We start from the raw sequence: 121,896 nt of genomic DNA, 5'->3' as shown, positions 1-121,896 counted from the left end.
AATGTTATCCAGTATGCAAATGAAACACAAAGTAAAGGATTAGTTATCTCGCTCGATGCCGAAAAGGCATTCGACAGGATAGAATGGCCCTATCTTTTTAAAGTCCTGGAAAAATTTGGTATGGGTGAAGTGTTTATTAAATGGATTAAACTTATATATCATTCACCTAGTGCTAATGTAATGGTTAATGGGACCCTATCTCCATCCTTTTGGTTAAGCAGATCCACACGTCAAGGGGATCCTCTTTCACCCTTGTTGTTTGCTGCAGCCATTGAACCATTCGCAGAGGCTATTAGAAACAGTCCTGATATATCTGGTTTTAAGATGGGGCAGAATGTTCTTAAAACAGCTTTATATGCGGATGATGTTTTACTTTTTGTTTCACTTCAAGAAAGATCTATTCCTGCCATTCTGACTATAATCGAGTCATTCGGACTAGAGTCAGGTTATAAGGTTAATTTGAATAAATCAGTTGCAGTGCCACTAGGGGGTGTTACAGATCCATCTTCTTTCACTAATTTTGCTTTCAGATGGTCCACAGCAGGTTTTTCTTATTTAAGAATAACAGTCTCTACTAATTTGAAAGATTCGTTTAAGTTAAATTTTCTTCCAGTTTTGAAAAAAATTCAAGGTGATATGAACAGGTGAATGGATCTTCCTATTTCCTGGATTGGAAGAGTAAATTTAATTAAGATGAACATCCTTCCACGTCTTCTTCATCCAATGCAAATGCTCCCTTTATTGATCATGAGACAGATAGTCAAGAGTATAGAGAAAGATCTTAGTAAGTTCATTTGGCATGGTAAAAGACCCAGATGAAAAATTAAGACATTAGAGCTTCCCATAGATCAAGGAGGGTTAGGACTTCCTTATATTTTGTTTTACAACTGGTCTTGTCACGCACGTATTATATCTGACTGGATACATAACTATCTTAAAGGACTACAGAATCATATGGATGAATGGTGGTGTTCACCTTCTAATCTCCTTAGTTTATTAACATGTGATAAAAAACAACTGACAACCAACCTCAGAAATAATCCAGTTTTATATAATACTGTGAAGGTATGGAGAAAGATGATGGTTTATACAGGGAGGAAAGGGTTCTCATCGTCTTTGACTCCTATAACTGGGAATAAGGCGTTTCCCCCAGGCATCAATAGCAAGGTTCTTGATCTTTGGCACAAGAAGGGCATCAGAATCATTGGTGACCGATACTCAGAAAACTCATGAATGTCTTTTACACAGATTCAAGCTCAGTTTGATATTCCACGTATACACTTTTTTGTTTTTTTGCAGATTCGTCACTTTATTTAAACAGATATTGTGCTGCCCCCTGGGGGCCCAGTGGTCAGTCTACTTGATAAATGTTTCACAGAATTCACTAAAACCAAAGGATTTATTTAATATTTTTACCACAAATTTGAATCCTGGAATGATCATAATATCAATCATGTTCAGACAGTATGGGAGAGAGATCTGGGGATTAAGTATGGCAGCCCAACTATAAGCCTGATCAAAAAGGAAGGTCTTTAGTCTGCTCTTAAAGGGCGAGAGGGTGTCTGCATCCCGGACCGAAACTGGGAGACGGTTCCACAGGAGGGGAGCCTGATAGCTGAAGGCTCTGGCTCCCATTCTACTTTTAGAAACTCTAGGAACCACCAGTAACCCCTCATCCTGGGAGCGAAGGATTCGAGCTGGATAATAGGGGACTATGAGCTCTGTCAAATATAAAGGTGCCTGACTGTTGAGGACTTTGTATGTTAGAAGGAGAATTTTGAATTCTATTCTGAATTTGATAGGGAGCCAATGCAGAGAGGCCAGTACAGGAAAGTCATGGTCTCTTCTACTAGTTCTTGGCAATATGTGGGCAGCAGCATTTTGGACCAGCTGGAGAGTCTTTAGGGACCTACTGGTGCAGCCTGATAGGAGGGAATTGCTGTAATCCAGCCTGGAAGTGACAAAGGCATGGACTAGTTTTTCTGCATCTTTTTGAGACAGGATGTGTCTGATCTTAGCAATGTTTAGTAAATGAAAGAAAGCAGTTCTAGAAATTTGCTTAATGTGGGCATTAAAGGACAAATCCTGATCAAAGAGAACTCCTAGGTTCCTTATGGATGTGCTGGGGGCCAAGGTAATTCCTTCCAGGGTACCTATCTCATTAGATAGGGTGTCTCTAAGATGTTTTGGGCCCAGGACAATGACTTCAGTTTTATTGGAGTTTAATAAAAGGAAATTATGGGTCATCTAAATTTTTATCTCCCTTAGACAGGCCTCCAGTTTAGTCAGCTGATTTATTCCATGTGGATGCATTGATAAGTACAGCTGTGTGTCGTCAGCATAACAGTGAAAATTAATTGAGTGTTTCCTAATAATGTGACCAAGAGGAAGCAGATAAAGGGTGAAGAGGATTGATCCAAGCACAGAGCCTTATGGAACACCATAAGTGACTGCAGTGGTTTCCGAGGGTTTATCATTAGTTAGTACAAACTGAGATCGACCTAGTAAATATGACCTGAACCAGTTAAGTGCAGTTCCTTTAATGCCAATGACATGTTCCAGTCTCCGTAGAAGGATATGGTGATCAATGGTTGAACGGGGTAAGCTACTGAGTTTCGAGAAGTTGAGGGACACCGACACTGATCATGAGGTTGTTGAGGCATTTCGGAAAGCTTATTAGGGGAAAAAATGCAGAGTAATTTCAGTCCTATACAGAAGTTTGATGTCATGTTGAAAGTCTTCCTCTCTCTATATCAAAGAAAAATGGGAAAAGGAAATGGAGGAACAAATAACCGAGGAAGAGTGGTTGAATATTTGTAAAACGCAGTGCACATCCACTAGCTCCGGGATCTGGAGGGAATTTAATAGGAAAAATTTAGTCAGATTCTTTATAACTCCAAAAATTAGGAAAGAAATTGTGTCTATCTCACAACCATGCTGGAGAGCGTGTGGACATATGGATGCAGACCATACACATATATTCTGGTTGTGCCAGAAGATAAAAGGATATTGGGACAAAATATGGTGGAGTTTGCAAAAAAATAATAGGATATGATATACCAAAAACATGTAAGATTCTTTACTTAGGGAATCTAGGACAAGACATAATACAAAAAGAGGATGAGTATCTTATTAAAGTGCTGCTATCAGCAAGTAAAAAAACAATCACAAGAATGAGGTATAAAATGGAACCACCTACCGAGGAGCAGTGGGTGTGCATTGTGGAAGAACTATTTGTAATGGAGAAAATTACACATAAACTGAGATTACAAGAGACACAATTTGAGGATAAATGGGAAAAATGGACAGATTATAGAACAAAAGAAGAGGACACCACCATTACCACTGGACAAAAAGAACATTGATATAAAGATGAGAACTAACTATGTATATGTACAAATGATGTGCCCTGACACTGTAATTGTTGATGTGTTTGTTGGAAGGTGAATGAAAAATTCAATAAAAATTAAGTAAAAAAAAAAGAAAAAGAAATTATTCCTGACCAGTGGAGCCACTTTCACCCCTGTCTTTTGTTTTGTTTTGGCTTGGGGTGACTCACATGATGTTTGTGCACAGTGACCTTTATGAACTGTCCAGTGTTCAGCCTTGGGATGTTTTAATATGTTCAGGAGATATTCTGATGCAGGTGCCTCAATGGCAGTCTGGCACAGACTTATCTTATCCATCAACATAAGCAAAGCAGCCATACCTTGGTCCTGTAATTGTGCTAGCTCCTCTTTTTCCTGTCGGCTGCTTATCAGTGAAATGAGTGATGTTTTGTTTTTGCCACTTACGTGTTCAAGCTCTGGGCCGGCAATGTCCAAAAAGTCATAGATTTCCACAAGGCGCTCCCTGGACAGCGTGCATAATGCTTGGATTATCTTCAGCTGTAGTTTCTCTAGCTCACGGGAGTCCATATTCCACACGGTGACTCTGTGTTGCAGTAGGCTGTGATAGCGTTGGCTCTGAGTTGGCGGCATCAGCTCTCCTGGCAACTTTCATGTACCTCAGATCCCTGGCAGGCTGTCCTCAGGGTGCTCGCAGTTCACTGCCGATACTCCACCACCTGTTATAGCCGGACTGGATAATTTGAGGGGCTGAATGACAACGGGGTTACTCTGGATAAAAGCTAGCCTACGTCGCACTCATCCCAGCGGTGCCTCCAAAATGTTACACCCCTGAAAGGAGATACAGAATGAATCAAAACAGGATACACTGTTGCTTGCTTCTAATTCAAACTGTAATGAATGAGCCGTCTGCAATGCACCTCCTCCTGGTGAGACCCGGTAGACCCAAAACAAAATTTATATCCACCACACAAGCACATCCTGTGACAGCGCCGATGAAAACCTTCCTATTAACTGGCAGGAATGTCAATGTATAATTTATTGTCACGTCAGTAATGTCAATGCATTATTTAACATCCATTGCCATGCCTTTTTTTCGTTTGAACAAGCTGTTGGTCATTAGGCTTCTCTCTTTTGTCACCATGTATCTCAGAGATAATGACCAACACATGTGTTCACTTGAAGACCTTTTTCCATCGCGGGTGAAGCTAGAGGGCGGTCCCTTACTGTGAGTCATCACTGGTGCCCAGTCTGCTTTCACAGACAAAGAGTTGCACACAAAAATGAGGAACTCGCTTTTCAGTTTCGCATGCATACAGAGGATTTTTTTGTGTTTGGACATACTTTTCAATTTTTCCTCAGCTCATGTTCCACTTGATGTATAACTATAAAGACTGAGTTACATATTATGCCTCAGGACACAGCAAAAGTAAGTTTGCATGACTACATTCCACTGTGACCGCTTTCCTTGCAAGGCAAGGGTTTCTTTTTTGTTTTTTAAACTACTTGTTGTCCTTTAACTGTCTTCATCTTCTTTTGCGATTTACTTCATAATTTATTTAAAACAACTATAATTAATTATGTTTTTAGAAAGACAGTCTAGTTCTGTGTGCTGTAACAAAGAGGTCATTTATTTTTGATCTCTTATTAATTTCTTCTTGTCTTCCTCTCTCTTTAGCCTGACGTTGCTGGAAACTAAATTCACACCACTTCAGAATTATCCTTACCCCAACATCTCAACATGGCTGCTGCTGCCCTTGTTACAGAGAACTTTAAATTTGTGTCCCTCTTCTTTAAGAGTAAAGATGTTATGATCTTTAACGGCTTGATCGCCCTGGGCACTGTGGCCAGCCAGACAGCCTACAATGTTTTTGCTTTTAACTGCCCATGTTCCTCTGGGAAAAACTACCGCTATGGCTTGGCTGCCATTGGTGTTCCAGCTTTGGCTTTTTTCCTCATAGGAGTTATGATGAATAACAGCACATGGGACTTAGTGTCTGAATGTCGCCTCAGAAAGTGTCGTAAGTTGTCAGGAGCTGCAGCATTTGCACTAATAGGAACCATTGTCGGTCGAGCTGTGGTTGCACCATTAACATGGGCAGTGATCTCGCTGCTGCAGGGTCAGGCATACACATGTGCACTCAGTGAGTTCACTGACCCAGGAACACTGAAAGGCTTCCCCTTGGATCAGGGTTCAGAGGTCATGGCAAAGTTCCCTTGTCAGGAAAGTGTTCCAATGGAGCTTCAAGTCTTCTGGGGAGAAATTGACCGGCGTCTGAAATATGAGTCTCAGGTAGTGGAATACTTTTTATTTACTTTGAATGTTTTGTGTGTGTTTTTTTCAATAGACTCTGGTTTAGTTCAGTTCAGTTATAATAGCTGCACACAAAAAGAAAAACATTTGATATTATTTCCCAACAAAATCAATTTAAGTAATACTTTAACAATATGGATTCACAGCTTTATACTCAAAGGATAAATGGGAGAATTGCCTTTCATATCTGGGTGCTATCTATGAGGCTGACATCAGTATGTAGTCATAGATGATACTGTGTTTTTGAAATAAATTGAAACCAGAGTCTGCAGACGAGCAATTGAGAATGAGATTATTGTCCTTTCCTATTCAATCTTGAAGTATCCCTTTACTGTAGAAAAAACAATTTTTCTTGGTAAAAACCAGTGTTGGGCGGTAACCCACTACTGTAATCTGAGTATAAACTGATTAGTTTGTCAGTAAGAGTTTAAATTATATTAATAATTAATTTCAAAAGAGTAATTAAATTGTAGTTACTAATCACAGTAACAATACTTCACCACCATGTTACATCATTGTCGACAGAAAGCAGGACCTTTTTTTTTTTCGTCATCTAGACCAGTGATTCTCAAACTGTGGTGATATGTAAGCTCCATCAAGTTCGTAGGAGGAATCACACTTTTTTTACATTAAATGTCAGTTTGTTAAGACAAAAACATTGAACAAGACTAGCAAAACAGTAAATAGTTTTATTTAAAATATGTAAACTGAATTGTAATTCATTATACATTTTGTCTTTAATGTAATATTTTTGTTAGACCACTACATGGACAAGTTTGGACATCTTTTAATCAGATTTTTGGTTAGATATTGCATTATTTAAACAGGTAAAATCATGTGAGTAGTTTACAGTGGAAATTTGAAGAAAGATTGCAATTAATTTTAAATTAAAAACAATCAATTAAAGCACAAAACATCAAAAATTTTAGTTCAGTTCTAGAGTCAATCACTGTGTCATCATCAAACTGTAGCGGTCAAGTTTTTCAAAATTAAGAATATAGAATTAAGGTGCTGACTGTTGTTTTAGCTGATCGGCTGGCTTCTGGTGGCTGGCATGTCTTTGGTGGTGTTCCTGATGATGTGTATGAAGCGCTGCTCCTCTCCACTTGGCTACCAGCAGGAGGACTATTGGTCCAGGTATCGCTCCAGTGAAAAGACACTCTTCCAACGCACAGCTGATGTACATGCCCGTCTCCTTGCTGCAAAGAATGTTGAGAGTTTTTTCGGCTTTGTTGCTCTGGAAAAAGAAGAGAAAGAACAACTTACTGAGCACCAAAGTGCCAGTCCTATTTACAGCACAGAGTGGAACAGAGTGACTGGTGTCTACCTCTACAGGGAGAAAAATGGACTGCCTCTGTACAGCAGGCTCAATAAATGGGCCACATACAACCTGGAACATAATGTTGAGGCCATGGAGAAAGAGATGGATGTGCTCAGCTGTTAGTGTGAGTGATCCAGTCACTGCAACCCTAAGAACATCAGTATATTTCAAATTAAGTGTTTGTCAGAATGTTGAAGAGTTACAGAGTTACTATGGGTGAAAGTGAGAACGGGCCGGAACGCAGTTCTGGTAAAATATTCACAGCTGGAACAGAGTTCCGTTGAATAAAGGAGAAGAAGGGAGCTGTCAAAATCCCATATTAAATAAAGAAAACGACGTCTAAAGGCGGTTTCACACTGAACGCAGCAGACGAGGCGCACTGCGCGGGGTGGGGCACAAGCACGCGCAGCGCTACCGAGTTGCTGGGCTTGGTTTGAAGAAGTACAATTATTTGAGGCATAAAATTTACAACATCTCAGAATTAATCACAAAATCAACTATTTGTTATACTGTTTTACAATAAATGATTAGGATGCTGGCGGCACGGTGGTACAGTGGTTAGTGCTGTCACCTCACAGCAAAAGGGATCTGGATTCAAGTCCCGGCTCGGGCACAGGATCTTTCTGTGTGGAGTTTGCATGTTCTCCCCATGCCTGCATGGGTTCTCTCCAGGTACTCCAACTTCTTCGTACCGTCCAAAGACATGCAATTGGGGACTAGGCTAACTGGATACTTTAAATTGGCCGTAGGTATGAATGTGAGTGGGAATGGTTGTTTGTCTCTATGTGTTGGCCTGTTGGCCTCTGAAGGACCCGCGACCCTTAACAGGAATAAGCAGAAGAAAATGGATGGATGGATTAGAATGCTGTCTTGTATTCATTCCATTGAAAAAATATTTAAAATACAGGGAAACAATAGTCTGTCATGCTGTTTATTTTATTTTGGGGTTTTTGCATTCACTTGATTTTTCAGATTGTGTGTCATTAAATATCATCCACTACCGTGTTTTTGTTTTTATTAGTCTTTCGGGGGAATCACTTTTTCTTTTGCTATTGTTCCCCCAGATGAGAAAGTAAATGAGGTCTCGTGTGGCTAACACTGCACTGCCCCAATGCCTTTTTTCAGTTACTCCCAAATGAAGAAAGGTGTTTGAGGCCATACATACAACTGCAGTAATGATATGTTATCTCAAAATTGTTAAACAAAACTAATGGAGGGCAGGGATGAGGCCCTCACCTGTGTCCTGCCACCCATCACATCTCTGCCATACTATAAAGACAAATAAATAAACAAACAAACAATACCACCTCGTGTGACTTTTAGGACCTAAAAATACTCACGGCTTCTGTGCCAGTTGCCAACTTACTCATCAGGAGAAGTAAGAGGTTCAATATCAAGGACACTTTGACATAGTCATCGGGGAAAGAGAGGATCAAGCCAGTCCCTCCAAGGTTGCTAGATGGCCACCATACTTTTTTCTGAAAATAATTCTTTTTGGAGTTAGTCATCAAGTCAGTTTATTTTTATTTGTGAAAAATAAAAAAAAATTAAAGCTGCAAGCAGCATTGTTAGGGCCTGAGCCCGCGCCGGCCCAAATCCAACGGTGTGAGAACGAAATTGGTACGACTTGTAGTTGAGGAGATTGAAGCCTCAGTGCGATGCTAGGTCTGAGTGCTGAGCTGAGAGCTAGCCCTTTAAATAAACCCTCCCCCCCTGCTCTCTACCAGCTGTGTCAGAGTGTAGAGCAGAGGAGGACTGAGACAGTTTTACTGTTTCAAAGCCTAATAACTCCCCAGATCCTGGCTGACAGTGTAATCAAATAGCACAGTCTTGTAGGGATTTGTGTCAGGAATCCAACGGTGTGTTTCTCTAAGCTATGGGAGTTGTAGTTTAGATGTGATCAGTGATTGTTTGAGACTATGTACCTGAGAGGAGATCTGCTCCCCATTGACTTCCATTATAAGTGAAAAAAACTGTCCCAACTTTGAGGGTTTATAAAATGGGAACCGAGTGGGTTATGATGTAGCCTTTCTCAACTTTTGATCCTTAAAGTGTCTTGAGTCATGTGTTCAATTTTGGAAGACTTCGCGTGAACGGTCTAGGAGGAGATAGATTTTGTTTGGGGAGTGTTATCGACCAAAATTTGACCTTTGTCAACGGTGTCAGTCCCGTGTCTCTAGGACGTTCCTACGGTGTGTTATGGTGTTTTTTGTGTCTCTAGGTGGCGCTATTGAGTTTTTCCAGATTTTTTTTTTCAGAATTTCCAATTTTCCGCCATTGCCGACGTGTGTGACAAAATTCGCAAAATTCGGAGCATGTTTAGGGGGTCAAATTAAGGATCGAAATGACGTTATAAGAAAGAACGAGCAAACATTAAAGCTGCAAGCAGCGTTGTTGCGGCCCGCGACTGCGTCGTTGACGCCAGCCCAAATCCAACGGTGTATTGGTCAAATCCCTGGGCCTTGTAGTTTAGGAGTTAGAAGCCTGAGTCTGATCAGAGAGTGAGCGCAGAGCTGAGAGCTGGCCCTTTAAGAACCCCTCCCACACTGCTCTCTGCTGTCTGTGTCAGAGTGGAGAGCAGAGGAGGATTGTGACATTTTTAGTGTGTCAGAATCAAATAGCTCTGCATATGTTGGGCAAAAGTGGAACATGATACCATATTTTTGTAGGGATTTTTGTCAGGAATACAGTGGTGTGTATTTTGAGGCTGTGCGACATTTAGTTTACATGTGAGAAGTGAGTGTTTGAGAGTATGTACCATGAGAGCAGACAGGTGCCCCATTGGTTTCCATTGTAAGGTGAAAAGTGTAAAAAGTGTCTCCCCCACTGTGAGGGCTTATAAAACCCAAACTGTTTACGCTATATAAGAACTTTTAAAAACTTTTGATCAGCAGAGTTTGGAGAGTCTTGTATTAAGTTTTGGAAGCGATACCATGAACGCCCTCGGAGGAGATAGCGTTTGTTTGGGGCGGAAAATTGTCCAAAATTAGACATTCGTGTCCAAATTGTGGACATCCTGTTAGAGTTAGGTCAGGGGTGTGAGTGTATGATTTGTCCGTCTTGATGACATGAATAAAACGGTGTTGGTCCCATGTCTGCAGGACATTCCGACAGGACGTGGTGTGGTTTTTTGTGTACCTAGGTGGCGCTATTGAGTAGAGCGCTTCTTATTTTTTTAATTATCAAATTTTTCGCCGCACCCGATGTGTGTACCAAATTTGGTGAGTTTTCAAGCATGTTTAGGGGGTCAAATTAACTTTTGAAGTGGCGAGTGTGTTGAGCAAACATAATAGAGTCTTCGCCTGAAGTACCTTCAGGCTCAGGCCCTAATAATAGTAGTACTGAAGTACCTTCAGGCTCAGGCCCTACTAATAAAGAAAGAAACAATTTCTTGCGAAACAGATCTTCTCTTGCCCCCCCCATTGAAACCAATGTTATACCTCACCCCCTCTCCCGCTCCGTGACCTGCCTGTGAAATTTGGTGAGATTTGGAGCTTGTTTAGTGTGATTTTTTGAGAGTTTTAAGTGTTTGAGTGTGCTTACAAACACCATAGGGTCTTCACCTGAAGTACCGCCTGGCTCAGGCCCTAAATAAAGCTGCAAGCAGCGTTGGTAGGGCCTGAGCCTGTGCACGGCCGTGACCAGGTGACCAACACACACGCAAATCCAACGGTGTAATTGGCAAATCCCTGGGTCTTGTAGTTAAGGAGATAGAAGCCTGAGTCTGATGCAGAGAGAGTGAGAGCAGAGCTGAGAGCTGGCCCTTTAAGAGCCCCTCCCCCGCTGCTCTCTGCTGTCTGTGTCAGAGTGGAGAGCAGAGGAGGATTTTGACATTTGTTGTGTGTCAAAATTAAATAACTGCATATGCTGGGCAAAAGTGGAACATAATACCATATTTTTTTAGGGATTTTGGTCAGGAATACAGTGGTGTGTATTTTGAAGCTGTGGGAGTTTTAGTTTACATGTGAGAAGCGAGTGTTTGAGAGTATGTACCATAAGAGCAGACAGGTGCCCCATTAGTTTCCATAGTAAGGTGAAAAGTGTAAAAAGTGTCTCCCCCACTTTGAGGGCTTATAAAATCCAAACCGTTTACGCTATATAAAAACTTTTAATAAATTTTGATCAGCGGAGTTTGGAGAGTCATGTATTAAGTTTTAGAAGCGATACCATGAACGCCCTCGGAGGAGATAGCGTTTGTTCGGGGTTCAAAATTGGACATTTGTGTCCAAATTGTGGATGTCCTGTTAGAGTTAGGTCAGGGTGTCTGTGTATGATTTGTCCGTCTTCAAGAGACAAATAAAACGGTGTTGGTCCCATGTGTGTAGGACATTCCTACAGGCCGTGGCGTGGTTTTTTGTGTATCTAGGTGGCACTATTGAGTAGAGCACTGCTTTTTTGTTTAATTATCGAATTTGTAGCTGCATTTGATGTGTGTACGAAATTTGGTGACTTTTTGAGTATGTTTAAGGGCTCAAATTAACTTTAACTTTTTAATTGAAGTGGCGAGTGTGCCAAGTAAACATATTAGGGTCTTTGCCCCAGAGGACCTCCGGGCTCAGGCCCTAATTAAAGCTGCAAGCAGCGTTGTTAGGGCTTGAGCCCCCGCATGGCCTGCGGCTGCGTCCTTGACACTGGCCCGAATCCAATGGTGTATTGGTCAAATCTGTAGGCCTTTTATTTTAGGAGTTAGAAGCCTGAGTGTGATACAGAGAGTGAGAGCAGAGCTGAGAGCTGGCCCTTTAAGAACCCCTCCCCCACTGCACTGTCTTTGATCTGTGCTAGAGTGGAGAGCAGAGGAGGATTAACAGAATTTTACTGTGTAAAAGCTGAATAAATCGGCATACGTTGGTAAAAGGTGACACATAATACCATATTTTTGTAGGGATTTTTGTCAGGAATGCAGTGGTGTGTTTTTTAAAGCTGTAGGATGTATAATGTTGATGTGAGAAGCGTTTGTTTGACAGTATGTACCCTGAGAGGACAGGGTCTCCCCATAGATTTCCATTTAAGAGTGAAACGTGTCTCCCCCACTTTGACGGCTTGTAAAATCAAAACCGAGCAATTCACATAAAAACCTTTACCAACGTTTAATCAGCACAATTGGGAGAGTAATGTGTGAAAGTTTGGAAGCGATACCATTAATGCCCTGGGAGGAGATAGATTTTGTTCAGGGAGTAAAAAAAGTGCTCAGTGCAGTTTTGTCCAATTTGTGGACATTGTGTTGTAGATAGGTGAGGGGCCAGAGTGTATGAATTTTGTGTCTTCATGAGATGAGTCCAACGGTGTTGGTCACATGTTTGTGGGACATTCGTGGGAGGAGTTATAGTGCTCCAAATTATAAAAAATTATCTTTTAGTTGTGTGGCTCCCTAGGTGGCGCTATAGACTTCTGTGGTGTTTGTTTTTTTGATTAGTGAAATTACATTATGCGCATAATGCGCATATTGCGCACGCTCAGTGACAGCAAGAACAGTATAATACCAGGTTTTGAATGGGTGTGTATGTGAAAACCAGCTCCGGGGCGTCTGGCCGAGCTGCCTCATGGGTGTTGGAAGGGGCTGGGACACTGTTTAGTGTGTGTTTTTAGTGTTGCTAATGTGTTGCTCTGCCGAGCAAACATAATAGGGTCTTCGCCTGAAGTACCTTCAGGCTCAGGCCCTAAAAATTACCTCATGACACTTTATACATAGAGTTGGTCTAGCACCACACCCTTCAATTAATTAGCACCACACCCTTCAATTAATTTACATCCAACAATTCTCCATGAGAAAACACATCTTGCAACAGGGGCAACGAAAACCTTCCTTTTAACATGCAAAGATGTCGAGCAGACCCAGGCTTACATGGAACGGCCATCTGCTTTGACTGGTTGGGGGGGGGGGGGGGGTGGCTGTATAGCAGGAAAGTGAGGGCAGAGACAAAGACATCCATCCATCCATTTTCTTCCGCTTATTCCTACACATTAAGGGTTGCGGGGGGGCTGGAGCCTATCCCAGCGTCAACGGGCAAGAGGCGGGGTACACGCTGGACAGATCACCAGTCCATTGCAGGGCCAACATAGAGAGACGAACAACCATTCACACTCACATTCTTACCTGCGGTCAATTTAGAGTATTCAATCAGCCTAGTCCCCAATTGCATGTTTTTGGACTGTGGGAGGAAGCCGGAGTACCCGGAGAGAACCCACGCAGACACAGGGAGAACATGCAAACTCCACACAGAAAGATCCCGTGCCCGAGCCGGGACTCGAACCCGGAACCTTCTTGCTGTGAGGCCACAGTGCTAACCACTGCACCACCGTGCAGCCGACAAAGACATATAATGGAAAATTACATATAGAGATGGAAAGAGGGACAGAGCTAAAGACAGAGAGGAGTGACAAAGAATGACAGGCAGGGACATGAAAAGGCCATAAGGAGAAAGACAAGCAAAAAGAAAGACAGGATCCACACAGCAAACAATAATAACAACGAGCTACCAATAATATCTACAGGTTACTCAAGCAATAAATTTCATCATCATAAGAGCAATTACATGCTAAAAATGCAATAAAAACACAATTTATTATAGTATTGAGAATACTAATATGAATACTAGTACTAATACTAGTACTTGTACTGGTACTAAGGGTGGCAGCTTGAGCCTCTTCATGTCTGTAGCCTCCTCTAGCAGCAGCAGCAGCAGTCAGGGATCTGAGAAGGGGGGGGGGGGGGGCACAAAGGCTCCAGAGAAGAAGTCAAGTTCAAATGAGTAAAGGAGGACAGAGGGGAAAGAGAGGATGATTCAACACCAGCACCCCCCAAGGCTTATTCTTAGCCCCCTCCTCTACTCACTCTTCACCCACGACCAAGTTTGTAGGAGACACAGCTATAGAGGGGGTGATCACCAACAGCAATGAGGCAGCCTACAGAGAGGAGGTCCAGGCCCTCACATCCTGTTGTTACAACAATGACCTGCTCCTCAACACCAGCAAGACAAAGAAGCTCATCATCAACCTCAGGAAACGCAGGGACCCATCACACACCAGTCTGATGATCAATGGAGAAGTGGTGGAACAGGTGGAGAGTTTTACCTTGGTGTTCATCTCTCCAAGGACTTGACATGGGTAGTGAACACCAGGGAGCTGGCCCAACAGAGACTCTTTCAGATTTCACTTCTTTCTGCAGACCCTCAGAACCACAGAAACACGTCACAAACTTCTACCAGTGCACCATAGAGAGTGTCTTGAGCTATGGATGCACTGTGTGGTTCTCCAGCTGCACCTCAGAAGAGAGGAAAGACCTGCAGCAGATCATCAAGACTGCCCAAAAAATCATTGTCACCCCTCTCACACCCCTGCATCTAGATCAGGAGGTCAACAATGCAAAATTTATGCAATTGGGAGACACAGAACATCTTAAATGAGAGGTCTGCTTTGACCTTTGACCCTTCCTGAACATCCCAGATCCTAAAAATATGAAAACAAAATGCCAACGTCATAAGATCATTGCAGGAGGTGAACTAAATTAAATTGTAAGCCAAAGTGTACAAAAACAGTTGGAAAAATCAGGTCTGACTGGAAACGCCCTGGACATGGTCTTTTTGGCCACCTTCCCGCTCGCAGGCTTAGGGTCATGAGGGCACGTACAGAAAGGTTGAGAAACAGCTTCTTCCCCGGGGCTGTGAAAGCTCTGTTGACAGCCTGAACTGGACTGTTGTTGCACCTCCTATCTTGCACTTTACTTATGATGGACATTCAATTCACAAGCCTACAATATCACTGGACTCACTGCACTATCCTTTATTCTTTTCCTATCCTGTTATTTATGTTATTAACTTTCTTTTTTTTTGTTCTTATTTATCCATTTATGCTGCTGTGTCACAGACTGTGTCCAACTAAATTTCATTGTACAGAAATGTTCAACGACAATAAAGATACCTTGAAACCTTGAGAAAAGCCCAGTGTATCATGGGAGATTCCCCAGGAGTCGAAGTCCACAGCAGCCTACAGCAGCATATTTAAGGGCTAGCCTAAACCAGCCCTAACTATGAGCTTTATCAAAAAGGAAGGTGTTAAGTTTTCTCTTAAAAATAGAGAAGGTGTCTGCATCTGAAACTGGAATGAAACTGCAAGACTGTTCCACAGGGGGAGCCTGATAACTGAAGGCTCTGACTCCCATTTTACTTTTGGAGACTCTCTGAACCACCAGTAAACCTGTATCCTGGGAGCATATCAGGGATTACTAATTTTGATAAAAACTAAAGAATTTTGACAAAAACACTAGTAGAAATATAAGTTCCTTTGATCACATGTTCATAAATATTTATGCACTTGGTGGCACTTGGTACTTGGTCTACCACATAGACTCAAGTAAAAATTTATACAACCAACTTGTAGACATGGCATGAAATGTAACTCCATGACCATGAGTTTCCATACATTTCTGAGGTTATGTTGATGCATTCACATGAACTAATGATTTCTATTCCCTTTGAGGAGTCAAAAATCAAAACACACACATACAACACAGACACACACATGAAAATATACTTGCAAGGCTGCATTTTAATTTTTCATGAAAACCTACAGCCTGGGATATGATCAACTGCTGTATGAATTATATGACCCTCTAGGATTTGAACTTCATGACATGACCCACTAAAAGAACATCTGAGACCATGGTTGGAGATCGTAAGAAAAGATCTGGTCAATCTGGAGATAATATAGATGGCCAGATGTTATGCGCCTGCAAAACTTTACCTGCAAACAGCAGTGGCTTTATGTCCCCACCCGTGAAAACTCTGCAGCCAATGCATCCAACCTTGGTAGAGCTGGTGGGCTCAAGCTGGAAGGGACACCATCATTCTGCCCTAGCTCTTTCAAATACTAAAAAGTCATTCCAAAAGAGTATCACATCGCTCAACTGATGATTTCATATAGGGGCATTATTTTAACTTAAAAGTTTATTTTTTAGTGTTTATTGTTCCTTATTACAAACAAGGGCTATGAGAATGTTTGCTCCACAGACATAAGGTAAGAATACTTTTCAAAGCATTACAACAATATTACATTCACAAAATGTGGTGCAGTGGTTAGCACTGTTGCCTCACAGCAAGAAGGTTCGAGTCCTGGATCGAGCACAGGGTCTTTCCATGCAGAGTCTGCATGTTCTCCCTGTGCCTGTGAGGGTTCTCTCCGGGTACTCCAGCTCCCTCCCATAGTCCAAAGACATACAAGAGGGGACTAAGTTAATCGGGTACTCTAAATTGCCTGCAGGCATGGCAGTTAGAGCCAATGTTGTCTGTCTATGAACTACACTGGCTTCCCGTGAAGTACAGGATTGATTTTAAACTTTTACTTATTACTTTTAAAGCCTTGCATGGCCTTGTACCTGCCTATATTTCTGATCTGCTCAAACCATATGAACCTGGTCGCTGCCTACGTTCCTCTGGCAGGACCCTCCTAGCTACACCCACAGCTCGCCTTGTCACAAAAGGCGACCGGGCCTTCTCAGTCAGAGCCCCGCAGCTGTGGAATTCCCTGCCTGAGGATCTTAAGTTAGCTGAAACAGTTTACTCTTAAATTACGCCTAAAAACCTATTTTTACAGGAAGGCCTTTTTAGAGTAAATCTGTTGTCTGCCATCTTTTTATGACTTTTATTTCATTGTTTTATTTATCCCCTATTTTATCGGGGCCTATGTTCTTTGTCTTAACTCTGTATTCTATGGTTTTATGGTTTTTCCGTGTTTTATTTATCCCCTATTTTATCGGGGCCTATGTTCTTTGTCTTAACTATGTATTTTATGGTTTTATGGTTTTACCGTGTTTGTTTTATCTTGCTGGATAAAGCAGATCAGGTTTTTGTGTGCTTTTATTATGATTTTGTTTTGTCTGTGTCATTTTATTCTGAACTGTACAGCACTTTGTAATTATGTTTTGAAAAGTGCTATACAAATAAAGTTTATTATTATTATTATTGTTTTTATTATTATTATTATTATTATGTTGGCCCTGCAATGGACTGGCCAGGGTGGACTGGACAGGGTGTATCCTGGATGGGTCCTCTTGCCTGAAGGCAGCTCCAGCTCCCCCCCCCCTCCCCCGCAACTCTTTACAGGATAACTGGTAGAAAATAGATGGATGGACGGACGGATGGAAATATGCTGTCCTGTGTTTAGTACATTTGTAGGAACAGCAACAATGATACTGTCTTGGATATTTTTACAATCAAATTTACCTGGCAGTGTGGTCAAAAAGAAAATACTGGGAAAAAGAAGAACCTCTCATTAGTAGTATGTATTACATATGCACCCCTTTTTTTAAATTTTCTTCTTTCTCTCTATTTTCTTTCATTTCAGTTACATTCTAAGTTAGACTCCCATTCAGTTCATTTTGTTGTAATTCCACTTTGTGACCATAAGTGGCACTGTGATACCAGGTTCAGTGAGACGCTCCGAACTCACGCCCATCCTCCTCCCATAAGAGGCAGAATAAAATGGTGCTTGAGGGCGTTTCACACTGCTGAAACCAAGTTTGCCTCTTACTGTTCCACAGTAATTTAATTCTGTGTAGCAAGATAGCTACCAACCTGATTACCCCTAGGCTTGAGGCCGGTAACAGAATAAAAAAAAAAGTTCATAAAAATATTTATTGGCCACTTTATCTCAGGGCTATCAGGAGCATTTAGGGGCTCAGTAACTTGCTCAAGGATACTTCAACATAGTCACCAGGGGATGTGATCGAACCAGTGATCCCTTCGGTTGCTAGATGGCCACTCTACCTCTGTGCCATGCCAACAACCAGGTTCAATCTGTAAAGCTACACAAACATTGCAAAACTTAACACTTACAGGACAATAGTTGGGTCAAACCATTTTGGATGACCTTTGGTCTTCTAGAAAGTCAAGTTTTGTACTGACCCTCATTGATCAAGCAGTCAGATATGAAATGGTTATCATTTAATTATTTCCCATCCTACCTTCCAAAAATACAATGAATCCATTGGGTCTTCAATGCTCATTATTGCAGCCAACAACAGAGTAACTGCCATGCTTTGCCCTCATCTGTGCTATGTCTGTTTTACTAGAGCATTTGCGGGGAGGTGAAAATGACGGTGGCAAGGCAGATTCAGAGAAAAGAGCTCATCTTTCTGAGAGAGATTAAAAGGGAGTGTTACTAACCTGGAGGTGTTACTTCTCTATTTGAAACCATGTTGGCAAAATCTCTGGCTTATAGCAGCACACATTTTCTGAGAGGTGGAGCAGACGAGAGAAGGAGGGGATCGACTTTCTTTAGTTATTGAGCTATACTTTTATTGTATGAGGTTGCCAAAATAGTAAGTAGCCACCCTCTTACAACAAACAATGTGAACAGTCCGATCAGTCAAAAGCAGTGTTCCAAACTGTTGTACGTGTACCACTGGAGAGCTCCCTCAGGTGGAACACAAAGGAATCCTAGAACATTTTTTTTTAATTAAACAAGTCAGAAACATTTAAAAACACAAAGTACTATCAAAACAGTAAACAATTATAATCCATCCATCCATTTTCTACAGGTTGTCCTGTTAAGGGTCACAGGGGGGCTGGAGCCTTTCCCAGCAGCTGTCGGGCGAGAGGTGGGGTACACACTGGAGAGGTCTCCAGTCCATCACAGGGCCAACACATATGGACAGACAACTATTCACACTAACAGCCATGCATGCGGGCAATTTAGAGTAATTGCCTAGTCCCCTCTTGCATGTCTTTGGACTGTGGGGGGAAGCCGAACAACCTTGAGAGAACCCACACAGGCACAGGGAGACTCAACACAGAAAGATACCATGCCCGGGCTGGGGCTTGAAGCTGGAACCTACTTACTATGAGGCAAGAACAATTTTAATGACAATACGTAAACCAGATTGTTATTCATAATAAATTTAGTCTTTCTTGTAATATTTTTGTGGCAGACTGCTACATACACATTCATTAAGGTTGAATGCGTGCGCAGCCAAAACATCCATTCTTACTCATGTTAGTAACAAACAAGGCAAGATGGTAAGGAGATATTGATCAAGTTATCTCCAATTGGATTCAGTTGGACTGAGGATGAGCCAAGGTCCTACTTCATCAATGAAGCCAGTGCACCTCCAACACCTTTCAACCAAACACAAACTTAACAGTATACATTGAGGCAGTCCAGGGATGCATTTTAAGTAAGCAAGGTTAATAAACCCTGAGTTGAACCTCAATCTACACTGACTAACTCTGAGCTGTCAAACTCAAAGTTTTCAGTTTCAGAACAGCTGATCACAATTAGTTTAATCAATCCGAGTTAATTTGACCCTCAGTGCGTCCGAAATGCCATACTAAACACTATATACTCAAAAATTCGGCACAGTCTTGAGTACATCTCAATATTATGCATCAGTTCAGAAATACTACTCAGACTGCACATGGCACTTCCTGCTTCCTGCTGCTGAGTTGTTACCATGCTCCGTATTGGTGCATCACACTGCTGCATTTCATTGTGGGAAATCTCTGTGCATAACTTTTATGGACAGAATTTGTAGGTGCAGCCGTGTGGTGGAGGGTGTCAAGTTTGGTTGCGGGAAGATGTTATCTCTGCTTTTTGCGGATCAAAACACCAGGCTGCTGCCCCGGCAACCCAGACCCAGATAAGCAGAGGAGAACGAAGACAAAGATGAAGAAGATGAATTTAGCACTGAGTGTGCACTCGAGAAACATTTGTGTCATGCACAGACTCGGGCCACTTTCCTCCACATAACTGATGTGATGGGCCACATCACATATCAAAGTCAAAGTGTTTCATTTTCATATGAACAGCATGAAACAAGATTCCTTGTACAAAGAAATTCTCACTTTGCTGTCCACAAGAATGCCTAGATTAAAAAGCATTAATATCAAACAAAGGGCAATTTAAAGAATAAAAGATAAATAAACAAGTCTGAGATAAACAGAATTGCAAATGACTATGTGCAACCCTGACTTTAATTAAATGAAAATTTTGTAAAGCTGGAATAAGATCATTCAGTGTGCAAATTATTACCATAAGTTAATTTTACTCGATTGTTGGTGTATCACAGATAAATTGTTTGATCGGCAATGCAAAAATAGCAATGAAGTGATACATAAGGCTTTCTTCCTGCAACCACCAGGTAGAGACAGAGATGACTCACTCAGCATATATTTTTTCTGTAAATATGGTGGACCATAATGTTGAAAATGGGGGTCTTCGTTGAGGAGGTTGAGGACATGACACCACCACTTTTGATCTCTTTTTATACATGTGGCCTTGTGATATTTCATGATTGAAGGTGAAACACACTTCCAGTGAGATATTTTTATATTTGTGGGGAGGCTTAACTGGAGGTTTTTTTTGCACCACTATGTCCCAGACCTCTAAAATATGCAGCATTTCACAAGCCCTGACATATTCAAGAAGATAGGACCATGTGGAGCCAGTTTACAACAGTTTTGTGTGTCATGGCAGAGTATCAACATTCACCACCCTGTCATGACCACACAGCGTGACAAAGCCTAAAAAACCTCTTAATTAAAAGTCACCAAGGGGTCACATGTACATAATTTAAATGTGAAGATAATCAGATGAAGTCCATAGGGAGGGTTTTTTAAAGTATATCCCCTAAAAACGGCAAGAAATATGAGACATAATGTAAAAAGGCAGATTTCCAGTTGGATTTAGGTAATGGCACCAAGGATATTTTGTTTTTGTTTTTTTGTAGTGTTTTTTATGTAAAACATGTCTACAGAATTTCATGCATGTAGATAAAGCACAGAGGCAGGGGCATTTTTTTGAAAATGTATAGGTTGCAACATAGATATATATCTGTACATATATGCACTAAATGCATAAGTCTGTACTATATCAGCAGACATGCCATGTAAAACGTTTGATGAACATCAGACCATCTGGGGTCCACGGCAAACATCTAACTTTAATTCCCACACCATGGCCTCAGTGTGTAATGAAAACTCACAGTGTTGTTTGTTGTTGTCTGACCACATTTGAGTTGAATACGAGCTAAAGGCTAAATACAGGAAGTCAGTGGTATATAAGTTATTCACTGTTACCAGTGGTGGTGCTATGATTGAGATTCAACATTGACCCTTAGAAATCTTAAGGGCAGGACCCTTATCAAACTTAAGGAGTTCTAAACAGATCTGACAATGTAAGTAGGAGTCAGAAGAGTTTACATTTTCAATGCAAATAATCAAAACTCACTGTCCTGCCACGCCAACATACTATGGTGAAAACTTGAAAGCTTCACGATTTAATATTGTCACACTGACAAAATTTGAAGATAATTTGTTAAAGTATGATCCTGGAAATTGAAAAAAAAAATCAAATTTTAAAAAATGGTGGACCTATTGTTTTGACAACAAAGACCCACTGTGCTCTTTGAAGGTGTTGTCGTGCTTAATCAACTTATCAAATTTACTATATGTAGATGAAAAAGGTGATGTAGCCTTTGAAAGATTTTTAGGGGTCAAGCCATTTTTGCACATTTATGGACATGACCCATGAAATACCATAATTTTCACCAGGCCTTTTGTCTGTATAAAATTTCAGGAGTTTTGGAGTATGTTAAAGGCCTCTAAAAGGTGATTAATTTCAGAGTAGAACAACTAGAATAATAAATCCTTTCATTTTAAGAGGGCTCTTGCAATGTAGAGTGCTCTGGCCCTAATTGTTCATGCACACGCACGAACACAAATGCACACACACTTGAGAAGCACCACCCCCCTGTATTTCTGTGCTATGCTTGCATGTGTATGCTCATGCACACAAACTCTCTTATTTTATTTTATTTTCAATTTATCTGACACACATATATGTTCAGGACAATGAGTAATCTAGAGAATTATATGTCTGAGAGGGACACTGAACCAGCAGTCAGCTGCTCTACATTACAAGGCACTACCCATCAATTCAGTGGCAGTAGATACTGTTCTGTAAATAGTTAGTTTAGTGTTAGGTGTAAAGCTTTTGCTTGAGGCTTCTGATCAATCCCTATTCCTTTCTTGAAACCAATTCAGCTAATAATAAACGTTTAGCCACACAAACTGGTGAAATTCTGTTCTTTATTAACAAACAAATTACAGACCCTCTAATGATACTCAGACAACAAGCCATGTGACCCTTCAATCTTTCTTCCCTTTAACCCAAAATGGAAAAACAGAAAATGAACCCTGTTTTTTTTTGTTTTGATTGTTCAAACACAGACGGACAAGTGGAAAGTCTAAGCAACAAAAAGATCAGAAATTTTGTTCATCTATGAACCTCTTTGTGTCCCTTTGATCTATTGTAGTGACTGATTAATTACCCGATGAACACATATGGTTCCTCAAATTCACCAATAATACAGACGCTTTTATCATATCATCTTACAACACCCTGGACATCAAGCAATGGTTATACTTTCAAATATCTACCTTCATGCCATTGTGAAGTTTGATTTTTGTGCTAATCTTTATGGCTTGGAATTCCAGTTTCCCACAGCTGCTCAACTGATTCCTGCTAAACCAATCTTTCGTAAAGACCCTCTTAAATCAAATATTCAACTATATGACTTAATATCCTAGAGAGAAGTGTAATAATTAGATTTGCTATTTCTCCCGTCACACTGGTTGTTCCAAGCAAAAGATGGGTTTGTCAAGCCATCAGCAGACATAAAAGGAACAATGAATAATGCTCAGAGTAGTTACATGATGAGAATTATCACATACAATTACAAATGTTTGTATGTTGTTGTCCTCCCTGTATGTTGGTTTGAACTTATGATGTACAGCTAAAAAAAACTTCCAGAGAAAATAACATATAAAATAACAGAAAATAAGCTGAAAGACAAACAAAGACAATGCTAACAAGGATGGCAATTTTTTTTCTCCCAGCCTGGTCTGGGTGTGGCTGTCACCTTGTACTTAGCTGGCTGGAGAACAACACCAAACTTGCCTTCTAATATGGGAAGAGAGTGACCTGGTGGGACAGAGAAGGTGAAGCGCTGCAGGATCCATGAAAGGAAGAGGAAGAGTTCCATCTTGGCTAAGGCCTCTCCTAGACACACCCTGTGCCCAGCACCGAATGGCAGGTAGCTAGATGAAGGGTTGATCAGAGCTGTACATTCACTGTTCAAAAACCGACCTGCAAAGTAGGAACATTGGGTCACAACTGCAAGTAAAATGATAAATGTAAAAAGTTAAAAGTAAAATGAGTTTAATTGTGGATGGTTTGGAAGTTTGTGTGTATTGTACTTTTTTGCAGGGAGCCCACATAAAAAGAGTTACTATAAACTGTTTCACTTTAAATTTATACGGATGGATCATTTCTTTTCATGTGTGGATATTTTCATGCTTTATTCCAATTAGCTTTATTGCCTTATTTCGTTGTTACAGTGTCCCCAGACAATTCAAGACAGTGAAAGTGTTAGGAATGCATTGATGCTTCAAGAGCTGACTCAGTCACCTGAATTTAAAGTGCTCAAATGAATTTATACAGACCGCTCTATTCCTGTCTAACTGGAAAACATGAAAAAACAAAATGAACATGAAAAAATGCCAAAAGTATGCAATTCATTACGACAGAAGTACAGATACTTGCGTAAAGGTATTTATTCAAATTTTCAAATATTTACTAAAGTAATGCAGTATCTTAGGGTGGCGCGGTGGTGCAGTGGTTAGCACTGTGGCCTCACAGCAAGAAGGTTCCCAGTTTGACTCCTGGCTCAGGCACGAGATCTTTCTGTGGAGTCTCCATGTTCTCCCCGTGCCTGCGTGGGTTCTCTCTGGTACTCCGGCTTCCTCCCACAGTCCAAAGACATGTAAAAGGGGACCAGGCTAATTGGATACTCTAAATTGACCGTAGGTATCACTGTGAGCGTGAATGGTTGTATATATGTTGGCTTTGCTATGGACTGACAACATGTCCAGGGTGAACCCCGCCTCTCGCCTAAAACCGCTGGGATAGGCTCCACCCCCCGGCAACCCTTAACAGGATAAGCGGAAGAAAATTAATGGATGGAGGTAGTCTCTCAATTGTAGTTAAATGTCTTTTTCTGCTCCAAATGCAGTGTTGGCAGGTAACTTTCACTAACTCACTTTCACCCTGCTCCTCAAAAACCCCAATCACAACTCAACTCAACAAAATTAAAGTCTCACTTCTGCCATTTCCGCCCTAAATACTTGAGCACACAGTCTTTAACCAAGTATCTGGGCATCTGCAGAACAACCTGACTGACTCCTATCAATCTGGCTTTCGATGTAACGACTCCACTCCCATCAGTCACAGAATCACTGGAACTGGCTAGAGCTGCTGGCCAGTTCTCTGTCCTACAACTGCTGGACTTGTCTGCTGCCTTTGACACTGGGAACCATCAAATTCTCCTCTCCACTCTCTCTGAACTCAGCATCTCAGTATCTGTCCTGTTGTGGTTCAAGTCCTACATCACAGGTAGATCCTTCTTAGAGTATCATGGCGGGGGAAGTGTCTGAATCACATGGCTTAATGACAGGGATACCCCAGGGGTCAGTGCATGATCTTCTACTCAGAACCCAGGCACACATTCAGGATCATGGCGGCGGAAGGCAAGTCAGGTCTGACAGGTGCACTGACAGCGACTTTATTTTACTGTTTTGTTCTTAGCCTTTTGGATACACAACAAAGTCTCCATAGGCCTACAAAGTTCAGACAGAATGCTAGCAAACATTTTGTCACAGAAACAACAAGCGAGTTTAAGGCACAGCCTACACTCGGCTATGGAAAACAAGCGCTGTTACAAACTTTCCTTTTCCCTGCTGGACAAACATCAAACGGAAAAAGCAGGGCAAGATACTTTTATATCGCTCGAGGGTTGACTGGTGATAGTTATCTGCCTTTTACTCTCCGGCGACATCCACCAATGTCCCGGCCCAACTACATCTATACATAGCCCGGACTGACCGCACCACAACACCGGTGATACCAAGAGCGACACTGCTGTCTTACAGGTATGTAAAAGCTTTACAGATACCTTCAATGAGGGTATCACTGCCTGCCTGCCTGACTCCATCGTCTCTCCTTGTCCGAGTGCTGTCCTCCTGACCTGGAGCTCCGACTGGGACGAGTCCAACGCTACCGGCTTGCCATGGACGTCGCTGGGCCAGAGGGAGCAACGACTCTCCGGCAGTACATGGCTCCCGGCTCCGGTGGAAAAGCGGCTTCCATCATCCGACAGCCAGTTCCATCTCCCGGCACCCGGCTCCCAGTACCAGGACATACCAGAGTCCACAAGCGGCGGACACTTGCTGAACATTTCCAGGACTCCTGGACAATTCTCCAACAACACGCCATGCAACTCTGTTTGCACCATCCCATCCATCTGGTCCACCGTCGCACTGAAACGTCATCAGAGCACTGTCGCAGGTTACAGACGTAATGGGAGAAACGTCGCGAGATCTCAGCACCTTACAACACGAAATACCGCGAGATTTCGGCAAACCCTACGTCGACGTGTGGAATTTCAAAGTATGAAGACCTTTACAAAAAACGACCCTCCCCTCCCCTCCCCCTCCTAGCCATTTGCAATGCACAATCAATTGGATCTAAAGCATCCCTCCTCCACTACCATATCATTGGAAATAAACTCGACCTCCTCTGCATTACTGAGAGCTGGTATCACCCTGATGTTTTCACTGGTTTAAATATGCTCTGCCCACCTGGTTTTGGCTACCTGGAGAAGGCCCGCATTGGCCAAAGTGCGGTGGTTTAGCCGTTTTCTACCGGCATGAACTAGAGCCTTCCCCCATTTCACTTGCTTCACAGTCTTCATTTGAATGCTTAGCTTTTAAATGTAAATCTCCCTCCACTTTGACCGTGCTCCTCATTTGCCGCCCCCCTCCTAGACCTAAGTCAGTCTTTTTTTCAGAATTCCAGGACCTTCTCACCTCACTCTGCTCAACCACTGACAATATTCTGATTCTTGGACATTTTAATATCTACATGGACATACCTACAGATGACTCAGCAATCAAGTTTTCTAAACTCTTGGACCACCTCCACCTCACACAACATGTAAATGAGCCAACGCACAACAAAGGTAATACACCTGATTTGGTCATCCCATAAAAAATACACAGGCAAACAGTCTGGGTGTATCTGACCACAGCATGATCTCCATGGAGCTGTCTTCACCGTCTCCCTTATCAGGACCAAACGTAAAATTCAATTTAGAAACTTAAAAAACATAAACCCTGCTGCCCTCTCCCATGACCTCCAACTCATCTCATCCTGTCCCATAGATTTTAACTCAGCCATCGACGCAGTCAACTATTACAACAAAGCTATGAATGACCTTCTAAACCAGCATGCCCCCCTCAAAACCCGGACGGTCTCCTTCTAGCGCTCAGCACCCTGGTATACCGATGAGCTGAGGAAGGTGAAGAAGTCTGGACGTGTTCTTGAGCGGCGTTTCCTAGCGTCAGGATTGACTGTTCACAAACAGATATACAGAGACCATCAAAAAGCATACGCCAAATCACTCAATACCACTCACTCACAGTTCTACTCAACTACCATCAATGAAAATCCAGGAAACTCCAAACAGCTTTTCTCCACAGTCAATCATCTACTAAAACCTCAATCCAAATCATTCACGGAACCCACAGAAACAAGGTGTAATGAGTACATCACCTTTTTCAAAGGAAAAATAAATAACATCCGCTCCCACCTCTCTACTCCTCCCACCTCACTGATCCTGAACGATAACCCAGAGCCTGGGTGCGCCCAACATCTGTCCTGTTTTTCACCTGTCACACAGCAGGAGGTTGAGCGCACTGTGAGGAAGATGAAAACTACCACCAGTGCCCTTGATCCCTTCCCCACAGCTCTGCTTAAAGCCAATATTTCCACCTTCAGCCCCCTCATCACCAAGGTCATAAACCACTCACTCCAATCCCGCCATGTCCCACTTTCCCTGAAAACTGCTGTCATAAAACCACTACTCAAGAAACCTTCTTTAGACCCGAAGTGCTTGAACATTACCGTCCCATCTCCAACCTCCCATTCATTTCAAACGATCTCCTTATGTCAGCAGACTAAGGCTCTCCATCCCTCCTCATCCTCCTAGATGTTACAGCTGCCTTCGACACCATAGATCACAACATCCTCCTCCACTGCCTGCACTTCACCATCGGACTCTCTGGGATCGCTCACAATTGGTTCACTTCATACTTATCTGACAGAACTGAGCACGTCACCCTGGGCAAGGCAAAATCTCATACACACAATGTCACATGCGGTGTTCCCCAAGGTTCGGTGTTGGGTGCCACCCTGTTCACTCTGTACACGATTCCAGTTGGCCACATCATCAACAAACACGGAATATCCTTTCACTGCTACGATGATGACACTCAGTTATATATCCAGTCAAATCCCACTCCCTCCAAACCCCTGCCACTGGTCACGCTGAGGTCCTGCCTGGAGGAGATAGAGGCATGGATGAAGCTCAACTTCTTACAGTTAAATACTGTAGCTCCAAGACCGAGGCTATCCTAATTGGTACACCACATCAGATACAGTCATCATCTGTCACCAGCATCACCTTCTCTGGCCAAAACATCCCCTTCTCCGATTCAGTCACTAACCTCAGAGTTATAATGGACCCTCACCTCACTTTTGAGTCTCACATCAAACACCTCTGCCAGAAATCCTTTTATCATCTCAGAAACATCTCCAAACTCCCTCCAATGCTCTCCCAGTCATGCCTTTATCTCCTCCAGGCTTGACTACTGCAACGCACTCCTCATCGGGATCCCCAGCTTCTGCCTGCAGAAGCTCCAGTATATCCAGAACTCTGCTGCGAGGATCCTGATGAGGGTGCGCAAATATAATCATATCACTCCCATCCTCAAATCCCTCCACTGGCTCCCAATCCCATTCAGAATTGAGTTCAAGATCTCAACTCCTCACTCATAAATGCACCCATGGAAACGCCTCCTCCTACCTCAAAGACCTCCTTGCCCCCAACACCAGCACTCACACCATCTGCTCTTCAAATGCCAACTTCCTCCAAGAACCCAAATGGAAATTAATAACCGTGGAGAAGCGGGCCTTCTTCTCCGCTGCCCCCAGACTACGGAACACCCTCCCTGACCACCTTAGAGCACCACAACCTGTAGAGACCTTCAAAAAACAACTGTAAACACATCTATTTACAAAAGCTTTCAGCTAAGCCAACCACCATTTCCATGCATCCATAATGGTTTTGACCACTTTTACGAATTACGACTACGATTTTGATTAAGAGATGACTGTACCTTTGCCTCCACGATTGTTTTTTTTTCATGTATTGTGCATTATTGATGCATTGTTTTTATTATTGTTGTTTTTACAGCATTTGAGATTTCTCTGAGATGTAAAGTGCACTTACAAATAAAATGTATTATTATTATTACTCTTTTCCTTATACACCACATCAATTGGTGCTATAATCTGCTCACATGGCTTCTCCTACCACTACTATGCTGATGATGCGCCACCTCCTACTAAATGTGTCCAAAACTGAGCTCATTGTCTTTCCAGTGTGTCCCTCCCTTTAATTAAGGAAAAAAAACCTGGCACCTCTTGCAAACTCCACACAGAAAGATCCCATGCATGAGCTGGGGCTAAAACCCAGAACCTTCTTGCTGTGAGGTGACAGTGCAAACAACTGCATCACTGTGCTGCCCCTATGTTGTCACAATACCAAAATTATGACTCTGATACAGTACCTGCCTTAAATGTCTTGATACCCTAACTAAAACAATGCCACATAAAACAAAATCGAAACACCTCCAAACACAATTCACTGTGGTCAGAGCAAAGGAAAGCAAATAAACAGTTTTGCATTTGCGAGTATAGAACTCAGCAACAAAACCTGGTAGCTGGTGATCACAATTCAGGGGCGCAGATAGGATTTTTGAACTGGGGGGACCAAATACACACACACACACACACACACACATAGACATACACACACACACACACACATACACGTGTGTGTGTATGTATATGTGTACTGAAGCTCCAATATACATTACAATTATGAATTTTCTAACTGAATGAGCTGTGGCAGAAGACAAAGGCCTCCCTGATCAACACTAGCTATACATGACCAAACTGTTATTTGTCTGGTATGTCAATCACGCACCAAAACCTCATGCTTTCTGCATACAATGTTTTATTTAACTGCTGATCTTAGCAGGATGAGCAATCTCATCACAGGAACTTGTGTTGACAAAACAGCAATGTCCTAAAATGAATAACAAAATAAAATGGAAATGATTCACACTTGTGCCTTGCACAACAGATTCATATAAATAAAAATAACTATTATAACTACTACATTTACTATTACTATAACTATTATTTGGAACTCGGAGCTCTGAACAACATAACATCAGAACTGAGCGCTTCCCAGTTTAAAGACTGTGACTCCATGGAATATGGAATAAGAAGAGAAAGGATCTTCATGGATTGTAACGAAAACCCCAACATTTGTGCTTGTATAGATGCTAGATTTCAGTGCTTCTCCAACTTCAAACTTCAAACTTCAAACTGAACGCACCTCGTAGCAAAAACACCGGGGCGATCAGTTTCTCCTTCTTCAATTGGTGTGATGTGGACTGATAACTGACAAGGTACTTCTGATGCCATTTCAACTTTGTGCTACGATGAAAAGTTAGCTGAACTAATGGAACATCAATCCTTTTTTTATCTATGATTGTCGCCTTACATAGGGACAGTGTGGGAGAGGGGGACAGATCCGTGTCACTGTAAATCTGCAGGGGATGTGCCCCCCCCCGTCCCCCGTGCCATCTGCGCCCATGTCACAATTTGATTTGATTATTTTCGTGACCAGCAGCACAGTGGTGCAGCGGTTAGCACTGTCACTTCACAGCAAGAAGGTTCCAGGCTCAAGTCCCTGCTTAGCAGGGGATCTTTCTGTGTGGAGTTTCCATGTTCTCCCTTTCCCTGCGTGAGTTCTTTCCGGGTACTCCAGCTTCCTCCCACAGTCCAAAGACATGTAAATGAGGACTAGGCTAATTGAATATTCTTAATTGACCGTAGGTATGGCTGTGAGTGTGGATAGTTGTCTGTCTGTATGTACTGGCCCTGCGATGGAGTGGTGACCAGTGCAGGGTTAACCCCACCTCTTGCCCTAAGGCTTCTGGGATAGGCTCCAGCCCCCCTGTGACCCTTAACAGGATAATAAGTAGAAAATGGATGGATGGATGGATGGATGGATGGATGGATGGATGGATTTTCTGGATTTTAAAAAATCTCAAATCTAAGAGTAGCTCTGCAATGTAATTTTTTAAAATGCTATTAAGAAAGTGATGTGTGTATTCATTTGTGGTGCTGTTTGGTGCACCTGACAAATCAATTCAGATCAGATGGAACATCTAAACATGGATGGCCCCTTTTTTTGATTGATTTGATTTTGATTTTTTTTTTTTAACAAAATAAAATCAAAATCAAAAAAATCAGGTGCGGCACAGTGGTGCAGTCATTAGCACTGTTGACTCACAGCAAGAAGGTTCCAGGTTTGAGCCCAAGCTCGAACAGGCGGTCTTTCTGTGTGGAGTTTGCATGTTCTCCCTGTGCCTGTGTGGGTTATGTTCGGGTACTCCCTTCACGTGATAAGTGGTCGAAAATGGATGGATAGATTAAAAAAAATAAATTAAATTTTCCCATTAATCCGCATTTATGTAAGAAGTGTTGTCAGAAGCTACTTGATATAGATTAGATATGCACATAATTGATTGTAATTGTTGATTCCAATACTAGACTTCAAAACCATCATTTGCAAGAACTGCGGTTATTACATTACAATTATTACACATTTTTATTTAATATTTGGGTAAACCAGTGGATCTTGAACTTTTTTAACCAAGTACAACCTTGGATAAAATTAAGTATTTTAAGTACCATTAAGACCAAGGATAAAAACACAGTAGTATATCGACTCAATTCTATTACAGCAGGGATGAACAACATGTTTTCTCAGAGAGCCACACTGTCTTGGATAAAGTAATTGAGGGGCCACATACCAGATAATCAGAAGGAAACATGAAGCACACATGCTGGAATATGTTCATGTATATGTATATATTTTTACTGTACATGTCAGTCTGGCAGACTCTGAGGTTACAATGAAAATATCCACTTTTTTCCAATTGCTGATACATATATTGATGATTTGATCACTGATGAAATACTAAATTATGTTATAAATATGTGGAAATAAGTAAATAGAGAGTGTCTTTGATATCAGTGCTCTCATCCAGTGTGATGGAGAAATATGTGAAAGCAGCAGCCCAGCAGACAGCTGGAACCTCTGTTGGTGTCAAATTTAATAGTAGTATAAACTTAGTACCACCTCCTAAATATTACAAGACAGACAAAATCTATGAAGAATTACAATTCAGTTCAAGTATTTTCATTAAAAACTACAACTAAATCTACTGTTTTGATAGTACTCTTTGTTTTTCAATATTTTTGGCTTGATTGATTTTCAAAAAAAATTTCTGGGATTTCACGTACCACATGAGGAAGCTCACGTACCACAGTTTGAGAATCACTGGGGGAAACTAAATCATTAGTTTAGTTGCGTACAGGGTTTACCAGATGCAACGCTCAAAGTGAAAAGTCTTTTTGCAAACAGTACAAGTTGTGTTACATATTTTGAATGTTTACATTATTATTTGTGTTAAATGAAACAAAATACTCAACAATAAGACTATTATTCATCAATTTGCAAGATAAAATGTGGCACAAAGAAGAGAAGGTATCTCTCACCTGGGTCAAAGAGCTCAGGGTGCTTCCATTCTTTCTCATCATGGTGCAGAGACCACAGGTTGACTATGACTCTGGTTCCCTTTCTCACTGTGAAATCACCTATGCTAGAAAGACACGCACGAAGATGATGTAAGAACTGTGCCACCTGGGCATGTTACTTTGAAAAAGTAATGAATTATAGTTTGTTGTTACTTCTCCCCAAAAGTAACTGAGTTAGTAACTGAGTTACTCCACTATGAAAGTAACTAGTTACCAGGGAAAGTAACTATTGCGTTACTCTTTTTCTTTTAAGTTTAAAAACGTCAAAGAATTAGGATTTTTTTTTTCAGAAAAATCCAGCTTTGGCTGCTTGGACGGCGTGGTTCTGTATCCTTCCTTGTTAGCGGAGCTCACTTTAACAACACCTGGCTTGCCATTTGCGGTGTCAACGGTGTTTTTGGCCACTTGTTTAGTCGAAGCGTCTGCCGTCAGGAGGTGCTTCATTAAATTGGAGTTGCTCACATTGGACGATGACATCTTTGCTCTCGCTCTGGGACAAAATAACGTACACTCAACATGTACATTTTTACCTTTAGCCTCCATGAAGTTAAAGTAGTGCCTATATTTTCATCTTGAAAACGCTGTCTCTCCCCGCGACTCGGACTCGCTATCTCTAATATGTGTGTGTGTGTGTGTGCGTGCTGCTACGTGCTGGGTTTGTGTGTAAACACCCGCCCATCTGATGTCTCTGGTTGACTTAACATGAAATCTTACTCTATTTTAGCCAACCATCATTACTTAGGTGGTTATCTTGCCCCCCCCCCCCTCACCAAAGTAGAAAAAAACACACGCATTTGCGGCTCCTGTGTCTGTGTGAGCCAAGTCGGATGACAGCTTCAATGAGTAGCTTCAGTAACGTGTAGTAACGGCATGTTGGTAACAGCGTTGTAACAATAGAGAAAGCAATTAGTTAGATTACCCGTTACTGACAAAAGTAATGCCGTTAGTAACGGCATTAGTTTGAAGGTTACCTAGTGTCACAGAGAGCCACATGAGGGATGAGCAGGGGGGCCACAGGACGGATCCGTAACACTTCCCTGATGGTGGCCTCCAAGTAGGGCAGATGTCCTCTGTCACTGAGGTGAGGGGACCGGCCTCTCCCTACTTTGCTGTCCAGCTCCTCCTGGATAAGCCTCTGCACCTGTTATAAACACATAACAACAGTTTTAATTTTAGTAATACACTCAATAAAAGCAGTTAAACAAGCCCAGGGGTATAGAGTGTGCAGTATGGACTAGTGGAGTTCCTTGATTAAAAACATGTTTTTGCTGTTAGGAATAGATTTGGCAGGTGATGGTGACTTTGTCACGTGTTTTGTCATGCTGATGACTTAAGGATCTTGTCTGTCAAGGCAAGTGCTCTGCCCTGTCATGGTCATTCTAGGTAGGAGTAGATCCAGACGTAACTACATAGCTCAGCTTCTGAGCTCACTAGATATGGTTGGTCTCACCAGACTACATTCCTGCTGCACTCATAGCTGGTCTGTATGCTTCCGGATCTGCAGCTACCCCTCCTGAAAGCACACATTATTTGTATGTGCTCCCATCAAGAGAAACACTGTACATTTATTTATTCACAAGGCACACAGGCAGTATGACTTCATTATAGATTTAATAGATTTAAATCATGGACAAGTTGGTGGGTTGGCAGCTTTCCAGCTGATTTCTTTTATTGTAGAATATTCCATCCATCCATTTTCTACCACTTATCCTGTTAAGGATTGCAGAGGGGCTGGAGCCTATCCCAGCAGCCTTCAGGCAAGAGGCGGTGTACACTCTGGACGGGTCGCCAGTCCGTCGCAGGGCCAACATATATAACTATTCACACTCAAAGCCACACCTTTGGTCAATTTAGAGTATCTAATTAACCTAGTCCCCTCTTGCGTGTCTTTGGACTGTGGGAGGACGCTGGAGTACCCGGAGAGAACCCGCACAGGCACAGGGAGAACATGTAAACTCCACAGTCACTTCTTTACTGATTTCCTTCAAACATCAGACAGGCTGCTGTCAGGGTTTGTAATTTTTAATGTGAACAGTAATAAACGTTGCCAGACATGGGTATCTGGCTGGAGTGAGCTTTCTGGCTCAAACAGTTCCCCACAAATGGCCATTGCAAAGTTAACAAGCACTAATTAACTGTTAATAAATGGTTAATTAACATTATGAAAAGCCATATGTGAGTATCTGATTCACTATAAATGTCAATGAACATTGAACCAGCAGGTTAAGAGAGCACCTCCTTTGCTATGAGAATGACTGACATGTTGCAGCCAGTCCAACCTTAGTCCTCACAGATTATTGACTATATAAAGGAACAACTTCTGCATGATGCAGTATAAACAGGCAGCGTTGATATATCTTGTTGGCTAAAAGTCATATCTACAGGCCATATTTGACCACTTTCTGGCACGAAAACTGGAAATTATTCATATCTCAGGAATGATAAGTCTAAAAAATACCAAATTTGATAGAGTATTTTACCTCCCCACTCTGAGTGGAAAATGGAAAATTACATTTGTGCCAACATTGGTGCCAATTGGTTTACTAGAGGCATTATAACACAAAAATGCACAAAATGGAAAATTTACTTTTTCAAACTACTAGGACGGGTTTTCCCTTTTTGGGATAAAAAGTAGCACTCACAGTGTAATAACACCATCAATTAAAAGTTTTTAACAAAAATTTGATAACTCACAAAGAGCAAAAGTTAGCAATAAATAAATGTTGTAGTCAAAACAGGAAGTGCCTCTTTCTGGGCATATATGCCCTGAGCATTGTTTCTTTTTTCTGATATTTGTTATGAATGCTCAGTAGGGTTTTTAATGTCACTGGTTGTAGTATGATCCTACAACATTGTTTGGTCTTGAGCACAGATGACACTGTTGTGAAGGGATTGTTTCATTTTGCACACAGGTTTTGTTAGCCTGGCAAGCCAGACCTACATCAAGATGTTGACTACAAATTAAATTTGCTACTGCTAGGGGCAGTCTAGATTTCTAGGCTAAGGTTTTATATATGTAGTTTGAAAAATGGGTTATGTGCTTCTCATTTTGAGAAATGGTAGCTGGTTTCAAGAAGTGTGTTTTTAACAATTGTGAAAAAGTGTAATGCATAAAATATGCTTTTTTAAAAAATTAACAAATTAAAATCTTTTATTAATCAGTGTATTCAGCACATGCATCCAGTAAAAAAAAAGTCCTGGAAAACAATACTTTAAAATGTAGTTTAAGGATTGGGTTATGTGCTTACAAGTTGGAGAAAGGGGTGGAAGATTTCAAAAAATGCTTTTTAGGGATTATGAAAATTCTAAGCAAGAAGCATCAAACACCACACTGTAAATGGGGCCTAAAAATTTTAATTCAACAAAATTTGAGACCAATTTTGTGCTGTAGTGTTTAGCTATGACACCTGTGATTGAATGAAGTTTAATTTGTAAGAACAGTCAATTAGATCTGCAACTTGGGACTAACAAGTAGAAAATTGTTTATGGTTTTGCCAATGAATGGGTTCAAACCACTGAGAATTTAGTTCAAGGATCTTAGACCACAGGTCCAACATGTACATTCAAACACACTGCTACTACTCAGGCATTACCTCTGGGTGATGGATGAGGTAGGTGATTGCCCATTTAAGGACAGTGGTGGTGGTTTCCACGCCGGCTCCAAAAATGTCTCCCACAGTCATGAGGATGTGGTCATCACTGAGGCTGACAGACTCTATGCTGATCTCTGCAGTGTTGTTATTCTCAGCACTGCGTTTGGCTCTCAGCAGAGCATCCAACAGGTCTCTCTGCACATAGTCACTGTAGTCCGCCTAGGAGGGACACCGTGTCAATGGTCATACAGTTCTCAGTAGTAAATTGTGTTACATGGGATTGTCATTTATCAGATAGTGCTGCTGCCAAGAGAAAAAATATTTAACTAACTATTGTATGAACCCTCTCTCTTTTACAGAGACATGTAAAAAGCAGATTAATAAATGAACAATTTATTTCATAAACTATCACCACATCTAGAATGGTTTTCAGGGGGTGAATGCATAAGAACTTTCATTAAACCTGGTGGTGAGAGAGGATCCAAGAATTTTGGGACAGATTCGAACATTTTAATAAATTCCACAGAGAAAAATTATTTGTTGGCAGAGGTTTATGCTGAGTACCCTAATTTGCAGACAAAAATCTTAGTTGGAAATTTGTGATTTGGTTTTGACGGACTTTGTCTTATGTCATGTGAATAATTGATGACAATAGGGGTGTAACAAGACATCATTATCTTTTTCAGTATCTGATTCAGAAGAGCTAACTAGAAGTAGGCTATGCCTTGACCCAAAGTATGTTTATTTGTTGTTGTTGGTGATGGTGGTGGTGGTTTTAACTAGGCAAAGTTTTAATGAATTGTCTGGACAGCACCTCTACCCCAACAGTAGGACACTTAACAATCAAACTGTCTCTCTCTCTCTGTCTCTCTCTCTCTGTCTCTCTCTCTGATTGTAAATGAAACTTAACATTTTTTGTAAATAATATTTAATAATATTTTTGCTTATCTTTCAAAGGCCATTCAGACTTTTTTTTTTAACTAAAACGTCCTTGATGAAAAAGAATGATAAACACACATCCAGTGTATTTAATACTAAATTGTACAATCAATTGTGAAATCTTCAAAATTCCTGAGGTTGCTGGGTATTTGTTCCATACAACTAAAAATGACAAGTTTTAAGCTGTTTGCTATGTAGATTGTGTGGGTTCTGACAGAGCTGGCCCAAAGGCATTGAGAATTTTTTTTTTTTTCTGCAGGTGTGTGATGATAAAAATGTTATTAAAGGAATGTTATTGTCAAAGAAAACCCTGCAATATTATTTCATGTTTTCCCTCAATAGTCCCTTTGCCTCTCATTGCCAGAGCTCAACTGGTTACAACCATGATGTTGATGTGCATATGCACTGTTGAATTGACGTGAGAGAGGAGCAGGAGCAGGTTATAGTAATCCTCTCATGTTAATGGAAAATGTCGCGTAAATTGTCATAACCCTCTGGGACTGAAAAATAGACAAGAAGAAAGCAGAGGATGAGAAAACAAGCAAGAAAAAAGGATGTTTGATAATGTGACATTGGGTGAAAAGGCAATTTTGGAACAGACAAGTTAAGTGGCTCGTTAACAAGGGGGCTAATGTTAGCTTACTATGCTAGCTGCACAGCCTCACTCTGGAAAGTTGTTTTTGTTTTTTTTTAAGTGAGGAAAGTCACGAAATATCCTTGAAATCCAAAACCATTTATTTGAGTGTACATGTTAGGTAGCCGGTTTTAACCTAGAATAAACTTTTTACTGGGAGTTAACATGCTGTTCAAGCTAATGTTTTAGTCTTTGTTTAACACTGAGCTTGAACTTTGGTTAAATGTCTTCTTGGTTAATATGTACACTGATAATACCAGACCACCCTTGCTACTAAGTTTACTACCCTTTCATAATAAAACCAATATGAGGATGAAATTAGGCCGGCCGGGCTGACATTGGAATGTTGCGAGCAACACAGCAACAACTATGCAGAATTTCCTAGGAAGTATAATGTAATTTACTGCTTCTCTGTGTGGCCAGTTGGGAAAGCTGCTTACTCTGTTAAGTAGTATTTGACAGAGTTATGCTGCTGTGCAAGTTCACAGAATTATTTACCTTCTTTAATGGCAACTCCTTATTCAGAATCTGTGGATTAAAATTCAATGACTGCTAACAATTTGGTCACAATGACTGAGATGGCTGTGAATATAAAGGGCTCATGTCAGCAACTCTGGTATTATTTATTGTTCAATCTTAATGCTAGTTTGTCTAGACTAGTGGTTCAAAAACTTTTCACGATCCTGTACCCCTTCAGACTTGTGACTCCCAGTCATGAATCCCCTTCTACCATGAACTTTAAAAAAAAAAATTCAACGTTTGTAAGCCCCCTAACACACACACTCACAAACCCATACACAGCACACATCGAATAAAATCTCTTACTTACTTTTTTCCATATTGATCTATTATCAATAAATTACCAATATTTTCGGTGAACAACACTTTTTGACTTTTAAAAGAGAAATTACCAATCTTACCCATTTTTGGCAGTAAGCCAGAGCAATGGCAACTCTCAACAGCCACCGGTTTTACATATGTATCATTTAGCAATGCAAGAAGGCACCTCAGACTGTCTTTATTCCAGTTTCAAATTTGATCAGGCTGTTTGAAAGTCTTGTTTTTAATTTTGTGCGTGCGTGCGTGTGTGTGTGCGTGTGTGTGTGTGTGTGTGTGTGTGTGTGTGTGTGTGTGTGTGTGTGTGTGTGTGTGTGTGTGTGTACCCCTATGTCAATTTGCATAGCCCTGAGTGTACACATACCCAGTTTGGGAACCACTGTTCTAGAGAACACAAGTTCAACTATCCCCATCTGAAATATTGGGTATCTGGCTATTTCAGGCTCTTTTTAACATATCGAATCAAGCTGGAAATAAAGTTGATTTTTTTGTTTATTTGAGACACCACTGTTCAGTTTCATGCCAATGCTGACACAAACAATCACCTTCAGGCTCAGACTCACCATATGCACAGCACAAGCAAGAAGAAAACTTGAAGATTCATACACACAAAATAATCAGACACCGGCAGTTGCTATGAATGGATGAACCTTAAATGGTGAGTGATGAGGAATTTCATCTGGTATCCTTTGTTTTAACTTTCTTGGCCTTATCCTTGTAACTTGTCAGTAACAATAAAAGCTGATTTGAACCCAGGCCTTGACCTGTGGCTGGGCGTGAACCTGGGGCATCTTTCTTAAGTCCTTTCATAATCGTAAATTCGTTGTTAGAATACCCACAGATAGTAAAGATGATGCTTACGACGCCAGTGTTATCCTCATGCATAGCTGTGTTTAGACTGAGTGAAGGTCACATTGTGCCGGATGTTCCACCTAGGTGCTACTGGTAGTGTCTGACATTACTGGTATGACTGTTTACTCGGGGTGGAACTCAGTTGTTCTGGGGGAGCTGACTCAACCTCATCTCACAGCAAAGCATGTACACCTATAATGGACATCCACTAAAGTGTCCAGTGTAAGCCATTTCTGAGTCTTCAGCCTGTTTCTTGTGGCTGACGAATTCCTTCATCACACAAAATTCCTCTACAGTGAGTTCCACTCCATCTATCAGCATCAGGGCCCAGATCTCCAAGATATTCAGAGAGAATGGTAAATAACCCTCTATGCAGTCCATCTAATTTATATACAGATAACAAAATGAAAGCTTTAAATTTAGATTCTCTTCCTTGGCTTGCCAAACAGCCAAGTCCTCCTGAGTCATAGTTTATAGGTTTATCCAGAACTAGCTCAAGTTAACATGCTGTTCAATAGTTCCATGGGAAGCCTGTTAAATCAGGGCAGAGATAACATGCTCCACCTTGGTGCTAATGTGCACTGATAGTGCCTTGCAAAGGTTTTTAGGAGCAACATCATGGCATTCCTCTGACTGCGGCATATACTCAGCGCTGTCTGCTTACTTTCACTGTAACAAATTTGTGTTGGATTTTGAATCTTTGATCTTTGCCATATACATCCAAGTTATTGTTACTATTAAAATCCAAAATTTTTCTCTGGCTCAAATTTTGTCAAATACAAGAATATTTAAAGCAGGGTTGTTTTAGAGCCAAACTAGAACTCCTACATGGACTATGAACAATATGACATCCACATGCACTATGCTTTGAACATAATCTTGTTATAAAGGCCACACCCCTTTGGAATGATTCAGTCTATAAAAATTGAATAAGTTTAACGTTTTGTACAATGATGGTAGCTATTGGCCTTTGGATAAGATGTTTTAATGTCTTTTTATAAAAAGCTGTAAAGTTGTTCTACTTTCTTGTGACCATCTTGTCAACGATATATTTAGGAAAAGTTAATGGCATGCATAAAGAGGGTAGTGATTTTGGTACTTACATATGATTATACATGCCTACAACTAGCCAGCTGAATTTGATAGTTCTGGGTACTATATTAAATTGCTTTTGAAAAGGGAGATTTGACTCTCAAGTATGTCATTCTGATACAATCTCAACCTTGTCACCATTAACAAAAACATGAGGGTAGTGTTGCTCTTAAACACGGCTTGAAAACATATCAGACATATGATACATGAAGAAATTTTGACCAACATACACACAAGCACACAAATAATTTGCCTTTTTCTCAAAAGATGCACTTGGTCCAAGAATGTAATGACACAGGCAGATTCAATCCCTCTACCTGGAAGACTCCCCTTATTGTCAAAGTTGACACTGTCAACCAGTAGTTACCTGTTATAAAAAATTCAAGATTACTTTCATCGGTCATGGCCATTTCATGGTTGAAATAAAAATATCTACAGTGTGGAAAAAAATAGGAACAATTATTAAAAACCAGATTAATTTCCTTTAAACAAAGAAAATCTTCTAGCAAGTTCATTGAAATTTTTTTTTAACTGAGGTAAACATATGTCAGATACCTTTCTGACATATTGTTAAACAAATGGAGAATTGTAGAAATGTAAGACTTCTGGCCATTAAATAAATTAAATAGTCTGCATTGCAATTAGAAATATTTTTATGGGGAATGTTGCTTGTCTCAGATAACTCAGGAGAACAGAAACACCCTTCATTCTCGGATACAATCAAACAGGTCCACTGGAGACCCTATTTAATATATGGTGCAGTCATAGACAGTGCCCCTAAAAAAATGAGGTAGGTTTACAGAATTGATAAGGAATGCACTATACCTTGTGTTCGTCATATTTCTTCTGCAGAAGTTTGTCTCGGATTGAAACACACTGCTTGAGACGACACAAGTCGGCATTGGGAAGAATCTATAAAATCAGACAAAGGACACTGTTTTTTTGTATTCACTATGATGACTTTTCCATTCCACTTTGCAAAATAAACATGACTTAAAAGAATCACTATATGGCATTCAGTGTGTTACAAAACTCAAACTGTGTTAATGTTCTCCATTAATGCCATGGTTCAGATTGAAGGCTTAGTGTATTTTTCAAAATATTTAAAATTGATACTATCTTGGAAGGGTTATGTTATTTTTTTAACATTAATACATTCTGATTAATTTACAAAATTACTGTTAAGATATAGAACATAATAATTTACATTGTCTAACAAAGGAGTTTTCAAATACATTTGGTATTTGGAAGATATTTAGAATGAGACATCTTAAACAAGCTTATAATAACAAATCTAGTTTAATTATATCTTATACATTTTAAAGTTTTGGAGCAAATAGTTTTTTTCACAGTGAACCCTGGTATTTGTGGTAGTAGTAGGGGAATGCCTTCAGCTCTGTTGCGATCACTATCCACACATGCTTGTCTATAGATTTATAGCTGGGTTGAAAAAAAGTTTGACATTGTATGGCTGGGTATAGAGGTAAAAGCATTCATCTACCACTGGATCAGGTATGTATACAGTTAACTACAGACAGTGCTGAGATCCCTGTGTTAGTTGACAATATGGTGCATCCTTCAACCTGGAATGTGATTGGGCAGGTCTGGAAGAAGACATCTGGAAGCCCCCATAGTACACACATTATTAGCACAATACTGAAATAACAACATACAAGCATTTTCTGGGATTCATGGGAAGTAGTTTTTTTTTTTTAAACATTAAGAAAAACATCAATAGTATACTGACAAAACCACATTGGTCTGTGAAATGAGAGATAACATTATGTTCCTATGTGCAATATCTCTTATCCTAGTGATTCTCAAACTGCTACGCTAGCTCCCACAAGTGGTACCTGAACCCACTCCCAGACATATTTTTTGCAAAATGAGACAAAACCATTCAGACAAAATAAATCACAGGAATAAATGGAATAAAAATGTGTTGTCTGTAGCTCAATAGTAGGCTACCGCTCTGCAACTGTATTTTTAACTTTAGTCATAATAGTGGTACTTGAATAGACACATTTTTCAGAGGTTGTACTTGGTTTAAAAAGTTTCAGAAGCACTGTCCTATCCCAGTCATGCAGAATCTTCCACATGGGTCAGCTAATCTCTCTTCTAACACTTGTGTTGTCTACCATACCTTTAAACAAGGGAAGATGTCCACTAAGCTGTCTTTTGCAACAGTATCCACAATCCCCTGACTGTAAAGCAGCATGGCTTCAAACTCTGGATCTCCTCTGCTGTACGAAGAGTTAAAGCAGAGTGAACAGATGACATTGGTGACAGCTCGAGTCAGTTCAGGGGACAGATCCAGGGCCAGTCCAGCAGCAGTTGTCTCAAACAAGATGGAGCATAGAGACTGGGCCTCTGCACAGACTGAAAAAGGACACAGTGGGCAAACAATTTTCAGTTACAGAAATGGTTGCCATGATAAATGTAAATGTATATTCTGTGAAAAACTTCTTGAGAAGTTTGCAAATTATTGGTGTTTATTGTGTTAATCTCGTTCCTCTGTGCCACGGAGCTTCATTGTTTTCAAAAAATTCAAAACTTAAACACATGTTCCTTAATTACCATACAGGTTCAGACACACAAAAGTACAATCTGAGTCAAACTTAAAAAACTTATGACTACATCATACTGCATGAAGAAGAGTACATTAAACCATCCCATACATGTATCAACATGCACTCACTAACACTTTTGTACATATACACACATCTTCTTACATATAGAACTGTATTACCCCTGGACTCCTATCACATCCACAACAGTAATTACTGCGTGCCATTATCTGTACTTACAGTTACCCTAAATAAAGCTGTGTATTTGATCATAGTCCATAGGTTCTCAGAGTAAGAAGATGTGTGTATACTGTATGTGTGTGTCTGTATGCATGCATAAATCTGTGAATTCAAAGAGAATAGAGAGAAAATGTCGAGAGAAACTCACTAATTCCTTCAGTACTTATGTGTCCTATTATTCCAAGTCATACAGTTCTTTGGACAATTTGTAGGACATTTTACTGATTTTCTATAATAACTGGCCATGTCACCACAAAATTTTCTCATTACTGAGACATTGTTGCTTGAAAAACAAATAGCTGCTAATCATTTCCTATCTGGAAAAATATAATGTGCTTGAGCAGTATCCCTGCACAATAAGTCTCCCCTTATTAAAGATCATAAAATGGTTACACTGGCATGTTATTATTTGTATTGGAAACACTTAAAAAATCATTAACAGTTGTAAATGACTTATAACCCAATTTCCCATCCAGCAATGTGGGCTAAATATTTCGCAAAATAAGGTATGCTATACTGCTGCTCTTTTGTTCAAACAGCTACTGAAAAATGCAGTATTACAATGCAGTATCACAGCTATAATCAGTGGGGCATGCAGAAAATGAAAGCTGAATATTGAAAGGAATTCTGTTGTTCATTGTTAAATCATACTCACTGATCTTTTCAATGGAGGCAGAGCCTTCTCCAAACATGCACAGAGCTCCATGAACTATTTTCCGGTGGAACCTCCAGGTAACACTGTAGTCTCCAAAAGCAATGTCTTTCCCATCTCTTGTCAGAACATCTGTGGTTACCTTAATCACACAAAGAACAAAGTATAAATAAAGGAAAAAATAAAAACCTGCTGTAAGGTTTCACCCACACTAAGAATTATGTTTGAACTGTCGTAATGCAGACAATGAAGAATATATATGCCCACAGTTCTGGGTCTCCCAGCAAATATCTTTCCCTTCTTCAGCAGGACTTCTTTGGCGTGAACATGCTGGTTGACCACGATAACCTTATGAGAGCCCATCATCAACGAGTATGTGTGTCCGTACTTCTCCTTAAATTCTTTGAAAAGCACATGAGGTGGGTGTGAGCTTCGTAGACTCAGCAGACTACCAATAAAGGGCAGTGATGGGAGTTGGGGAGGCTCGTGAGGGCAACGAAGGCACATCCTGAGCTTCAACTGCCAGGCAAAAAGCGCCAGGCCCATGGCAAAACACAAACTCGCACAGAGAAACAAAGCCATATGTGAATCCGTCCAGACAGAATGGTTTGACAGGAGCATCACTATGAGGGATTTTCAGGAAGGCCCTGAGCTGCAGAAGAGACAACATTTTATACAGCTCCTTCAATGTCATATCCTTGACACTGAATATTTTAAGCTGTGCCAGTTCAAACAAGATAAGACAGTTTTTGGGTCATTGACTCCAATAATGAAAGACATTCCTACATATATGGACACTGTGTCGTAGTAATTTGCATTACACATTGTATGGAAACAAAACATGTTTTCAGTTCAGTTATAAAATATGACAGTGTCTCCCTGGTGTTCATAAAACCACTAAAAATAGTGGATCTAAGACATAGTATGTCATCTATCTATCTATCTATATCTATATATGCGTGTGTGTACATATATACATACACACATAACATATACACACACACACACATATATATACATATATATGACAGAGACAGGAAAGACATCAATCTCATGACGCTTGATACTAGACGCGGTGTCGTGGATTTTGTCCCTAGCTGCGTACCGTTGCTGGCTAAAACAAACAGACAATGGCGTCGGCTGAATCTCAGACGCGGTTTGGACATTCTGTCAAAGGACTATTATCCGATAAAGTCAGCTCGTGTAGCGTGGATGTGATCGCCCTTACTCGCCAAGTGCTGAAGAGTTCCCGCAGCCAAGAGGTACAGAGCAACATTTTATTAATAATGTAAAACTGATGGCAGCGGTGAGATCGATCTCTCACACTACCAGATTGGTCGTTTTCATTTCACAAACATAACCTTTGGCATAACCAACGCAGATGACTTCAGAATTACGAATTTATTTAGACTTTTACTTTTATTTTGGTGAACTTAATAAGGTAGACCATTGTATTTCGACGATTTATGGTCGTAGATACAATACACTCAATACATGTACGCAGAAAATACATCACTTGCCTTGTCTCTGGGGAAGAATCTTAGGATCATGAAGATATGGGATTGATGACTGTTGGACCAGTCATTTTAACCAAAAAGAAAAAAAAATCTACCAATAGAAATTATGTTATAGTTGCTGGGCTTTCTTCGTCTTATTATTGTAGTCTTCCTTGGATTTGCGGCAGTCTCGATGCTTTGCGGCACATTTCTGCCTCTCAGGTCGGTTTTGGAGCACTGTGATGTACCTCAATTTTCACAAGAGTAATCCTTTTGAACATATCGTCCAAGACTGGTTTAACAAACTGTAGCTGGTTTTGAGTACAATGCAGTATTTGTCCCAGTGAAATTTTCTGTTTTCCAATGCATAATAAAGCAATGTGCACCCATTCTCATTGCTCCTTGTCCAAGCAACATTACATCAGTGCATGTTTTTGCTGTCTTCAGGTTCTGCAGAGTTCATGCTTGTGTTTGCTCATCAGGTCAAAATTACAATGTTCCATCCTCCTTTGGCCAGATACCACTTGTTTGTCTTTACATGATTTGTAAGGAAAAATAATGACAACCCCTCTTTTCATTCTCCCACTCTCTGCTGTTATGTTTTCCATAATTACTGAACATAATTCAGATCCCGTGATGGTAAATGGACTCAATTTTATATAGCGCTTTTCTACCTTAGCGGCACTGAAAGCGCTTTACAGTGTCATCTCATTCACCCATTCACACACACTGATGGTGGAGGCGGCCATGCAAGGCGCCATCCTACTCATCAGGAGCAATTATGGGTTTAGTATCTTGCTCAAGGACACTTCGACATGGTTTCCGGGGTTGAGGAGACCCTTTGGTTGCTAGACGGCCACTCCACCCCTGAGCCATGCCGCCCACACTGCACTGATACATTCTCTGTAATCAGTGTCTCTTTTAAGAGCTATTTAAGCCACTTTGTCTGCTGTCTCATTCTCATCATCCTGAGCGGAACCTAAAAAAAACACAGTGTTCCTCTGGCCTGTTCAGTTTTATGCTATAGGGCCAATATATCTACAACAGGATCTGGCCTTGCTCCACAATTTTGTCTCCTAAGAGTTTTCTAGAACTGAGGCCGAGTCAGAGCAAATGACTGCTGTCCTCAACCAGACCTCCTCCTTCAACTGTAATGGGTAATAGCATTCAGTTCTGTTAAACTAAGACCTGGTCAGACAGTCACATGAGCTTTACAAACTCTAATATGTAAAAGGCAAAACCTGATTTTCCAGATCAGTGGATATTGGGCCCGAGGTGCGTAAATCTGAAAACATTTTGGCCTGTGATCTTCAAGTCTTTGTGTCAACATTCCTTCATATCCAGCATTGTTAATAGTTTTCATGCTTTCCAAAAATACAAAAATCAACATCAGGTGTTTGGCTACATTTAGGGACCCCCTGGTAAATTTGTGTCGAAATATCACACCTCATACTGTTATATTGCTGCGCTGTACATAGCCCACCGCCAGTGCTTGAATTGTGCACATTGGTGCCTGTGTGCCATGTTAAGAAACTGGCACAATCTGTATTATTGTGATTTCTCTCGCTTCTGCTGTTAATTTCCGACTCCCTCTTATCCAGATCTACGACCTCTTGCCCATCAAGTAATCTCTCACTCTTTCAGTGTCCAAGATCAAACCATCAACCAGCCAGATCATTCAAAACAACACTGTAGTTCATTAAGAATTTAAAATGTCAGTGATAGACATGAGTAGATGTGTTGATCAACACCATCCACAGCAACAGTTAACATGTTTTTAATCTCTGTTTTGAGCAAAAACAAACAAGGTAGGATGAATATATTTCTTTCCATTCTTCTTTGTATGCCATACACTATCACTATCTTTCCTCTTCATATGTTTTAATAGTGCCATTTTTCTCGTTAGCCACAAATGTTTAGCATGTTAACAAGAAGACACTGTTAACAGTATTTTATCAATTAAATTACCATAGTTATATATAATTATTAAAATGACCCATTTCACATTTTAGCCTTTGATTTAGGCTATTTGGTGATCTTATGTTTTGGCCCCACCATCTAATGGCTTGAAAAAAATCTGGCCCAAGGTCAAACTTAATTTTCTGATGCATGCAATAAGAAGAGTGTACTTTCTTCCCTTTTCCTGCTTCCCACTCCCAAGCACATTAGGCAGTGTTTTTCTGGATGTTGCCCATGATATCCCTTTAATTTCACAATGTATTGCATTCCAAGTTTTTCTTACCAGATTGTCAATGGTACCTCCCCCATCCCTACAAGTGCTGCCAGGATTACAGTTGGGGGAAGGGCCCCACAGCATTTTGTCTGTGCCTTTGCCAATATAACATCCAACTATTTTAAACATGATTTCACTGCTGTTCCAAAGCAAACAACCCTGATCAGGTCTTGAGCTTATCATTGCTCTGTAGATCATTAACAGCTCATCTCTTCAAACACCCCATGTATACCCAGCAAAGGAATACATCACATTTATCATCTTTTTAAATTTTTTTCAAACACATTTTTTTACAACACTGTTCACAACTTGTTTTTTTCCAAGTTTGTCCCTGATCAAAGTGAACTCCTAAGAATTTAAAATCTTCAACCCTTTGAAATGCTTGTCCATCCAATAACAATCCAGTGCATTCAATTTTCATGTTACCAAATATTTCAAGTTTTGATTTTTGCTCTTTCTTTAGTGTATTTTCTTGAGTGGTACAAAAAAGTACTTAAAATCATTATTAAACTAAAAAAAGGAGGGCTTTGTATTTAATTTCTTTACTGCAGTGGATATTATATTTACCCATGACAATGATCATGTTCATCAGATCAGAATTAAATGGCTTTAAATTGTCTGTTATAAAAAAGGATATATGAAATGTCACAATGTAAAATGCCCAAATTTGGAAAAAACGTTTTTTTTAATGTCAGTCCAGAACTTTCTGGACAAAGGGTATGAGAAAAGCATGTATGGGGCCTTTATAGTTGCAAAATAGCTGCAATTGCGTATCTCTTTCTGTTCATTCGTAATCAAATTTGTAAATGTGTGAAATAATTTGTAAATGCATAAAATTTGTGAATGTATAAAAGAATCTACAGTTGAGTATTTAGAATCTGTGTTTTTATCAGATTTGTAAATTTGTTACAATCTGAAAATGCGCTCACAGATTAATAAATCTGTACAAAGGTCTAAAAATGCCTAATCAGGCCAAAATAATCTGAAGGGTGCACCAGTTTAGCCCGTCAGCCTGTGCTCAGGGCCAAGCAAACTTTGGCTTACAGACAGATAAATCTTCACATGCATTTGCAGACCTGACACAGGAGAAGAGTAGCAAAAATCACATGTTGAAATGAAAGCCAATTAATTTGCCTGCGATAGTTGGAATTGAACACATAGGTATTTACAGATGTCGGAACGGATTAACAAATCTATATATACACAGTATATTCACAGATCTTTGTACAGATTTACAAATCTGTGTAATCAAAAAAGGTTGCCTAATTGGTTCTGAAAGATAGTGTGAAATTACTAGTCACTTTAAAAAAAAAGTTTTTTTTTAAGTTCAGAATAAGCTCAACTATTTATAATCATGATTTTCCTAACTGTAAATTTGAGCCATTGCAATTTGGTCATATGTAAACTGCACTACTTTTTTAATCAGTTGAATAATTTCTTTGCAAAATTAAGATTTTCAAGAAGGCTATTATTAAATTTCCATATTGAATCGGAATAGATACATCCCACTGCAAGGAAAGAATGGGACATGGATATTACACAGTGATGAGTAGGAGGCAATGCTGAGATTTCACATCTTGCTACATCATTGATCAAATTGTTAGATGTTAGGAAATAGTTATTGAACTCTGTTCATGATTTTAAGTATTACATCAGGTATATTGTGTACAAATTGGATTTCTCATTTGTAAGTTCAGTTCAGTTCAGTTTATTTTACAAATCTATTAAAATACAAATGCAATTGACATCAAGAAATTTTAAAGTACATTTTGTAAAAATGGGTCTCCCCAGAAGCTATTTAAAGCTTATGACGGGGGCCCAAAACACAGAACATCAGGCACAACAATAAACAGTCATAAGAAAGAAAAAGAAAAAGAAAAAATGACCCATTCCCACCCAAAACCAACCCAACCCAGATCCCAGATCTAGAGACGGTTAGATATGGTACTCTACACCAGATACAATCAGATGTACTACACCAGATACAACTGGATATACTACATCAGATACCGGCATATAAACAAAAAATATACGTACGTACTTTCATTCAAGCGAGAGAAACCAACCATTTAGATCCTCAATCATTATTCACAGTATTAGTATAAGATAGAATTTAATAACATTAAACATAAATAGATAATAAATCTTATTTCAACCTCTTTTTAAAAATAGACAGAGATGCAGACTATAGTGCTATCAGTCTCATTCCAGATTGTTGGACCTTTACAGGTTACACTAAAACTAGTACATTTCAGTTTCCTTTTCTTTCCCTTCAGAAGTTGTTTTATTGGTTACACAGCTTCTTGGCATCAGACAGCTTGTTTATCACATATCGCTGATCAATTTTTGAAAGTAGGTGGATGCGTCCGTCCTGAGTCCAGCTAGCTGCGAGCTTGTCTTTGAATTTTCTCCGCAGGTCCTCCAGCAGTTTCACCCTCTATGCAGTTAGACTCTCCAGAATGTGCGTCTTTGGCGTGGATCCCTTGAGCCGCTTTTTAGCTTTGTAGATCTTGTCTCTGGTATTATATTGGGCAAACTTAATGATTCCCCTTGGTCTGTCCTTATTGTTGGACTTAGGTCTTAAGTTATCATCTAAGTTTACTATAAATTAAATATCTTCTAATTAATTTATCAGTAGAAGCCTTGTCCATTCTTTCAACATCTTAATTTAGGAAGAAATGATTTTTTTTTTTGTTTCAAGCTCTATTGTTAAATCCGTTGACACATCTCAAAATATAATTCACCTTATTAGGAATCATGAGCCAATGCCTTTTTCAACTTTTGTATTTAATTAGCTGTCATCACTCAGTCAAATTTACAGCTACTTATGTAAACATGAAGAGGTCACAGTGAAGTTTGGTGAGGGAATATTTCAAACTGAAAAATTATGAAGTTCGCTGCAGTCACTGCATAGCCATGTTTAAGTGCAACATGACAATTTTCATACCATTTGAACAACTCACACCCATCCATGGTTAATATCGGGCTGTGAAAGATACACTAACCAAAGGACTCTAGACCACTTTAGTGAGAGCTACCTCACGTCACCTGCTGTTACACCAGCATAAATTAAATCAACAGTCTTGCTTGCTGAAAACCTGCCAGACCAGCATACACCCTTCTCGCTGAAAAAATGAATTAAACTGTTGAGAAGCAAGGATTTGAAGCCCAAGTTATTGCAGGTGCCCCTAACAACACAGCCAGTGTAACTGCTGCCAACCATCCCACAAGAATCAGCTGGATCTCCATTGCCTGCTTTTCTTCACACACAGCAAATGATAGATTTGAGCTACTCCTTAATCATGTAACATATGCGGCTGCTATATCAATAGCCACTTTAATCACAGCACTGTAGCATGCTCTGCAGAAGCAACAGGAGCAAATGGGCCTTGCAACCCATCTTGTAAAACACAATAGAACTCTATCAACAGACCCCTCATAGAGAAGCCACCCACTGTTGTGTGTACCCTGCCTGGAGGGGCACTGGGGCCCCACCCTGGAGCCAGGGCTGGGGTAGGGGCTCAAAGGCGAGCGTCTGGTGGCCGGGCCTTGGTTCGTCGGGCCCGGCTGTGCCTAGTCCGAAAAGGTGACACAAGCATGTCCTCCCTTGGACCCACCGCCCATAGGAGGAACCGGAGGGGTCCGGTGCAATGTGGCCTGGGTGGCAGTCCAAGGTGGGGGCCTCGGCTGTCTCAACCCCAGGCATGGAAGCTGGCTTTTGGGACATGGAACGTTCCCTCTCTGGCGGGGAAGGAGCTGGAGCTGGTGGAAGAGGTTGAGCGTGACAAGATATAGTCGGCCTCACCTCGACACAAAGCTCTGGGTCCGGAACCTGAGTACTTGAGAGGGGTTGGACTCTCTCTTTTGCTGGAGTTGCTCCAGGTGAGAGGCGGAGGGCGGAGGTGGGCTTTTTGGTTGCCCCTAGACTCTCTGCCTGTAAGTTTGGGTTTACCCAAGGTCGGGGAATGGGTCTTCACAGTGGTCTGTGCTTATGTGGGGGAAAGCGGCAACTTGCCCACACTGTTTACAGTGGGGACGGGAGGCTGTTGACGTCAGCTGGTGAGATAATTGAGCGGTGGAAGGATATTTGAGGAACTCCTAAATCCCACCAACACGTGCTCCATGGGGGAGACGGAGTTCGGAGAGTGCTTGGGGGAGGGGGGGGGGGTCGTCCAATCTCCGGGGCAGAAGTCGCCGAGGCAGTTGGGCCGCTCTGTGGTGGCAGAGCTCCGGGGGTGGATGAGATCCGCCCTGGGTGTGTCGGGGCTCTGGATGTTGTGGGGCTGTCCTGGTTGACACGTCTCTGCAACATTGCATGCACATCAGGGGCGGTGCCTTTGGAGTGGCAGACCGGGGTGGTGGTCTACGTCTTTAAGAAAGGACCAGAGGGTGTGTTCCAACTTTCGGGGATCACACTCCTCAGCCTCCCTGGTAAGGTCTATGCCAGGGTACTGGAGAGGAGGGTCAGGGCGATAGTCGAACCTCAGATTGAGGAGGAGCAGTGTGATTTTCGTCCCAGCCGTGGAACCGTGGATCAGCTCTTCACCCTCGCTAGGGTGCTGGAGGGGGCATGGGAGTTTGCCCAACCACTCCACATGTGTTTCGTGGATCTGGAGAAGGCTTACAACCGTGTTCCCAGGAGCACCCTGTGGGGGTGGGGTGGCCCTTTACAAAGGGCCATTCGGTTGTTCTACCGGAGGAGCGAGGGTCTGGTCCGTGTTGCCAGCAGTAAGTCGGACTTGTTCCCAGTGAGGGTTGGACTCCGCCAAGGCTGCCCTTTGTCACCAGTTCTGTTCATAACCTTTATGGACAGAATTTCTAGGTGCAGCCGGGTGGTGGATGGGGTCGAGTTCGGTGGCGGGAGGGTGTCGTCTCTGCTGTTTGCGGATGACGTAGTCCTCTTCGCGCCATTGGGCCACGACCTCCAGCTCTTGCTGGGACAGTTCGCAGCCGAATGTGAAGCGGCTGGGATGAGAATCAGCACCTCCAATCTGAGGCCATGGTCCTCAGCCGGAAAAGGGTGGTTTGCCCACTCCAGGTCGGGGGGGAGGTCCTTCCTCAGGTGGAGGAGTTTAAGTATCTCGGGGTCTTGTTCACGAGTGAGGGTAGGATGGAGCGGGAGATTGACAGGCGGATTGGGGCGGCGTCCGCAGTGATGCGGGTGCTAAACCAGTTCGTTGTGGTGAAGAGGGAGCTGAGCCAGAAGGCGAGGCTCTCGATTTACCCGTCAATCTACGTTCCAACCCTCACCTATGGTCATGAGCTTTGGGTAATGACCCAAAAGAACGCCTGGTGCTTCCAGCCCAGCGCTGCTCCAAATCTCTAGCCAGACTCTTCTCTTCTGTTGTTCCCAAATGGTGGAACGAACTACCGAACTCTGTGCGTCCCTTTCCACTTTTAAGAGACAATTGAAGACTCAATTGTTCAGAGAGCACCTAGGCACTTAACCTGACTTTTCTCCTCTTTGTCCTGTGGGGTAGAATAAGTCAGAGGGTCCAAGACCCAGCACGTAGTGATTATGTAGCACTAACTGTATTGTGTGATGTTATATGTTTGTCCAAAAAAAGGGGGGGGGGGGCGACACTTCTTCTGCCACTAGATGGCAATACCTGTGACCAAATCACAACTGAAGCACTTTTGCGCTTACTATGGGTTTTTCCTTGCTTGTGTTGTACGTCGCTTTGGACAAAAGCGTCTGCTAAATGAAATTGTAGAATTGTAGAACGAGATCGCGAATACAAGCGGCTGAAATGAGTTTCCTCCGCAGGGTGGCTGGGCTCTCTATTAGAGATAGGGTGAGAAGCTCAGTCATTCAGGAGGTGCTCAGAGTAGAGCCGCTGCTCCTCCACATCGAGAGGAGTCAGTTGAGGTGGTTCGGGCATCTGGTGAAGATGCCTCCTGGATGCCTCCCTCGGGAGGTGTTCCAGGCATGCCCAACCGGGAGGAGGCCCTGAGGCTGACCCAGGACACGCTGGAGGGATTATATCTCTCGGCTGGCCTGGGAATGCCTCGGGATTCCCCCGGAAGAGCTGGTGGAAGTGGCTGGGGAGAGGACAATCTGGGCTTCCTTACTGAGGCTGCTGCCCCCGCGACCTGGACCCACCGGATAAAGCAGAGGACGACGACGATGATAGAACTCTGTCCATTAGAGATTAAATCGGCTGGGAGCACACACACTAAAACTGCAGCTATAGCCTCTGCTTACAGCAATACTCCTTGGGGAGCAATACTCTACTTAATACTGGCGCAACAGGCATAAACAGAACTTTCAGAGGGAACCCTCCATCACTGAATTGCATCCCTAAAGGCAGGTGAATATGACTGGAAGAACATTCCCTAGGCTTAGCCTCAATGGGCTGTTGTTTTATTAGTCTCTAGTTATGTAGGAATAAATTTTGTCGTAACTTAAAACTTTTCCTTTTCACACATTCTCATTCTCTTTCTCTCAGCTATGCTGAGTGTTTTGGAGTTGTTTGAAATTATATTTTGGCACAAAACACCATGACATGCTTTATTTTGTTTTCTTTGCCATGGCACTTTGATATATATTTTTAAAAAATGGCAACTAAATTGATAATTGGTCATTAATTTCCCTGATGTTCAATCCAGGAAATTGATTTAAATTCCCATCCCTAGTTTATCCATCCATCTATCCATCTTCTTCTGCTTATCCACGGTAAGGAAATCGTTAGGTGCATCGCACTCTGAGAAAGGATAGAGTTTTAAAAAGTCTGGAGGAAGCAGGGGAGGAAAAAAATCTTCGGACAAAGCTTATTCTCATGTCACTGCTCAAAACAGAAAAGGCCTTACTGTATCTCAGTTCACCAATAGCTATAATACTCTAAATAATCGGGGGATATAAATCACCTTTTCAACATTAAACTCTTCTTTGATTATCATTCACTGCTCCTTTTTCATTATGAGAAGTAGAAAGTGTTCAGTTCATAAAAACAAACAAAGAGAGACAAAAATTCCCATTTCATGGAAAAAAACTTTTAGGCAGAGCCTGGGTGCTACCACTCACTCTACGAACTTGGAAAAACCCCTGATGATAAGACCCATCATCAGCAAGAGTGCATGGAACCAAACCCTTCAGTGTATTCACTCATGTTTTTGGACATGTAAATTTCAATAAAGATAACAAAATAATCAAATGTGTATAAATAAACTGTCCTTTTATTCCAAAAGTTGTCATGAAAGTTTGGGGAGTAAATTTAGTTGCACTCAAAAGCTGGAGGTTGAGATTACATGAACCTAAAGAGAGCTAAATTGTCCCCACCCATACAGGACAGTCCCAGATGCCAAGCAAACTTGCTCAGAATGGATACTTTCACTGTCAACACAACACCTGGCCTCCTATTGGTCAGTGGATTTTGACAGGTTTGTTTGACCAACAATCCTAGGATGCAGGAAAAATCCAAAAAAGATAAAGTTACTCCATATCGATGCAACGTTTTATTGTGAATGGAGGGAATGCCAATAAATTTAAATTCTGTCTCTTGTTAAATATTTTTTGTGGTCAATATCAAAAACATATTATGTATATCTCACAGTGTTGGGATCAGCAACCTTAGGCACATGTGCCAGACACACAGTGGCTTAACCAATCTCATGCAAGTATATGTGGACAGGAGAAATTTTGAATAGTATTAAAGTGACCTCCAGTCCACATGTGAAATTCGCTGTCTCACATGGCCAAAGCCAGTTGGCTTGTATGGTTGTTTGCTTCCTCTCCTACTTGCCATGCCTTGATTTCTGATTGGCTGAAACTCATTGGCCTCTTAACATTGCCATGCTTAGTGGCTGAAACATAGTGCTAGTGCTGTGGTCTTGGTCAATGATGTCATCCCTGCAAGCTAAGAAAGCAAAGGGCCAGGTTTGTCTGCACTTGTGGACAGTAAATTGGGCTTTGTGCCTTGGAAGGAGCATGCTCTGTGTCCTCTTTTTCTTGTAAATCTTGTTTACTGAACACAAGTATGCCATTTTGAGACAAAACATGCAAAAACTTTCAAGGATAAGGAAGACAAGGCTAAATCAATTAAACATGCCCAGATAAGTGTCGAGGACAAGAACAAGCAAGTACAAAGTAGCAAAGTTTTTGCGAATGCTTAACTATCTTGCACTGAATCAAGGTACCACATTGCATTGCGAAATGTTGAAAGATGTTCGCTGATGGTGAATATATTAAGGATGCCCTCGTGTGTGTGTGTGTGTGTGTGTGTGTGTGTGTGTGTGTGTGTGTGTGTGTGTGTGTGAATTAGATGTTCTCCTTTTCAAGGAGGAAAAATGAATTAACACGGTTGAGGAGTGTCAGGTCTTGTGTGATCCACAGTTCTCTTATGTACAAAACTCATTCAAACTCTGTGGTTTGGATAAATCTGGAAGTTACTGTAAATAAAACACTTTCCTCTGTGTAGTGATGGAGGCTATTTTGTCTTTGAGTTGTAGATTTGTATTCTTTGTCCTGTTTGGTTCCAAAAGTCAGCTTCAGCAGCCATTGACAATTCTCTTTCCAATTTTATTGAAGGTATCTTTAGTGTTTAATCAGATTAATACTGTTCTGTAAAAGGAGGATTTTTTTTTTTATTTCAAAGGGATTTTTAAATAAGTCTGAGCATGTTGGGGAAAGATCAAGTTTGGGTGCTCCACTGGTACATGTGGCTTCAATTGATAATTGATTATTTGAGTTGTTGATTTTCAAGAAATTGTTTGCTCCTGATGCTGTACTCCAGCTGCAGGAATGAAACCATGTTGTTGCTCTTGTTCCAGATGGTGATGATTTATTTAGATGGTGCCAGAGCATCTGTTATTGTTTTATGTGACATAATAAAATAATTTCCTGTTGGAAGTCATTAATAGAAGAAGGGTACAAAAAGAGCAGATTCAAAGCTACTGCGGGATCATAATAAGTATATTGTTCATTATATACCTGGTTATATTACTTGATATCAGCAACTATCCATCCATGTAACCATCCGTTTTCTGCCGCTTACCCTGTAAAGGGTCACGGGGGACTGGAGCCTATCCCAGCTGCCGTCAGGTGAGAGGCGGGCTTCACTCTGGACAGGTTGCCAGTCCATCACAGGGCCAACATATATAGCCAGACAACCATTCACACTCACAACCATGCCTACAGTCAATTTAGAGTATCCAATTAGTCTAGTCCCCTCTTGTATGTCTTTGGACTGTGGGAGGAAGCCAGAGTAGGCTACCCAGAGAGAACCTACACAGGCACAGGGAGAACATGCAAACTCCACAGAGAAAGACCCCATGCTCAAGCCAGGGTTGAACCAGGAGCGTTCTTGCTGTGAGGCGACAGTGCTAAACACTGCACCACCGTGCCCCTCGATTTCAGCAACTAGTCTCTCTTTATCCATTGTGATGGAAGCCGAGAAGAAGAGCTGCTACAGGAGCTGCAGTATTCAAAATAACTTTGCCCACATTTTAAGAAAACTGCACCAATGACAAATAGAAGAGTAATATGAATCAATGCTGGGGCTACACAGCAACATGTGACAAACCATGCTTACCTGCTTGAGTGTGGGGTTTAGTTTATAGAAAATGATCGGGACCGCTGTTGTGAAATGCAGCATTTAATGCCAGCATGTTTCAGCCTCTAGCATAACCTGTGTCTCTGCCTTACATTTGGCACAACTATGCTAGGTGAGCTCGGGGCCAGAGCAAATGAGTTCCTCTGTGGCTGTCTGTAAAATAGAGTCGCTGTCAGTGATGATCTGATACTCATGATTTCCAACAAATCAGATGATGTTGTGGAACACTTCTTGAGACTATCAGTGAGTCAAGCCCAGGCAGGGGGAGAATGGCTGCAGCAGAGCCAAAGCAGCACTCCTTCAATTATAGTTTTAAGCTAATTTTTTGGGCTGGGAACACACCCCAACCACACCTCTTCCTACTTCCATTCAGGACTCCCCAACCCTTTCCTCTCCTTTCCTTCTCGCATACATGTCATTTCCCAAAGGCTGTGCTTTAATTTCTCACCTACTGTCATTTGCTTATTCCATTCTCTTTGGACAAACTGTGCCAAACCATGAATTTAGTGTACAACACTGTCATTCATCCATTCTTCATTTCAGAGTCTGCACACTCTTCCCAAATCAAAGTTGCAACATCTGCCTCCAGCAATGGCTTTTCTGAACACATGAATTAAATCATGAGCTATTGGTCTTATCACTGCTACAACTGCTCCATTCTCAAAGGTCTTAGAATCACTCAGTCTCTTTATTAATGAAGCAGAGTTTTTAGGATTTCCACCCTAAGCTTCCCCAAACTACGACAACTCATCTGTGTTAAAATTGATATTCCATTAAATTTCTAAAATGTTACTTCATTCTTTACAGTTAAGCTATATTTTGTATGGTAGTTCCACTGATAATCAACAAATCAATTAAACACCAAATTCTTATCCTATGACAATTTTTTGTTTTAAAGAAAAAAATGTATATGGAACAGTTGAGGGTAGATCTGACATCAGGGCTTGGGTAACTTTGATTAATTAAATTAGAAAACTATTTTGTCAGGAAATGAACAGTAATAGTATTTGATCACAAAAGTGAGTAGTTGCAGTTCTAAATACTAATCAGTGCGAATGTCCATTTAATGTTTCAGCTTCTTGGTCAAGCAGCTAGAAATATGGTCATTCAGGAAGATGCGATTCTGCACTCAGAGGATGTAAGTATCATACCCCATTTTTAGTGACAAAACATTTCAAAACAAAAGACATCATTAGTACAATCTACAGCATTAAAGACTGCAGTTATATCAGTGAGTGTCTGAAACAATGACAACAAAAAGCAATCACTGTCTCAAATATTGTGTGATGTTCACTGAGTAATTGTGTCACCAAAATGTTATTGTTGATTGAAACTCTATTATCCACTAGATGACACAATTGACATTATCTTCTGTCTTCCAGAGTCTGCGAAAAATGTCCATTATCACCACACATTTGCAGTATCAGTAAGTATTGATTCCCTGCTGTTTATATACAAAAATTAGGGATTAACAATATTTGATTTTTTTAACCAATATTTGAAAAACAAATAAAGTGCACTTTTTTGTCCCTATATCAATTTTTCACTTTTTAAGAGTGAACTTTTCATTATTCATACAGTGATGGCAGGGTGGTACAGTGGTGAGCACTGTTGCCTTACCGCAAGAATAGGTTTGAATCCACTAACCAACCTGGGCCTTTCTGTGTTGAGTTTGTGTGTTCTACCCGTGTCTGCATTACATTAATTGGAGACTCTTACTGCCTGTAGGTGTGAATGTGAAAAAACTGCCCAGTCCAAGCCATTCCCACTTCTGGTCTATTATCCAGAAAAAGGATACAGAAATAGATTATTTTGTGAGTTAAACAGAAATAGATACAGAAACAGATAATGATGTCTCACTAACAGTTAATGCAGACATGTCATTTTTTAAAATGTCATTTCATTTCATTTTACACCTGCAGATACTGATGACAATGACAATAATATTGTGCATCTGTAACAGGAACATAGCAATACGTGAAATCATTGTTAAAACTGTAGAAAAAAAATTACAACTCTCTTTTTCTGTTTGTCACTCAGGCAGGAGGCTATCCAGAAGAAGTGAGTTTAAACACGCCACTCTGTCATGTTATAATAGTAGGTACTGACAGCACAGACTCAGTGGTAAGTCATCACATCAATTTATGATGCTGTGCTGGTTCTCATATGTGGGCTGTTTTCTACTTTCAGTGTGGAGCACTCTAAAAATCTGCAAGACCAACTAATACACCTGCTGAAGTGAAGTGAGAGAGAAGAAGAGGACGCTGAGCTGAATCACTTCACAAGACATGGACATGCCTTTGCTGCAAAAGATGAACTCATACTGGGTGTACACACATTTCCAGTTCACTTGTCCTTTCTGTCACCTCTTCATCATAAATAAAGTCAATCCATGTGAGCTTGTCCTCTTGAGACGGAGGGCTTAATCAGAATACTTTATTAATCCCCGGGGGGAAATTCTGTATGTATTTAAATGAAGATTTTTGTGTTGTTTTTTTGCAGCAAAAAGCAAATACATCAATACAAAACAATCTTCCACATCATGATAAGAATAAAAGAAAGTCAGGGAATCTGTGGTGCAATTTTATATAGTGACAAATGAGGCATTGCAGGCAGTTCAGGAGCAGTGTCCCCTGAGGGAAAAAAATTCCTTTTGGGCTTTTAACCTTGCAGGTGTTCATTTGCATCCAGAAGATGAAGTAATTTGTACAATAAAGTGTAAAACACAAAAAGCATCATATGTAATCATCCCCTTCATCAGTTTTTACTTCCCATTTACATCTATCTAACTATATCTACCACACACAGAGCCTTGGAGTCCGTTTAGCTTTTTTGCAATTGTGTACTTTTACACAAGTGTGTCAAAATAATTGTCAGTCCAGTTAACATTCAATTCCTCACTTGAGATGTGTGCGTATAGCTAGCCATTTAAATGCTTTATTTATAAGTATATGTATATGTAGAAACTTTAGATTGACCCAATTATTCTTTTTCTATTTCAAATTAATTTGAATTCAGTATTGAATTTAACATGAAGTTATTTTAGCATACTTCAAAATTGAAAAGAGATATATTTATTCGTCTTTCACCCTCCACAGGTCCAGTGCTGCCAAAGAAAATACATGTGATAACGAATTGAATGTTTGTTGGGGCAACCAATATTTCTACACATAGCTGAGGAATTTCCATTAAGGGCCCTTTACTGGCTGTACAATATATCAGCTCAGACTGAGGATAACAAGCAAAGGGACAAACTTATCAGCAACCTGCAGGCCAGACAGCTGCTTGACCCTGAGAGTGTCCCTGAGGCCATGAGGCTGGGTCTTGTTATTTAGCAGTGCACGTGTTCTACATGTGCATATTAAGATTTTGCTGCTAACGTGCTGGCTGAAGGCATGTAGACACACTGGCCTTCAATATAGAATCAGCTCAATAGTAGAATCTGTGTAAGAATTAATAATAATTTACAGTTTATTACACAGAATTAGAGATTGTTAAACTGCTTGTATTTGTAAAACATTAATAAAATCTAGCAAAATTTTTTTTAATGTAGGATCAAATTGAATATTTGTGTAAATCAGTGTGTATTTATTATATCTCACTGAAATGCGAATTGTAGGTGATTGTGACAAGATGAGTGGCATGGTGGTACAGTGGTTAGCACTGTCGCCTCACAGAAAGAAGTTTCCGGATTCAAGCTCCGGCTCGGGCATTGGAGTCTTTCTGTGTGGAGTTTGCATGTTCTCCATGTGCCTGTGTGGGTTCACTCTGAGTACTCCGGCTTCCTCCCACAGCCCAAAGACATGGAAATAGGGACTAGGCTATTTGGATACATTGAATTAACCGTAGGCGTGGCTGTGAGTGTGATTGGTTGTCTGTCCATATGTGTTGGCCCTGCGATGGACTGGCGACCCACCTGAAAGCCACCTCTCCCCCAAAGGCTGCTGGGATAGGCTCAAGTCCCCCGTGACTCTTATCAGGATAAGCAGTTGAAAATGGTTGGCCATTTCACGCTAATTCCCTGATGAATGATGGATTTTATTTCCGCTTGCCAAACCTATATGTCTAGTATATTATTATCATTTAGTGCTCTTTTTCTCAGTCCACATCATTTCCTTCTAGATCCACATGTCCCAATCTCAAACAAAAAATGATCAGCTATTCATATAACCTTCATCCTAATGGCACTTTTTTTTTATCTTGATATAATGCTTTGTATTACTGCTACAAAATCTGAGAGTATGATTACTTTTAATGGCTAAACCTCATCTACCCACTAGAGATAGATGATTATGTCTGTTATCACTGCTGTGTGCACTGATAATTGATTGGAGATGTGTACATTGTAACCACTTCCCCATGCTCAATAAGTGATTGTTTTGATCTGTCTGTATAAATAATTCATGTTTTTCATACTCTCTTCTTATCTTTAATTTCTAATTTACAAAGTTACTTTAGGTTGTGGAAGTATCCATGGTGGAATCCCACTAACAATCATAGCTGTGGAATGAGCTATATGGGTTCTGGTTTGGACTCCTTAATGTCCTTTTTTAAGTCATGAACAAAGCCGTTTGTAAAAAAAAAAAAAAAAACATATTCCCTACAATTCTGTAAAATTGATGATTCCATATTGATATTTCCTCCTCCCTGAATCCTTGTCCAATACGCTACAGATAGTTTGAGTCTCAATAAGTGTTATTCCAGTCCACAGTCATAAAAATGTAATGCTTTAATAATAATAAGTGAGGCTACCTCTGGCTCTAGAGTGAGAGGGTATACTGGAAAAGGAGGGAAAGAATATATCATGTTACGGGGTTAAGTTTTGGGTACAAAAGTTAAAAAGGTTAATTGTTTTTAATTAAAAAGTAGGTCATAGCTGTGAAGTCTGTTGATGCAGAGAAACAGTAGCCTAGAACGTGCTAATAAGGTGTAGAGAGTTTTCTATTGAAAGAGAGGGGGGAAAAAATCTATCAACGGGCTTCGTTTAAAATCTGGAATGAATCAGGATCATATAATTTGAGGGAGGTTGTTTATGTTGTTTCTGTCTTGTTTCGTTTGCTTTGTTTTTGGGATCAACTTGAACATAAAGGCATAACGTTACATTCTTCGGTACAGGGGGTGGCGGCGTCCACCTTGAACGTTGGTTTGTAGTCGGCATTGCAAGTGAAGAAGAAGAAAAAAGAAGCAGGAGGAGGAGGAAGAAGAAGACGAAGACGTTACCTCACGTTAGCTACAACTGCATCGGCCAGGGTTCTACTGAACTTGGTAATAACCTGTGTTTGGAACGGTTTGGATACAGAGTCAGTATCTTAGTCACTGTTTGAAGACTTAGTTGATTAAATTGTTTGTGGGACATGTTTTGTCAGCATTGCGCGGTGAGAAAATGCTCTACCGAGAAGCGTGAATGGTCATAACATTTTTCAGTTGGTTGATAAGAACGAAGGGGTAGGATGGCGGTTATTGTCTGTAATACCAGCTGCTCATCTCAGTTTAAGAAATATTTTCTCTCTTTGTCTCTGATTGGCTCAGTAGAAGGTTGCTCTTTGTTGATTCTTGTTGCCATGGTTATCTGCGCAGCCAGTGCTGGATTGATATTTGTGGGGAAAGCATCTGATAGCTACTAATGATTTGTTTTGGTTCAGTTCAAAGTTAGACAGAGCAGTTTTGATGAAACTTCATATGGTTGAATGGTTGAAAACCTGATAATAGTAAAATTTCTTCTCAGAGCACCTTTCATTCAAAAACCTCAGCTCAGAATGCTTTACATCAAAGAAATATTATAGGGGTTAGAATAATGTTAGAAGCATTTTAAAACAGAACATTTAAAGAAAAATAATAACCAAGAATGCTCACTATCTGTGTCTGAGCAGCCTATACTTTGTCAGTATTTAAGAGCAGTGTAGAGTTAACGTTAACATCACTAAGACGAGTGAGCAAATTCCGACTGCTCAGTGAGTAAATTTATAGTCTAAGTCTTAATACAATTTATTTACAATATTAGCTCATGAGTGACAGCTGATATAGGCCTGGGCCTTGCTTAGAGAGGAGCATAATAGAGAATTATTGTGTTATTTATTTTGGAGTAAAGCAAGTTTCAGAGACTTGCTGCGTACGATTGAATTAATTAAATAAATAAATAACCAATTTTCATATTTGAGAGAGAGAGCTGGAAGAGTGAAGAGGATGCTTGTCAGCCATCTCTGGTGGCTAGTGGACAGGAAGCAACACGGCTGTTATTACAACCAAAATTACAAAGGTTAGCCCCCTGAAAGAAGTAGCATTTACCCAATCTTCCATCTTTCTTTCCACCTGTTTTTTTTTTGTGTGTGTGCCCTGGCTTAACCATACCATCCCAGCATAGATACATTAATTTAGCTGATTTGTTCTTGAGAGGAACTTGAAGTTGCAGAGGCATGTGGACTAGAAACAGTAAAGTTATGAATTGTAAACGGCGACCAGCTGCTCCAGAGATATAGGGGGAAGTATTGCACCCAATTTTGATGTATGCACTCGACGGAGAGCCTGCATAATGGCATCAGCTGTTCCTGTCTAGTCCTCCAGTAAGTTTCTGTTAATATTACATGTTACACATTAAACAGATATAAATACATGGCCAACATTCATTGTTACCTACCAGTCCAAAAGGAACCAGGGAAGTACAGCATCAGATTCACGGTTTACGCAGCCAAGAGCTGTTTCCAACGTGGAAAAGTCATGCCAGTATTTACCCTTTTCTTCCCTGGTTTCACATTGTACCTCTTCTTGGCAATGGTCCTTGTTTGTTTGTTTTTTAGGAGAGGCTTTGATTTCAAATCTGATGAAGGCCATTTTCCACAAGCCTCCATTGTGTTTATGTTAGCAACATACACTTGCTATATCTAACTACCCAGTAACTTGTAGCTTGTAGAAGTAGAAGTGGCTCCCTCCACCCAGCTTAACTTCTTCATTCAGCTGGCTGTGGCATACCAGATGCTAAAGTGAATCAGTATTGCGATCTAATGGTGGAAACTGTATTGTTAGAAGGTATGGGCCGTACCTGAGTGTTTAGCAGTCTATATCTCTGCACTAAAGCAGTTTCTTCTCTGTTGATCAGGATTGGGATTTTTTTTTTTGCTTTTTAAAATAAAAAAAAAAAGTTCCATTCTACACAAATTGCACCTTTAAACATAGACTGGTCAGCTATAACATTATGACCACCTGCCTGATATTGAGTAGTTCCCTCTTTTAATTCCTCCATTTCCTTTCAGACAGCATATTGCTTAAGATGGCTGCTCCGTGAAGTGAATGTGCCCTGGCATGATGGACTTATGATGGTTCCCCAAACATTTATCACAAGTCTGGCAGTGTTTCTCTTGTTCCCATAGGTTCCATCCATCCATCCATTTTCTATACTGCTTATCCCTTAAGGGTTGCTGGGGGCGGAGCCCATCCCACCTGACTTCAAGCAAATGGCAGGGTACACCCTGGACATGCTCCCATAGGTTGTTGCCTCAAGATGTGACTTATGTAACTCCTGTGTTCAGATATATTCCAGTTTCTTCCCACTTTAGCTTCTTCTCTCTTGCTCTCCCTGCCTCCCCTACCAGAAGCTTCCTTCTTCAGCTGTTATTAACATTTCCATGTTTCCCACATTTTGTATTGTAAACTGTTTTCTTCTCTGTAACAACATCTATTGCACGTCTGTCCATCCTGGGTGAGGTATCCCTCCTCTGTTGCTCACCCTGAGGTTTCTCAGATTTTTCCCTGTTAAAAGGGTTTTCTATGGATTTTTTCCTCAGTCGATGTGAGGGTCTAAGGGCAGAGGATGTTGTTATGATGCCATGTAAAGCCCTTTGAGACAAACTGTTTGTGAAAACAGGCTATACAAATATAATTGCCTTGCCTTGCCTTCCCTCGATGATAAATGACAGCCATTGTGTCCAGAGATTTTCGGATTTACTTGGGACACTCCAAGTATGGTATACCTAGAAAAACAGAGAATTTGAATTGTTTTTTAATGATAAGTGAATATTAATAATGTCTCAATATGGAGGTGGCATTATGGTGCAGTGGTTAGCTCTGTCACCTCACAGAAGAAGCCCGGAATGTTTCTGTGTGGAGTTTGCATGTTCTCCACGTACCTGCGTGGGTTCTCTCCGGGTACTCTGGCTTCCTCCCACAGTCCAAAGACATGTAAATGGGGGCTAGGCTAATTGGATACTCTAAATTGACCGTAGGTATGACTGTGAGTGTGAATGGTTGTCTGTCTATGTATTTTGGCCCTGCGATGGACTGTCCAGGGTGTACCTCGCCTCTCGCCCGAAAGTGCTTGGTTAGGCTCCAGCCCCCCCGCGACTCTTGACAGGATAAATGGAAGAAAATGGATGGATGGTCTCAATATTGACTGCAAACTTAGATACCTTTTTTTCACATATTTGTGACATCCTATATGTAGTGGAGAATATCTGGTTCTATTTGGAGTAGAAAAATAAGAGTGGTATCATTAGAAATGTAACATTTTTATTCTACACTTTTTGTTTTTGAGGAGCTGACTTAAAATTTAAGGGTGGCTTTAGGTTCTGAAATAGGATCTATAACACCTGATGGTGTCAGTAATGGTCCATGCAGACAGACTTCAAAGAATTTCAAGCTGTAATTTTGGCGTGGTCCCATGGGTCAGGTGAGCTGCGGCAGCTGAGCCTTAATGAGTTCAGTCAGGTTGGACTAGTGTCTTTTTACTGGCACCAAGCCAATGTTGCTCAATGATCCTAACACCAGCACACACATAAATGCTAATCACCCTGTAACCCCTTGATGGCAGCTCACAATCTATGCAATACTAGGCCAAAATCCATCCATCCATCCATTTTCTTCTGCTTATCCAGGTTTGGGTCGCGGGGGCAGCAGCCAAAGTGGAGAGACCGAGACTTTCCTCTCCCCAGCTACTTTGTCCATCTCTTCACGGTGGATCCTGAGGCATTCCCAGGCCAGCCAAGAGACATGGTCTCTCCAGCCTGTCCTGGGATTTCCCCGATGCCTACTATCTTTTGGACATGCCCTAAACACCTCACCAGGGAGGTGTCTGGGAGGCATCTTGACCAGGGCCCCAAACCACCTCATCTGACTCCTCTCGATGTGATGGAGCAGGGACTCTAGTCCAAGCTCCTCTCAGATGGCGGAGCTTCTCACCCTATCTTTAAGGAAGAACCCAGCCACCCTCCGGAGCAAACTCATTTCGGCCACTTGTTCCTACGATCTTGTCCTTTTGGTTATTACCCAAAGCTCATGACCATAGTGGAGGGTAGGAAATGGAAATGAGTCCGACTTACTGCCAGCAATGTGGACCAAGCTCTTGACACCAGTGATAAAGGGAGCGAACCACCCAAATCAGATGGTCCGATACCCCATACTTTCAGAGCAGTCCCCACAGGGTTCCCTGACAGACACACCCAAATACCTTCTCCAAGTCTACAAAACACATATAGACTGGTGGGGCAAACTTCCATGCACCCTTGAGGACCCTTCCAAGAGTGTAGAGCTGGTCTACAGTTCCACGACCCGGATGAAAACCACACTGCTCCTCCTGGATGTGAGGTTCAACTATCGGACAAACCCTCCTCTCCAGAACCCCTGCATAGACCTTACCAGGAAGGCTGAGGAATCTTCTTCTATTGTGGGGTCTGGCTGCAATTCATGATGTGCTTCATGATTTGGAGTTCTGCACATGTACACAAGTCCAACGTTGCTAGCTTCCACCTCTTCGTGGATGCCTTGGACTACCCCTCTCTGACGCGCTGGCAGTTCAGGGTTTTCCAGGCAGCCCAAGGTTAGTCATGGTCGGTAGGGAGGCATTCGTCAGGGATGATGCCTCTTGCCTGCCATCATCCATCCGGCTGCCAAGGCTGCTCCATTGCCTCTACCATTCAGTGGTCTTGACAGCAGTTGGTGTGGTCTCCAAGGCTTTGATGGTGTCCAGGACAGTTTTCCTGGAAGAAAGACATTTTTGGGTGGCAGAGTGCTCATAAAGTTGGTGCCAGTTGTCTTAAGCCTGCTTTTTGTGCTTGGCTTGTGTGGTGGCTGATCTATGGTTGTCAAGGGGGCAATGCCTGAGAGGGCACAGAGATAGTGAACAGGGTAGTCTTTAGGTACCTGGTCACTGTCCTGCAGGTCTCATTGAGGATGGGGTCTAGTTTCTGAGCATTGCATGACCTGCTCCATGTTTGCCAGGCACATTCTGCAGCAGAAAAGCAAAAAGCTAGTGCAGTTGTGTGTAGTGTGCCCTGGTGAGCCCCCACTTTGACTTGGTCTGTTGGCGTACGAGGCTGTTCCTGGTGGAGAACTTTGCTCTTGTCTTCTGGATGTGTTCTTTGAAGCTGAGGTTACAGTCTAAAGTGACTCCCAGATAGACTGGGTGCTGATGGTTCTCAAGCTTTATTCCATCCCAGGTAACATCTAGCTCCTGTTAGGCCTCCCTGTTCTTAAGATGGACGCAGCAGATTTGGGTTTTCCCGGGGTTTGGTCACAGGTGGTTTTGCAAATCATATGCTGACGTAACTGCTAGGCCTTGTTCAAGTGTTGCCCCAACTTCTGGGAACGTGCATTGTTGTGTTGCCATGGCTAGGTCATCTGCATAGATGAACCTGCGGCATCCTTCTCGTAGGGGTTGGTCGTTGGTTTACACATCAAAGAGGAGAGGTGCCAGAACAACACACTACCAGTTTCATACTTGGGAGTATGGGCCAGTTGTTTGTAAGACCCAGGTGGGTTTCCTGCAAACAGACAATGTCACATCTGCTGCAGTGGCTTGCCAGCACATCTGCCTTAGTTTTAGTGTAACCTTCAATGTCGATTGAGGTTACAACCAACACCGACATTGTAGTTAACTTGTCAGGCGGAAGAGACTCGACAATTGACAAGGCTGAGGAGTGTGATCCCATGATAGTTGGAACACACCCTCTGGTCCCCCTTAAAAAGGGGAACTACCACCCCGGTCTGCCTATCCACAGGCACTGCCCCCGATGTCTATGCGATGCTGCAGAGATTTGTCAAACAAAACAGCCCTACAGCATCCAGGGCTCTGAGGAACTCCAGGATCTCATCCACCCCCAGGGCCCTGCCACCAAGGAGCTTTTTGACCACCTTGGCAACCTCAGCCCCAGAGAGAGGAGAGCCCACCATAAAGCCCCTAGGCAGTGCTTCCTCATTGAAAAACGTGTTGGAAGGATTAAGGAGTCCTTTGAAGTATTCCCTCAACTGATCCACAACATCCTGAGTAAAGGTCAGTAGCACACCACCCACACCATAAACGGTGTTGACAGTATACTGCTTCCCCCTCCTAAGATGGAAGATGGTGGTCCGGAATGTGGTCTTTGAAGTCATCCGGAAGTCGTTCTCAATGGCCTTACCAAACTCCTCCCATGTCTGAGTTTTTGCCTCGGCAACCGCTAAAGCCAAACACTGCTTGGCCTCCTGGTACCTGTCAGCTGTCTCTGGAGTCCCATGTGCCAAAAAAGGCCCAATATGGCTCCTTCTTCAGCTTGATGGCATCCATTCCTCACTACCAGTGCCCACCAATAGGTTCCAGGATCATCACTACAACAGGCACCGACCACCTTGCAGCCACCTTGACAATGGAGATACAGAACATGGCCCACTCGGAATGTTATGCTTCAGTCTAGGGGGAACAAAGGCAGGAACATAAAATGAAGGAGACTAACGTTTACCAAAACGTACAGACACAATTTATTCCACACAATCATTTAACAATACTCTGTATTGTATTCACAATACCTGGCCAAAACAATAAACAAAATAAGCTACCTTTTATCACGGTTTACTAGCAAAGGGGGCCTCAGTGACCCCCATCCGGGCAAGGGAAAACTTGGACCCAAGTTATGTGTCGTCATTGGGGTCTTTTGAGCTACTCTCTGTCTGGTCCCTTCCCGAGGACCTATTTGTCTTGGCTAACCTTACCAGGGGCATAAAAGCCCATGATAACTCAGCTCCTAGGATCATTGTAATACACAAACTCCTCCACCAAAAATAAGGTGGTAAGTCAAGGAGGAGACTGTGCCAATATTCTTACCAATGTGAAATGAATTGAATTTAAAATCACAGATTTGATCTTTTGCTTTAGAAAATACCTGTTGACATTTTTTTGAATGAAATAAACATTATTTTCTTCCATGTGATCACACATCTCCTGTGGAAAGAATGAGGAATGATAATGTCCAATTGATCAAATACAATGGAAACCGAATGTGCTGAGCTGTCTTCCTGCTCTGATCACATACCTCCTGCTGGGTACAACCCAAACCAATGCAAAAATGAATAACCTCACACATTCCTGTACCCCAGAAAAACTAATTTGCCCAGCAACACAAGTGGGTTCTTTAACACAAAGCATAATGAAGGACTGAGCAACTTACTATGTCTGTCTGTGAGGAGGTTTTCCTACTGGTTTCTTTGTGTCGTGACATGGCATCTGTTAAACTTTTTAAAAGTTCCTGGTACCTACCAGCATCTGAAGCTCACACTGGCTGTGCTCAAAAGTTCTGTTTTTTTTTAACAATATACAGATGTCTACAAAGAAATGTGCCTTGTGTGTGTCAACCAGTGACAAGTCAGCAGTTCCTTCACATAGAGGCTCCCAATATTCTGGGTCTCTTAACTGTCCAGGTTTCTGTAAATATCCATATATGCTGCAGTCTTATGGCCTTCCAGGGCTCCCTGCCTCAGCAACATAGGTTCTGCAGCTGAAACCTAAACCAAAAGGGCAAATAACACATTCAAGGTCAAAAATTTTGCTTCTTGTTTTATCACACTGAGTTTCTAATTCATTATGTTCATGTGGACTCTCCAAAAGGACAGGACCTTCCTACTTCCTTTTTTGTCTGATGGAAGCTCCTGGATGCAGCCATTTACTGAAGATGCATCTCCCAGAGTTAAAAGACACTAGAGAACACCTTGGTCCCACTGCACCAGATGGTGTACAAGAAAGGGACAAGGGAGGGCCCCGGAAAACTGTTACCATGGCACCCACCTCGAGCTATCTGAATGAGCGCCAGTATGTGACGAGGAAGCCTCTGTTCTGTGCTGAGCCACACGCATCCATTTTGAAGAGGACGACGGATTTGGAGGTGAGTACCCTACAGCAGAATCACTGCATCATGGGTTCCTGCACCACATCTTTAAACCAAAAGTTTGGGCCAGCAATCGGGCACTATTGCACTGTTTTTCCACTCACACATGTCAAATATTTACCTTTTTAGGTCTGGGTAAACGATTTAAACTTACGTGCATGTGTTACATGACATATCCAGATAAATAGATTTAACTTGTCTGGAGAATTTTGAAGTGCAAAAGCAGAAATAGGAAGAGGACAAAGACAATAAAGTCTATCAGAAATCCATCCATCCATCTATTTTCTTCTGCTTAACCTGTTATGGGTTGCGGGGGGCTGAAGCCTATCCCAGCAACTTTCCTCCAAGGAGTCCCCTCCTGACATCATCTCTGTGAACGTTAGGGGTCCTCAGTGGAGAGGATGATTGTCAGTCAGTGTTAGCAGACATAGCCAAAGTGCTTTATCACAGTCTCCATCCCACAGATTATTAATCTTCACTGGCACACAGGGCAAGGGTCAGGGTTAGAGTTAGGGTAAGGGCCAGGGCCAGGTTTAGGGGGAGGGCCAGGGTCAGGGTTATGTATTAAGTCACCAAATTAGCTGAAAGAATGACTCAAGTTGTTTTTATACACATTTGTCCACACCATTCATGATCTGTCAATCAATGGTGATTCTGATCAGGTCTCCTAATGTTTAAATGAGGAACAGTGATATTAAAAGACTGAATATTTGTTCTCACTGTCTCTCCTTCTTTGGCAGCAGTGGCAGCCTTGGATTTACGCTCAGTTGTTACGTTGAGTAACAGCTGTTACTACACGGCTCTCCACTACACCGTGATAGTGATTGTCTAGGGCTTGGTCTGCCCCTTTTCTATCAACATGCTCACAATGGGACTGATTATGACTGATCCCTGATTGTATGGCTTTGTCAAAGTGTTAATCTGGAAGGGTTGCGGGGGGTGGGGGTGTGAAGCCTATCCCAGCTGCCTTCAGAGGAGAGTTGGGATGCACCCTGTACAGGTAGCTAATCCATCTCAGAGCCAACATATATTGACAGACAATCATTCACACTCACAGCCACAGCTATGGGGCCGGTTTCAAGTATCCAATTAGCCCAGTCCCCATTTGCATGTCTTTGGACTCTGGGAGTACTCGGAGAGAGCCCACATTGGCACAGAGAGAACATACAAACTCCACACAGAAAGATATCATTCCTGAGCTGGGGCTCAAACCCTTCTCGCCTTCTTGCTATGAGGAAACAGTGCTAACCACTGCACCATCGTGCCATCGTCTATCAGACAAATCTTTATTAAATTTATGCAGCCAAAAGTCAAGAACACACAGGGCTAATGGCAGTCAGGTCCTGTCTCTAAACCGCATGGGTATGAAGTTCACCTTAGCTTTAGCTGAAAACCCCATGAAAGGACTCATTTCACCATCAGAATTTGATCCATTTGGCGTAATAAAATCTGGAAATTCAAGGAAAAAAAAGCAAAATAACTTATTGACCCAATTGAAGTTATGACAAGAAGTAGCCTGCTTGACACCTTAGTATCTGGTGCCCACAGACACAAACTTCATCTCGTGGTGATTTTGGACTAAATTAATGTGGTGACAACTGGTTTGGTGGATGTGAGGGTTGTCCAATTTTTTGATAATATGAGGTGCTGCTGCTTTAACAGACATGGTCATTTTCATTTCTTCAGACAGAAGATCAACACCATACCAACGTTACGTTGTGGACTAGATCAAGAGAGGGATTGTTTCCTGACAGCTGCAGCTATCTGCTACCTGCCTCAGCTATCCCCTTGACTGTCTCAACCGTCAGGGGCCCCCTGGCCCATCAGCAATGCTCTGAGGGAGCATCCGTCCCTTGTAGCAGATCAATTCAAAGGAGCCCCTCCAGTTCCATCCTGGAGGCCCAGAGACTAAACTCTCCTCTGAGACCGCAACTCTCATCTGCAGTCCTTAATCCCACCTGCACTCCTTTCTCATCATCCAGCAGGCGGGGTCAAACTGAGATTGGAAAGAACAAATCTCATTCATGTTCATTTGGACAGTTGTCCCATCAGGCGAAGTACTGGGCCTGTGCCATCCCCAAATCTTTGCCTCCATCACCAGACAGGCAAGGTGCTGGCTGGGACCCCAACAGAGAGTATCAAGAACTGATGGACTACACCTACCCTCTAAGCCCAGGGCAGCTCAAGAAGGACTCCCTCCTCCAGACAGACATGACCCTGCAGGACTCTGGTATTGAAATGGACCACTTCTTCAGCTCCAGCAGCCTGTATAGCAGAGAAAGGGGGACTCCCCAACCCACCTCCCCCACATACCCTGCTGGTTGGTCCCTTGACAGTTTGGATGGCAGTATGGACAAAGATGAAAAGAACCATTACAGGGATGGAGGTCATCATCATCGTCAGCCTGCCAGCACTTCCTCCACCTGTGCTGCTTTTTTCTGCTCCAGCAGGCTAATCACTCCATATAGGTGTGGATGTAGCATTGTAGATCCAGAATTCCAGCCCTTACCAGATCAGCTGGAGGAGCTGCAGCAGCTGTCCAGGCAGGTCAGTGCTTTTGACACTTAGACACACATCTACTTTCAGCATGCTACTCTGAGTGCTGTTGTCTCAATGTTCTGCTACTCTTAAGCTGACCTGACTCAGGTGCAAATTTGATGCAGCAGTGTGAGCCCATCAAATCCATAAAATTGTTTTGATATATGCATTTAATTAATTAATTTATTTATTGGTGTTTATTGCTTTTTTTATTACCATATGGTTACTTTGATTGTATATAATTAACAATAAGCAATAGTAATTGGCCTGGTGGGGCTGCCAGTACCCCTAGACAAATAGCACATCCATTGACAGGAGTGTGACCAGACTTTTTTTTTTAAACAGGGGCTGCCCTGTCAGGGCACTGACTTATGAAGAGGTGGCAGTAAGTAAAGCCTGGTTTATGCTTCTGCGTCGCGGCAACGGTGTACCTACGCCGTTGACGCCGACCCCTACGCGGACCCTACACCGTAGCCTGACGTGCACCTCCAAAAAATGCTGACTACGCATCACGTCGACGCGTCATGACGTGACATGAACGTTAAGGACTGTGATTGGTCCGCTCAGAGGAGGTTGCTGAATACATGAAGAGGTGGAAGAACCTCCGCGACAAATGTATGTCTCCGGAAGAAAATGGACACAAGAAGTCATGTTTGTCATGTTCAAAGTTTACAGTTTGATTCATGAAAGCAAACAGTCGTTCAAAGAAAAGCACTGGACTTTCTGTTGTAAATAGTTTTGTTTTGGAATCCGACAAGAGCCCCCCGAAACCATACAAAGACACAGCCATACCCCCCCCCCCCCCCCTTTGCGGCTTGGCGGTGAATTGCAGAGCAACGCGTTCCCTCGACGCAGAACTTCGAATGCTCAATGACGGCGTACGGTCTACGCCGTCGCCGCGACGCAGAAGCATAAACCAAGCTTAAGAGTGTGAGTGTGCACACACAGGAAAATGTGTGCACACACACATCAGCATCGCATTAATTTACCATTTTTTGTCTTCACTACCCATATTTACCTAATTCACTGACAATACAAATATACTCCTGTATTTAAAGTATGAATAGACCTACCAATTACAACATAGCACTAGCACCATGTAATGTCCATCCATCGTCGTCTTCCGTAGTAAGGCCCGGGGGGGGGGGGGGGGGGGTTGGAGCCTATCCCAGCATCTACGGGCGAGAGGCGGGGTTCACCCTGGACAGGTCGCCAGTCCATCGCAGGGCCAACATACAGAGATGAACAATCAATTTAGAGAATCCAAGCAGCCTAGTCCCCAAATTGCATGTCTTTGGACGGTGGGAGGAAGCCAGAGTACCCGGAGAGAACCCACGCAGGCACGGGGAGAACATGCAAACTCCACACAGAAAGAGTCCCGCCGGGACTCGAACCCGGAACCCTCTTGCTGTGAGGCCACAATGCTAACCACTGCACCACCGTGCAGCCCACCATGTAATGTAAATCTTTCAAATCTCATTATTAAAAAAATATATATTACAGAATGTAGACTACATACATAAGAACAAAAAATGTCAAAGTCTCAATTGCAAAATTAAAAAAGCCTTTTTGCGCAAAATGTGTGCTTGACAAAATTGTCCAAAATTTTAAATGCACAGCAGTATAGTCGGCCGTTTCAGCTATGTTGTAACTTGCTCAGATTGTGCTGAATTGTTTTTGTCTCTTGGTTTATACATTTCTAAGACATGCACGTAGAGTATATGGTTATATTGTGTCCTTTTCTGTCTGTTTGGTTTTATTTGGAAAATTGACTAGATTCACATAGATAGGATGAACTGAGTCAAGATGTCCCCATAAGTTACAGATGGCTACTTCCGCATATCGTCTTCCCATGTCCAAACTGCTGACAGATGATTATGCCGTCCAGTCTTCTTATATCAGTTGTTGCATATTTAAAAGTAAACGTGGTGTTTTGTCATAACTTATTTCACTTGGTAGTGCAGATAAAACAGATTAAAAACAGCAATCCAACTGGAAGTTGTTTTGTCCTTCAGTGGAAGTCGAAAGACAAAATGTATGCCCCACCTCAGACAGGGCAGAAGGCCAATCATAGTTTAGGATTATGGGTAGCACCTAGGGTGGCCAATGCCAACCAAGGCAACTCCTAAGTCATGCTTCTTCATCTGTCTCCTCTGCCTTATTGCCCCTAACTCAGCATGCTGCAGCATCACAAGGCCCCTTAGGAAGTGAAACATTCATTCCCATTTCCAGAGTTGCTGCTTTGCTTGCTTTGCTAGATGTCCAGTACTCAGTCACAAGGTGTGCAGTGACCAGCAAACCCTCCAGGGTTGGAAAGGTGTTGTTTGCCAGCAAAACCATTGGGCAAACAACACCTTTCCAAATCTAGAGGGACAGTTGTAATGCTGGCTGCCTCTGGAGATGAGTTTTGTCGCTGTGTGCAGGTGAGGGAGGTCACAGCCAGCTGGGGGTCTCTGGATCAAGGCCCTACCTCCATCCTCTCTTCCATCACTCTGCCTAAAAAGCATGAGCAGGTCAGTCAAGACCATGGAGGCCGAGAAAAGACAGGTACAAGTTGTCATGATGTCAGTGTCCATATGTGGAGATGTCTGCCTCCACCCTGATTGCATTTCTTATCACTGGGACTACTCTCTACCAAAGAACTCCTAAGTGCAGCCAGTACTGTGAATTCTGTTTGCCGTCAGCTGCAAGTGGGGACTCTGAGGCAATGAGGAGTGGGCCTCCAGCCTGGATGGACTCAATCGGAGGAGGAGTGAGTCAGTCATGTCTGAGAGAGGTGGAAGCACTGGTGGAGCAGCTATGTGGCCTTGGCCTGCAGGGCCGCCAGACACGCAGCCAGAAAGACCTGGAGCAATGCTACTCTCTGATGCAGCATGTCCAGGTAGGGACAAAGTCACAAAGAGCCCAAACACATTTTCATACTAACAGTATAAGATAATACATTGATTTTTTTTTTTTTTAATTTGTCCCTCCAAAAAGATTAAATCAAGTCACCATTATCAAATTCAGAAACTTTTGCTCCTGCTAACCACTTGATTGACTGACAGGAAGACAGTTTTCTTACATAATACAGTCATAAATCGTGTGTGTTTAAGGTATTTGGTTCACACCTGGAGCACCTCATCCAGTGGCTTTATACAGTTTCAGAGAAGATGGAACTGCTAGCTCTGCCCACTAAAGACATCAACAGTGTGAAGATGTTGCTGGCTGAATATCAGGTAAGAGCTGAGTGACACAAGAAGATGTCAATCTTGTCCTGCAATTAGCCAGTCCACCAGCAGGATTAGAGTGTTATGGAGGTCACTTCAGGCCCAACCTGTGGTTTGCTATACTATGAAGTTGGTTGACTTTTCATTGGTGTATATTACCATGGTAAGTATCACTGCAAACCTAACTAACTGAAAGCTAAGATAGGACTTACCAATCATGTTTCGCGGACAATGTTGTCACCATTTAGCCTTTGATGATCGACCCTTTGCGAAAGCCCTCCTCCCTTAATTACCTTTGCTAAGTCTATAAAGCTTTAAGAACAAACATTTCTTTCCCATAACCACTAACTGCACTCCCCAGAAAAATATTGTCTTAAGGTGAAGCAACTTCAGGGAACAAACTAAAAGTCATTCTGAGAGGTTGGGGTTGGGCCCCTTTCTATCAAATTAAAAAAAAATTGCTGAGATTCAAAAATGCACTTCTATCATTCATTCAGGAAAAGAATTACCCCAGTTGTATGCAAAAAAAGTAGTAGTCATAGTAGTAGTAGAATTAACACTCAGTCCCAACATTCACTCACATATACACAGGTAAACAGGTACCTTTATTACCTTCTGAGTGTCCGCCCATATTCATGTGACCCATTCATTAATAATCCCCACAATTACTCAACAAATGATAATATGACCAACAAGTAAATTCAAGTCAATTTTATTTGTATAGCGCCAAATCACAACAAAAGTTATCTTATGACACTTCACAAGTAAACAGGTCTATTACCATCCATTCATCCATGTCTCCATTTCTTCCGCTTATCCTGATTAAGGGTCGCGGGGGGGCTGGAGCCTATCCCAGTGGCTTTCGGGCGGGGTACACCCTGGACAGGTCACCAGTCCATCGCAGGGCCAACACATATAGACAGACAACCATTCACACTCACAGTCATACCTACGGTCAATTTAGAGCAGTGGTCCCCAAACTACGGCCCACGGGCCAGATACGGCCCGCCTCCACATTTGGCCCGGCCCCCTGAACAATAGCAGAGACGCATTTTGATTTTTTTTCCATATGTGTATTTGTATTTGATAATAAAATTGATAACTAGCTATGAACTATTTTCATTATTAACTATTAAGGTGTGTTCACTAGGGCTGCAATCATTAGTCGACGTTGTCGACAAAAATCGATAATAGAAGTAGTCGACAATGAATTCCATTGTCGACTATTGTCGCCACATGCGTTTTTCTGACAGAGTGAGGCATCTCACTTGATTATAATCTCTGCCGAGAGTCGCTCATGCACAATGGCATCTCTGTCTCTGAGCGGTAACATACAGGAACGCGGCATCAACATCAGGTACGCGTACCAAAACTTCGAAAGTTTGGTGGCATTTTAGCCTGAATGCGGCGAATAAAAAGACTACTTGCAAAGGTTGCAAAGCAGACCGTGCGTATCATGGCGGTGATGCACAAACATTTAAAGAAGCCCGTCAGGCAGTTGAACGAAATGGAGTCTGACTCGCCTCGGTGAGATTCAAGTAACATTCAAGCCAATACGGTTTTTATGACACACATTGTACATTTTATAAGCATATTTTCACTATAAAAGAGAGCTCTAGCGTTATGCCAGACTGTGCCTGACAAACGTGTTTTAAATTAATGAATGGTCAAAAAAAGATGTATTTTTCACTGTACCCATCTTTCTTGTTTATTATCATTTGCCACATAATTAAATCAACTTCATGCTAAATTTAAGAAAAAATTTATAATTATCCGATTAGTTGACTATTTGTTTCAATAGTCAGTGACTAGTCGACTATTAAAATAGTCATTAGTTGCAGCCCTAATGTTCACACCAAACGCAACGCGAATTTTCACGTCACTTTATTGGTGCGAATTTGATCGCTGGATCAATATGTTTATATTTGCGAATAAAGCAACGCAAAAATTCACATTGCTGTTTGGTGTGAACACACAGTCAGTTAGTAACTATTTCATACACGCATAGAGCGTGACATTCTATTCCACCCCTCTGCAGTCTGTGCCCCTATCTGGCAACCCCCAGAAAAAAATCCTAGACCCGAACCCAGAGAGGGTTATTTGGTAGTGTCATTATATATTTCCTGACTTTTTTTCTGTGAAGAACCCAGAGAGGGTTATTTGGTTGTTGCTTTCTGGAAAACAATGCATTTTTATGTTGAGGCAACCCCATGATTGCCACACTTTTTCTGTTACAAACTGACCCCGGCCCCCCATCAGAGAAGGGTAAAGTTATGTCGCCCTCGCAGAAAAAAGTTTGGGGATCCCTGATTTAGAGTATCCAATTAGCCTAGTCCCCATTTGCATGTCTTTTGACTGTGGGAGGAGGCCGGAGTACCCGGAGAGAACCCACACAGGCACAGGAAGAACATGCAAAGTCCACACAGAAAGATCCCATGCCCGAGCCGGGACTCAAACCCAGAACCCTCTTGCTGTGAGGCAACAGTGCTAACCACTGCACCACCATGCCACTTCAGGTCTACTGCCACACTCCTTAAATGAATTTACACCCAGCAATTCTCCATGAGCAAGCACATCCTGCAACAGCAGTGATGAAAACCTTCCTTTTAACAGGCAGGAATGTTGAGCGTATCCAGGCTCAATGGGGATGGCCTTTTGCTTTGACCAGTTGAGTGGAAAGAGAGCAGGAGTGCGGGGCAGAGACAAAGACAGATAATGGAAGACAACAGATATACAGAAATAAAAAGAGAGGAACAGAAATAAAGAGAGAAAAAGGGAAGCGACTGATGGACAGATGGTGACGTGAGCTGGTGGGGCTGCGGGTGGCAGCTTGAGCCTCTTCAGGTCTGTAGCCTCCTCCAGCAGCACCTGGGATCTGGGATGCGGGGAGCCCGAAGGCTCCAGAGAAGAAGACAAGTTAATAACACATATGAGTATGATTTATGTATGACACATACAGGAGGACAGAGAGGAGGACAGAAAAGCCCAGTGCACCATGGGAGATCCCCCAGCAGCCTAAGCCTGTAGCAGTATATCTAAGGGCTAGCCTAAGCAGCCCTAACTATAAGCCTGATCAAAAAGGAAGGTCTTAAGTTTGCTCTTAAAGGTAGAGAGGGTGTCTGCATCCTGGACTGAAACTGGGAGACAGTTCTACAGGAGGGGAGCTTGATACCTGAAAGCTCCTAGGAAGCTGACAGGGACCCAATGCAGAGAGGCCAGTACAGGAGACACATGGTCTCTTCTACCAGTTCTCGTCAACACACAGGCAGCAACTGGGCCTTATTGGTACAGCCTGATAGGAAGGAATTGCAGTAATCCAGCCTGGAATTGACAAAAGCATATACTAGTTTTTCCTGCATCTTTTTGAGACAGGAGAATGTTGTCCAAGATTAGGAGCATTTTGGACAACACTTCAAACCCTCTTTATCACATGCTTGCCAGCAGGAAAAGTACTTTCAGTCAGAGACTCATACCTCCACATTGCACCACTGAGTGCCACAGGAAATTGTTAACTCCTCCCTCTAACATGCAGACCATCTTATGGAGTTGTTTCTCTTGTTAAAATTGTGCAGTAAACCAAATATCCTATTACTTGTGTAAAACTGTAAATATGTACAAAGATACCGCCTTATCTTCTTAATTTTCTAATTTTCTATTTTTCTTCATTATATATTGTTTATATTACTATTTTTGAGATTGTGTTTCATTTCTATTTATCTTTTTTTATCTATATCTTCGATAGGGTACTTCCTCCTTATTTATTTTTACTGTGAAATGGAGCATTGCAATCCGAAAATTTCCCACAAGGGACAAATAAAGGATTTCTGATTCTGATCCTAATCCTGATTATGATATGCTTGATCTTAACCATGTTACATAAATGAAAGAAAGCAATCCTTGAGATTTGCTTAATATGGGAGTTAAAGAACGGATCCTGATCAAAGAGAACTCCTAGGTTCTTTATGGTAGTGCTGGGGGCCTGGGTAATGCCATCCAGGGTACCTGTCTCATAAGATAGGGTGTTTTTAAGGTGATTCGGGCCCAGCAGAACAACTTCAGTTTTGTCAGAGTTTAATAAAAGGAAATTATCATCCATGTTTTTATTTCCTTTCGACAGGCCTCCAGTTTAGTCAGCTGATTTGTTTCATGTGGATGCATTGATAAGTGCGGCTGTGTATCATCTGCATAACAGTGAAAATTAATTAGAGTGTTTCCTTATAATGTGACCTAGAGGAAGCAGATATAGAGTGAACTGGTCCAAGCACAGACCCTTGTGGAACACCATAACTGACTAGTGGTTTCAGAGGAATTATCATTAGTGAGTACAAACTAAGATCGACCTAGTAAATATGACCTAAACCAGGTTCGTGCAGTTCCTTTAATCCGGATGACATGTTCCAGTCTCTGTAGAAGGATATGGTGGTCAATGATTCAGATTCACTTTATTGTCATTGTAACTAGTACAACGAAAAGGTAAGCTTCAGGCTTTCCAGTGCAGAGATGATATATACAGTAAATATTAAAAACAATATAAGAGCAATATAAAAACAAAGTGATAAACAATGTGCAATATACAGTCTTATGAAGTCTAGGGAAGGCATATACGTAAACATGGTTTACATGGTAGAGAGGTGTGGTGCAAAGACTGTGTGAAATTGCATTGGCATAGGATATTTTAAAAGAGGTAGTGACAGTTGCATGGCATAGATATATTGCACTTATTTCGCAGAGGAAGCATTTCTGGCTCTGACAGCAGTTGGGAAGAAACTGTATCTCAGTCTGTTTGTCTTGGTTTAAATGGCTCTGTACCATCTGCCTGACAGCAGTGGTTCAAACAATGAATGTCCTGGGTGGAAAGAGTCCTTCAGGATGGTGTTGGCTCTCCTGAGGCAGTAGGAGCCGTGAAGGTCCTCTAGTGTGGGTAGAGGGCACCCAATTACCTTCTCAGCCATTTTGGTGACCCTCTGGAGCACTTTCCTGTTTGCCCCTGTGCAACTGGCAAACTACATACAGAGGCAGTTAGTGAGGATGCTCTCCATAGTGGAACGGTACAAGGACACAAGCAGTCTCTGGCTGATGTTGTTCTTCCTGAGGGTTCTCAGAAAGTGGAGCCTTTGCTATGCCTACTCTTGACTAGACTCAGACTCAGTTTATTGTCACACAAGGGACGAGCCCAGGCCGAAATGAAATTACACAATCAATTGCCTGATATAGCTATCACAAATCGTCACAATTATTACTGGTTGACCGTAATAATGGCACACATCAGAATTAGACAAAGCACATATACATTTGATTGTGTATGTACGCTAAACTTGAGCAGTTCGTTGTCCGAATGGAGGCAGAGTGAGTGTGAGGCATCGCAGCAAGTTTCGCACCATCGTTTCTGGGGTGGGGGTGGGGGGTAGGCTGCAGCCATGGTCTCGGCGCTGCCACCCCAAGGAGGTGAAGAGGGCAAAGGCAGGATGGGGTGGGGGGAAGGGTGGAGAGGATGGGGGAGGTCTGGAGCACAAGAGGGAGGGGGGAGAGTGCATGCAATTTTGGGTCACCAACGCAGAATTCTCCTGGAGGATAAACAATGGGACCGATGTCCTTCAGCAGCTGATAAGATTGCCTTGTTTGGGTTTGGGGCAGAGGAGCACACATTCCAATCTGTCTTCTCTTACAGTTTTCTGGTCTTCAACATCAGCCTCTTCGCAGAGCGGTCAACTCCTCCGAGTTGGTTTCCACTTTGCGTTTCAGTTCATGGACTTACACAGTCAGCTGTTGCCTGTCATAGTTAATCGTGACGGGCAGGTGTGGACATCCAGATTTGGTGGCAGCCGTTGTCTTGCCAATTTTGCAGAATGTGAGGGCACCTCCAAGTCCCACAACCATGAATCCAAACAAGTAGAGGTCCTCAATATCCTCAACGGAGAGTGGCATCAAGCACGCGACACACCCGCTTCCCCAGGAATCGAAGACATAGCCCACAGGATGAGTTCCGTCCAGGCAGGCAGGTTCCCCCGGTCCTGATTTCCTTGTCGAAATCATGATGTCAATAGCGTTGAGAGACCAGCAGATCAATTACATAGTTATTTAATAGTTGAATGAAGTGGAGAGTTCACAGCCGAGTTGAGATAGAAGTTGAGACCGATATAGAGACAAGACAGAAGGAGGATAGAGGAGTAGTGTGACCACTTTCGCCAAGCTCCACCCCAGAAACCAACTGTGTGGTGTTCTTGTCCCAGGTCAGTCTCTCTTGTAGATGGACTCCGAGGAAGCAAAAGTCACTGACCCTTTCCACACAGGTTCCGCCAATGAGAATAGGCTGAAAGTCTGTTTTATTTTTCCTGATGTCAATGATAAGCTCCTTTGTTTTGGATGTGTTTAGAAGCAGGTTGTTTTCTCTACATTACACAGTCAGCTGTTGCACCTCATCTTGGTAGGCAGATTCGTCACCTCCATTGATGCAGCCTACCACTGTGGTGTCGTCCGCGTATTTGATGAAGGTGTGCAGTCCAAGGTGTAGAGGGTGAAGAGCAGGGGGCTCAGCACGCAGCCTTGAGGGGAGCCGGTGCTGAGTGTGAGAGCTGTGGAGGTGTGGGGGCCAATCCTGATCTTCTGTGGGCAGTCTGATAGGAAGTCCTTGATCCAGCTACATGTGGAGTAAGGAAGCCCGAGATTCAGCAGTTTCTTCACGAGAACATGGGGCAGGATAGTGTTGAAAGTTGAACTCTAGTCCACAAAGAGAAGGCAGGCATACTTTCCCAATTTCTCCAAGTGGGACAGCGCTGTGTGGAGTGCTGCATTCACGGCATCCTCTGTTGACCTGTTTGCCTTGTAGGCAAATTGGTATGGGTCTGAGCTGGGGGTTATGAAGGTCCTGATGTGACTCCAAACCAGTTTTTCGAAGCACTTCATCACCACTGGTGTGAGTGCAACAGGCCATTAGTCGCTAAGGCTGGTTGTGGGGGATTTCTTGGGTAGGGGGACTACAGTGGAGGTCTTCAGGCAGGATGGAACTGTAGACTGAGTCAGGGACAGGTTGAAGATTTTGGTGAAAATCCCTGCAAGCTGGTCTGTGTAGTCTTTCAACACCCTTCCAGAGACGCCATCAGGGCCTGTTGCTTTGCATGGGTTGACACCTCACCTGCTCCTCGTGCACCCTTACCATGAAGGAGGGGGTGCTCCTGGCTGCTGGTGGCGATGTGACTGCTCCTGGTGGCGCAGACTCGAAGCGGGCAAAGAAGAGATTCAGTTCTTCTGCCAGCGCGGCATCACCCTCAGCTGCTCTGATGCCAGGTGTGTAGTTGGTGAGGTGCTGGACCGCAATCCATCCCTGCCTGCTGTTGTTGCTGTCCAGATGATTGTCAATCGTCCTTCTGAATTCCTCCTTGGCCTTCCTGATGCCTCTCTTCAGGTTGGCGAAGGCTGTGCTATAGAGAGCCCTGTCGCCAGCTTTGAAGGCGGTGTTTCTCTCCCTCAGCAGCTGCTTCACCTCCCTGGTCAAACAGGGTTTCTGATTGGATAGACCCGGATGGATTTCTCCACTGTGTCTGCACAGTTCTTGATCTAAAATAGTACAGTGTCTGTGAATACATCCAGGTCTTCGTCCTCAAAGATGTCCCAGTCAGTGCTGTCAAAACAGTCCTGCAGCTGCCGAGAAGCCCCATCTGGCCACGTTTTGATGGTCCTGGTGGTGGTGGGGGGGGGGTGGATTTCCAGAGGGGGGGTGTATGCAGGGATAAGTTGTTGAGAGATGTGGTCAGTACTGCCTAAGTGAGGTGCAGGTCTGGCCCTGTAGCCCAGCTTGATGTTGGTGTAAACCTTATCCAGTTATTGGCTCCTCTTGTCGCACACTTGACATGTTGGTGGAGTTTTGGGAGCACTGATTTTAGGTCCATGTGATTAAAATCACCCGTGATGTGTACCGCATCCGTCCAAGGGCTGAGCTAGCATTAGCATCCGATGGTATGTGAACAGCAGTTAGCATAACTCCGGTGAACTCACGAGGGAGGTAGAATGGTCTGCATTTCACAGTCAAATATTACAGGTCGGAGGATCAGTGACTGGCTACCGTCGTTGTGTTGTTGCAGCAGTTGTTGTTGATGTACATACACGTACCTCCTCCTTTGGTCTTGCTGGAGTCCCTAGTCCTGTCGAGGCGCTGTGTTGTGTAGCCGGCTCGATAGTCGGGTCCAGGATGGATGAATGTAGCCATGTCTCAGTAAGCAGTAGAACACAGCAGTCTCTGGTGAAGTTATCCGAAGCTGCCTGGAGCCTCCATTTGTCCATTTTGTTGGTGAGGGATCTTTCATGGCTCCTACTCAAAGTCTTAATGCACCAGCTTTTTGCATGCAATCTATTTACATGTCAATACAAGAGATGCACCAATTGCACTTTCTTGGCAGGTTCCGATGACTGGGTTTTTTTTGGGGGGGGGGGGTTAAGTGGACCTGCAAATATGCAAATTTTGTGTCATTCGTGTCACATATTTTATGTCATTTGTGTTGCCCAGTGACAGTACACGCAAATTTGCGTCTTTACATTGACTTTATATGTAATCTCAACGTGCAAAAAATTTTCTTCACTTTTGGTGTGAACACACCATTAGACTGCCGGGGAATTTCCCATGGTCCACTGGGCTTCTCTCTCCTTCTCTCTGTCCTCCAATACTCATATGTGCTACCAACTCGTCTTCTTCTCCAGAGCCTTTGTGCTACCCCACTTCCCAGATCCCTAACTAATGCTACTGCTGGGGGAGGCTACAGACCTTAAGAGGCTCTAGCTGCCACCCTTACATCACCTGCTCATGTCCCCGTCTGTCCATTTTTTCATCCCCTTTAGCTCTCCCTCTTTATTTTTGCCCCTCTCTTTTCTTCTGTATATCTCGCTTTCTCCATTATCTGTCCTTGTCTCTGCCCCGCCTTCCTGCTCTCTTTCCCCCAAATGGTCAAAGCAGATGGCCATTCACATTGAGCCTGGATCTGCTCAATATTCCTGCCTGTTAAAAGGTTTTTGTCACCGCTGTTGCAGAATGTGCTTGCTCATGGAGAATTGTTGGGTGTAAATTCAATGAAGGAGTGTGGTGCTAGACCCGCTCTACTTGTAGAGTGTCATGAGATAACTTTTGTTGTGATTTGGTGCTATACAAATAAAACTGACTTGACATGATCAAGTCATTCATGTTTGAAATTTTCTGTTAGGCCCAAGCTGTCTATGTAAATTGATGCGCTGTCCTTCAAAAATAGACTTGCTGCTATTACTTTCTATGCACTATTACAATCATTATGAAGCAAAAACAGTAGGCCTATGTAACATTAAATTCACTCCTAAGTTAGCTAGCATTAGCACAATCCTGTCACTCTAGTAGCTGATAGAGTAGTAATGATCACAACTTTTCAGCAGTGAGTAAGCCTAGACTTAAAAATAATGCTCAACCTTGGAGCATACAAAGCTGAGACATTTGATCTTTGAGGTGTTTGACTGGATTTGAGTATGTCTGCATAGCTTTATCAACATCCAACCTTTTCAGGGTCTGATTTTAGTTTTGTAAAAGGGGAAAAAAACGTATCTCCTTTTAGTTCTCTGGGTAGCGAGTATCACTATTACAAATGCCCCTGGCACAAAGTTTTACCATAACTTGCTAAAAGTCCACATGACCAACTTGATAATGAAGAAAATCTGTCACTTTGATATTAGGTTCAACAGAGCATGGCTGTGAGTGCTTGATGGACCTCTGCTGCACTGGGATTTGCTAAACTTTGTTTTGGGGCATGAGACGGAGCGTCAATTTGATATGAATGTGTGGCACGTGGAAGGGTCTCCAAGGAGTCTCCATCCCACAGACTGTTCATCGTCACTGGCACACAGGGCAAGGGTCAGGGTTAGTCTCAGGAAATTATTTTTGTAAGCTAAAGACTGTATTTTTGCTGTTAGTTCGTACCACAAAATTTCCCAACACACAAGATAAAATTCTCAGAGACAGAGATCTCAATTAAAGTTTTACTTGAAGCAAGGATTACAGGCAAAGGTTTACATCTGCACTGAACAGTCTCAGTGTCTTTCAAACATATATATGCAAAGTTCCTCCTCTCAGTGGCTTTCCACTATGCCTTTGTTCTTCCTTCTTCCATCAAGGACAGGTGCGGGGGGAGCGTAGGGACGCTGACTCCTCACTGTCCAAGGCCATTCCCCAACACTTATCTTAGGAGTGTAAGCACAGCCTGATACATCCTTCACAAACTTCATTACTTTGGTCTGAATAAAGGTCACAACACTTTCGTACAATTCTACATCAGGCTAAAACTTCATGATAATAAAACATAAAGATGTCTATATATTTTCTAACCGTTAGAGTTAGCGTAAAGGCCAGGGTCAGAATATTTGTTCTCACTGTCTCTCCTTCTTTGGCAGCAGTGGCAGCCTTGGATTATGGATTTACACTCAGTTGTTATGTTGAATAACAGCTGTTACTACACAGCTCTCCACTACACCGTGATGATGATTGTCTAGTGCTTGCTCTGCCCCTTTTCTATGAACATGCTTACAATGGTAGTAATTATCACTGATCCCTGATTGTATGGCTTTGTTAACGTGGTAATCTGGAAGATTTTCGTTTCTATCCATCCAACCATTTTCTATAGCTTATCCTGTTAAGGTTTGCGGGGAGGGGGGCTGGCGTCTATCCCAGCTGCCTTCTGATTAGAGGTAGGGTACACCCTGTACGGGTTGCCAGTCCATCGCAGGGCCAACACATGTAGAATGACAACCATTCGCTCTCACAGCCACACCTACTGTTAATTTAATGTATCCAAGCCTGGTCCCCATTTGCATGTCTTTGGACTGTGGAAGGAAGCCAGAGTGCCCAGAGAGAACCCACACAGCACAGGGAGAACATGCAAATTCCACACAGAAAGACCCCATTCCTGAGCCGGAGCTTGAACCCGGAACCTTCTTGCTGTGAGACGACAGTGTGAACCACTGCACCACCGTACCGCCTTTCATTCATATAAATATATATAAAACATTGTTGATTGAGCCTATAACCACTGATGAAAGCCCTTGTATTTGCAGTCTTGCCAAATTTTATAAACTGGGTGTCCGTGTGACACTTCTGTGGTAAATGGCAAGGCAAGGCAATTTTATTTGTATAGCCTGTTTTCACAAACAGTTTGTCTCAAAGGGCTTCACATGGCATCATAACAACATCCTCTGCCCTTAGACCCTCACATCGACTGAGGAAAAACTCCATAGAAAACCCTTTTAACAGGGAAAAATCTGAGAAACCTCAGGGTGAGCAACAGAGGAGGGATCCCTCACCCAGGACGGACAGACGTGCAGTAGATGTTGTTACAGACAAGAAAACAGTTTACAATACAAAATGTGGGAAACATGGAAATGTTAATAACAGTTGAAGAAGGAAACTTCTGGAAGGGGAGGCAGGGAGAGCAAGCCAGCTTGATGGGGGACTGGATGGCAGAATGGTTCATGGAAGGGGAGCGCAGGCCGGTGTAACAGTATGGAATAAGAGGGGGGGGTGGGGGGCTGATGCAGGCGGCGGTTGGAGCTCTGGTGGACCTGTGGAAACACAGAGAGACTGCGAGACACCAAGGCCAAACTGCAAGGTGCAACAAGTAATGGTAATGACAGTTCCAAAAATGTGCGGGGAGGAGAGGAGGAGAGAGGAGAGGAGAGGAGAGGAGGGAAGGGCTCCATGTAACCTGATGTGTCCCCCAGCAGTCTAAGCCTATTGCAGCATAGCTATCAATGGTTCAGAGCTACCTGAACCAGTCCTAACTGAAGGCTCTGTCATAAAGGAAAGTCTTAAGCCTGGACTTAAACGTAGTTAAAGTGTCTGCCTCTCTGACCCATGGAGAGAGCTGGTTCCATAGTAGAGGAGCCTGGTAACTAAAGGCTCTACCTCCCAGTCTGTTTTTAGAGATACTGTGGGTCACTAACAGACCTGCATTCTGGGAGCGGAGTGCTCTGGTAGGACAGTAAGGAATAATTAGCTCTTATAAGTCAGCAGAAGGATTTTGAAGTCGATTCTAAATTCTACAGGAAGCCAGTGGAGAGAAGCTAAAGTGGGAGAGATGTGTTCTCTCTTCTTAACTCCCGTCAAAACCCTCGCTGCAGCGTTCTGGACCAGCTGGAGACTCTTTAGAGAGTATTTAGGACATCCTGACAAGAGAGAGTTGCAGTAGTCCAGCCTAGAAGTGATAAATGCATGCACCAGTTTCTCAGCATCACTCTGGGAAAGGATATTCCTAATCTTAGCGATACTTCGCAGATGGAAGAAGGCGGTCCCAGTCACATGCTTTATGTGGGAGCTGAAGGAAAGGTCCTGGTCAAAAATGACCCCAAGGTTCCTTGCAGTTGTACTCGTGGTCAAGGTGATGCCATCTAGAGTAGTGATCCGATTCAAGAGTGTGTCCCTGAGGTGTTTCGGTCCAAACACGATGACCTCAGTTTTATCTGAATTTAGCATTAAGAAGTTAGAAGACATCCAGGATTTAATGTCTTTTAGGCAGTCTTGCAGATGAGTAAACTGGCTTGTGTCGTCTGGCTCCATCGACAAGTAAAGTTGTGTGTCGTTCGCATAACAGTGGAAGTTGATCGAGTACTTCCATATTATGTCACCTTATGGGAGCATGTAAAGAGTGAAGAGAATCGGTCCTAAAACTGAACCCTGTGGTACACCATATGTAACTCTGCTGTACTCTGAATAGTCATTATTAACATGAACAAACTGAAACCTATCTGATAAGTAGGACTTAAACCATTTTAGGGCAGTTCCTTTAATCCCAATGTCATGGTCTAGTCTCTGTAGCAGGATGCTGTGGTCGATGGTGTCAAATGCAGCACTGAGGTCCAAAAGGACAAGCACAGAGACAAGACCTCTGTCTGAAGCTATAAGAAGATCATTAGAGACTCTGACCAGTGCTGTTTCAGTGCTATGGTGTTCCCTGAATCCAGACTGGAAGGCTTCAAAGAGCTCGTTGCTGTGCAGATGTCCATGTAACTGCTCCAGGACAACCTTCTCAAGGATCTTGGAGATGTAGGGGAGGTTGGATATTGGCCTGTAGTTGGCTAACACATCTGGGTCAAGAGAAGGTTTTTTAAGTAAAGGGTTGATGACAGCCACCTTAAAGGCCTGTGGCACATAACCTGTGACTAAGAAAAGATTAATTTGATTTAATATGGACGTGTTGACTAGAGGGAAGGCATCCATAAGTAGGCTTGTCGGGATGGGATCCAGCAGACAAGTGGCTGACTTGGAGGAAGTGACTGCAGAAGTTAATTCTGACAGGTCGATGGGGGAAAAGCTGTCCAAGTATGCACCAAGTCTGGGAGGTGCTTCTGTGGGGACTGTAGTCTGTCCTCCATCCAAATCACTGCAGCATAGTGATAACTTTTATATGTTCTCTCTCTGGCTTGATGGTCATCTTGCCACTTTCTCATATAATGCTTCCTACTGATGCTTCCTCACTCTCGTGTGATGGTCATGTTGATGCTATTGCACAATGGTCATGTTCTCTTGCTCTCTCTGATGTGATGGTTTTGTTTTCAGAGTTTTCAGAGAGACGTTAGCAGTCATCAGCCATTGACCTCCAGTGTTCTGCAGAGCGGACAGCTGCTGCTCAGCTGCATTGGTGCCACATCTCCGGGTGAGACATCACCACCATTATTATTGTCCAATATGGTCATGAAAGAGTTGTCTTCAGCTGTGTGTCCTCTTTCCTTTTCCAGTGTTGGCCGACACCTTGCTGTTGATCAGTAGGCAGTCATGGATGCTGGAGACCCACATGGAACACTTGTTCTCCTCCATCCTGTCAGCCATGGACAGTCTGACCACAGTGTCTCAGACCAATGAAGACCACCAGAGTGAGCCAGAGGAGGCAAACCATCATAGCTGATCCTATGCTGGGATCAGATGTTTTCCTCAACACCTGTAGAAATGTACCAATGCAATTGGATGACATGAATTCACTATGAGGACAACCTTGATTACTTGGCATGCCTTCACCTCATGATCATCATCATCATCATCATCATATACACACACACGCACACGCACACACACACACACACACACACACACAGTTACTCAGCACATTTCTAATAAAATGTTATTATTATCATTACTGTGTCCAGTAATATGGTACCACATAAAATGGGACGAATAGAACTCTTGTTATTCTTTTGCAAAATAAAGCTGTAATCAATGCCAGATTTATTTACAGTGAAAAGATGTTTTGGGTTTCTTGAGTGAATATGTCCCTGTCAGAAGCTTTATTATGTAGCTTGGAAATTTAGTGACATTAAGGAGTTTATACACAAATTAATTCATTATGTCAAGTCAGTTTTATTTTTATAGCACCAAATCACAACAAAAGTTATCTCATGACACTTCACAAGTAGAGCAGGTCTTCAATGAATTTACATCCAACAATTCTCCATGAGCAAGCACATCAGGCAAAAGCAGTGATGAAAACCTTCCTTTTAATAGGCAGGAATGTTGAGCGTATCCAGGCTCAATGGGGATGGCCTTCTGCTTTGACCGGTTGAGCGGAAAGAGAGCAGGAGTGCAAGGCAGAGATAATGAAGGACAACAGATATACAGAAATAAAAAGAGAGGAACAGAAATAAAGAGAGAAAAAGGGAAGAGACTGATGGACAGACGGTGACGTGAGCTGGTGGGGCTACGGGTGGCAGCTTGAGCCTCTTCAGGTCTGTAGCCTCCTCCAGCAGCACCTGGGATCTGGGATGCGGGGAGTCCAAAGGCTCCAGAGAAGAAGACAAGTTAATAACACATATGAATATGATTTATATATGACACATACAGGAGGACAGAGAAGCCCAGTGCACCATGGGAGATCCCCCAGCAGCCTAAGCCTGTAGCAGTATATCTAAGAGCCAGCCTAAGCAGCCCTAACTATAAGCCTGATCAAAAAGGAAGGTCTTAAGTTTGCTCTTAAAAGTAGAGAGGGTGTCTGCATCCTGGACTGAAACTGGGAGACAGTTCCACAGGAGGGGAGCTTGATACCTGAAAGCTCCAAGGAAGCTGACAGGAACCCAATGCAGAAAAGCCAGTACAGGAGACACATGGTCTCTTCTACCAGTTCTCGTCAACACACAGGCAGCAGCTGGAGAGTCTTTAGGGCCTTATTGGTGCAGCCTGATAGGAGGGAATTGCAGTAATCCAGCCTGGAATGGACAAAAGCATGGACTAGTTTTTCTTTATCAGTCACTCAGCCACCCTGTTTTTCGGAGCGCTAGTCAGGGCTAAGCTAAGGTGGTCTCCACCAGCTAACAGGGACTGACTAGCTCTAGCGGCTAATTGTTTTGATCCATCGGTGCGGAGCCGGCACATGTCCAATTCAACCTCACTAAAGCCCCTTTCACACTGCACCAAAAATAGGGGTCAATGCGGGTTTTTGGGCACTCTGAAAGGGTCGACTCGGCATTTCAACCTGCGTCAACTGATTACTCTGGAAACAGTAAGGTAGGCGACCCAGGTCTTTCGTGGCCCAGCTCGGCTCGGCTGCAGTGTGAAAAAGGCAACCCACGTCGTCTCAGGTTTCACGTGACCTTCCTGTCGCATCCTGATTTTTTTCACTGTGCCGCCTGTCAGGCTTTGCCTGTAGCTTCTTCGGCTCCCTTCCAGACTAGCCAAAAACTCCATCCTCCTTTGCTGCATTAGCGCTCGGACGTTTTCCAATCTGTGCCGAGTTTGTATGCTTTGCAAAAAAGACAACATTGCAATGCACACAACGACAATTCTAACGTTCGACTTGATGATATCCACGTTGTTGTTTGCTTACCTTTCAGTGTTCCAGCGCACATTTATGTGAATTGATGACGTTGTCAGTGTGATAACATAGGAGAGAGAAAAACACAGGCACGCAGCCTTCACAGCAGGAGTTAAACCCGGGTCTTCTGGAAGCTTGAATACGCCCTAATGCTGAGCAAATGCGGGTTGACACGCGTTTTTCAGTGTGAAAAGGGTATAAGCCCTAACACTATAAACAAACAACATTTAACGCACCTATACATATCACTAAAGGAGGCAGAGGAGTAAGTGAACGTGCAAGAGAGAGAGAGCGAAGCTATCGCTAGCTCACAGTGTAGAGTTCACAGGAAAGAAAGACTGTCACTAGAAGACAGATGGTCTTTAAATTTAGGCCAAATAAAGCAAAAAGGTATGTAGTTTTGGCAGGTAATTAGTCAACAAAAAAAGGAATTAGCAGGGATGATCACACTTTAGCTAGCGCAATGAAGCAAAGCACTACGTTCAGCACGGGTGGCAGCTAGAGCTTTCAACACAAACAGAAACACCAGTTAAGCGGCTATAAAAGAGCCTTCATGATTGTGCTGAATGTGCAACTTTCAACAATGGCAGCACTGTTGGAGGACGTGGCAAACGGTGCAATAAGACGGAGCGACATTTCAGGGAGGGGGAGGACTTGCTCCACAATTCTGACGAATGGCTGATGAGCCGGTTCCGGCTACCGTGGGCCATCCTCCTGCAAATTTGTGAGGAGCTGCGACCGGCGCTCCAGAGCAGAACTGTGCCAGTGCCGACACTGGTGCTTAGTACACTCGGCTTCTTGGCCACTGGCTCCTTCCGGGCTGAGCCAGTCAAACCTAAGCCGGCCCATGCCCTTGGTGGTGGACCTGATCATCCGCCTCTCCGGCAAGTATATTAAATTTCCTTATGGTGCGGTTGAACAGGCCAATATTGAAGCACAATTTGCAGCAACAGCCAGATTCTCTATGTAATCCGAGACATTGACTGCACTCATGTTGCCATAAAAGCGCTGTCCCATGAGGAATATGCTTACATTCATCGTAAGGGTTTCCACTCCATCAATGTGCAGATCATCGATGCGCCGAGGCTGGAACTCCGATCCTGGCCAGGCAGCCGTCCTCGCACGCCATAATTTCATTTTCACAATGTGAATGGGTTAAGCGATTACACGATTCATGAAGCCAGATTAATTCATTTTGTCCACTAAACGTTCTAGAACATCAGGCGGTCGAGCCGCTCATTGATCCCCGTTATTCCCCGAATAATGTCCTCCTGCGACTACAGGACCACCTGTGTGAGGATCCACCCACTGGATCCGTGTGGGCCAGAGGATGTGCCGCTGGGTCCAGGTGGGCTGGAGGACCATCCGCCACTTGTCAGCCTGGTGCTGAGGCTGGGGGACGGGCTGGCCAGAATGCCGCTGGTCCTGGTGGATGACTCTGAGCCAGCGGACGGGCTGGCACGGGGTCGGGCCCACTCGCTCCGACATCTGCGCTCACTTCCTCGCTGATTGGGATGTATCAAGGAAACGTGTGTGAATTCGGCGCTCGCACATATTGATCCGTCCGGATTTTTTTGTGCGCATGCAACTTTCGCGATTCTTGCGACCGCAGTTTTTTAGTATGAGATCCACGCAAGTATTGATACATGAGGCCCCTGGTCAGGGAGATGGAGGAGAGAGAGCAAATTTTGTTTGGCAGCAGTGGGATAAGGTGTGCGAGAGGGTGAACTTGGTAGGTTCGGAGCAACGCACCCCTGCGCAGATAAAAAAAAAGTGGTCAGACCTCGTCCTCTCAACCTGCGTTGCGGTAAGCGTGTGACCTCACTTCCTGTTTGTACATTGCTGAACACAGTGCTTTGCTTTCTGTGCTAGCTAAAGTGTGATCCATCCATCGTCATCTTCCGCTTATTCCTTACTAGTAAGGGTCGCGGGGGGGCTGGAGCCTATCCCAGCATCAACGGGCGAGAGGCAGGGTACACCCTGGACAGGTTACCAGTCCATCGCAGGGCCAACATACAGAGACGAACAACCATTCACACTCACATTCATACCTACGGTCAATTAAGAGAATCCAAACAGCCTAGTCCCCAAATTGCATGGACGGTGGGAGGAAGCCGGATTACCCGGAGAGAACCCGCACGGGGAGAACATGCAAACTCCACACAGAAAGATTCCGCGCCCGAGCCGGGACTCGAACCCGGAACCTTCTTGCTGTGAGGCCACAGTGCTAACCACTGCACCACTGTGCAGCCCTTAAGTGTGATCATCCCCGCTAATTCCTTATTCTTTGACAAATTACCTTACCAAACTACATATCTATTTGCTTTATTTGGCCTAAGTTTAAAAACTATCTGTCTTATAACGACAGCCTTTATTTTTGTAAACTCTCCACTCTAAGCTAGCAATGGCTTCCCCCTCTCGCTAAACATGTGGCACATGTTTAGTTACTCCTCAGCCTCCTTCAGAGATACGGATACATGCGTTAAATGTAGTTTGTTTGTAGCGTTGGAGGCGAGGATTAGCGACCTGCGGCGGCTCCGCACCAATGGATCCAATCTATTAGCCGCTAGAGCTAGCCAGTGCCCGTTAGCTGGTGCAGACCGTCTTAGCTTAGCCCCAACTAGCGTTCACCAGGGCGGCTGGGTGACTGTCTGAAGGAAGCATAGTCCGAAGCAGAAGCCTGCTGTCAGCGACAAACCACCGCTTCACGTCTCTAACAGGTTCTCCCCACTCGGCAACACACCCGCCGAGAAATCTACTCTAGTAATTGGAAGTTCCATAATGAGAAACGTGAAATTAGCGACACCGGCAACCATAGTCAAGTGCATTCCAGGGGCCAGAGCGGGCGACGTCGAGTCAAATTTAAAACTGCTGGCTAAAAGTAAACATAAATACGATAAAATCATTATCCACGTCGGCGGTAATGACATCCGACTACGCCAGTCAGAGGTCACAAAAATTAATATTGAGTCGGTGTGTACATTTGCAAAGACAATGTCAGACTCCGTAGTGTTCTCTGGACCCCTGCCTGATCGGACCAGCGACAACATGTTTAGCCGCATGTCGTCGTTCAACCGCTGGCTGTCGAGGTGGTGTCCAGCAAACCAAGTGGGCTTCATAGATAATTGGAAAACGTTCTGGGGGAGACCTGGTCTGATTAGGAGGGACGGCATCCATCCCACGTTGGACGGAGCTGCTCTCATTTCTAGAAATATGGCCCAGTTTATAATAGAACCAAAACCCTGACAACCCACAGTTCAGACCAGGAAGCAGAGCTGCCGTCTTACACGCTTCTCTGCGCGTCCATTAGGGCAGTTACCCACCCAAAACTACATAGAGACTGTGTCTGTCCCCCGACTACGTCAGTTTACTCACTCCGATTCTACTTGTAGAGGAGTCAATCAGAAAAACCTAATCAAAATTAACACAACCACTAAATTAACTCAAAAAAATCAAAAAATTAGATGTGGACTTTTAAATATCATATCTCTGACGCCAAAAACTGAATTGGTTAATGAATTGATATCTGACAATTGTATTGACCTGCTCTGTCTCACTGACACCTGGCTGCGTGATGATGAGCATGTTAGTCTAAATGAATCCACTCCTCCCAGTCACATTAATACTCACATTCCCCAAGGCTCTGGCCGAGGAGGTGGAGTTGCTGCCATTTTTAACAAAAGTTTAGTAAAAAATCCCAAACCCAAAACAAGTTTCAATTCATTTGGGAGCCTGATTCTCAGTTTGTCTCATCCAGCCTGGAAAACAATACAGCCGCTCTTATTTATCATTGTGTACCGCCCTCCTGGTCCCTACTCTGAATTCTGTCTGAATTCTCAGAGTTTATATCCAGTTTACTTCTCAAATCAGATAAAGTCATTATTGTAGGTGACTTCAATATTCATGTGGATGTTGATAACACTGTGGGTACTGCATTTCTCTCTCTTCTAGACACAATTGGTTTCCATCAACATTCAATTATACCCCTGTATGGGTATGTGTTGGAGCTCTGTGTTTTCGACCTATCCCCTATTTTAACATCAACTTGAGAAAATAACGTGCATCCGGGGTAGTTAATAAACCCCACTTCAGCCTGACCATTCAGAGCCGTCCCATCCAGGTTTTGGATCCGCACTCGTGTGTAGATATGAGTTGTTCAAATCCAGGTAATCCTCGCCGCATGCTGAAATATAGAACTCCAGGGGACCATTCTTTGTGAGAGCTGAGACTGGTGCTTCCTCCACATATGTAGATTTCTCAATAGACGTCGGCGTGTATGGGACTGTGAACAGGTCGAGCTTGGTTTTCACACACTCTCTTGACTGGGTGTGAATCAGCGACATTTTGTTAAAATATGTCTCTTATCGCCGGTCTGCTGTGAGCTGATGATGTTCTTCTCCTCGTGGGGGCTGCCTTCTTTCTGGAACGACTATGAGTTTTGGCAGGTGTTTTATTTCTTTTCTTCTTTTTAGGGGCGGTGACACTGGGGGGTCTTTTTCTCGGTCTCGCGCTGCGTACAATAAACCCATTTCCTTCCTAATGCCCCGGCATGGCACTTCTCGCTATGTTTGAAACCACATCTCCCATAATGCTGGTGGCTGCTGTCTTTAAATGAGGTTTTGCTATATTTAAACCTCTTCGCAGCAGTGGCAGGGCCATCCTGAATAAACTGTGAAACATCCCCCCCAGACCGTTACCATATTGGGTGCTCGTCCCTATGAAACCCGGCATAGCCCCACCTGCCTGGTTCATGTAATATGTCATATATCGCCCATCGTCGCTCATGTGAGGGGCATACATGGCTGCAATCTCATTTAAAAGTTGTTCTTTACAGGTCTAAATTGTAATTTCACGATCGCCTTCCTGTGCATAAACGGTATGTGCTCGTTTTGATCGTTTTTGAAAGATATCTCCACGTCGTCTATGATAGATTTGGAGAGCGATGTGTAGTGCGACTTGTCAAATGTCAATGTGGGCATGTGTCAGGGCTTGTCAGACACATTTATACACCTCAAGAGCGGGACATGGCTGTCGCCGACCAGCTGATAATCCACGATATCGCTATAAATAAAAATATTGTATTGCCCCCCATGAATAAATCTCAAACTCCTCACCCGGGGTAAAACCCTGTATTTCAGCTAGTCGCCCGCGCAGCGTGACGGTGGTCATTTGAGTAGCATCTTGCGTTTTGTTAGTAGACGGTTCAAACCACCCGATGTAAACTCTATTGCTGATGTTGTTGTACGCAAAGTGGATGACCCCATATGTGGTGTGTCTTTTAAAATTCTAGAGACTGAATCATAGTGTCCCACTGTTAGCATAATGTCTTTTGATTCCACAGTCTTTGTCACATAATTAGTCGTCGTCACGGTGATGACGGCGTCGGAGGCGGGAAAACAAGCCCAAATCCTGGGGTATTGTACTTCAATAACACCCACCTCGTATGGCTCATTTCAAACAATGGCCAGTTTTGTCCTGTAGTTCCATATCTTGTTATGAGGATAAACGTGTGCTGATGCATTACTAAGCAGCGTGATGTAGAACCCGTTCTTTTTATCCATGTCGTGGCGCACCAGAATGCAGAGTTGTTAACACTGTGATGTGGCTCTGACATTTATGATACATCAACGATATCACAGGCGTCAACCCAGCTATTAAATTTCTCAGGCCACCCCAACCACTTTACCAGAACCATGTTTTTTCCCACCTCTTTTTTCCGGGACAGTATTTCTCAATTTTAAAGTATTTGTTTTTATCCACTATCACATGCTGCAGCTCCTGAGCATAAAATGTTCCTATAACCGGCTCTCCCGCAAAGTCTGTTAATCTGTATACGGGCGGGTCTCTGGCCACGCGCTCTGTCACGGTAAAGTGTTCATCTGTAAAAGTCTGTTCATAACCCTTTCTAAACACGCCTTGTAGCTTTGATGTTCACACTGTGTCCCCCACCTTACTTTTAAAAGGTGTGACTTTGAAATTTGGTCTTGTTTTGTACAAGTTGTGACAGACTATGTCCTCATTTTCGCTGTTCACATAAGGAGCCATTTTAATTGATCTGTGAAAAGACTTGTTGTACGCACTGACCAGCTCTTGGATCACGTCCACATATCTCCTTGAATTAACAGATGTTAAATACCTCCACATACGTGTCTTCAAGGTTCTGTTAAACCGCTCCACAACACTAGCCTTGGTCTCGTTCAGGGTGGAAAAATGTACGATGTTATGTGTCTTCATCAGCCTCTGAAAGTGTTCATTATAAAACTCCGTTCCCGCATCTGTCTGGAGTTTTACAGAGACACGTCCACTGCTCAAAATGTCCGCAAACGCCTTTGTCACACTTGCCCTGCTTTTAGATCTTAGACCCACGCATATTTACTGAACACGTCTACACACATCAGCAAATATCTCACATCGTTATTGTCTTCAGAATGCTCGCCCATATCAACCAGATCAGCCTGAAATTGCTTGTCAATACCACTGACCAGTACTCTATTATGGCGAAAGTGTTTAAAAGCCCTGGCGTGGAGTGTGTAGGCATCCTGGCCCACTAAAAAAGTTTTAACAGTGTCCAAGTCAGGTGTAGCAGCCCCTGTCTCACTAGCTGATTTACGCAGACTGTTTATACTCCCAAGACCCCCTGGGTGCGAGGGGTCGTAATAAATATTATGCAGTATGGTGTTCATGGTCAAGACAAACCGCAAATGATCTTGTGTTGGTTAAACATCATAAATTTATTTTAAAATCCCGACACACACACACACACACACATACAGCTGCAGATCAGAACAATTTTCGAGCAGCTGGTGGTTTGGGCTCCCATGTGTTTGAGATTTTCACCTGCTCGTCGTATATCAACCGGAAGTTTTCATGCTTGCTCACAGCCTCGCTCTGCTTGTTGAGTATGGCCGCAAAGTTATCAACCTCTAACAGTTAAGCCATTATAGATTCCACTACTCCGGCAATTTTCACAGGGTCGCAGAGCATGCGTTTCGGAAACAGGTAACTCCTGATTGTCACCAAGAAGTTGTCGTTCCACAACATGTTCATGATGGCGTCGTATTTTGCTTGAAGAAAATACTCCGGGACTTCTTCCAGACAGCTGTGTCTACGCTGGCTCGGGTGGTTGACAAGACACCCATAACACTAATCTTTCCACACCTTATTCACAGTTCTGTTGAGCAGGTGGTAGACGGCAAATTTCACATGCTGCACGAGACAGGGTCCCTGGTCTTGAGGCATAAATGTCTCTACACTGTCCACATACACACCACTGTGAGTGGAAGTGTCTGCCAGGGGTGGGTTCAACCGCATGGATGAAGAGTCCTGGTGGGAGTTGTTGTTGTTGTTGTTGGATGGCGTGAGCAGCTTAGGCGTGAGTTCGGGTGAATACAGTCCAGGGACGAGGTGGGTTTTGAATGGTGTCTGGGTGTCTGTAAATAAAAGAAATGAGAGAAGAGAATTAACACATGAATCAAACACATACACAATGTCTACAAAAACCCCTACCTGGAACAACTACCACATACCTACACCCTGTAGGATCTCATCAATGCTTCCTTGGCGGGGTGCAGAAAGCTGTCACATGCGTTATCGTCAGTCTGATTTGATACAGCATCAAAAATAAGGCACTTCCTAACTCCTGCAAAAGCTGTGGCCACCGTGTCCTTCGTGATGACTTCTTGTAAGGCATTAAACACCTCACACAAAACTGGTCTGTCGCACCACTGTCCACAAAAAGTCTTCAAATTCTTTTGGGCCTTTTTTTGTTCTATCGAGACATGTTGTCAGGTCCAACACAGCAGCATCGTGACAAGCTCTATATGATTTGGGTCCTGATGAGCTGTGCCATCACGACATGTACAGCTCGGTGTAGCCCGTTATAGGGCTACTGTGAAACTTTGTGCGCATTATATCATAAAAATGAGACCAATCACGAATAGACATGCCATGTGCGACTCCGTATGAGTCCACGCAAGCATCGCCCACGCTCAGATAAACTATACAGTCTTCATATTTAACTATACACATACCGAAAAACTCCTTCTACAACCTCCTCATACTTTAGCGTAGCACTCTCATCTACCCGCTTCTTTTTTTTGCATTTTGGCCCGTCCTGTTCTACACGATTGACCATCGCTACACCATGTTGAGCCTTTTCTGGTGAGTCTGCTTTAGGCATTGAAAAAATCCGATGGGATGATCCGATCGTGATGCCGGGATCTGGAGTCGGTGGAGTGGCGTGGTGCCGTCTGTTTCTTATAGGGACTGCGTGTGAGGATGGGTCGGGGCTGAGTTCTTATAGGATGCCAGCCGCTGTGGGCAGTGTTTCTAAATCTGGTGAGATGCCGCCATGCCGCATGTCGGGGCTTGAGTTCCGCGGTCTCATGGACTAGACTTACACACACGCACACACACACACACACACACACACACCAAGCGGGGCATATGGTCATAATATAATAATAATATCACACATTGTTGCAAGGCGAGGTAGAGGAAACGCTGTCCGTGGCATGTCATTACTTGTCCGGGCTTGAGTTTACTTTTAAACACAGTATTTTTCCGGGTTCGAGTCCCAGCTTGGGTGCGGGATCTTTCTGTGAGGAGTTTGCATGTTCTCCCCGTGCCTGCGTGGGTTCTCTCCAGGTACTCCGGCTTCCTCCCACTGTCCAAAGACATGCAATTTGGGGACTAGGCTGATTGGATTCTCTAAATTGACCGTAGGTATGAATGTGAGTGTGAATGGTTGTTCGTCTCTGTATGTTAGTCCTGCGATGGACTGGTAACCTGTCCAGGGTGTACCCTGCCTCTCGCCCGTTTATGCTGGGATAGGCTCCAGCCCCCCCATGACCCTTACTAGTAAGGAATAAGCGGAAGACAACAATGGATGGAAATATTTTAGCCAGAATGGTTTACTACAGAACCCCTTAAAACAGATACTCATGTTTGATTACATTTTCAGATTTCATCACACTGGCCCCTTTAACAAGCATGTCATCACAGAAAACAAGACACAGTGTTTAAAAAAGGTTGATATTTATTTAACTCCTCAGAGTATACAGGGAAAAAACAACAACAAAACACCCACATTGAAAATAACCTCACTTTGGCTGCCATGTGTTTGAAATCAAGCGGTGTTCCACACAGCTTGCCCAGTATCCGGGTCCCGACGCTATGCTGCAATAATAGCTGTCGATGGCTTTTATGGCAACGTTTGGTTGGGCTAGATAGTGTAACAGTGTCTCAACGGCTCCTGCTATTTTAGAGGGGCTGATGAGCATTTTCTTTAGATATAGAAAGTTTCTGATTGCGCGCAGGAAATTGTTGTTCCACAACCTCGTCATGATGGCGTCATAATTCCTATCAAAGTACCGATAGGGTATGACATCATCACGCGTATGTGGTCCCTTCCACACGTCCACGCAGCCATCGTCCCGCTGCTGCGTGCGGCACTCCGCACAGTCATCGAACCACTGCGACATGATTGATTCGTTTAGCAGCTGAAGTACAACTCTTTTCAGGTGCTCCATAAAGCGGTCTGAAGTCTCACAGTCAATGTAGCGATCATCATTATCCACAAAGACATCGTCAGATCCCACTAGAATCTCACAGGGCGGATCCTCTAGTTGACGCGTCGCCACCGACGAATACAAACGTCTACCCTCATCTATGCACAGAAATAACAGGGGTGTTAAATCACAAACGCATTAAAACAAATAGGCATTGGGGAAAAGCTTACCTAGACTCAAATTCAAACACACACACACACACACACACACACACACACACGCACACACGCACACACACACACACAACATGTGGGGCATATGGTCAGAGACCCCAATAACCCTAATTACGTCTACATCAAACACGTTTAATAATATCAAACATTGTTGCGGTAGAGGAAACGGACATGTTTGTGCGCACATAAATATCAGAAAAAACACAAACGCATTAAAACAAATAGGCATTGGGGAAAAACTTACCGTTAACCAGAGTCATGTCCATGATTCACCGGAAAAAACACGGGCGGGATTCCAGCTGGCTACACCTTGGGTCGGAACCACATATGATACAGCCACCAAACTCCAGGTGTATTTAAGTACTAGCCCAGAATCCCATATGACTAGCGAGACATGTCCAGGCATGTTTACGTCCTGCCACAGAATCCTATTGTTTGCGAGCTGCGATAAACCGCAAACGGAAACGGACACGCCACTTTTTAGCACGCGGAGGTGCACGCGCATGAGGACGCGTATTCACATGCATGCGCAAAAGTTTACACATGCACGCGGAAAGGTGCAGTCTTATTACGACTATTATCACAGGATGCACAATTTCTGTGGTTTTGTTTTCCTTGGCCATGAATATGCTGGTGAAGTCAGCAGAGGTGGAGTGCAGAGGACCACTCACCAACTCAGGTATGCGACAGCCCCCCATCAGAACATTTATGGATGATCTGACTGGGACGACAACATCCGTCCCGGGCTGTAGATGGATCCTCCAAGGCCTGGAGCATCTCATCAGCTGGGCCCCGATGAACTTAAAGCCAGCAAAGTCCAGGTCCCTGGTGGTGAAGAAGGGGAAGGTTTCAGAGAAGTTTTGCTTCTCAATAGGAGACACCCAGATTCCATCTGTGGGGGAGAAGCCAGTTAAGAGCCTGGGCAAGATCTATGACTGCACCTTGAAGGACACTAAGTACTCCAAGCAACATCAAAGGAGTTGGGAACCTGGCTGACAGCAGTGGATAAGTCAGGGCTACCAGGCAAGTTTGAAGCCTGGCTTTACCAACATGGTATCCTGCCTTGACTTCTCTGGCCACTGCTGGTCTACGATGCGCCAATTTCCACCGTTGAGTGCTTCGAGAGGAAGGTCAGCTCTTTGCTGCGGAAGTGGTTGGGCCTACCATGAAGCCTCAGCAGCATCGCCTTGTACGGGAGGAACAACAAACTTAAACTACCCTTCAGCAGTCTGACAGAAGAGTTTATGGTTACCCGAGCAAGAGAGGTGCTGCTGTATAGGGACTCTCGTGACATCAGACATGGTCCTGGTGTCAGAATCAACAATGCAAGTGGTCCTGCTGGAGTTGACTGTTCCCTGGGAAGACAGGATAGAGGAGGCTTTTGAGAGGAAGAGAGCCAAGTATGAGGAGCTGGCAAGTGAATGCCGAAGCAGGGTATGGAGGACCCGATGCAACCCCATCGAGGTTGGATGCAGAGGATTCGCTGGCCAGTCCCTCATCAGTGCAGTCAAGATGCTGGGAGTGAAGGGACTGCAAAACAGGACAGCCATCAAGAACATCAGCGACGCAGCAGAAAAGGCGTCCAGATGGCAGTGGATCAAGCAGGGCGATCCGTGGACACATGCTCTTAAGACACAAGCCGGGACTTCATCACCCCTGAGCGAGGGTGTCTGTTGTGAGACCCGAAACACCCAGTGAACCCAGGTGTCAACACCGATGATGTGTCTTAAGTTGCACCAAAAGTGTATTTTAGAACCTGGAAATGGTTGAATATGTTCTTGGGGTGCATTTTGATGTTCGCAGGGATCAAACAGTAATTTAAAGTCAGGTCCCTGAAATGGATAAATTTGTGTATACACCCATCCTGGGAACGCTTAAGTCTTATGTTCAAGAACACTGGCTTGCAAGAACACAGAATTGTGTGAAAGTTCTTGCAAGCCAAACATCATGAAGGAGTTTATAAAGATATGATGCTTGGAGTGATGCTTTGTTTTCCCAGACAAAACATGCTCTACAAATACAACTCTATATTGACTAGTTTGACACAGCAAATCCCAGAGGATCAAAGAAAGGGATTCACAAACTTAGTTGCATTTACTTTATATTTTGGAACCTTGCCCCAAAATATAACTGTTGATACACTTGTGGCACTCTTTCACAAGACCTGAAGACTTTCAGATTTGCTGACATCCTAAAGCCTCTTGTGGATCTCAAAATACTTGAAACAAGGAATTGAGGTACCTTTCTCAAACTCACCTTTGCTTGGTTCTGTTATACAGACTGTTTGGTTTTTGTCGAGTCCTTCAGTGCTACATATTTTTTGTAGATTTAGACAAGTAAGGTTGAGTCAGTCTGTTTACTGAAGATGACCCTGGCAGGATTTTTCATACAAAAATGCATGCGGAACATTGTGCAGCTCTACAGGAAATTCAAGTGTATCCATTTGGTGTCAAAAAGACATGCTTGCTCAACACATTGCATTTTTTTCCACACCTAACTATGCAGTTGATATAACGCACAATTTACTTGAAGTTGAACAGTACAAACTTTTCAATATCTTGTCAACCATAAGTATCCGTCTTTGGAATCATTGTCAAAGAGGATCCAAAGTTTCAACTAAGGTTATATTGAGACAAATAGGCCAAGTGGGTTGAAAATGCAAGCAAGAATCTTTGACAAAATGCAATTCAGTCATGGGGTCTTGTGAGAAATGCTCCTCTTATTTTTGGTAATGTATTGGAAAGAACTTACTGGAATCTGCTCTTGATTCAGATTGTGAATATTGAGTTTTCACCTATTGTAACTAATGATATGACATAATATTTGAAGCACTTAAGGACCACCACAAGCCATTTAAGTGTTTTCACAGAAAAGATTTATTCTAAAGCATTATTTCATGCTACATTATTCACATTGTATTGGAAAAAATAGGTCCACTCCTTCACATATGGTGCATGAGGTTTGAGGCCAATTTTTTTTTTAAAAGATCAGTGAAAAATTTTAGAGCATTGGTGGAACACCAGAGACAGCTTACCACGGGGAGAATTTTGATTCAGAGATTTCAGTTTGGTCCAGTGAAGAGCACACCTATTGATTGCTTGGAAGGCGGTGAGGTTTTAAGTTCATTTTTAATGTTAATGCACACTGTTGAGTTCCAACCACTAACTGGGTGAAGAACAATGGAACAGAATATTGAAGTTCGTATTTTCAGAAAGGTCCCCAACATCATTGTACATGAGCAAGCTTTTATTTTGACTTGCATAGTTGACACTTGATTAACATTTCACTGCATTCTGTATCAAGGAGCAGATTCATTTTCTGTTTTTCCAGTTAAGGTCAGCAATAAATCAACTCATTAACAGTTTTCAACTGAGATGTGTGAAAAAACACATTGTCATGTTGTGACCTGTGTTGTGGTCATTGTAAAGCCAGTGCTGTTTTTAAATGTGGTGCGCTTGTTTGAAATACAGGTTGATTCAAAATGCAATATGCATTTCTTTGCAAGTTAATATATTTAACACTCCATGGTGTTAATATAATCTGAACTTTATTCAGTGTTAACACAGTGGTGTAAATTTTGACACTACACACTAATATTAGGTAAATTCAACACTGAGTGTTAAATTTCAACTGAGTGTTCTCTGTCAATGTTAAATGTTTAACACTTTCAAAAGTGTTAAAGTCTATTGGTCCACACTAGAGTTTAAGTGTTGAATTTAACTACCTAGGAGTTGAATTAACACTTCTAAATTTGTCATGTACCCCTGCCTCTACACCATAAAATGCAACACAACCCAAGTACAACTAAAAAGAAGAAAACCCAGAATACAATAAAAGAAAATGGAAGTCATATTTGTCCTCTACCTGCCAACAATACCAACGTGGCAAAATGGAAGGGGTGGGAGAAAGACAGATTGCCCACACCTCCTGTGGAATTACGTCTCAGGAAATACACCGACCCAATATTAGGTCACACAGAGCCACTTAAAAAGGGAGGTTGGATTGACTTTCAAAGAGACCTTTATTGGACAAAGGTTAGTGAGTCAAATATAGCTAAGAAAGGCCACAAATGTACAGAGCCTGTGTGTCAACACAAATTACAACGTCAAAACCCAAACCAATAAATAGTAGGAAAAGGGCTAGTTTGAGGAGACAGACTATTAACCCAGAAGGGGAGGGAAGCCCATATCAAACCAAAGAAAACCACTACAAATCAAACCACCATGTGTCATGCCAAATTAAAAAGGGAGTGAGAGGGGATCACTACCAGAAAGCATGCTGCACAGCTCCTGTCCTGGAAAAGGAAGAAAAACAACAAATTTTAATACCTAAAGGGGACACTTAAGCAGATGTAGTAGATAACAAAAATGTCTACACAAGCCACACACACAGACTCACTCAAAACAAAATAAATACTGGAACTAGGCATATAACAGAAATGGACTACCAGTATACAACCAAAGAAAACAAATATAAAAGTGAAACTTAAAACTCAGCTGTGGGCAGGAACCAGAAGTATTAACGCCACCATTGACTGACAGTTTAATCCACTGCTGATATTAAACTAATATAACCACAAAGAAAGTAAACAAAACAAATAAACTAAATAAGCACAAAAAAAAACAAACAAGTTAATCAAAACCAGAGTTGTGGTGAGATGGGGAGGGGCCCAAACAGCATGAGCAGTAGGCACACAACAGGATTACTGTGCCCGTTAAATTTGTTCATAGTATAGGCAGCAGTAGAAAACGGAGCCACTGCACCAGGGCTGGAGGCCATGAATAGTAGTCTCTTGCCCGGCTGGTGGCACATGTCACCGAACTGTGCAATGCAGCCTCACACAGCACAGTAGGAAGTGGAGGCACAAGCTACGGCCTCAACAGCTACAGGAGACAGAATGACTACTTAAATATAAGGCTAATAAGGTTAGCCAACAGTATATAAAAAAACAAAACAAAACATAGACAAGCTTACCCAAGCGAAGACAGCTTAACCCCCACGAAACAAACACACACACACACACACACACACACACCCACCATCTCCCAGTGAGAGCAGAGGCCAGACACCACCCACCTCAATGTCCTTCAAAGCTACTCACCAAAACGACATGGCCGACACCCCTGTCAAACTGTCACAATGGCAGTTGACACCATGAAACCTTGTGAAATAGCTTATGTTGCAGCACTCATGCTTACCCATGATTCACCATTTGCTGTCAAAGACCAGAGCACAGCCGAAGGCCCTTGCCCTTTGAACCCCAGGCAACACTGAGTGCACCAGTGCAATGATACCCAAGTAAACTGCTGTGCAATCAGGTCCAGGTGAGATCAAGTAACAGTGGAGGTAAAGCTGCACTCAACCTTCCACAAAAGAAACCCAGAGACAGTAGTTAACTCAGTTCCTTTTCTACACTGTTCCCTTTCCATTTAAGAGGCGGCTGTCTGAGTTACACTCATACTCAGAGGTGGAAGAACACAGGTCCTTACTGTACCTAAGTAAATGGAGAATTCCCCAGACAAAATCTGATACTGGTGAAGTCGCCATTCAAAATTCTATAGTAAAGAAGTATTTGATTTTAATTTTACACAAGCATAAACAATAAAAGTACACATACAAGATGTATTCCTGTGGCTTATACAGTGTCACCCTCCAAACACTGACCTCTAAAGGTCCAGTTCTGCCACTCTTCGTGAGCTCCTGAAGTCGACGGTTTTCAGAGGGGGAAAGAACTGAAAGAAAACTGCTTTACTCTCTTATATTTTGCTTCGTTCTGCTGTTCAGTTTATATTTTATTGTTGATGCACGATGTGTTTATCCGGCGACGCAGCAACTCAGAGGACCCGAATCACGTGACGTCCATAACACCAATAGAAAACGAAGCGCGGACGCGTATGAATAATGGTAGGATTTCATATCGCTAAGGATATTTCTTCATCTGACCAACTAATCTCTTTTTATACGATACTTAGAGATGGGGAAGGTGTAACTCAAAAGACTAGAGGCAAGCAGACAATAACTATATCAAGAGTCGCGATGAATAACGCAGATTAGTTCGCGTTTGCTGCTGGAATGCGGCGAACATTGAGCGCGCAGTAACACGCGCCTATCCCCACTGGTGTAGGGGCAGTACATAAATATAACATTATAAAGAGGTGATCAATCAAAGGTTACGCAGATTACGTTTTGATTATGATTCCACGATCAAACGTTGCCACTAAGTCACATGGCAACACACAGGCTCTCCGTAAAATTAACACTGCAGCAGCAGCACAAACCAACCACTGATGGAGTGGACATTAATTTTACTATTTTGATAAGATATTTTTTATTTTTAAAAAGGGACATTCTTTGGCCATATTAGTACTAATTACTATTTAAGATTTCAATCATGTCGGTTTGATTTACATACATCTGGTTATTTTAATAGTAACTTAGAAATATATCAGTACTTGCGCAGTCTTTTCATTACTCTTACTCGAGTATTTTTATCAATACTTGAACTGCTTGAGTAAATACCATTTTAAAGTTCCAGTTTTTATACTTGAGTACACTTTTTGGGTACTCTACCCAACACTGGTAGATACACACGACTTGAGCAGTCTTCTCAATACTTTACTCTTACTCGAGTATTTGTATCAATACTGTAACTGCTTGAGTAAATACCGTTTTAAAGTAACAATTTTTATACTTGAGTACAATGTTTGGGTACTTTGCCCAACATTGGTGGCTTTCAACTATGAAAATACATTTTTCAGGCTGTCATGCAACATCCTTATTTCTTCAGTGTAAGCACATAGTAACTGATGAGCATAAAGACAAATACCCAAGTGAAGTACAGAGCCCTTGACATTGTACTTCAGCAATTAGATATGTAAAAATACTTTTTAACCACTGCCTACACTAAACAAGAGTTGGACTGACCTTCATGTTCATTTGGAATCATGGGAAATGATGAACAGTTGTACAAGTCACCCTGTAAGACATGAAAATCATATTGTGCTGATACAACAGCTGCTGAGAAATAGCATCAACAACCTAGCCATGTAAGAAACTCTTTGAACTGCTGACACATCATCAAACAGCTTTTACCCCCATGGTAAATATATAAATGCATTAAATTCAAATGGTCTCTCAGGTTTGCGTATTAGCTCCATGATGTTTCTAGCCTTGTGTTGGACTTCATCAGTCCATATGTTTTTGGGGGTCATTGATTCCGTTGTACTCATTGTGGACAGCTGGATGCAGACACTTTCACTGACTCAGCACACATTGCTACTGTGTACATGTGCATGTCCTGCTACACTATTAGGACCGAGTTTCTGCTGACTTTTGTTATAATGGAACTGTTTAAGACAATAGATATTGGTCCAACTGAATTCAGCTGCCTTTATTTTGAAAATCAGAAAACATTGCATCCCCCAGATGTAACTTTGCAGAACCACAATGGAATAAATAATTCAGGGTTGGTTCCATGTTGTAGTCTGGTAGAACCAGATTTATTTGTAGTTTCAGTGTTACAGCCACATGTTGAATGCTGACGGTCAAGTTCATCCCCAGAGTCAAGAGCACTACAGAGCCATGGACTGTATACGTACATATGTATATAATATATACACAGTGCTTATATACACACACTGCTGCATTAAGATTTTGAGCAGTGAGACACTGCTGTGCAGAGGAAACATCTTCAGATGGCAACAGACGTGTTGACACAAACAGCAACAGAACTGTCAAAGGACAACAAAGATTCAAACCTGACTGGAATGTGCGCACGCACACAAATCTGTACTTTGAGGGCCAAATGAAGAGGCTAAGATGGGAGGTGATGGGTCATGTGATCACTGTAATAACAAAAGAATTTTTTATTGTTTTTTTGGTAGTGCGGCTACATTATGTACAGTACAAATATGGGCAACTTCATGTGGTTCTCACTCTCTCACACACACACACACACACACACACACACACACACACACACACACACACACACACACAATTGTCATCCCTGTCCTGTTTGGCTGTGGAAGAGGGGGATGGCAGCCAGACTGGCAGGCATAGCAAGGGCGAGGGCGCTCATGGTGGAAGTGTTTTTTCTCTCAGCAGCATCCTCCTGATGTAGGCTTGACAGTTGTGCCGGGAGTCAGCTTCATGTTGGGTTTCTCACCCCCACCAGCTGTAGCCCCAGGGCCCATCCTCTTCTTGATTTCAGCCGCCATGGTCATGAAGGCCTGTTCCACATTTGTGGCATTTTTGGCGCTGGTTTCTAGGAAAGGGATGCCTAGAGAGTCTGCAAACTCCTGGACACAATAGAGGAGAGAAGGTGCCAAGCAATTTAGTTGTTTGTGTGTGTGTGTGTGTAGTGACAAAACATCAACAGTAGAGAGGTACACAGGACATGCTTTGAGCTGAGAATGCTCCAAGCAAAGTTCCATACATTCAGGAATAAGGAGTTTTAATTACCATAGCAACCTAAAAATCCATCTTATTACATGAAGTGGAACTGTGTTGCCACAGTGTTCCCAAACCATGTTTGCATGTGAGCCAGAGCAGCATCATGGAACAGGACTCTTCATGGGGGGGTTACAGTGAAGGTGGTAATTAACTTGTCATCTCCCAGCAGCAGACACCAACAGATCTTCAGCTTCACTCAGCAGTGTTGCTAGTGTGCTCCATTGATCAGTTGATGACACAATGACGACTAAATACACTGAAAATCCTAAAAACAAGTGACAGCCAACTATGTTCAGACGAGACATGGCCCACTCTCACAGACAGCTGTTTCCTTGCATCAGCTGAAGCTGCCACATACTCACTCATAAAACCTCTCTGCTGAGTCTTATAAATTGTTTTATGCTGGGGGAAGAAGGGAAACTGAACCCAGCATATCAAATGTTCCAGGGTCCTTACCTTGGCTGTTGTGTAGTCCACCACCTTCTTTGTGGTCAGGTCACACTTGTTTCCCACTAAGAGCTTGTTGACATTTTCACTGGCATAGCGGTCGATCTCTTGCAGCCACTGTTTGACATTATTGAATGACTCCTAAGACCAAAGACAGATGTTCTAAGTAAGAGATCTACGAAGGTTGAGTGGAGGTGCACGCACACAACCATGTTGGGTGGTGTGCTACAGGAATAATGCGGAGGGGACAAACTGTGATTGGCTGAGTCCTCTACATTCTAGAAGGAAGTTTTCTGAACTAAGAGCTTAACTGCAAGGATTCACACTTTGGTGGGCTAGAGGCAGGAAGGGATGTAGTGTTATGCTTACCTGGTCTGTGACATCATACACCACTATGATGCCATGAGCACCTCGGTAGTAGCTGGATGTAATGGTACGGAACCTCTCTTGGCCTGCTGTATCCCACTGTCAGAGGAAAGAGAACCAGTGTGTTCAGGTGATGAGCTCATTCCCTCAGTAATCCCCTGTGAATCTTTCTGGTAACATTTCTGACCAATGAGAGAAGAGCTTCCTTGTCCAAATGGAGACAAAGTTATCCACATGCTGTTTGTGGGCGAAATTAGATGTGTTGCTCTGACAGCTGTCCATAGAAGGACAAAAAAAATGTTGGTCTTGAAAAACTGCCTCTCTGTTTGAGGGGGCTTTCGCACCTTTAGGTCAGTGGATTGGTGTGGTTCAAGGGACAGTGTGTCAAACTATGTTTTTATCATTTATTATTATTATTTATGATTTTTATTTGTTTGAATTTGCTTTCACACTGTCACTTTATCAAGTGCACTAAATGTTGTAAACAAACATCACATGGTAAGAATAGAGAGGCTGTCAGGACTCCACAAACACATCTTTAATGACATTACCCGTGCACAGCTGTCCTATTTTGTTCTTCATGCGGATGCAAATCATAAGGTGATACTTTTGCTTTGTCAGATTTATATGCAACTCATGTTAACTTGCTAACCTTTCAGTCCCCAAACTCCTGTGACTGTATCCACACCTTCAATTTCCATCTTATAAAACCTTATAAAAACAGACCTGTGGTGTTATAAAAGTGCATAATTACACCATATCTTTTTATTTCTGCTTATGAGCTTACAGCTCTAGTTTAAACAAACAGAAACAAACTCGCACACTTACCCTCCTCCCCTCTCTCTCCTCACCACACAATGTCATCACCTGCATGTGTGAGCCAATTAAATTAAGGTTCTGTCCTACATTTGGACCGTTACCTTTCACACATCAAATGAACTGCACCATGGTCTGCTTCCAAGCGGACCAAGACTTTTCAGCAGGACCGTGATCTGGTTGTTTTCTCCAGACCATGGTCCAAGGGGAGCTTTCACATCTATGATTTTTGGTTCAGATTAAAATGAAAAGTCTGCAAGTTCAGACCAAAGGAGGCAGGTGAAATGGCCCTACGACACTTACTTGAGAGCAGCTCAAGACAGATGGCAAGTTACTTACAATCTGAAGCTTGATGGTCTTCCCTTCCAACTCAATGGTTCGGATCTTGAAATCCACACCAATTGTGCTAATGTAGCTTTCTGTGTATGTGTCATCCTACAGAGAGAACGTCACACACACTGTTCACATCTTGCTGCACTTAACATACATGGACATGTTGACTCAGTGTGGGCTGGAACAAAATCAATCAATGTGAATACAGGGAGCAACCATCATATTCAGTTGGCATTAGCAGGGAACTAATATATATATGTTTTTACCTTGTTTTCAATGTTGTCTACTTGTGGCAGAAAAATTAAATATTTCTATGTAAATGGACAGAGAATGGAATGGATCAATTTTGTTTGAAAACGTCATCTATGACCATCACAAGGCAAACAGCAACAGATGCAGATGTTTAGCATCACTACTAGACAGCTAGGATCCATACTATTGTCCTACTGAATGAGCTGGTTGCACATCTGCATGACATCACTGTTTAATAATAATAGTAAGGGAGGTGCAAACAAGAGATACTAATTTGGAAAAACTTACAGCAAATCGAAGAAGGAGGCAAGATTTTCCCACCCCAGAGTCACCGATCAGGAGCAACTTGAATAAGTAGTCACTAATGGGAGAGTACAGGTTAGTCAAGACAGAGATCAACTGCTGGTATGGCTGCCATGGCAACCACTTGACATCCTTCCCAATCCTTCTACAACCTCCTGCGATTTCTGGTTACAGTAGATTAACATTAATGCCATCAGGTCATCTAATAAAGACACAATACAACCATCCTGCTGTGGGTGGGTGTAAGTTGGGTGGTGGTGTTAGACACCTCTGGTCACCCCACTTTCATGCATATGTTGTACATGGGACAGACACTCATCTGCGGGCTAGGACCCATTGCACAGCAACAATAACAAGAGAACATGAATATTCAAACACATCATCGGAAACCTGCAGCTGCTGCACACAGAAAAACTTTAAACAAAGAACACCTCTAATAACTGCCATCAGAGTTCAGATCTCCTGTGTACGAAAATATCAAGTCGAGATAAAATATCAAGTGATGATTTACCAAACAGAACAGTGACCTGCTAAGCAGTTCTTCCTATATACCCTAACAAAAGGAAAACACACACCTACTCCTACTCCTCAAGCACCATGCGCAAAGAGCACTGGTTTATTATTCATGGCACTATACTGTGTTAGTTCCATGGGAAGTCTGTTCATTCACAGCAGAGTACACATACTCCACCATGTTACCCATGTGCAGAGATAGTACCTTGCTAGTGTGTAGTTCGGCCCGTCACGAGTGTCAACTCAGAGCTGCTTACTTTCTCTTTCACAAAGCAACCTTTGGTCTTTGAAATGCAATTTAAATCCATGCTATTAGAATTATAAATGTTTCTTCCTTCTTTGCTTTATTTTTCTGACTCAGTATAATATGGCTGTTTTAAACTTCTAAATATTTTACCTATAAAATTAACCTTCAAATTATAAAATTAAAAATATTATAGTTGTTTAACCAGTTAATGTGTACATATCTATAAGTCAACTGTCAAGTATATACACTGGATTGGTTTTGATTACACTAATAATAAGCTAACTTGAAGAGTGTACTGTGCAATTGTGTACCACTGCTTTGGATCACTTGCTTCAGATCAGTATAGGCAGATACTCAGTATTGAAGTCTATGATAGACCATTAACAGGCGTATTCCGCCGACGAACTTCAATCAGCAATCATCTTGTTGAGCCTTACCCCCGTGACGTATATGTGGTAGGAAAAAATATCGAGAGCGAAAAAACATCCCGAAGCGAGCGAGCGTGAAAGTTAGAAGAGAGAGCGAGCAGCTCCACTGTCTCACAACTGCTCTCTGTCACAATTTACACGCTTGAGACAAAACTTTAATTGCCACAAGATTATTTTTGACCTCTCAATGTTATGTTTTTTTATGCCCTCAATTCCTGATCTTGTGCTCGTTTAGTTTGTATTTGCGCTCTCATAATTTTGACAGCTATCTGATGCCATAGAAGTCTTAAAATCAGATCAGGAGCAAAAATATATAAATACTGATAACTGATAGCATGGTACGTACACAAAAATCTAAAACTGAACATTAAAAAGTCCAGAGAAATCATTACTCATTTCCACAGACAGAGAGAGGACCTCTCTGACAGGAGTCTCTTGTTCTGAATTCTTGGGGACATACATCACTGAGGACCTCACAAGGACAGCCAACTACACTACTCCGGTAAAAAAAAAAAAAAAAAAAAAAGCTCAACAGCAACAGCTCTACTTTTTGAGGACAATCAACGAGAGCAACCATCTGCAAGAGGGAGAGTGTTTTAGCATACTGCATCACATCTTGGTAAGCAATCGGCAAAGAAGCAGAAAGGAAAAATCTCCAGGTACATAAACACATCCCAAAAAAATACAATTGACTCCTTCTGCAGAGCCAGTCTCATTTTGAGAGAAGGAACTGACCCCTGTCACCAGCTCTTCTCGCTGTTGCCTTCTGGGAGGGGACACAGGGTCATTAAGTCCTGCAACTCCAGGCTAAAGCTTTTTTAAGAGCCATCACTGAACTGAAGGCTATCAAACACCCCCACTGCTGCCATTTTGCTTCACCACATACATTTATGGATTAACCCATAAACAATTTCTTTCTTTCTATATTTCATGTCCTACTTTTGTGCAGTAACATAAGAAAATGAGGTGTGTGTGTGATTTTTCAGGTGCTTCACAGCAAATCCTGAACTGTCTTTGAGAAAAAAAGGCTTGCTGATTCTGAATCTAACTTGGCAAAGAATCCGGGCCTCTTCGCAGTGAGGCAATTGTGAACATAGAAAAACAAGAATCAGCGTGATTGTTGGGGGTGATGGGGACTAGAGGCTAAAGGCGTTGTTGAACAGGTTTTTAGGGTTTCAGTCTTAACTGATAAAGAACAGCACCAGCAGAGGAGCAGTAGCAAGACCAGCTGTCCAACTCCCATCAGTCTGATAGGGTCCCCCTTTTTTGAGCCTTGAATAAGGACAGTGACTGAATAAGGGCAGTAAAAAGAATAAGTTGACCAAAAACAAGTTTAAAGAATGTCAAAAGTTCAGCTTGGTTAAAATGTAAGGCCTTCCCACTAAGCCTTCAGCTTCAGTGCAACATACAGCTGGGATACAAATCCCAGCTGTATGTTGCACTGAAGCTGAATCCAAGGGAGTAGTAGTAGTAGTAGTGATGGCAAACGATTCCATCACTACATTGGATTCTAAGTCAGGCACCAAAATGATTTAGGTTGTGAGAGTCACTCAATTCAAGTTTGCCTGATTGCTACTTAACTGTGTAATAAATGCTTTAATTTTTATTTTCATATGGTTTTAGATTGTATAAATTATATCACTTTTGATGCGTGAGAATACAGCATCTTGTCGTATTACAGATTACAAGTACAGCTGAACAAGTATGTAGAGGACCGATGTATAAATGTCTCCGGTATCCCTTGACCAGCAATTTATCAGGAGCAGGAATGTCGTTCATTGATACGTTTTTTCCGGGTCTAAGTCGATTCTGTTGTGTCAAACATAGATGTAACTTGGGGGTTCTTTCAGGCCAGATAACTGATCCGGGAGTGTGTGTGTTACGGAACAAATCTCCTGATGTCACTTTGAATCGGCTCCAGCGCCCACCCCCGACAGTCAGACCTGAAATGTGAATGTTTAAATTCTACTGATCTGTCGGCTACAGTTTTGCAACCACGTACCACGGACTAATACGAGCTTCACTGTTAGCCGCTAACTACGCTAACTTCCCTGTTCACCCTGGCTAGCAACTCAGATGTAACACAATGCACTCGATAATGACACTTACTATTCGGGATTCATTGTTGATTCGTTGAATAACGTCCCTTGTCTGCTGAAAAGACCCCCTTTTCTCTGTGCAGGTACCCAGCGCAGTCTAGAAGTTAGAACGGGAGCGCTGGCTAAGGTTAGCATACACGGCTATCCAAACCACGGCACGACCGGCTGCTTATTCCTCAGTAAAAATCCAAAATCAAAATGGCTGCAAATCCGACCAAGAAACAGCCAACATTAGCCAGCAGGTCAACTTCGTTAGGACGGACACAACATAAGCTTGTTTTTAGCTGGCTATTAAAGTGGGCTGCTGCCGTCAACCTTCCGTGAGCAAAGGTTGTATATGATATCTCGGCCCTGTTGTCTCCTTTTGGTGTGTCGCTACTGCATCAGCCAACTGTCAAAACGATTACGTCATTTAGTGAAACGTGGCAAAGCAAAGTCAGTGTCACGTGTCAAAAAATATTTATGCTGAAATACTTAATAAATCTCAAAATGCCGTGTTTGTGTAGGTGTCTCCGAACAGGGTGACTTTTAAAAGACATTCCTATTTAACTGAAGCTGCCTGTCCTAGGTTTGGATGTGCCGCCTGATGATTCTCATGTTATGATTGGACCGGCTACAAGTCGGAGTATAAATGAAATACATCATCACAAGCGAGTCCATTTGCACAATCTTCAAAAAAAAAAAAAAAAAAGGTTACATATCCAGAAACGTCTGACTTGAGCTCAAATGTTTTTGTTAAAGTCTTGAGGAAGATTACAAGATTGAGCATCACAGGAATTTATAATGCCTTCCAAATAGAGCTGGTCTAGAATCATCCATCCATCCATTTTCTACAGCTTATCTTGTTAAGGGTAGCAGGGGGCTGGAGCCTATCCCAGCTGCCTTCGGCAAGAGGTGAGGTACACCCTGGACAGGTCACCATTCCATTGCGGGGCCAACATATAGGCAGACAACCATTTGCTCTCACAGCCACACCTACGGTCAATTTAGAGTATCTGATTAACAGAGTCCCCTCTTGCATGTCTTTTGACTGTGGGAGGAAGCTGGACTACCTGGAGAGAACCCACCCAGGCACAAGAGCATGCGAACTCCACTGGTGCTGGGACCCAGATTCTTCTTACTGTGAGGCAACAGTGCTAACCGTTGCACCACCATGCTGCTGGTCTAGAACCATCCATCCATTTTCTTCTGCTTATCCTGTTCAGGGTCGTGGGGGGGCTGGAGCCTATCCCAGTGGCTTTCGGACGAGAGGCGGGGTACACCCTGGACAGGTCAGCTGTCCATCACATGGCCAACATATATTGACAGATAACCATTCACACTCACAGTCACACCTACGGTCAATTTAGAGAATCAATCAGCCTCATCCCCATTTGCATGTCTTTGGACTGTGGGAGGAATATAGAGTACCTGGAGAGAACCCATGCAGGCACAGGGAGAACATGCAAATTCCACACAAAGATACTGTGCCCAAGCTGGGACTCAAACCCAGAACCTTCTTGCTTTGAGGCGACACTACTAACGATTGCACCATCATGATTGTCTAGAACAATACTCTTTAATTACACTGCCTGTTTACCAAGGCTGAAACAACAGAGAAGGCTTGGGCTCTAGGTGGAGCACCATCTGCACTTTGACTGGTTGTGGTGAGAGTGATGCCCATCATACTCTCCTCCCTCACCATGGTGTCATTCAAACACCAAGACCACTAGATCTGTTCATCCAAATGTCTCTCTGGCTCAGGTTTGAAGTCAGGCTTTTAATCACTGAAAGGTCACATGTATTACTATACCAAGTGAAAAAGTGGGGAACTTCAAATGCATCAGTCTCCAAAGACATTGTCTGAGGCAAATTCTGCCTGTAGGTTTGTAACGAAGAGCCCTTCGTTACGATAGTAATGTATAAAGGTTGCTCTGGGGTTGTTTTCAACAGTATTTCACAATTAGCACAGCACTTTAATAATGGCACTTGCACTTTAAGATCAGCACTTAATTGAAGTTTGCACAGTAAGTTAAAGAGCAGATTTGCACACGGCTACCTATCCAGCTTGCGGCATCTTTATTTATTGATTATGCATATTTATTTAATTATTTAACCGTGCATTGGTGGCGGTGGTCCTCAGGCGGATGCGGCTGCGCATAATAATAAATCAAGGGTGAATTTTAGACTCTTAATTTCTGGGGGTTGTTGATGTGGTGTCAGGAGCTAAGAGTTTCTGTGGATAGAGGGAGATCCCTGCTCTTGGTAGGGGCTAGGGGGGAATACTATAAGCGGGTATGTAAGGCGCCAGTTTCCATCTGCCCGAGTTGATGGTTGGACCTCTGTCACGTCTTGTCTTGATTGCCTAGAATAAAAAGTCTTCTTGGGAAGAATTGCTGGACTGGCCTCTCTGTTTATTCCATGCCACCTCCACCGCAAAGAGGTTCAACTGTTCACAAGGTTGCTGCTTTAAATTCTCAGTCCTATAAAACTATTGGATCTGATCCCTTATGCAGTCAGGCCTCAGACTTTGTTACAAGTCACAAAAGCTCCGTGACTCTTACCGTCAGTCACCATTTATTGGCTTTAACATGACAATTCCTGGTAAAATTAAAAAAACAACACTGCTCCATGGAATGTGGACTAGTAAACAAAAGTATTACATGTATCTGTAAAATATAATTCAGATGTGTAGTATACCAGCCCACTGACAACCTGTCCAGGGTGTACCCTGCCTCACACCCAAAAGCTGCTGGGATAGGGTCCAGCCCCCCCGCGACCCTTGACAGGATATGCGGAAGAAAATGGATGGATGGACTATACCAGCCCAAACTCACTGAAGTTGTTCTGCTGGCTCTCCAAACACAGACACATGTGGGCTCTTCATATACAAACAAAGACAAAATAGCAGAATTTCAAAAACAGCCTTGAACTTAAGTAAAACTTTATATTTTGAATCTAAAACAAACTAACATCAGGTTGAGTTTTGGGAATGACAAAGTGCAGTTTTATTTAAAAGAATGTTGACAAACTGAAGTAAAAGGTCTATAACAGTTTTCACACACACGTATTTACAGGAAAAGCCTCCATTGTGGCATAAGTGTGATTTTTCAGGGTTTAGATTTTGTTGACACTAGCTGCAGGAAGCGTGGACTTGTCCAAGTCATCAAAGTAAGGGTGAGTCATAGCCTCCCAGGCAGAGATCCTCTTGGGTGGATTGTAGGTCAACATTTTCTGCAGATTAAAGAAAAGTGTGTGATGGAGAGTAGTTACAGTGTGCAGCAACATATCTTACATTCAGCAGTATAGACAAGAGCCAGTCGTATCCAGATACTGTGATGGACATGTTAGTCTGACTCATATGGAACTCAAAGCAATGATACTGAATGTCATTGGCTCTTTCCTTGGTAATCATAAATAGCTAGTTGTAGCCTTTTTTTTTTTTTAAGTCTTTATTTTTTAAGTTTTCATTCTTTCCCTGCCTGTGCTCTTCTCAATACACTTCAACACCATGTTTTTTTTTGGCCATTTGTTGAGTACTCTGGGCAGGTTACCTAGCAATGCTGTGTTAACCTGTTGGCATGAGTGTGACTTGAAATTGCCATCCATCATTTGTTTGCTAGCTATGCTGAAAAAACTAAGCACAGAAACTGCACAATGCAATTGAAAGGATTGTCATTTTGTTTCTCAAATGTAAAGTCTGTCTCATCTGTCAAACAGCCATGGCCTTATTAAAAAGGGCAATTTAGATTTTCATTTCAAGAACGCATAAATGCTACGAGAAATGTTTTCTTCACTTAACAGCTGGACAGGCCCACACCACAAACCCAGGAATTGCAGGAGTTGAAAAGACCCGGATATTTAGGGCATGTTTCCACTGGCTCACTTTGGGTCGGGTTGGGTCACTTTGGGCCTTTCCACTGGCCCCTACACAGTACTAATATTACTATTTTGGTCCCTGCTCCGCTGGGGTTCCAAGCGAGCTGAGTGGCGACTAAAATGTGACGTAAATACAGCTAACTGGGTAACTTACCCGCTTACGTCGTCTACTTCGTATCATCTTAGCCTTGGTGGAATACTTGTCGATCGCTTGGTAAAGTCTTTCATACTTTTCTTGGGTGTTCAGTTTCCTGCTTGAAGCCTTGCCTGCCTGTCATCCCTTACTATTAGTTTAAGCAAAAACCACTGACCGAGCAACAGGCATAACGCTGCCTCTATGTTGTCCATTATTGTTGTGTCTCACACAAATTATGCAGGGCAACCCTCAGCCAGTAAGAGTTCACCCACACTGACGTGGTAGCCAGTGCTAGCGACCCGGGCCAAAGTGAGCCAGTGGAAACACGCCCTTACTCCTAATTCTTACCGCCAGGAGGTCCAGGCCATTCTTATCCAGGTTTTTCACCGTGGATGACAGGTTGCCAGACTTCCATTTAGGGAACGTGTTTTTGTAGTCAGGTAGGCTCTCAACCTCAGGCCACACTTCATTGTTCGGAGTTCCCAGAGTCCTACAGCAGAAATAAATACACATCAGCTCAGCATTTCTACTCTGTATAACAGACAACTGAACAAGGAGGCCACCTCCATCATTGCCAACACACCCCATCTCTTGCACCCCACCTTTTAAAATCAGGCCTACTTTTTCCCCACTGTCTTTTTGAATCTTAATTTCTCAGATTAAGATCAAATTTCTAGGATTTAAGTCAACCAACACATCTTGGTTGACTAATTTTATTAATCCTGTACATGTGTTGATGTAGCACGTTCCTCCATATAAAATTAGCATGGCTGCATTAGCAAATTAGCACTGCTGGTCCAATGAGATTTGTCAAATTATGTAGGGTAAAGCTAACATTATTAATGTTTACATTACCTTTCATCAATTCAGTTTTATCAACATTCCAGGTCCAGCTTGGTCCATTTACCTTTGCAAAAAATTTAAACCTCTGTGTACTGATCAAACACCAGCCACACAAAGTGAAAGGGGCAATCAAAGTAATACTACTTTGTACAGGTTGTTATCTTTGTCATATCTTGTTTTTCTACCTGAAAATCCTGAAAAGCTGGTCTATCTCAGAGTCTCCATGGAACATTGGCTTCTTGGTGGCAAGTTCAGCAAAGATGGTCCCAGTGCTCCAAACATCGACAGGGGTTGAATATCGGGGTGAACCAAGGAGAACCTCTGGAGCTCTATACCATAGCGTTACAACCTGGAAACACAAGGTCATGAACTCACAGCTTGTGGGAGTCTTTCTCTGCCGACTGTGTTGTTGCAGAGTCAACCATGGGTACCTGAGGGGAAGATGAATGGGTTCTCACCTCATGGGTATAGACTCGGACTGGAACACCAAAGGCCCGAGCCAAGCCAAAGTCTGCCAGTTTGATGACTCCCTTGTTGTCGATGAGAAGATTCTGTGGCTTCAAGTCCCGATGGAGGACTCGGCGACAGTGACAGAAGTAAATACCTTCCAAGATCTGGTACAGGTAGCTCTGAAGGTTGTGATAGGTGAGAGGGAACAGGTTTCATGTTATGTAACTAAATGGTTTCTTAAAGTTTGGCATTTGTTCAAACAATTTTTCCAACACCATATGCAACTCATGATGGTCCACTTTGCTTCCACAGCAAACCACATTGCTGGGAAAAGCTGCAAATCTATTTTTGATGGACACAGCCTCAATGTGCACAGATTAGATTAAGCCAGAGAGGAACTCTTTGCACAACTGGCTAAGTATAATGGCAAATAAAACACCATGTGTATGCTCCTGATTGCAAAAAACAGACCCGAAAATGATGCACACTATGTGCACATTATACAGACACATTTATCAAGAGCAGAACCAAATAAGCAGAATTTGAGTAGGTTAACAAAGTCGGGCAGACAGCTAGATATTGCAGCTGTGTGGATAACAGACGTGATTGGCTGATTGACGCCAATTGTATGAAGACTTCCCATCTGAGTTGATCTACTGTATGAATATTGACGAGCTGTCTGTCAAAAGGAGTGTTGCCACTATTCCTGGTAAAATGACACGCAGTGGCAAGCAACCACATAGGAATCAAAAATCAGACATGACACTGACTGGCAGGTCTCATTGAAAAGCAGCTGATTCACTCCAGTCCCTGGCCGGGCAATTTGTGCATCGCTACACATATTTAGTCACCACTCCACTTGACTGTGCAGAATAAGGCACTCACTGTTTCTAAAATCCAGTCCCTCCAAAAAATGCGATGATATGATCACATAATTCAACGCATAATCAGCCAGAGTCCGCACATTTATGTGGGGGCTGTCACACATGTCTTCCCATAAAGTTGAAAAATGTTGCTTTTACATCACAGAAGAGCAGCCATTTTTCTCCTGTTGCCTTGGGAAAGTTGTTAAGTGACATCATCGGAAAGCTGCAAACCCTGCGAAGGAGACATGATTATGTCTGCAAATCAATCTCATTTGCCAAGACAAATAAGCTTGGAATTAATTTCACTCATCAACATTTTGTAAAGACTTTAATTATTCCCAGCACTTTCTGTGATGTATGCTTGCTTATCAATAAAAATGACTTTATATTAAAGTCATAGCCTCGTGACAACAGAGTGTTGGGGGAGTCTTTTTTTTCTTCTTTTTTCATCAAACTGCAGTTTTTGCAAGTTCCTGCAATATCGGCACATATCATCGGCATATTCCATTATCAAGAATTTTTTCCTGCAACAATCACATAAAAAAAAAACTTCATTTTTCT

The 121,896-nt window shown here is 42.6% G+C and overlaps 6 protein-coding genes across 12 annotated transcripts in view; 3 read left to right on the top strand and 3 right to left on the bottom strand.

The window, feature by feature from the left end:
* The first annotated feature begins 4,655 nt into the window (after positions 1-4,655).
* Positions 4,656-8,586, top strand: LOC147247680 (calcium homeostasis modulator protein 2-like). Its single transcript, XM_086181164.1, has 3 exons — positions 4,656-4,776; positions 5,026-5,640; positions 6,689-8,586. Exons 2-3 carry the CDS (start codon positions 5,089-5,091, stop codon positions 7,103-7,105), a joined length of 969 nt encoding a protein of 322 aa, XP_086037290.1. The 5' UTR covers positions 4,656-4,776; positions 5,026-5,088; the 3' UTR covers positions 7,106-8,586.
* Positions 8,587-22,045: 13,459 nt separating this feature from the next.
* Positions 22,046-43,872, bottom strand: cyp17a1 (cytochrome P450, family 17, subfamily A, polypeptide 1). The gene is made up of 8 exons (XM_086181162.1): positions 43,505-43,872; positions 43,241-43,379; positions 41,922-42,157; positions 40,604-40,690; positions 35,425-35,643; positions 32,803-32,972; positions 31,793-31,896; positions 22,046-23,122 (listed from the first exon to the last, which is right to left on the bottom strand). Exons 1-8 carry the CDS (start codon positions 43,856-43,858, stop codon positions 22,842-22,844), a joined length of 1,590 nt encoding a protein of 529 aa, XP_086037288.1. The 5' UTR covers positions 43,859-43,872; the 3' UTR covers positions 22,046-22,841.
* Positions 43,873-44,320: 448 nt separating this feature from the next.
* borcs7 (BLOC-1 related complex subunit 7) lies at positions 44,321-58,915 on the top strand. Of its 3 annotated transcripts, none has more exons than XM_086179982.1 (5): positions 44,321-44,499; positions 57,593-57,655; positions 57,900-57,943; positions 58,558-58,614; positions 58,708-58,915. In XM_086179982.1, the coding sequence occupies exons 1-4, from the start codon at positions 44,368-44,370 to the stop codon at positions 58,580-58,582; spliced, it is 264 nt and encodes an 87-aa protein (XP_086036108.1). In that variant the 5' UTR covers positions 44,321-44,367; the 3' UTR covers positions 58,583-58,614; positions 58,708-58,915. The 3 variants fall into 3 exon arrangements, with proteins under 3 accessions (XP_086036108.1, XP_086036107.1, XP_086036104.1); XM_086179981.1 differs by having other exon boundaries at positions 58,558-58,618; XM_086179978.1 differs by having other exon boundaries at positions 44,324-44,499; positions 58,558-58,578.
* A 153-nt stretch (positions 58,916-59,068) lies between these two features.
* Positions 59,069-89,595, top strand: cep68 (centrosomal protein 68). Of its 4 annotated transcripts, none has more exons than XM_086179975.1 (9): positions 59,069-61,782; positions 65,382-67,774; positions 69,367-69,635; positions 71,325-72,185; positions 74,600-74,723; positions 74,861-75,057; positions 75,272-75,394; positions 88,941-89,037; positions 89,120-89,595. In XM_086179975.1, exons 2-9 carry the CDS (start codon positions 67,339-67,341, stop codon positions 89,284-89,286), a joined length of 2,274 nt encoding a protein of 757 aa, XP_086036101.1. In that variant the 5' UTR covers positions 59,069-61,782; positions 65,382-67,338; the 3' UTR covers positions 89,287-89,595. The 4 variants fall into 4 exon arrangements, with proteins under 4 accessions (XP_086036101.1, XP_086036102.1, XP_086036100.1 ...); XM_086179976.1 differs by lacking the exon at positions 59,069-61,782 and adding an exon at positions 62,780-63,077 and having other exon boundaries at positions 67,503-67,774; XM_086179974.1 differs by lacking the exon at positions 59,069-61,782 and adding an exon at positions 62,780-63,077.
* Positions 89,596-108,858: 19,263 nt separating this feature from the next.
* LOC147247676 (ras-related protein ORAB-1-like) lies at positions 108,859-115,597 on the bottom strand. Its single transcript, XM_086179759.1, has 6 exons — positions 115,193-115,597; positions 111,881-111,953; positions 111,347-111,442; positions 110,195-110,290; positions 109,835-109,966; positions 108,859-109,224 (listed from the first exon to the last, which is right to left on the bottom strand). Exons 1-6 carry the CDS (start codon positions 115,315-115,317, stop codon positions 109,024-109,026), a joined length of 723 nt encoding a protein of 240 aa, XP_086035885.1. The 5' UTR covers positions 115,318-115,597; the 3' UTR covers positions 108,859-109,023.
* Positions 115,598-117,721: 2,124 nt separating this feature from the next.
* The window catches only part of cdk1 (cyclin dependent kinase 1), a 10,489-nt gene continuing 6,314 nt past the window's right edge, over positions 117,722-121,896 (bottom strand). For both annotated transcript variants that reach the window (XM_086180421.1, XM_086180420.1), the window contains 4 exons: positions 120,478-120,648; positions 120,205-120,368; positions 119,525-119,666; positions 117,722-118,395 (listed from right to left, as the gene is read on the bottom strand). In XM_086180421.1, coding sequence (XP_086036547.1) covers positions 118,279-118,395; positions 119,525-119,666; positions 120,205-120,368; positions 120,478-120,648 — 594 coding nt within the window. In that variant the 3' untranslated portion in view covers positions 117,722-118,278. The remainder of the gene's footprint in view (positions 118,396-119,524; positions 119,667-120,204; positions 120,369-120,477; positions 120,649-121,896) is intronic.

The sequence above is a fragment of the Aulostomus chinensis genome, chromosome 16, assembly GCF_037954235.1.
Source record: "Aulostomus chinensis isolate RoL2024-O1b breed Wild chromosome 16, RoL_Achi_v1.0, whole genome shotgun sequence".
NCBI classification, from domain to species: Eukaryota; Metazoa; Chordata; class Actinopteri; order Syngnathiformes; family Aulostomidae; genus Aulostomus; species Aulostomus chinensis.
The sequence above is the reverse complement of the archived record's forward strand: the minus strand, read 5'-3'. Positions and strand labels throughout refer to the sequence as shown.

Bases quoted from the DNA above. Each gene is read 5' to 3' on its own strand.
- cep68 (XM_086179975.1), top strand. From the start codon at position 67,339: ATGTCGATTGAGGTTACAACCAACACCGACATTGTAGTTAACTTGTCA. The intron at 75,058-75,271 runs GTAGGGACAAAG...TGTGTGTTTAAG, and splicing joins CTCTGATGCAGCATGTCCAG to GTATTTGGTTCACACCTGGA. The intron at 75,395-88,940 runs GTAAGAGCTGAG...TTTTGTTTTCAG, and splicing joins TGTTGCTGGCTGAATATCAG to AGTTTTCAGAGAGACGTTAG.
- borcs7 (XM_086179978.1), top strand. From the start codon at position 44,368: ATGGCGTCGGCTGAATCTCAGACGCGGTTTGGACATTCTGTCAAAGGA. The intron at 44,500-57,592 runs GTACAGAGCAAC...TTAATGTTTCAG, and splicing joins AGAGTTCCCGCAGCCAAGAG to CTTCTTGGTCAAGCAGCTAG. The intron at 57,944-58,557 runs GTAAGTATTGAT...TTTGTCACTCAG, and splicing joins ACCACACATTTGCAGTATCA to GCAGGAGGCTATCCAGAAGA.
- LOC147247676 (XM_086179759.1), bottom strand. From the start codon at position 115,317: ATGCTAACCTTAGCCAGCGCTCCCGTTCTAACTTCTAGACTGCGCTGG. The intron at 111,954-115,192 runs GTAAGTGTCATT...CTCTCCCATTAG, and splicing joins TCAACAATGAATCCCGAATA to TGACTACTTATTCAAGTTGC. The intron at 110,291-111,346 runs GTAAGTAACTTG...TTCCTCTGACAG, and splicing joins AGACCATCAAGCTTCAGATT to TGGGATACAGCAGGCCAAGA.
- cyp17a1 (XM_086181162.1), bottom strand. From the start codon at position 43,858: ATGCTCCTGTCAAACCATTCTGTCTGGACGGATTCACATATGGCTTTG. The intron at 42,158-43,240 runs GTGAGTATGATT...GTCCTTTTTCAG, and splicing joins TGCCTCCATTGAAAAGATCA to TCTGTGCAGAGGCCCAGTCT. The intron at 31,897-32,802 runs GTAACCTTCAAA...GTGTCTTTCTAG, and splicing joins GTGGCTCTCTGTGACACTAG to CATAGGTGATTTCACAGTGA.
- LOC147247680 (XM_086181164.1), top strand. From the start codon at position 5,089: ATGGCTGCTGCTGCCCTTGTTACAGAGAACTTTAAATTTGTGTCCCTC. The intron at 5,641-6,688 runs GTAGTGGAATAC...CTGTTGTTTTAG, and splicing joins GTCTGAAATATGAGTCTCAG to CTGATCGGCTGGCTTCTGGT.